The sequence below is a fragment of the Ochotona curzoniae genome, unplaced genomic scaffold, assembly GCF_017591425.1.
Source record: "Ochotona curzoniae isolate NIBS_2020 unplaced genomic scaffold, NIBS_Ocur_1.0 contig_2861, whole genome shotgun sequence".
NCBI classification, from domain to species: Eukaryota; Metazoa; Chordata; class Mammalia; order Lagomorpha; family Ochotonidae; genus Ochotona; species Ochotona curzoniae.
The window spans coordinates 3429646-3549828 of record NW_024465620.1 but is presented as its reverse complement, the minus strand read 5'-3'; the positions used below and the strand labels follow the sequence as shown (position 1 = coordinate 3549828).

The 120183-nt window shown below is 61.8% G+C and overlaps 10 protein-coding genes and 1 non-coding gene across 15 annotated transcripts; 4 read left to right on the top strand and 7 right to left on the bottom strand.

The window, feature by feature from the left end:
* Positions 1–8111: 8111 nt before the first annotated feature.
* On the top strand, positions 8112–8236 carry LOC121155190. Its single transcript, XR_005883633.1, has one exon. It is a non-coding gene; the product is annotated as a small nucleolar RNA ACA64 (small nucleolar RNA).
* A 33345-nt stretch (positions 8237–41581) lies between these two features.
* Positions 41582–56099, bottom strand: EPN1 (epsin 1). The gene is made up of 11 exons (XM_040978134.1): positions 55997–56099; positions 54183–54504; positions 48444–48693; positions 45956–46080; positions 45614–45688; positions 45266–45349; positions 44036–44324; positions 43593–43703; positions 43411–43497; positions 42287–42538; positions 41582–42201 (listed from the first exon to the last, which is right to left on the bottom strand). Exons 2-11 carry the CDS (start codon positions 54408–54410, stop codon positions 41993–41995), a joined length of 1710 nt encoding a protein of 569 aa, XP_040834068.1. The 5' UTR covers positions 54411–54504; positions 55997–56099; the 3' UTR covers positions 41582–41992.
* Positions 56100–56604: 505 nt separating this feature from the next.
* Positions 56605–69218, bottom strand: U2AF2 (U2 small nuclear RNA auxiliary factor 2). Of its 3 annotated transcripts, none has more exons than XM_040978135.1 (12): positions 68434–69218; positions 65370–65505; positions 64532–64576; positions 64218–64321; positions 63832–63983; positions 62540–62656; positions 61258–61396; positions 59322–59401; positions 59069–59191; positions 58727–58825; positions 58378–58626; positions 56605–57085 (listed from the first exon to the last, which is right to left on the bottom strand). In XM_040978135.1, exons 1-12 carry the CDS (start codon positions 68480–68482, stop codon positions 56951–56953), a joined length of 1428 nt encoding a protein of 475 aa, XP_040834069.1. In that variant the 5' UTR covers positions 68483–69218; the 3' UTR covers positions 56605–56950. The 3 variants fall into 3 exon arrangements, with proteins under 3 accessions (XP_040834069.1, XP_040834070.1, XP_040834071.1); XM_040978136.1 differs by having other exon boundaries at positions 58739–58825; positions 68434–69217; XM_040978137.1 differs by lacking the exon at positions 64532–64576 and having other exon boundaries at positions 58739–58825; positions 68434–69217.
* A 445-nt stretch (positions 69219–69663) lies between these two features.
* On the bottom strand, positions 69664–71259 carry CCDC106 (coiled-coil domain containing 106). 2 transcript variants are annotated; one of them, XM_040978368.1, is made up of 5 exons: positions 71115–71259; positions 70926–71033; positions 70645–70821; positions 70069–70269; positions 69664–69980 (listed from the first exon to the last, which is right to left on the bottom strand). In XM_040978368.1, exons 1-5 carry the CDS (start codon positions 71143–71145, stop codon positions 69664–69666), a joined length of 834 nt encoding a protein of 277 aa, XP_040834302.1. In that variant the 5' UTR covers positions 71146–71259. The 2 variants fall into 2 exon arrangements, with proteins under 2 accessions (XP_040834302.1, XP_040834303.1); XM_040978369.1 differs by lacking the exon at positions 70926–71033.
* Positions 71260–72656: 1397 nt separating this feature from the next.
* On the bottom strand, positions 72657–73402 carry ZNF581 (zinc finger protein 581). Its single transcript, XM_040978366.1, has one exon. The coding sequence runs from the start codon at positions 73374–73376 to the stop codon at positions 72897–72899; it is 480 nt and encodes a 159-aa protein (XP_040834300.1). The 5' UTR covers positions 73377–73402; the 3' UTR covers positions 72657–72896.
* Positions 73403–73793: 391 nt separating this feature from the next.
* On the bottom strand, positions 73794–74455 carry ZNF580 (zinc finger protein 580). Its single transcript, XM_040978365.1, has one exon. The coding sequence runs from the start codon at positions 74447–74449 to the stop codon at positions 73931–73933; it is 519 nt and encodes a 172-aa protein (XP_040834299.1). The 5' UTR covers positions 74450–74455; the 3' UTR covers positions 73794–73930.
* A 9184-nt stretch (positions 74456–83639) lies between these two features.
* ZNF784 (zinc finger protein 784) lies at positions 83640–85602 on the top strand. The gene is made up of 2 exons (XM_040978364.1): positions 83640–83717; positions 84393–85602. Exons 1-2 carry the CDS (start codon positions 83640–83642, stop codon positions 85179–85181), a joined length of 867 nt encoding a protein of 288 aa, XP_040834298.1. The 3' UTR covers positions 85182–85602.
* A 980-nt stretch (positions 85603–86582) lies between these two features.
* ZNF865 (zinc finger protein 865) lies at positions 86583–94282 on the bottom strand. The gene is made up of 2 exons (XM_040978131.1): positions 94229–94282; positions 86583–90138 (listed from the first exon to the last, which is right to left on the bottom strand). The coding sequence occupies exon 2, from the start codon at positions 90117–90119 to the stop codon at positions 86937–86939; it is 3183 nt and encodes a 1060-aa protein (XP_040834065.1). The 5' UTR covers positions 90120–90138; positions 94229–94282; the 3' UTR covers positions 86583–86936.
* A 779-nt stretch (positions 94283–95061) lies between these two features.
* On the bottom strand, positions 95062–97943 carry ZNF524 (zinc finger protein 524). Of its 2 annotated transcripts, none has more exons than XM_040978133.1 (2): positions 97489–97943; positions 95062–96386 (listed from the first exon to the last, which is right to left on the bottom strand). In XM_040978133.1, the coding sequence occupies exon 2, from the start codon at positions 96346–96348 to the stop codon at positions 95584–95586; it is 765 nt and encodes a 254-aa protein (XP_040834067.1). In that variant the 5' UTR covers positions 96349–96386; positions 97489–97943; the 3' UTR covers positions 95062–95583. The 2 variants fall into 2 exon arrangements, with proteins under 2 accessions (XP_040834067.1, XP_040834066.1); XM_040978132.1 differs by lacking the exon at positions 97489–97943 and adding an exon at positions 97031–97212.
* Positions 97944–99559: 1616 nt separating this feature from the next.
* On the top strand, positions 99560–103201 carry FIZ1 (FLT3 interacting zinc finger 1). Its single transcript, XM_040978247.1, has 2 exons — positions 99560–99865; positions 101311–103201. The coding sequence occupies exons 1-2, from the start codon at positions 99560–99562 to the stop codon at positions 102457–102459; spliced, it is 1455 nt and encodes a 484-aa protein (XP_040834181.1). The 3' UTR covers positions 102460–103201.
* A 5606-nt stretch (positions 103202–108807) lies between these two features.
* ZNF579 (zinc finger protein 579) lies at positions 108808–110863 on the top strand. Its single transcript, XM_040978363.1, has one exon. The coding sequence runs from the start codon at positions 108808–108810 to the stop codon at positions 110506–110508; it is 1701 nt and encodes a 566-aa protein (XP_040834297.1). The 3' UTR covers positions 110509–110863.
* The last annotated feature ends 9320 nt before the right edge of the window (positions 110864–120183 follow it).

Sequence of the window (120183 nt, the reverse complement as noted above, 5' to 3'; positions counted from 1 at the left end):
CCTGACGTTGGGCCTCCCGACACCCTGCAGAACTCCAACCAGCATGCCGTGAGACGTGGGCCTCCGAGAGCAGGCCCTGGCCTGGCTGGACCGCACGATGGAGGCCGAGAGGATCCATGACGGTGAATTACAGCCCCTCCAGAACACAGCAAAGTGGAAAGACTGGGTCACCGCCCAGCTGGCCCACAGAGACAGAACCAACGCGATGGAAGAGAGATTCTTCCGGATTCTTCCCTCAGGAGATAGACAACAGATCAAGACACAAGACGAACATATTTGCTGTCCGCACAAAACACACTTCAAGACAGATACACGCAGGCTGAGCACGAAGGGAGGGCAAAACGCTCTTCCAAGCGAATGGCAATTCAGAATGCGAAGGAGCCACAAGAGCGGGCAACGCTGGCTTCAAGACGAGCGTCAAGAGACACGGAAGGGATGACGCGTGCTTGGGAGATTGGTTGGGACGGCTAGAAGCCGAGCTCCCGATAAGGTGGTTCCTGGCTATTTCAGGCCAATGTTAATGGATCTAGCCGGAGACACAGGACAACCATTGGTGACTTCAACACCCCCACTGTCACAGGCGTCAGATCAACCAGCCACAAAGTCAAGAAATGAAGCCAACTGGCCCTGCTAACCAAAGGCATCTAACTGCTCCCTGCGGCATTCCACCACCAAGCCGTCGGGAAGGGGGAAGAAACGGAAGCGACGTGCGTTGGAAATGGGGAAGCCAAGTGACCCCAACCATACATGGTGTGATCCTACGAACAGGGGCGCCAAGAGGCTCCTGCAGAGACTGCTGCAGTGTAGCACACACAAAAATGAATCAAACAAACAAAATCGCAACAGACAGCACCATTCACTGTAGCTATAAAAATCGTCTTGGAATGAGGCTGGCGTTGTGCTGTAGTAGGCTAACCCTCCACCTGCAGTGCCAGCATCCCATGAGTGCTGGGTCACATCCCAGCTGCTCCACTTCCCATCCAGCTCCCTGTCTGTGGCCTGGGAAAGCAGCAGAGGACGGCCCAAAGCCTTCGGACCTTGTGGGAGACCCGGAACAAGCACCCAGCTTCAGATCAGCTCAGCTCCAGCCAGCCTATGTGGCCACTTGGGGAGTGAACCTGTGGATGGAAAAATATCTCCCTCCTCTGTAAATCTGCCTTTCCAATGAATATATATTTATACATATATATACATATATATATGTATATGTATATATTATATATATGTATGTATATGTATGTATATGTATGTATATGTATTATATATATATGTATATGTATATATATATGTATATGTATATATTTACAGAGATGAAATGCAGAGAACCAGCAGCGTCCTGAACACACGCTCTGGGCACCAGCCAGCAGGAATGTCCGTGAAAGGCGCCAGGTCTCATGTCACTCCAGGTGGCAGGGCCGTCACCAGCAAAGACACGGAGAAACGGGTGCCTGACACCACGGGTGGGAAGGTCAGCTAATGCAACCATGTGGATGGCTCAGGGCTCCGGAAACAGACTGACCAAATGCCCCAGGTGCCCACTCCTGGGAATGTCCCTGAGCAATGAAGCCGGCCTGTGGGAGAGCTGTCCGAACCCGCGCCGACAGCCGCTCGAGTCCCAGCAGTCACGGCATGGCATCATGACCGGCTGAAGGATAGATTACACACACACCAAGAAGTATTACACAGCCGTACAAACCATGAAATCCGCTCGTTTGCAACAAACTAATGAAACTGGACACTACTGTGCTCAGTAAGTCAGAGCCCAAAAGATAAAATTTTGTGGTAGTTAATATTACAAAAAAGTAATGAGTGAAAATGCTGATATTCATTATAGCTCACAGTGGAGCAGTGACTTTTCCTGTTACTATTCCTCATTGAATGGAGGAATTAAACTGTGGTGATAAATCTGTGTTCGTACAAAATTAAAAGGAAGAGAGATGCGAGAGTGTCCTATGTGCTTATGTAAAATACACGTATCTGTTCTAATAAACACATTGGAAAACGAACCTAAGGTGATGGAAATGTTGGCAGCGTGAGAGACGAGGCCAGAGCTGCGACAGAAAATAGTTTCAGATGTTAACACCTAAGCAGGAGACGCACGCAAGGGCACACACGTGGGAGCGGTGGTCGCCCAGGAAGCCACCTGTGCGGGCACAGGGAGGCCCTTTGCACACGGCAGGCTGCGGTGGACCGAGCACGAAGGTGGCCAGACATCACCACATGTCCAGCCCAGAGACTCCAGCAAGCATCCCACCAGAGCTGCAGAGAGAACAGAGAGGAGACCATTTCAGGGGTTCTTTCCCATCTGCTTCTCTAGGGGTCTGAGGCCTTGCCAAGCATGAGGAATAGGAGCACACAACCCAGATGGCAGCAGTGCCATGAGCTCTGCCAACCACCTTCCCCCAGGATGCCAAGACAGAGGTGCATCCCAAGAGCCCTGCACTTTTTTTTTTAAAGATTTTTATTATTTTTTTATTGGAAAGGCGGATATACAGAGAGGAGAAACAGAGAGGAAGATCTTCTGTCCTATGATTCACTCCCCTAAGGAGCCGAGCTGCACTGCAGAAAGCAGCAGGGACCCAGCCACCTGCGTCCTCCAAGGAGCCCGGCGCCAGGGGAGGTGCCGCCCACAGGGACAGCAAGCAGAAGCTGATCTCAGCACCTACCGGACCCCCAGCGCCCAAGGTTCAGCCCCAAGACGGGCATCTGAGGGTTCCACAACGAGGCAGCCTCTGACACCCCTCTCCTAACTGCTGTCCAGCTCCAGCCGTGCAAGGCCAGGGCAGGCAGTTCCCATCCCTGCCCTAACTGCTGTCCAGCTCCAGCCGTGCAAGGCCAGGGCAGGCAGTTCCCATCCCTGCCCTAACTGCTGTCCAGCTCCAGCTGTGCAAGGCCAGGGCAGGCAGTTCCCACCCCTCTCCTAACTGCTGTCCGGCTCCAGCCGTGCAAGGCCAGGGCAGGCAGTTCCCATCCCTGCCCTAACTGCTGTCCAGCTCCAGCCGTGCAAGGCCAGGGCAGGCAGTTCCCATCCCTGTCCTAACTGCTGTCCGGCTCCAGCCGTGCAAGGCCAGGGCAGGCAGTTCCCCCCCCCCCCATGTTTTGGATCTCAGAGCTCAGCTGATCACCCCAAGACCCAGCTCAGGGTCAGCGCCTGGATGAAGCCCGTGGGCCTGCTCACCATCAGGCAGCGCCTGCAATCCCATGGGGGGTGCTTTCTGTTGGTCTATGGTGGGCCTGGGGGGCACACCTGGGACATGCCAGGGCTCAGGGACCAGCCTCATTACTGTCCTCCAGCACTGGGCAGCCAGCCAGGAGCCACAGGGCTTCGCCAACAATGAGGGCCAGGGCAGCAAACAAGCCAGAGCCGATGCCGCAGCCTGCGCCCAGCTCAGCGTCCTCAGGCAGGGCCTCCGCAGCTCTGGGCCCTGCTGCTCAGTCCTGTGCACCGGTGGCCTGCTGGGGCAGCATGGGCAATGAGCCCAGTTCAGCAGGGAGCTACGGGTCCTACATCCGGGTTCCCCCAGTCTTGGGCTGCACACTCCAGACATGACCCCACTGTGTGGAATTCGCGTGGTAGGGTAAGGAGACATGTCAACCCAGGCCCAGCCAGGGGCTCCCAGGGACAGACTGCCCTGTGTTTGATGCAGTCTTCCAGTTCATTCTGAGCAACACCTCAACTGAAGATTTGGGACCAACTGGACTCCGGTGAGTGCTGCAGGACTAAATTAGTTTTAAATGATCATTATTAACAGAAGGCCTGGGGCACATACGTAGCACTGAAATAGCTTCGGTGCCCCTGGGCTCCGAGAAGGAATCGGTATCCTTCAGTGATCAGATAACATCCAACGCCAAAACACACCCAAACCTCCGGGCACAGGGCGCTACCCGGAAAGTCAAACAACACGCCAGCAATCAACTTCCTAGGAACTGACATCATTAAACGCTCAGAAGACAAGGGACGGCCTTCGCCAGAAAGTATGCTAAGTGTAAGAAACGTGCCAAGGGAGACATCGACAGACCAGAGCAAGCAAAAGAAGCAGCAGGGCTAAAAGCACACTGTCTGAAGGGCAAGAAAGTTGAGGAATGGTAAAAGTTTGGGGAGCCCAAGATGGCTGCCTGTTAGGTGTTTTCAGCAATTCCCCAGGTCCAGAGCAGACTGGCACAGCCACAGGCAGCCGCATGGTGCAGGGAATTGGGGCCACCATTTTACTGAACTGTACCGCCACCATCACTCAGTTCCAGATGACCTTGAGTTTCCAGGCACCCACCAGCTTCTCCCTCAGCCTGGAAAGCTGACTTTGGCAGAGCCACTGCAACCTGAGCGTCCGCAAGCCACCCTGCTTCCTCCTCGGTCCACGCCTACAGAGTGCACGCACGGCCGTGCAGCGCCTCTCTCCTCTGCCTCAACCAGCAGCACAGCTGGGGGCCCGGGCAGTGAGGAGGGCAAAGGCCATACCCCGGCATCCTGCGACAGGAGGAGTTTGGGAGCACTGGCCCAGAGCTGTGCTCACACACTACGTGAGCCAGTGGGGACTTGCCTTGGCTTCCAGAGGCCAACACCATAAAAAAATGCAGCCCCATCTTGGGAGTTGTGGGTGATGACCCTGCTGGACTCTGCCGACTCCTCTGGAACTTCTCAGTGCTGCTGCACTCCACCCGGGGGCTCAGGGAAGACCCCCTGCAATCCTCCTCTCTGGATTCGCAGCATCTTGAGTTCAATCTGCTTGACCCAGTGGACCAGGAGCACACAGGCCTTGCAATCAGCCCGTGGTCAGACTCACTGTGGACCAAAGACACCCAGCCTATCCTGTCATAGCCACACGTCTACGCATGCCAGCTGCAGCCCACTAGACCTTGGCATCACCTGCTGACGCACCCGACACGGATCAAGACAAGAGGCATCATTCAAGAGACTCCACTCCCAGAGCCAAAGCGACACGCCAAGCAAGGGCCTGCACCGCCACTCAGCCACGTCTGTCCCAATAAAACATGCTCAGCGCAGACAGACACACACACCCCAGACAGGCAGACTTCCACACAGGGACACGGGAGACACGAAGACGCAAGGTGACCGCACGCCCCAAGAACAAAGGAACCCTCCAGTCAGGCCCGGAACCGAAGGAAAGCTAAGAAATGAGAGAATGCAAGAGGCCGAGCATGAGGACACTGCTGGAGACGCGGAGCGTGCAGACACGCAAGGAAACCGACGAGTGTATGCACGGAGATCCTACCGAGGGAGGCTCGCGAGGCGAGGCAAGCAGAAGATTAAATCAACAAAAAATGTGTGCGTGTGTGATGGAGAGCTGGCAGAAGAACAGACCAGGTGGGAGCAAGAACTTGCACATGAGGACAAGAATTTTGAAATAACTCAGTAAGACAAAGACATACAAATAATTAAAGTCTACAAGAAATATAAGATGCCATCAAACAGCCAAATATTCGAATTGTCGGTGTTCATAAAGAATAAGAAAAAGGCATTGAGAAGTTTCTAGATAAAATAACTGTTGGAAATTCCCGGGTCTTGAAGCAGGCAGGGGTAGCTGGATAGAAGATGGAAGAATCCCAGTCAGACACAGCCGGAACAGGCCTTTTCCAGAGCACGTTGTCAAACTGTCAACCCGCATGACGAGCAGAGACCTAACGATTGTCAAAGTCCCAGGTTACGTATGAAGGAAAGCCAACCAGACTCTCAGTGGAACAGAATGGGATGGAACTGAAGAAACCACGACACCCCCAAATCTGCAAGCCGCAGACAGAAGCGGCATCCAGTCAACACAGTGCCGGGCCCTCATCCTTGTCACTGCCTGCCCTGGATGCAAGTTCGCCAGCCAAAGCACCCAGGGGGGCAGAATGGATTAAAAAACTTTAAAAACAATGTCATGTATGCAGCCTACAAAGGTACAACACCAAAACCAAAAGCAAGTAGGCAAGCTACGCAGGCAGCAGATGAAACGAATACTGAAAAACCATGAGAGGAGATAAAGACATCATAGTTTGATAAAAGGTTCAATTTAGCAGGGGGACATATGATAAATATATACGCACCCCACACAAGATCATATGTATATCTTTAGTATTAGCACCGGAGGCAGAGACGGCCCGTAATGCAATAATAGCAGACAACTACACGACACTCTCATCAAGGCCCAGAACAGAAGAATCCGTGAAGACTCGCGGGAGCTGAAACGTACTACTGAGCAGATGAACCGAACGGCCTTTCCGGCGTGCTTCACTCGGCAGCTGCAGAACGCAGACGTCGCATCAGCACGTGGACACGTCCCAGAAGACACCGCACACGGGGCCGCAGACCAGCCTCGCACGTGGACACGTCCCAGAAGACACCGCACACGGGGCCGCAGACCAGCCTCGCACGTGGACACGTCCCAGAAGACACCGCACACGGGGCCGCAGACCAGCCTCGGCACGTGGACACGTCCCAGAAGACACTGCACACGGGGCCGCAGACCAGCCTCGCAGAGTTTAAAAAACTTCGGAGTTGCCCAGCTCGCGTGTATTCATGATGCAGATTTACGGGCACCGTGAAACTTCTCACTCTATCCCCACTTCCACCCGCGTTCCCACTCTCCCTTTCTTTAATCAGAAAGATTCTTACAATGACATGCTTCCAGTTTCCTTAACCACAGGCTTAATCCTTCTTTGAAGAATTCAGCAAATAGCAAGTAGGGGAAAAAAACTTCCTCTATAGACTAAGGTTGAAAGCAAAAATCAAATCAAGATGTCCATTCCGCTCATGTAGAACTCATACTTTATTTCAGGTGCCACGTATCAGGGGAAACGTGACGTTTGTCGCTGTGGAACTGGCTTGTTTCACTAAGCAAAACCAAAGTCAGCAAACTTGAAAAGGCTGAAATCCTACCACGTAACTTCTCAGATTATAAAGGAATAAAACAAGAAATCAGAAACCAGCAGAGATCTTTCATGATCACTGGAGCCAAGGTGGGGGTCTCTCTAGACTTGTGCTGCCTGTTCCCACTGCCCCTTGCGTAGACTGAGCCAAGACCCACCCTGGCACGCACTCGCCCACAACAACAAACCACCATAAAACACTGTTGGTGGGCCAAACACGGTGGCTCAACCCGTGTAGGAGACCTCGAAGAAGCTCCTGGCTCCTGGCTCTGGATCAGCTCAGCTCCAGCTGTGGTGGCCGCTTGGGGAGTGAAGCGGCAGATGGAAGAGCCTGCCCTGCTCCCTTCTTCCCTCCTACTCACTCTCAAGTACGTGCTCTTTCTCTGTAAATCTGCCTTACAAATAAAAAATGAATCTAAAAAAAAAAAACTATCAGCTAATAAACTGGAAAACTTCAAAGCAATTAATAAATTGCTGGATTCACATAACCTACCATAATTGAATCTGGAAAATTCAGGCAGCCTACACAGACCCGTGACAAGCAGTGGGATGAGGCGGTAAGCAAAAGTCTCTCCTCAAGGCAAAGTCCGGGATCCGACTGCTTTACCACTGAAGTCTACACAGCGAAGAGGAAGTGACCGACACCCTGCAGTATTCAGGATGAGCTCTGCCCGACTCTGACTAACCATCACTTTGACTCCAAAACCAAAGATGACGCAAAAACTACGGCCCTACATCCTTAATGAAACTGATGCAAAGATTCTCAACAAAATACCAGCAGACAGAACCCCAAATCAGACACCTGGGTGTACCCCAGAAACACAATGGCTCAGGACTCACCTACCAATAAACATCACATCAGCAAAGAACCGAAACGTCTCGCTAACGCAGAGAAAGCCGTGAGCATCGGCACCGTCCCGATTAAACCCTTGCACAGCCAGGGCGCACACGGAACAGCCCTCGGCGCGATCAAGGCCGCCGTCACCCTGGCTGGAGAAAAGCTCGGAGCATTCCCCTTCAGATCCAAAACAGGACGAGGACAGCCACTTTGTCCACTCTTAGCAGAGAACAGGAAGGTTTGGCAAGAGCAAACAGGAAGGAGCTGGAAAGGAGGGAATCAAATTATCCATGTCGTATGCGGAAGAATGTAAACGCTCCACCAAAACGTGGTTACAATCAATAAACCAGCCCAGTGAGGTTGAAGGTTAGAAAATATACATTAAAAAAAAACAGTAGGTCCTGGCGCTGGATGAAAATCGCACTGGCTTTGGCCATAGCCATGGGTGAGATTCAGCGCCTAGAGCCACCAGGAGCCTCAGCTCATCTCCCACTGCCTGTGTGGAAAGGTGAGACCCAGGCCCCGACAGGCGCAAAACAGGAAACAACAAGCAGGAGCAAAAAGAAAACCAGAGTCTTCCAGCCCCCGGGACAAGTAGCGTCCCATGCCTGGATTGCACGTGGCCACAACCATGCAAGCCCAGAGCCGGTATGGGGTGGTTATTGCGCCATCTGGTGGTAGGCTCTGTCTGCTGGCCGCCCGGCCAGGAAGCTCTGGGATTTGGTTTCTGTGATTGCTGCTTAGAAAGCTCCATGATGAACCCTCAGGGCTTTGGGGATGTGAATCAACCCTAAAGATTCCCAAAGATGTAAATCTCTCCCGATGGACCTCTACCTAATATGGTCTCAATCCATGTGTTTTTAAAATTGTATAACCAAATATATTTTCAAAACCTTGTACTACTCAGAAATTGGGTGGGAGAGCAAAGAAACCTTCCATCCCCTGTGAACGTGTGAGGAAGCCGTGTAGTGTAACCTCTCAGACACGTAACAGGTAACTTGTAGACAACAGATGCAAGACAACATCAGACAACAGTAAAACTACAAAGACATACAGGGGGAATCAAGAGCGACCCTGACAACCTATTAACAGGAGGTCATGTGCACAGAGCAGTGCGGGACCACAGAGTGAAGCAGGTGGGCAGGAGGAGGCTTGTATCCCAAACCTGGAGTCTCCCGGATCCCCACCAAGGACTATCAGTACGGGCGCGAAGGACCACATCCCAACTGCCAAAGAGACCACGGGGGACTGGAATGCCTTCGGAGGCCAAGAACTCAGAGGACACCCCGCCTTTGGGCCTACCACACGGGATGGAAGAAGCTGAATCCTTCATCATAGGATCCAAGGCCATCGGAACAACAACCAGGAAACCTGAGCGGTCTTCAGAAACAGAAGAACAGTAAACTCCCTTCAGGACTAGGGAGAGGAGCTGTCTCTGGTTCTTACTTGGCTCCAACTTCGGGTCCCCACCCTCTCTGCAATGACCATGAGGGATGCTCCAGACCCCCCCCCCCAACACACACGCACACACACTCTCTCACAAATTGGAATGGATAGGCAGAGAACAACAAGGAAGGCTTGGTCAGCATGGACTCACACACACCTTACTAGGTAGGACACAGGGATTAAGTACTCCTCACCAAGGTATGGAAGATTTCTCTGCACACCCCTCCTAAAACTGTTTCGCACCTCAATTGTTGAAATGTCATTGAAACAGTCACAGGAAGTTAAGACCATGCATCCAATTTTGACAAATTGGTTGCTCAATACTTTGTCAATTTATCCCTTAACATTATATATCATTGTTGATGTTATGTTGGGGCTTTTAATTGACCGGGATTCTACTCTGTTGGCTCTGCCTTCGGACCGGGGAGGGTCTCCCCAAGAAGCCGCTGAACGTGACCGGACAACCAGATGCTGGACTCTATGCTTGGTGTATGCTTGCAATGAAGAAATCTCAACTAAACCTGAACTGTGGTTGCGTAACGGGGGGAGGAACCCACCATGGGGGGAGGGTTGGCAGAGGGGTGGGGGGAATCCCAGTGCCTATATTGAACTGTGTCACATAATACAATCAATTTTTTTTAAAGTAGGTTTTTGTATACTAATGATCACAGAAAAAAATTAAAAACACCTATTCACAATAGCCACAAAAAAAACCAGTATTTAGGGACAGTAAAGATCTCCACCATGAAAATTACTAAACACAGATGGAAGAAGTCACCAGGGACACAAAAAATGGGAAGCGATTCCTTGCCCGTGCATTGGAAAAAACCAATGGAATTAAAATGTCTATGCTATCCAACTTCAACCCAAAACACCACTGGCATTCTCTATAGAATTAGAACAGGCAGTTCCAAAAGCCGTATGGAGTCAGAGACGACCCAGAATAAACACGGCAACCCTGAACAAGAGACCACGCGGGAAGTGTCCCAACACCCAACTTCAAAGAATGGGACAAAGCCATAGCAACCAAAACCACGCGGGACCGGCAGGAAGCAGGCGGATCATCGCGACAGCCAGAGAGCCCTACATGCAGGCTCGGCCACAAGTGCTCCGACCACACAGCGCAGAACGGCTCGCCCCTCGGCAGGCGGTGCTGGCAGCACTGGTTCTGTGGAGGAGGAAGAATGGAAGCAGAGCTGCCCTCCGACCACACACCCCACATCCAGACGACAGAGAACTCCCCATTACCCACATACAAGGTCACGTGCTCACACACCAGCCGCGCCCTCGACACCCACTCCAACACGCATGAGGAGGACAAGGTACTTTTTCAACAAATCAACTCAAGATGGATCGAAGACCTAAGACCTGCTACTAGGAAGGTTCTGGAAGAAACTGTTGGGCAAACACTTTGGGGTACTGAACCAGGGGACAAATTCTTCGATAGGAACCCAAAACACAGGAACAAATGGTATCATATCAAATTCAAAAGCATTTGTACAGCAAAGGAAACTACAAATGAAGACGTGCAATAAAATGGAACTGTTTGCAAACCACCCATCTGACAAAGGATTGATATCCTAAATATATCAGAAACAAACTCGACCAAAAAGCCCTAACAAATCCAGCTGAGAAATGAACGAAGCATTTCAACAGTTCTCAGAGAAGAAATGCAAATGGCCAACAAGCGTGTGGCAATGGTCAGCAGCCCGAGGTGTGACAGAGCAGGTCTCCAGTGACCTGCCACCGTGGCTGAGCTCTCAGAATGGCCAAGCTACAGGGCACAGGGCTGGCAAATGCTGGGGAGAACGCGGGCGGGCAGCTCCCAGAGCCTATGGAAGGGCACCACACGGCAAAAATAAGAGGGAAAAGAAGCTGTAAATCGTATCAGCTCTCTTTTCTGATCACAAAGCAATAAAACAACAACAAAAAAATCAGTACCAAAACAACTCTGCAAGCACAGAAGTCACAGGCGTGAGGCAGCTGCTTCTGAGAGCCGCCGGGCCAGGGAGCAGGCAGAAAGGGAACTGAAAAAGTATTTTCTTTAAAAAATAAAAACGTCAGGCCCGGCGACGTGGTCTAGTGGCTAAAGTCCTCGCCTTACACACCCGGGATCCCATATGGGCGCCAGTTCTAATCCCGGCAGCCCTGCTTCCCATCCAGCTCCCTGCCTGTGGCCTGAGAAAGCAGTTGAGGACGGCCCAAAGCCTTGGGACCCTGCACCTGCGTGGGAGACCCGGAAGAGGTTCCTGGTTCCCGGCTTCAGATTGGCGCAGCACCGGCTGTTGCAGCTCACTTGGGGAGTGAATCATCGGACAGAAGATCTTCCTCTCTGTATATCTGACTTTGTAATAAAAAATGAATAAATCTTAAAAAATAAATAAATAAAAAATAAAAGCATCAGGAACATAACACTCCCAGACCTACAGGACGCAGTAACAGCAAAACTTGGAGGGAAGTTGGTGGAAACGCAGCCCTGCTTGCAACTCGGAGGTTACAACGCTTACTGTGCGGCACCAAAGAGCCAGAACAAGAACCAAAGCCAATTGTAGCAGAAACAACATTCAGAGCACACACGACGTGCAAGCCAAAAAAAAAAAATCATGGAAAGAAACAACTTGCTTTTTGAAGCAACAAAATTGGAAAGCCTTGGACTAGGAGGTCCGAGTCAAGGGCACAAGCAGGAGCTGTCCTGCTATGGTCCCACGTGGGACGTCTGCATCTCGCATCGGAATGCTTGCACTCCATGCTCTGCTTCCTTTTTCATTTCAAGATTTATTTATTTTTATTGCAAGTGAGATCTCCAGAGAGAAGAGAGGAAATTTTTTGTCTACTGCTTCACTCCCCAAGTGGCCACAACGGCTGGAGCTGAGCTGATCTGAAGCCAGGAGCCAGGAGCCTCTTCCGGGTCTCCCACACAGGTGCAGGGTCTCAAGGCTTTGGGCCGTCCTCGACTGCTTTCCCAGGCCACTGGCAGGGAGCTGGATGAGAAATGGAGCAGCCAGGATTAGAACCGGTGCCCATATGGGATCCCGGTGTGCGCAAGGCAAGGACTTTTAGCTGCTAGGCTACTGTACTGGGCCCGATGCTCTGCTTCTGATCACACAGCGAATGACGGCTCACATGCTTGAGCCCCTGTCATCCACGCTTCGCAGCCCTGGTCTCAGCCGGCCAGTCCCTGGCTTTGCTGCGTCCTTACGCAGCAGATGGAAGCCTGTGTGTGCATCCGTTCCTTCCTTCACTCTCCCTCTCAAAGAGCAGCTTTTAAAAACACAGATCAGATGAAACTTTTGGAGAAACGGCAGCTATCACAGAAACAAGGAATGTTCCAGAGCCAGCCGGAACAACTCCATGGCGACCAATGTGATAACCCGGGGTAAGTGGGAAACGCCGGATGAACCGGCATTGAGGAGCGCCTCAGCAGGCCAGCGACTAGAGCCACTCGGCGAGGGCAAGCGCCTCCCAGACGGAGACGCCCAGGGGACTGTCAGCCAGCGGATGCTGCTGCGACCTCATCGTGCCTGGAACGGCGAGACGGCAGCAATTCAGAACTGTTGAACTATCAACACCGCTTGAGCAGGACCCTCGGAGCGTGCCCCACATCGGGGACCTGGGGTGGGTGGGAGGCTGGGTGGGGCTTCTCCTTTTGTCTCTCCGCTGACCCCAGGTACAGGGGGAGAAAAGATATTAGTGGAAACAATGGTCTTAGCCACTTTCCTGTAGCCCTTGACCCTTTGAGCCCTAATCAACTATAAATATCATCAAAATAAACTATAAGGGGCCTGGCAGCGTGGCCTAGTGGCTATAGTCCTCACCTTGAACTCCCGGGATCCCATATGGGCACTGGTTCTAATACCAGCAGCTCCACTTCCCCTCCAGCTTCCTGCTTGTGGCCTGGGAAAGCAGTCAAGGATGGCCCAAAGCCTTGGACCCTACACCCATGCGGGAGACCCAGAAGAGGTTCCTGGTTCCCGGCTTCAGATCAGCGCAGCACCGGCCGTTGCGTTCACTTGGGGAGTGAATCATCGGACGGAAGATCTTCCTCTCTGTCTCTCCTCCTCTCTGTATATCCGACTTTGTAATAAAAATAATAAATCTTTTTAAAAATAAACTATAAAAAATAAAAATAGATTACTATTCAAAAAAAGCAAAGTGCCTCAAAGAAAAGCCCAAGACCAGATGGCTCCACTGCTCAAACTCCTCAAGCATTAAAGAATCAGCACCACGTCAAGTGCTTCGAAAAACCAAAGCGGGCATTCCCTCAGATCCAGTCTACGGGGCCGACATCACCTTGGCGTCGGAACCAATGAAACGACAAGAGCGAGCCTCGGACGCAGAAATCCTCCACCGGACACCAGGGAACGGAGTCCAGCATCACGCGGCGAGACTGTGCGCCACAGCCCAGGGGGACTGAGCTGCGGAAGCAAGGACTGCGCACGCGGCACCACCAGGAGCGCAATGCACCACATGGACCGCCAAAACGCTGCATCAACTCGGGGCGCCAGGAGCGCAATGCGCCACATGGACCACCAAAACGCTGCATCAACTCGGGTCCCCCGCACCAGGAGCGCAATGCGCCACATGGACCACCAAAACGCTGCATCAACTCGGGGCGCCAGGAGCGCAATGCACCACATGGACCACCAAAACGCTGCATCAACTCGGGGCGCCAGGAGCGCGATGCGCCACATGGACCACCAAAACGCTGCATCAACTCGGGTCCCCCGCACCAGGAGCGCAATGCGCCACATGGACCACCAAAACGCTGCATCAACTCGGGGCGCCAGGAGCGCAATGCGCCACATGGACCGCCAAAACGCTGCATCAACTCGGGGCGCCAGGAGCGCAATGCGCCACATGGACCGCCAAAACGCTGCATCAACTCGGGTCCCCCGCAGCGGCGTGGGTAAGCAAGACGCGGTGCACACACACAAGAAGAAAACCAAGTAGACGAACATGGGGGGCTGCACACGAAAGGCGCCCCAAAGGCTAAAGGCCCACTGCTGCTATGTTTATTGAAACGCAGATGCCACAGGACTGCAGGTAGGTGTTACGAACGCCTGCGACATTCCGTTAGGATTCCCGCAGTCTTCAGAGCGCGCAGGACCGTCCAGGGCTCCCAGCTGCCTCTCAGCAGCAATGCAGAGGGTCCTGGACGGGCCTGCCCACCGCGCTCACAGCCTCACCGCGCTCCCAGCCTCACCGCGCCTGCATGAGCAATGGCTTCAGCTCACCTTGTGCCTGCGAGCCACGCCCCCTCAACGGGCAGGTGCAACGCCCAGAGTTCCACAGTGGTCACATTCCCGTGGCTGTGTCCTGATCCGCTTCCCCACCAACAGCTGACACCCAGCAAAACAACAAACCTCACTTGCCGACGCAGTGCATAACTCCAGCAACAACCCAAGCGCCCACTGGCGGCAAATGGGTCGGTGAGCCACGGGAATACGGTCCCTGCCCAGCAGGAATTCAGATCCTGACACAAGCTACACGTCCCAGAGGAACTTTGAAAACGGTGCTACCTGAAGTAAGACACAAGCCTTGAACCACTCTGCTTACAAGCCACACCTGGCCAAGCCCAGGGTCGGACCGGAGACCAGCACAGCCGACAGGGCCAGCCAGGTGTCCCTGCTTAGCAGGTCGCCTTCCCATGTGGGCCGGGAACAGGTGGCGGAGGCAACACCACACAGGATAGCCTGACTTCCTGTCCACGCAGTGTGTGCTCCAAAGCAACTGACATGCTCAATTTGAGTCATGTATCTTATGCTACAAATTTGACTTTTATCAGAAAGGCAGTTAGAGAGAGAGAAGAAACAGCTCTTCTAGCCACAGGTTCACTGCCCAAGTGGCCACTATAGCCAGAGCTGAGCCAATCCAAAGCCAAGAGCCAGGAGCTTCCTCTGGGTCTCCCATGGGAGTGCAGGGGGTCCCAAGCACTTGGGCCGTCCTCCACTGCTTCCCCAGGTACATTAGCAGGGGGCTGCATGGAAAGTGGAACGGTCAGAATTCGAACCAGTGCCCGGACGGGATGCTGGTGCCACAGGTGGAGGCTTAGCTTGCTACATCATGCTGCCGGCCCCTTGCCTCAGGTGTCCTAACTTGTCTTAACATTGCTTTCTCCTTCTCCAGCTGAAACCTGTGAAGTGTTCTGTCTCCGGCAGCCATCACAATCACTGCCCACTGAGTCAGCACCCTGTCAGGCTGACGCCCCCAAGGACCCCCTACACTTCCACCCAGCGTCAGGCCTCAAGCCCCACCTCCCGCCACGTCCTGTGTGGCCACCTGTGGTCCCCGCACAGTCAGCCTCACCCCTAGACCACCCCCAGACCACCCCCACGCTTCACTCCTGCAGACTCCTTGTTGGTACAAAGCAGACGCTGCGGACGCCTGCGTGGGAAGCGGCACCAGCCAAGGCAAAGAGTATCTTAAACCCAAACAGCCTCACGCTGAGCTCGTGCGGCTTGCAAACTCGGGTCCCACCTTCCCCAAATCACAATCAGACCCCGAAGACACCACGGCAGGAAAAACCTGCCCCAGAACCTAAGGTCCTCGATTCTCTAACGAAATCCTTTAACTATCTTTTTTTGTTTCTGTAAAATATTGCAGTACATACGAGTATAGGATACGGCAGATAAAAGCACCCAGTTTCCGCCTGGCCCAGCTCCACCCGTTTGGGGAGTGAACCAGCCGATGGGAGCGCGCTCTCTCTTGCCTTTCTGGTACATAAATCTTAAAAAAAAAAAGCTTCAAGAGTTCAATGAATTCACACAGATTCGGCAATTTTTAACATTTTGGCATGTTTACATGCTATTGTGCAGTTAGGTATTCCTACCCATGCCAATTTTCCGAAAGCTGGGCGAGCCTTTTGGTATCACCGCATAACGTGGGGTTCGCGAGAGAACGGGTAACCACTCTGAGCAGGGTGTAAGAAGGACACTTACAAGGACCGTAGCAAACCCACGAAGGCCGAATTTGCCCTGCAGCCGCGACCGGCAAGGCGGAGGCCGGTGAGGGCAGCGCTGGCCGCACCGAGTCGATCCCGGGACAGGTGCTCTTCAGGTGCCCCAAACTGTCGCCACACCCCGAAGGCACAAAATGGGGAGGTTAGTGAGCAAGCTCCCTGCCCGGCCTGCAGCAGGCTGCCCGGCCGCTCTGGGCTCCTCAACTCGGCACAGCTGGGGAGACCCCAGAAAAGGCCGCGCCTGCCCTCTGATTGGCCGCAGGATCCCCGCCTCCCCATTGGCTGTCCGGAGGTGATCTGGACCTATCGGGGCCTGGGTTTTCCTCCTCAGGTGCAAGGGATCTTCCTGCAGGCATTGCTCGAATGTTCCAGACTCTGATAACGCGCCGTGCTGTGCCAGCCCGCAGGCTGCATGCAGATCTTAGGGCTCCTGTAAACGACCTTGCCCTGCTCCCAAAGGGGGCTCTGTCACACCTCTCTCCTCTCGACTGGAAGCTGCTGGGGCATCACACACTTCTCACTTGCTTTTCTCTCTTACTTGGCAACTAAAGGATTCTATTTCCAGCAACACCAAAGCAATACTCCGAGTAGCCACCTTCTCCTAAAGGAAATGGCAATGCATTAAGCTGGTAGGACAAAAAAAAATAAAAATTAAAAGTAATTACACATACTTAGTGACCGTTCGTTGTTATAATGTGTATTGGCCAAGTCACAACGTTACCCCATCCTTGACATAATCCAGAGGCCTGGGGTCTTCTGCTTGGGCATACAATGTCAACTAGCTTACTGTGGAGTACAGCCTCCCACCGCACGGTGGGGAGAGTTCTAGAAGTGAGTTCCTCCCATCTAGCTGACCTGGTACCCATTACCCGCTTCCTCTTGCAGCCGCTGACGGTCATGACCAGCTTTCACACTGATAACCACGATAACGTGGATCCGCTGCCTCTTGTGCACGAGGGGAGATGGCACTGAACACAGCAGCCTTGCTTCTCCTGGCAGCCCGTGGAAGGAGCGGCCCTGTTCTCCCTGCTTCCTAGACACTTGAGGGTCTTGGGACGGAAGACAGAGCTGACCACAGCCCGACTTCACGGGCTCTCACTTCCACTCCCCCACTGGGGACGGGGGACACGTGTGTGGGACACCAGGCAGGGCTTCGTTTGGGCCCGTGAGAGTAGCCACTGGGGACAGGGGACACGTGTGTGGGATCCCACGTGAGTGGAATCAGCGACCAGGCAGGGCTTCGTTTGGGCCCGTGAGAGTAGCTGAGACCACCTGTGTCTTCTCATTCTAGGGTTTCACTCACCTTAAAACTGCAGCGCTGCCCGGCCCATCTATTCCATCTTGATTACTGGTCCATTTACGGTTTCCGTGTCTTTCTGGCTCGGTTTGGAGGATTGTATAAATCCGCCCACTTGTGCTTCTTCCGACGTGTTTGCATGCAGCTGTGTGCAGGACTTTCTGATGTTCTTTTTATTTCCTTGCTATCCCTGGTAACAATTCCCTTTTCATCTCTGATTTTATGAATCTGGTCTTCTCCATTTCCCCTTTCTTTGGTTAGTTGGGCCAAGGGTGAATCCATTTTATTATTTTTCATAAGTAAGTTTTCATTGTATTAATATTATTTATCATGTTTTCCTTCAGTTTTAGTCCATCTCTAATTTTAGTCATTTGTCTCCACTACTAACTTGGGTTATAGATAAAAAGGCTCCCTAATACACTGTCAGTGGAAACACAGATTACCACAAAATTAAGGAAAATAGAGCGGATAAAGAAAATGGGAGAGACACACCTGTTGCACTGTTGGCCAGAACCAAGAGTGAAATCCTGACATTGGCAACAAAGTGGACGGAACTGGGGCTCACCATGTAAGTGACATCAACAAGACAGACAATGATCATGTTTTCTCATATTTACGGAGCATAAAAATTGGGTTATGGGGCCCAGCTCCACAGCTAGTAGCTAAAGTATTTGCCTTGCATATGCCATTCTGGTGCCAGTTCATATCCCGGCAGCCCCACTTCCCATCCAGCTCCCTGCCTGTAGCCTGGGAAAGCAGTCAAGGACGGCCCAAAGCCTTGGACCCTGCACTGGCGTAGGAGACCCAGAAGAAGCTCCTGGCTTCTGGCTCCTGGCTTTGGATCAGCTCAGCTCCAGCCGTTGCAGCCACTTGGGGAGTGAACCAGCAGATGGAAGATCTGTCTCTCCTTTTCTCTGATAAAAATAAATAAATCTTCTTTGAAAAGACTTTATTTATTTGCAAGGCAGATTCACAGAGGGAAGGAAGTAGAAGATTGTCCATCGACTGGTTCACAGATCAGCAAAATGAGCTGAGGTGTGTAAAGGCTGGGAGCCAACGGGAGTGCAGGCTCCAGGCTCTGGGCTGTCCTCTGCTGCTCTCCTCACACACAGGGAGCTGGATGGGAAGTACAGTAGCCAGGACTAGAATCAGCACCCATAGGGATGCCAGTGCTACTAGGCAGAAGGTTAGTCCTTTGAGACACCACACCAGCCCCCATCTTTCCAGCACAAGACGGAGAAATTAACACAGAACGGGTTGAGGTGGGAGAGGGAGCTGGACCTATGAGCAGCACAGGAACCCTTGCCCTTGTTTAACAGCTTCCTGTGGCTCCTGATCAGCCTGAGATCTGGTCCCCAATCACCACCCTGGCTCCCAGGAGGACAGGGCGCAGTGTCCTGGGCCGCCCGCCAGCCATCCAGCGAGCACCAGCTTCCCATGTTAGCACCAGTTCACATCCCTGCTGCTCCACTTCCCAGAGAGCTCTCTGCTTGTGGCCTGGGAAAGCAGTGGAGACAGAAAGCTACGGGCCCCTGCACCCATGCTGGAGACCCACAGGAGGCTCCTGGCTCCCTGCTTCAGATCAGCTCAGCTCCAGCCATTGTGGCCAGCTGGGGAGTGAACCAACAGACGGAAGATCTTTCTGCCTGCCCCTCCTTCTCTCTGTAAATCTGCTTTTCTGATAATATACAAATTTTTGGTAATATATACGCATAGCTAGGGCCAGGGTGGCCATGCATCAGGCTAACTGCGGCCTGCAATGCTGCATCCACATGGTGCACTGCTTTGCATCCCAGCGCTCAATTTGAGAAATGTGTGCTATGGTCAAACCGCTCAAGGGTGTCAAAGCTTTCTCAGCAAAATGGGCTTAACTTACCATCGCCTTTTCCCTGACCTTGAGGAGGCAGCCCTGTGGAACACGGCACTCGACACCCTTGATCAACCAGGTAGAAAAAACTTACGCAAACCTCACCTCCACCTGCCAGCCACACCGATCTCAGCCGCCTCCACGCGGTTCGTCTTCCTTCCTAAGAAGTCGCCATCTCCCGCCGTTCCTCCTCCCAGCGTCCCTGGGCCACCTGAACCGCCGGCCTCTGAGCCAAGGGCACTTGAACACCAGCTCTGTGACGCGGATCTCCCGACCGAGACCCCAGCAAGCTGCTCCGACACAGACCACGTCGACCCCGGGGCTGGAGAGCATGCTGCAATCTGCCTAGCGAGTTCCTGCTTTCAGTCCCTTGCTAGGCCCAGCTCCTCAACCCAACACAAACACGCAGAACGACGCAGCACATCTGGGGTTGGCACCTGTGCACCCTCCAGCATCCACCTGCAGCCTTGGTCCTCCGTGGGCCTGGGAGGGTGGGGACGAGAAGTCCTTACCCACCAATGATCACCTTTTTATTTTTAAGATTTATTTTTATTTGAAGGTGAAATATACAGAGAGGAGGTCAAACAGAGAGGAAGATCTTCCATCTGATGATTCACTCCCCAAGCAGCCACAGCAGCCGCAGCAGCACCAATCCAAAGCCCTTCCACTTTCAAGTGTCGGGATCCCATATGGGCTCCAGTTCATGTCCCAGCTACTCTACTTCCCATGCAGCTCCCTGCCTGTGGCCTGGGAATGCTGCAGAGGACGGCCCAAAGCCTTGGGACCCTGTACCCATGTGGAAGTCCCGGAAGAAGCTCCTTCCTGTTGCTGCTACTGCTCCTGGCTTTGGATTAGCCAGATCCAGTTACTGCGACCACTGGGGGAGTGAACCAGAGGACGGAAGAGCATTCTTTTTTTTCACATTTAAATGTTTTTATTTTGAATTTTGAATTATGTGGTACAATTTTGTACAGACTGGGATTCCCCCCCAAACTCCCACCCCGACAGATCTTCCCCATTTTACTACAGTGGTGTAGTCCTTCCTAAGGAATCATAATTCTATGAGTCTCTTATTTAAGTGTACCCCGACATTGTCGGTACAGCCAATGTCAGACAGTCCAGCATCCCATTGTCTACACACGTCCAACAGTTTCACTGGGAATCCATCTTTCGTCTGGAAGCAGGGATGCATGTTCCATTGTTCCCCCACATCTGTATATGACAGACCCCAGCAGTCCATCACTATACACTTCCATAAGTGAGAAGCCATGAAACAAGGTCAACAACTGGTGTGAGTTAGAACAGCCACAACAACAGCAACAAATTACAGCACCATGAAAAAAAACACGCCACTGAGCAACCAACACGAGTGACAAAAAGGAAGCACAGAAGTCCTTCTCTTGGGGAAAACGATGCCACTGAGTAATCCATGAGCCAGGGATGAATTTGACAAGAGAAGTTATTTGGAATAAACAAAACTGAAATGAAAAACATCAAAACACATGGGATACAGCCAAACAAACAAACAAACAGAATAGATCAGATTATTGAAGTTACGCTTTGCATGCTGGTTTCCTTACGTAATAGAGAACACATGGTATTTGATCTTTTGTGACTGACTCATTTCACTGAGCATAACTGCCTCTAGTTGTAAATAGTATAACTATTTATAAATAGTATAACTGCCTCTGGTTGTAAATAGTATAATTTCATTCTTCTTAATAGCTGCAAATATTGCACGGAGTAGATGTACCACAGTTTCTTTAACCACTCTTCCTTGGACACACATCTGGTTTGTTTCTATGTCTTTGCTATTGTAGATTGTGCTGCTGTAAATGTAGGGTTGCAGGTCCCCTTCTCACGTGCAGAGTTCACTCCTTTTGGGTATATTCCTAGGAGCGGGATGGCTGGGTCATATGCAGGTTTACTTGCAGTTCTCCAAGCACGCTCCACACTGATTTCCGGTATTTGTACTGCCTGCACTCCCAGCAGCAGTGAGGGAGGGGGCCTTTCTCCCCACAGCCACGCCAGCACGTGTCGAGTTCTGAATGTAGGCCAGCCTCACTGGAGTTAGGTGGTACCTCAACGTGGTTTTCATTTGTATCTCTGGATGGAAGATCTTTTTCTCTGTCTCTCCCTCACTCTAAGATATTCTTTTCCAAAAAAAAAAAAAAAAGACAGATTTCTAAACAAAAATAAGTGAGCCATAGACAAATGATAGATAAAACTAAGTCCGAGTGCTTGACCCCTGGAGAAAATCTTTACAAACAGCTCTGCATACGTACAAATACCTTCCCAGGGCCAGGTGGGTGAGCAAGAACAAAGCAGACAGGGGTGCCAGGCCACCAAGCTTCTGTCCCCCATCCCCAGACAAGCAGTGTGCCCCCAGGTGGGGGGAGGAGACAGTGGTGGCAGGAGCCTCGAACGCATAAACTGGAGCTGCCAAACAAAACCCAGGCCTGGCCAGAATGCCAGGGCCTCAGCGCCCAGCCCACCCAGTGCCCACTGGATCCCACAGCATCAGGATGCAAACCCAGACAGGAGCTGGTCGGCACCACTGGTTTCACACAGCAGGAAGGTGCCCAGGGTCACCAGCCAAGTCCCAGCGATGCCCCTCTGCCTGACCCACAGCAGCACTGGGTCCAGCTTGGTCCCCAGGGACCTGGGAATCCACGCTGTGCACCCAGAAAAACTCAGCTGCAGAAAGGCAAAGCCTGTGTGATCTCCCTTCCACATGGAATCAAAAAGCACTGAATTCACTCAAGTAGAGAGTTGAGTGGTGACCACGGGGGATGAGACGGGGGATATGCCGGTGAAAGCGGCCTGTCATATGACATGCTAATGATAACTCCAAATCCAGCTCCCCGTCTATGGCCTGGGAAAGCAGCAGCGAATGCCCGCGTGCTTGGGATACCGTGCTCGGGTAAAGAGACCGAGAGGAGGCTCCTGGCTTCAGATCAGCTCGGTTCTGGCCATTGTGGCCATCTGGGGCAGTGCAAGATGGAAGATCTCTGTCTCTTATCTTTCAAATAGAAATATTTCATTTTTTAAAAGAGTCATTCATTTTTATTGGAAAGGCAGATATACAGAAAGGAGGAGAGAGAGGAAGATCTTCCATCCGATGATTCACTCCCCAAGTATGCAACAGCCTGAGCTGAGCCGATCCGAAGCCAGGAGCCAGGAGCATCTTCCGGGTCTCCCATGCAGGTGCAGGGTTCCAACACTTTGGGCCGTCCTCGACTGCTTTCCCAGGCCACAGGCAGGGAGCTGGATAGGAAGTGGAGCAGCTGGGATACAAACCGGTGCCATACGGGATGTTCCAGGGCATAGAATATGAAGATTTTAGCCACTAGGCTACCACCCCAGGCCCAAGGAGTCAGAAACTTAGCCCAGGGCTCCCCACAGGCAACGGGGGCTCGGGTCTGGCCACTGTCACAGCAGTCGGGAACCGGACACTGGGATCCGAGGCCTGAACCATGTCTTGAAGCAGGTGTCACAGCCATTGGCCAAATGCATACAACCACATGTAGCTTTGTTAATCTTCAATTTCAGACTTCTGCTTCCTTTTCTTTCCTCACTGTTACAACCTGAACAAAAGTGCTGCCAGGTGTGGGAGACAGAAAGCTCCTCTCTGGGCAGGGCCCCGAGGGTCCCCTCTCACCATGAGTCCTTCGCCACCACGGGGGGCGCTGATGGACTGGAGCTGGGGGCAGTTAACCTTTCCAGCCTCAGGGAGGCCCCCGAGTTCCCCCTGAGGTCAACAATGCTGCAGGTGGCAGGACGAGGGGCCTGCAGCCTGACTAGGGGCACAGCCCTGGGCCTGGGGCCATGGGTGGGGGCTGCAGGACTGGGCCCCCCAGGGGGCAAATCCCTGCCATCCCAGGGCAAGAGAGTGGGGGCCCCACAGGAAGTGGGCCCGGGCAGTAGCTCCTGTGCCGGCTCAGCCCCGTCTCTGCCCTCGGTCTGGCCTGCTGCACCTGGCAGCGTTGCTGTGACCACCCACAGGGGAAAGGGGCATCTCATGGTGCATCCCTCCGTGCACTGGGCGGGAGGGACAGACGGCAACCCCAAACCAAACAGGCAGGAGGGTGCACAGCGGGTACGTCAGCCACAGGGAACCCAAGGGCAGAAATGCGGGGCATGGCTGCCTCTGGAACAACACAGCACGATACAGTTCCTGGAATTTAACAAATCCCAAACAACCACGCCAGACCCAGGAAAGACCAGACTCCACACGCCCCTCTGCCCACTTTAGCAACGCGTCTCCAGGCAATTACCACTGCCCTCTATGCGTTTCTTCCTTAGAAGGTGTATTTATTCTTATTGGACAGGCATATTTAGAGAGGAGACACAGAAAGATCTTCCATCCACTGGTTTACTCCACAAGTGGCCACAATGTCCAGACCTAATCTGAAGCCAGGAGCCATGAGCCTCTTCTGGGTCTCCCACACAGGTGCAGGGTCCCAAGGCTTTGGGCCGTCCTCGTCTGCTTTCCCAGGCCACAGGCAGGGAGCTGGATGGGAAGCGGGGCAGCTGAGACACAAACCAACACCTACAAACCGACACCCATTCGAGCTCCCAGAGGATGCAGGATGGAGATTTAGGCACTAAGCTATCATGCCAGACCCAAATAAATTTTTTTTAAGACAGGAAATAAAGCATAAAGACATACTAGAAAAATAGCAATAAGCGTGATTAAAACCATCAATATAATTATGATAAACACACACACACAAAATAACAGCTGAAATATACACTCAGGTTGCTTTAGCAAAATTTTACCACATGCTGTCCCAGGAGACTCCTAGGGAATACACAGGGAAACACGCAGCCTGGAATGCCAAGCCAGCTCGACAGATAAAACATCAACAGCTCACAGCGAGAACACACCGAGTCCACGGAGTCCTGCAGCACAGCTCAGCCCTGCGCGCCAGGAACCAGGAACTTCCACGCACTTTGCAGCAGCGACAGCAAACACTTACCAACACGCAGCGCCAACAACTGCAAGCCAGGGGTGCAGGTACTGAGACCCAACAAGTGAAGCTCCCAGCTGGGACTCCCACCTCCAACAGAGTCCTGGTTCAAGTCCCAGCTGCCCTTGGCTGCTGCTCCAATGCTTTCCAAATGCCCAAGGAGCAGCAGGTGAAGGCCCGTGGTTCCTGCAACACCTGCGGATCCCTGGCTGGCATTCCAGCTCCCAACTGCCCGCTTGCCTCACTCCAGCTGTGAGAGGCAGTTTAGCAAACCAGAAATGCAAGGAAACCAAGTTACTCTTGGACAACTGATGGATCAGAGAAGAAATCGCAAGGAAATTGAAGAAGTTTCTTAAAATGAATGAAAATGGAAACGCAGCCTAACAAAACAAGAGGGAGGATGGCTGCCGACGGCTACGTTGCAAAAGCAAAATTAGTCAGAACACCCAAGGCGCATGCAGGTCAGGGCAATAAAAACCAAAAAATGCAAATTTCAAATAGCTGGTGATTCTTTTGTTTTTTGATAACATGTAAGTGACATTTGGTTAAACTAAGAAAACAGAAAAGATTCACATAAAACCTCTAGAAGGAACATTCTGGACGACGTGACAGAAGCAGGGTTATTAGACACGCCATGAAGACCACACGGAAACAAGCTCCTCGACACACATACCTTAAAAAGACAGAACGCCTAACCGGGTCAATAACGAAGCGAGAGAGAAAATGAGTCGTTAAAAGAATCTCACAAAGAAAAATTAGGACCAGGTGGTTTTGCAACTCAATTCTGTCCAATATCTGAAGATAAGCTGAATAAACTGTTTTTAAAGAACAGTGGAGATGATTCCTTCAACCTCATTCCTCGACAAGATTCTCACCCGCACGTCGAGACGATCGCTCACCAGGAGCCAGTGAGGTGGGGCTCAACAGCATCAGTCAGTACACGCCCCACATCCACAGTCAAGGAGCAAAACCATAGCATCGGCACATGTGCCAAAGGCAACAGGGGAGACCGGAGCCCTTCACACTTAACAGAAGACTCTGAGCAAGGAAGGCAACTCCCAGCGCGCTGCAGGGGCGAGGCAGCCAGCAGTGAGCGGCACAGAGCGTGGGAGACCCAGAACCGGCAACAGTACCTGCATTCCACAAAGCCCTGAGCGTCCTACTTGCAGCCATGAGGCCGACGAATGGGAAAGAAGTTAAAACCGTCACTGCTAGCAGATGACACGACCACACATCCAGAAGACCCCAGAGACCCCAGGAGAAAAAATCTATTGGGATGAACACACACAGCAACACTGCGGATACAAGCCAACATGCAGCAAGATCAGTCACATCGAGAGTGAATGATCTGAAAAATCCAGAAAGCAAACCCCTTCTCCAACAGCTACATGAAAAATAATACCTGGGAATAAATCTAAAAGAAATACAACAACTCTACAATGAAAATGCCAAGTCATTGGAAAGGAATTGGAGATGATAAAAGTTAGTGCAAAGAGGCCTTCACCACATGGGTTGGAAGAACCAATTCTGTTTTTTTTTTTAAAGTATCTTACCAGCGAAGCTATTCACGGATCCCATACAGTCACACCAACATTCGAATAACATGTCTCTCAACGAGGAAAAAACTCCCGCAATTTGTATTGAATGACTAGCGTCCCAAGAAGTCAAAACAAAAACCTTGAAGACGAAATTAAAAACCGGAAGTCATTATACTATCTTTGAAACATGTTACAAAGCTGTTAATAAACAGCACATAAACAGCACGATGCTGTCGGAAAAAGCAAATCCGTGGAGCAAGGGATCACGTGGGCACCTCGAAAGTAACGCCTACCCACACCCGGGTGTTCGTGGGGTGCGAAGGACACGCGCTGGGAAAAGGGCAGCCTTTCCAATAAATGGTGCAATTTCATATCCACCAACAGAATAGTCCCAATCTCCTTCCATTTACAAACCTCAACTCAAAATAGATAATATGCTTAAACATAAGACCCAGGGGTTTGACCCAGCTAGAAAAACACATTTGAAAATATTTCAGAGCATTGGGCCAAGGAAGGATTTTTTTGGTCAGACTCCAAGCCATAAAGAAACAAGAGCAAGAAGGGATTAGGGGATGAAGTGAGCCCAAGGCACCTGCACAGAGCAGAGGAAGCGAATGAGGCACCAGCCCACGCAAGGGGAGTCGACGCCGGCCAGCTGCGAATACCATGGGAGTTGGTTTCAGACAGGGATCCATCCGCTCAACAGCAAACAAAGCACTTAAAAGGGACAGTGGCTCCAAGAACACGTGGCTCAAAGCCAAACACACGGTGACCAGGGGCAGGGTCTGCATAAATCACAATGGGGAAACAGGGATGCCAGGGGTCCTCGCTTTGCATGTACTGGGACCCCATGTGGCAGCCGGTTCGTGTCCCAGCAGCTCCATTTCCCATCCAGCTCCCTGCCTGTGGCCTGGGAAAGTCGAGGACGGCACCCAAATGGGAGACCCAGGGGAGGCCTGGCTTCGGATCAGCTCAGTTCCAGTTGTCACAGGAGTGAATCAACGGACAGAAGATCTTCCTCTCTGTCTCCTCCTCTCGGTATATCTGAATTTCCAATTTAAAAAAATTAATTAATTAAAGAAAAAGTGACACTCGGGCCAGCAGGTGGTCTAACAGATGAAGCAGCTACCTTGACACCTGCAACCCACTGCGAGCCCATCTGAGTCCCAGCTGCTCTGCCTCCAGTCCAGCTCCCAGTTGATACACCTGGAAAGCAGCACAAGGCCCAAGTGCTTGAGCCCCTGACCCATCTGGAAGGTCTTGCTCTGGCCCTTATAACCATTTGGGAAGTTAGCCAAACAGTTCTTCCCTTTCTTTGTGTAAAAATGTGAGGTGGACAGCAAAAAGAGTCAATTGCGCCCAAGTGAAAAAGATGTGATCCATTAGGGCGGGGCCGTCAGCGTGCACGTGGGGAGGGCCAGGCTCTCCCTTAAAAGCCGCTTGGAGCCCCAGTGGTGCAGGAAGGAGCTGGAGGCAGGGGCCCGGGCGGGAAGGAGGTAAGTAGCACGCGGGGGCATTTATGTTGATTTTTTTTTTTTTAAGCTGGCACTCCAGGGAGCAAGCTCCGGGAAAGCGTGGCTCCAATGGCCACGTTTGTCTGCTGAGCGAAGACCCAGCCCGGCAGACTTTACAAGAGGGCCACCCTGGTCAAGGCTGTCGTGCCGTTGGCTTGTTGCTCGTGTATCCTCGGGGCTTCCACAGAAACAGACCAAGCCTGCAGCCTCCTCCAGACCCCCCATCCCAACCCCAGAGCATCGCTGAGACACGGAGGACGAGCAGGAGTCTCTGGGTCATTTTTCGGGCAGAAGGCACCAGCATTCCACATGGGCACATGCTCGTGTCTCCAGCTCGCTGCTTGTAGCCTGGGAAAGCAGTGCAGCATGCCTCAAGTGGGAGACCTGGAAGTGCACCCACGTGGGAGACCTGGAAGAAGCTCCTGGCTCCTGGCTTTGGGTCGACTCAGCTCTGGCCACTGTGGCCATGCACAGTGACCCAGAGCATGAAGGATCTTTTCCCTCCGTCTCTCTCCTCTGGAAATCTGTCTTACCAATAAAAATAAATATTAAAAAAAAAAAAAGGTAGAGATAGACAACGACTACACAGAGGGGAAAGGAGCGAGAATCTTCCTTCTGTCTCCTGGTTCCCTTCCCAAAGAAGGACATCAAGATAGCTTCCAGCTGGGGGCACATCACATTTCATCACTAGAACCACAGCTTTAAAAAGTATCACAGATTCATGAGCTGTTATTGGTGCTTGTTTTACATAGCTTGTAATTGCACACACAGGCCTGTGTCTGCCCTGTGAGCGGGCACAGTGCTCGACCCTTCTGCTTGTCCACTAACATGCCTTTTGCCCTAGATCGCCACCATGGCTTACGAGCAATTACGAGCAATTACGAGCAGCAGGGAGCTGCCGCGTCTGTTCAAACTTGCTGCAGGACCCGGTGTACCTCAAGTGCGGCTTTGCGTGCTGCAGGCGCTGCCTGGACACCCTGAAGAGGGAGCCTGGCGGGGACGGGATCCTGTGTCCAGACTGCCCTGTGGTCACCAAGCCGGATGAGGTCCAGGTGGCTCGCAAGCTGAGAGCGCTGGTAGAAGCTTTCAAGCCGCTACAGCGCCGCCTGCAGACAGTTCTGCGAATGGACCCCAGCCTGCGGGATTTCCAAGGTAAGGATGCACCGTCTACCCACACACAGCCGGCTCCGGAAAAGCAGTTTTGCCAGTGAGACGGCCAGGGGCCCAGTCCCTGTACCGGAAGTTGTCGTGCTTCCTGGACAAGGGGCATCTCAGCTCCTGAGGCCTGGGAGGAGCCCACGGGAGGTTTAGGAAGACCCCGTCGAGGCCAATTCCCAGAGCTCGGCATGACCTGTGGGAGCCACTGGCCGCTGTGACTGCTGGTCCACGTGCAAACAGTGTCCTGGGCACACGAGGACTGCTGAAGTCAGACACGCTGACCACGGCACAGGGCTCCCATCCCTCTCCTGGGCGCTGACACTCAGGCTAGCTGGGCCCGGGATCTGCGATGTGGTTCTCCAGCCTGAACGTCCCTGAAGGCAGATTTGGGGGTTGCAGTCCTGGGGTGTTCCCGAGAATCCGGGTTTCTGACGTGAACCCCCCAGGGCTGCTGGTGATGCCGGGTAAAACGGTTTCTGAAAGTAGTCGCAGCATTTCCCTTCCCATTTTTACGCTTCAAGGCCTATCTTTACCAATCCAATACTTGGAAGCAGAGACAAGTCAAGTCCCGCCATGAATGAGAGAGAGGGTCTTGCAGCAGAGACATTCATTCTCTGGGTCCAATGTGACCAGTTAGGAGTGGGACGGAAGCCGGGTGGACTGGAGGAGACGGGAGTCCAGAAGGCACCTGCTGACCTGCTCCTTTCTTTCCACAGTGGACATGACCTTCGATGTGGACACGGCCAACAAGTACCTGTTCATTTCTGAGGACCTGAGGAGCGTGAGCTGTGTGTCTTCCCCTCAGACACGCAGGGAGTGTGCCGAGAGGTTCGACACCTTCATGTGCGTGCTGGGCTCCCCACGCTTCACCTCCGGCCGCCATTACTGGGAGGTGGACGTGGGGAGCTGCCAGGAGTGGGACGTGGGCATCTGCTTGGACTCGGTGAATCGGAAAGGGCCCGTGAGGCTGAGCTCAGAGTGCGGCTTCTGGACTGTGAGCCGGAGAGACCGTGAAGGATTCACCTCCAGCACCGAACCCCCGACCTCGCTCAACGTGCAGCCGTGCCCCCCGACCTCGCTCAACGTGCAGCCGTGCATACAGCGGGTGAGCATCTTCCTGCACATGAAAGCTGGGTGTGTCTCCTTCCGCAACACCACAGACGGAGAACACATCTTCACGTTCACCGAGCTCCCCACCCGCCGCACGCTGCGGCCCTTTTTTGCTCCTAGGAGAGCACCGGACGGCCAGCAGGGCCTCCTGAGCCTGCCTCCTGTGGCAGCTGGGGGCACTCGGCCCGCCCCAACCCCAGCCCCTCCAGCTCAGGACGAGTCAGCTTCTGTCCACAAGAGCCGCCGCACACCCCGGAAATGGAAAAAGTGAACCAGCAGACATAAGACCTGTCTCTTTCTGTAAATCTGCCTTTGTAATAAAAATAAAATTTTAAGTGCAAAAATGAACCTGTCGTCCTTGATGGGATTGTTCTCAGCCCGTGTCCGTGTTCCTGGGGAACCATGGTCTTCCTGCTTTTATTTGTGAACATTATGCTTAGTGGTGCATTCAGCCAAAACTTAGACCTGAACCGAAGCCGGGGAGAGGCTTGTGGGGTTGGGAGAGGGCAATGCGGTTACCTTCTTAGAATTGTATGAAACACACAAACTCTGCTCACGTGTTACCAAAGGAAGACAAACTGGAGCCAGCTCACGTGTCCCAACCACCCCACACTCCAACCCTCAAAACCTGCTCACCTCCTGACCCGGAACCCCGACTCTCACTGCACAAGGACACTCGCACCCCACTGCCTCCACCCCTTGCAGCCACCACTGTGCCTGCAGGACTTGTCTAGGTGACCTCCGACAGGTGCGGCCACACAGGGTTTATGTTCCGGTAATGGCTTCTTTCGGAGCCTCTTCAAGATTGAGCCCGTTCACTGCTGATGCCCAGAAACCCAAAGAACCCTACAAACTCCTGGGAACATCCAAGCTCAGCACATTGGGTAATCCAGAAGAAACACACTCCCAGACACGCGAGTGTGGACCATGAAGTCGACCAGGGACAGACCAGTGGGCAGGAGGGGGGTTGACGCAGTGACACGAGTCCCTGGGGTTTTCTTTAAGAATTTCACCATATGGCATGGTAGCCTAAGGGTTAAAGTCCTCACCTTGCAACAGTATCTAATCCCATATGGGCAACCCCACTTCCCTTGCAGTTCCCTGCTTGTGGCCAGAGAAAGCAGTCGAGAATGGCCCAAAGCCTTGGGAGACCTGAGGCTCTTGGCTCCCGGCTTCGGGTTGGCTCAGCTCCTGCCGTTGTGGCCCCTTCATGAGTTAATCAGTGGTGGAAGATCTTCCTCTCTGTATATCTGACTTTCCAATAAAAATAAACTTAAAAAAAAGGAAATAAAGAATTCTACCACGTGTGAAAGGAAAATCAAACTCCTGCCGACGGTCCTGCCATAGAGACGCTGGGAGGTCACTGTCCCCGATGGACGCACAGAGGAAGGGCCTGAGGCACACGCAAGCAAGCCGCTTCAGGCCCACGAGTGCAATGCAGGTCAAGGTTGCTGAGGGCAGCAAGATGCTGGCAGACTGGCAGAGCGGTACGGAGCCCTAGCACTCAGCCCCACGCTCACTGGCGACCAGGCCTGGAAGAGGGACTAAACAAAACGCTCAACAGTCTCGGTCCCCGCAGGCAGGATGGACTCCGCCCCAGCTCCCACCATGTACCAACTTCACCCCAGCATGCCGAAGCAGCCAGCAGGGGAAGCTCCATGACACTTGTCTGAGCCATGGATTGTTTTGGGCTTTGACTGGAATTCTTGGGTTTCCATAAAAAGGGATCATGTTGTCGCAGCAGCGCGGACAGCTGTGGGATACGACGCCGTCAGAGTGGTCAGGCACAGGAAGACAGAACCTTGCGACCTCACACTTGTCCCATTTCTAAATGTGGATCTTATAGACACGGAGGAGGGAGTGGTGGTCGTCAGGCTGGGAGGGACACGGGGACACAGGCTGAGGGAGGCCAAGCTTTCGAGGGCAGAAGTGCAAGCGATCAGGGTAAACCACAGTGATTCCGCAGCTTAGCCTCACGTTGCACTGCTGGCAGTGAACCAGCAGATGGAAGATCTCTCTCCCTTCCCCCCACCTGAAGAGACAGGCGAAGACTTTGCCAGCCGAGCCTGAAGGAGCCCTCTGGTCTCTTGTCCCGGACATTCCCGCTCACGTCCAGCGCTGCAGGAGTCAGGCCGCCAGGCTAGGCTGCCCTGAGGTCCCAGCCCCACCAAGCCCCTCGGCTACTCCTCTCCAGGCTGAGCTGGGCTCCCGCAGACCTGTACAAGGGCCCACGTGTTGCACACTGCGCAATTTTGTTTTGTATATGTGTGTGCTCACGGGGGATGGGGTGTACTCTGGTGGCCCTGGAGCTCGGTCCGGGTTTCCCGAATGGGCAGCAGGACCCGGTACCCTGGCTGCACCTCCCTGGGTGCTCGCCAGCAGGGGAACCTGGAGCAGCGTGGGACCTTTGCAGGCAATCCGACGCAGGACGCGGGCTCCACAGCGCGGTGTCTGCACGAGTCCACGGACCTGCCTGCCCCCACTTAGCTTATCCTCCGCGTCCCGGCCGGCGTGGGCGGCAGCTGCGACACAGGAGCCACACGCGTGAGGTTGCCAGCTCCGCCTGGGGTGCTCGCCCACCTGGGGCGTGTTCGTCCTGTCCGGGCGAGGCGTGGGGCCACTCTGGTAAGTGACAACCCCAGCCCCCCCCCCCCCAGCCATGGACACCGTCCTCTTCCCTTGGCAGAAAGTATCCCTGTGAGCCTCAGGCCCATCTGCCTGGGGAGCTGCCCCCAGGCCTTGAACCCCAGGTCCACAGCTGAAAGCTGTTCCCAACATGAATCCAAGAGGAGCCCGTGGGGAGCTTTAGGGACCGTCCCTCGCTAGGACACGGGAAGCTTCCACGCCCAGCATCCCATGGCAAACTGCTGGTTCCAGTCCCAGCTGCACCACTTCCTGCTAACAGCCCACCTAGGGAGGCCAGGAAAGATGGCCCAGCTCCTTAGGCCCCTGCCAGCAGGATAGGGAGGCCAGGGTTGAGTTCCTGGTCCCAGCTCAGCCTAGTCCCGCCTCGGCTGTCCTATGTTGCTCTCCCAGGCCACAGGCAGGGAGCTGGACGGGAAGGGGAGTAGGATGTGGACCGGCTTGTGCAAGGAGAGGATATAGCTACTGGACCATCACTCCTGGCCCTCAAATATTTTTTTAAAGAAGTAAAACCAGGGTGGTGGAGTCCACGCCCACAGATATCGCTAAATATATTTTTAAAAATTCAACTCAGAACATCAACATCGCTAAGACTGGAAACCCGCACCTGGGGCGCTTTTCCTGCCCCTCTGGCCTTCCCAGCCCGGTGGGCCAACGCTCAGAGCACTCGTACCTGAATCCACGTGGGCTGGGCGGGGCTCCGAGGACCACGGAGCCGTGTTTCTCACCCAGTGTGGAAGCTGTGAGCCCACGCTTGCTACTTTCAAGGCTCTTTGTCTGGAGCAATGCCAGGCCAGCTTGGCTCCAACCTCAGACCAGTCGCACACACAAGGACACCCGTGTGAAGCATCCAGCCTGCCCTCTCCCGGGCCATCGCCTCCTTCGCGGGGAGTGCAAACGGGCAGCTGGCACCCTCTGGGAGGCCTTTCTGACCAGCCGAGCTTGCCCACAGCCGAGCTCGCCCGCAGCCGAGCTTGCCCACAGCCGAGCTTGCCCACCCGCGGAGGCCTCACCCTCCGAAGCTGCAGCCACAGGTCCCTAGCCCCCGGCGCCCTCTGCCGGCCTGGGCACGCACAGTGCAGCCCTGCCCGCCGCATTAAGGTGAGTTAAGAGGAAAAGCGCGTCAGGGGAGCCATGGAGCTGCTGGCCCCCCCTCTGCACCAGCGCATGCCGGCTGGGACCACTCACTCTCCCTTAGAGGCCATGGAGCACTCCCCTCACCTCACACACAACACCCCACACCCCACATGCAGTACACCACACCACAGAGCCGCCTCATACCACGCACACCACCCACAGAGCCGCCTCATACCACGCACACCACCCACAGAGCCGCCTCATACCACGCACACCACTCACAGAGCCGCCTCATACCACGCACACCAGAGCCGCCTCATACCACGCACACCACCCACAGAGCCGCCTCATACCACGCACACCACACCACAGAGCCGCCTCATACCACGCACACCACTCACAGAGCCACCTCATACCACGCACACCACACCAGAGCCGCCTCATACCACGCACACCACAGAGCCGCCTCATACCACGCACACCACCCACAGAGCCGCCTCATACCACGCACACCACCCACAGAGCCACCTCATACCACGCACACCACCCACAGAGCCGCCTCATACCACGCACACCACCCACAGAGCCGCCTCATACCACGCACACCACCCACAGAGCCGCCTCATACCACGCACACCAAGCCACACACATGCCACACAATATACTCCATAGACCATACAACCACACACACCACACACACTCCCCCACTCCAGACACACACCTTCACACGAGGCTGCAAAGTCCTTTGCTCACAGTGGTTGTCAGTGCCAGAACCTGCGGTGTAGAGCTGAGGCACAGACGTGGGACAGGCTGCCCACTGAAGTGTGCAGGAGTGCTTCTTACACAGCGAAAGAAGGGACCGAGGGGCCAGACACGGCTACCCGATGGCAGTGTCCCGTACGGACAACCAGCTCGAGCTGCGGCACTTCCTCTCCAGCTCCCTGCTAATGTGCCTGGGAAGGCAGTGAAAGGTGGCCGCGGTGCTTGGGCCCCTGCACCCACATGGCAGACCAGATGAAGCTCCCAGCGGCCGGCTTTGGCCTGGCTCAGTGCTGGCCACTGTGGACATCTGGAGAAGCCAACCAGCAGATGAAAGATCGACTCTCATTCACTCACCCGCCAACGTGCCCCGTCGTGTAATCCTTTCAAACACAGACATACATACATCTTTCGTTTTCAAAAACCAGGTAAATACTGCTTGGAAAAATGAAAACTGACATTCATTCTGGGGCCCGCATTGCGACAACCAGTGAAGTCATCGCTTGCAATGCCAGCATCCCACGTCGGAGTGCTGGTTCCAGTCCCGGCTGCTCCACTTCCCTCCAGCTAGCTGACTGTGGCCGGGAAAGCCACAGAGGATGGCCCGGGGCCTGGGGCCATGACCAAGGAAGTAAGGCTCCTGACTGTGGCCTGGCCCAACCCTGACCCACCCTCTGCGGAGCCAAACAGTGGATAGAAGAGCTCTCCTTGTGTCTCAACCTCCGTCATTCTGCCTTCCTAAATGACCTTTTAAAACAGTTAAAATCTATTCATTCCACTAGAGATCAACATCCCGGCAGTGTCCTCAAATGTCATGTGTGAAGGTTCTGACAGGAAGAGGGTCTCCATCGGGCCATCTCCCCAACACACTAGATCACCTATGCCAAGCCCACAGGCAACCCCCTCCCAAATGGGGGAATGCTGAATCCCATTTCTTCTACAACCTGGACCCACTCTTATTCCACATATTCCTGGAAGCCTTAGAGAGAGTCACTAGGCAAGAGAATGACAGACACCCTGACGGAAAAGGAGGGTGTCAAACTGAGAAACTGTCGGGCAGTGCCACCTGCAGCAGCCACCGAGACAGAACACAGGGGGTGAATTTAAGCAAGTATTCAACAGGCCTGTACAGTAACAGGTGCTGAGCCCAGGAAGGACACTGACCAAGACACACGCAGATTACCAACTGCTACAACGTCCAAACTGGGGCTGGCGCTATGGCATGCTGGGTGAGATCACCACCTAAGCCGGCATCCTCCGTGTGCTAACACACCAGCTGCTCCACTTCCAACCCAGACCTGTGCTGATGTGCGGGGAGCAGCAGGAGACAGCCTTACACCCATATGGGAGACCTGGAGGAAGCTCCTCGCTTTGGCCTCGCTAAAGCACTGACCACGTGGCCATGCAGGGAGTGAGCCAGTGGGTGGAGTAGATTTCTGTATGTGTGCAACCATCTCTCCTCCTCTCTCTGCAACTCACATTTTTTTGTTGTTTCTATTTTTAATTTATTTTTTTAAATCATCTTACTTAGTTGATTAGGGTGCAAAGGGTCAAGGGCTACAGGAAAGTGGCTAAGACCATTGTTTCCACTAATATCTTTTCTCCCCCTGTGCCTGGGGTCAGTGGAGAGACAAAGGGAGAAGCCCCACCCAGCCTCCCACCCAGCCTCCCACCCACCCCAGGTCCCCGATGTGGGGCACGCTCCGAGGGTCCTGCTCAAGCAGTTCTGACAGTTCAACAGTTCTGAATTGCTGCCAATCTCACCATTGCAAGCACAATGAAATCTCTTCAGAATCCACTGGCTGACATAGTCTCTTCATGGTTGGGGTTCTGAGAGCAGCAGTTCAGTTGGAGGGATCTCCCAAGAAACTTCATCTGAGGTGATCCCAGACCTGATTCTTGGGTGTGCTTGCCAGTACAGGGTCTGGCACAGTCCGTCGCCCCAGTCAGCTTATGCACATGCTGGTCATTGCGATTGCTGGGCCAGTTCTGTTTCCAGCCCTGTCTTCTACTTGAACAAATGGGTGTTGTAGCCCAGCTCGATCCTACCCACTTCATACTTGGTCCTCATGCAAACCAGTGGGAACTGCAGCCTAGCTGGGGCAACTCCCCATAACCCCTACCAGGCCTGGCCCCTACCCTGGTTCCCATGCTTGCCAGTATGTACCGCAGGCTTGTTCAGTCTGTCCCACATCCCATTTAGCTCTCTTACATGTCAATGGGCATTGAAGCTTAGTTCAACCCAACCAACCTACTATCCAGTCCACACACACATGCTGGCGGGTGCCATTCTGTCCAGCCACCCCTGCCCCTGTCCTGGTTTTCATGCCCTCCAGTGGGAGTGGTACCCATGAGGGGGGTGCCCACTATCTCCCTACTAGGCCACTCCCACTCCTGGATTGTGTACTCTCCAGGTGCTTCTGGAGGTTAACTTGACAGATTCAGCCCCCAGTGCCAGCCTCTGCCAGCTGATGATGTGGTGAAGTCCAACCAACCCTCACCCACTCTAATTTTTGCTTGCACCAGTCAGAACAGTCAGCCCAACCTGGCTCTTCCCTGATCTAGCTCACATGAGGCCTACAGGTGTTATAGCCCTGCCTGGTCTGGTCTGCCCCCATCCCAACTCATGCCTTCCAGTGGGAGTGCTTGTCCAGCAGGGAGCCCACATTCCCCCTGCCGGCTTTGCCCCCTCCCTCCCTGCTTCTCACGTGTGCTGTTTGGGTGCTGCGGCCACACCTGGCACGGCTCACCTCACCTTGGCATTCCATAATGTGTACTGGTTTGTGTTGTGACCGAACCTGGCCTGATCCACACTCTATTCTGGTGCTCAGATTCACCAGCGGGTGATGTGAACTGGTTCAGCCTGGTCTGCCCCCCGACCTGTGCCAAATGTATGCTGGTGAGCGTCTTCCTCGGCCTGGTCTGGGTTGCTCCCTATTGTGGCTCTTATGCTCACCTGCAGGGACTGTCTTCCAACAGAGGAAAGCTCCTCCATCAGAATCTCTCCCTAGGCCAGATCTTGCGCGTACTGGTGGTTCCATGGGCCAGCCCTGCTTTCTGGCCTTCAATCCATTCCAGTTCTCACTGCTGGGTGTTTCACCCCAGCCAAGGCTCATCCATACCCAGACACTGCTCACACGTGGCTCAGTAGGGACAGAGACCTAGCCTAGTCCATCCTACATCTACCCAGGTTCTCCAGAGCACCAGATGGCGCTGGCGTCTAGTCCGGTTAGGTGCACCCAGCTCTAGTCCACATTTGTGCCTAGGGAGATTGCAGCCATATCCAGACCAGAACGCAGACCCCACTCTGGTCCCCGCACCCTCCTGTGGGAACCCCAACCCAGGAAGGGTGTACTCTCACAGCTCCCCAACCAGGTCTATTTCCAGCCCTAAATTACGCACATGCCAGTGGTTGCTCAGACCCAGTTGGCTTAGCCCCTCACCTGTCTCAGCCTTTGCCTTCGATGCCGTGTCATAGCATCCCTGCCTCATGCAGACCAATCGGTGTAAGAGCCTAGTTCAGCATGACCTGTGCTCCATCCTGATTTCTGTTCTTACTTGTGAATTGAGGTTTGCTTGGCCCTGCATGGTCCGCTCCCTTCCAGTTACAGCTCAGCCCACCCCACATCCTGTTTTAGGATGCACTTTCGGGTGGTGCTGCCTTGACCTGCCCAGATTGCCATTGGTTTCTTTACCCATAAGGGATGGCAGATGCCATGGTCACTCCTAGCTCAGCCCATCATCCACATCCTCCACCCCCAGCTGGTGAGCTAACATGCAGGACTTGTATTTCCACAGTTGGGCCCACACTTCCCCTACAGACTTTACCCTGGACCAAGTTATCTCGCGTGCTGGTTAGTGTCTTGACCCTGTCAAATGTGACCAGTCCACTATTCCACCACCCAGTCAAGTAATGGCACCCAGCCCTGACAGACAGGCCCCGATCCACAGCTTTGGAGTGGACTGGTGTGTGGCAGTCAGTGATGCTCTATGCTAACAGCCCAACTCAGGATTCCTAATTTAGCTGGTGAATCAGTCTGGTCCAAATAGATCTTATGGACACTCCCCTCCAAACCATCAGGTCTCAGTCCCCATGCTTGCCAGAACATTCCATGACCCTGTTACTGGGAATCACCCAGAATTCATCTCTCATTTACACTAAAGCTGACCTTATTTATGGGTGTCCCTAAGCAGCAATTTCATATCCTAAAACCCCATAGCTCGCCACTGGGCAGCCAGCAAGCACAGCCTGGCACCACTTGGTGCACTGGCCTCCCAAAACCAAGGACTCAGTCACTGCCTTTTGGCAGTCGCTTTGGCCTGAGTCCCCTGCATTGGATCCGGCCCAGCAGGGGCACCCCGCACAGCAAGCAGCTCCCAACCCCAAGGCCCGGACCACAACTCAAATTTAAATAAATCAAAAATAAATACCCAACACAGCTTACAGAATCAATCAATTCCCACCAAAGTACCAGTGACAGTCTTCCCAGAACGACCCCGGGAAAGTGGAGGGCCCTCCCAGCACCAGCACCCACCCCACAGGACAATCAGCTCGGCATTGGTCAGACACCTCCCCGAGGGGCAGACTGTGGTGCAGCATGTTAAGCCGCCTCTCAGGACACCTGAATCCCAGAACGAGACAAACACTTCAACAGTGGCACAGGTAACCCCCAAAACCAGAGAAACATGCAAACAGTTGCTGCTCAGGCCAAGCACCTGCACGGCAAGGACCCTGCAGGCCCAAGTGTCACAGGGAGGAACTGGCCACTCCCAACACAAGGCTGAGGAGGCGGACAGCCTGTTGGTGCGCCATGCACCTCCCGCAAGCATGCAAGTCTGATACACAGCACAGAGCCCACCAAACATGCAGGGCGCACACACGACCCACAGGCCCCACTGTGAGTGGGATGGCGGCTAAAGCTACCGCTGCAATGCTGACATCCCGTCGGGGTCCTGGCCTGCGTCCTGGCTGCTCCACTGCCGACAGCACCTCCTATGGAAGCACCTGAGCAGGCAGGGGAAGGCAGCTCAGGTGCACGCACCCACCCCTGCCAGCTCTGTGGGACTCTAGACTCACCCTGGCTGAGTCCTGGCTCAGACTCACCTCCTAAGGGAGGGGATTCTCTCTATGGTATGCTTTCAAATAAATAAACCTTTAAAATAAACTCAAGAAACAGTGCGGTTTATCTCCTCACAACTTAAGCACAAGAATGCACACTGGGCTAATTTTTTTGAGCACATACTTGAAAAGCAGTTAGAGGGAGACACAGAATCTTCCACTGCTGATCTGCTATCCAAACAGCTGCCAACCACAGCCAGGCACTTCACACACATCCCCCTCACTGGCACGGGAGCCCCTGCACTGGACCAAGCTTCCCATGCCCTGCCAGGTGCACCAGCAGGGCAGGGGCTGGATCAGAATCGGAGCTGCCAGGACACAGACTGGCACTCACAAGGGAGGCCAGTGCTCCAGGCAGTGGCTTAAGTCCCTCACTGTGTGTATGTTAGTTTAGATTTTGTTTAGAAGACAGAGGAAGAGATCTTTGATCTACAGCCAAGACTGGGCCAGAGTACTCGGGAGCCAGGAACTCTCACCGGGTCACCCATGGGAGTCATTCTCCACTGTTTTCCCAGGCACACAGCAGGGAGCTGGGTGCAGTGTGGCAGCTGGGTGGCAGCTTGGCCCACTGTGCCCTGGGGAACACTGCAGCCCAGCTGCCTTGGCCCCTTATTGGCTCTCTGTTTAGCAAGGGCCAGAGCAGCACACAGGTACCCGTCTTCTCCTAGGGGCACACGCACAGAGGGCTCCAAGGGCGCTGAGGGCACTGCACCCCTGACACAGCAGCCGACCGTGGTGTCCACTGGACGGGCCATTCCTGAGTGCAGAGAGCAGCTGGGCACGTCTCCCACCATTGAGATGGAGAAGCCTTGGGAAGGAGCCGCACTGCTTCACCGGGCACGAAGCACACGCCCGTCAGGACAGCCTCCCGGAGAACACCTGGGGAAGGGTTTCAGGGGAGCTGAAACCATCACTGGGGACAGGATATCCATACCCAGCAGCCTGCGGCTCTCCTAGCATGCCCTCCACCTCAGAGCTCTGCGGTGGGGGGTGGGGGGTGTGCAGGAGAGGACCCACAGCCACCCACCCATGACCCTCTCCAGCTGGACCCCAGCCGCTCACCACCTAGGGCTGAGCCAGCCCTGAACTCATCAACAACCTCAGCCTCTATCCCACCCGAGGTGACAGATCACCCCGGGTAGTCTTCGGCCAGAGCCCCCGAACCCCAGGGCCTGAGCTGGCTCCATCCTGGGACCACCCTGTCTTGCCCCTGCCATTGTCAGAACTGAGCCCTACCCCCACCACCAGGGAGAGACCATAACTATGTGAGTTCCGGAGTTCCATACCCACAGACACCTGCTCAGGGACAGGCGACCTGGGCTGAGAGGGAGGGACACAACAGCCCCGAAGCCCAGAGCCCCTCCTCCCACTCCAGCAGGCTCCACACCAGAAGCTCACAACCAAAGTTCTCGGAATCAGGCCAGAGAACAGCATGACAACCACACAGAGATGTCACAGGGACAGCCCAGGGAGCCCATGGGTGCCCAGTCCAGGGAGCCCACGGGTGCCCTGCCCAGGGAGGCCACGGGTGCTCTGACCAGGGAGGCCACGGGTGCTCTGTGCTGGGACCCAGGCACTCACACACCTCCCCCATTCAGCCAGCAGGTGGCACAGGGTGCTCCAGGGAAGCTCGGGCAGTACCAGGATGCAGGCCTAGGCCACAGCTGGGCTTTGGGGATGCCGTGTTTCCTGTTTTGACCAGGAAGGAAAGGCGAACCAGGCCTCGCAGCCTACGCCCCTCCCGAGGCAGACACTGGACTACCTGTAAGCTGTGGAGCACTCAGCCTGGCCCGACCTGCCCCAGAGTGCGTCTCTCCCTCCTCCAGCTCCAGGGGTTCCCCATAGCCCTCTCAGCACCCCTGGGCCTGCGAGGCTGGCAGGCTGCTGTGCAGGAACTCAAGCAAGTCCTCCTGTCTCAACACGGGCTCTGTACCCCGCATGGGCTCTGTACCCCACATGGGCTCCCCAGGCTGTCACACGCCATCCCTGTGTGCAGAGCTCACATCCTTGTCTCCGGTATCCAGCCGGCTTAGGCACTTCCCTCCCCACTGCACCAAGAGCCCCCCTGCACCAAGAGCCCCTCAGCGCCATCTCCCCTCCTGCACAGCCCACGTCGCCACCTGGTCACCCAGGGTGAAGATGAAGGATGACCTATCACCCCTTTTGGTACAAGGGCCACACCCACCTGCAGCTTCCTGGTCAGGGTGTCCCGACGCACAGCACAAGGCAGCTTAGTGCCAGCTCAGCCAGCAGAAGGGGCTCACACCGGCCTGGGAGTGCTGGTCGCGGGGACAGCGCTGGGGGCCTACCCCCAGAATCCCCGGCAGGCTTTGGTGACCCTCTTCTCACTGAAGCCCAGGCAGGCCTCAGGCGTGAAGGCTTCCGAGGGGGAGCCTTAGCCTACAAGCAACACCAAATCCTGGATGGGCCCTGGGGAGCCAGGCCCACGAGAATCGGCGTTTATTCCCGAAGTTGCCAAAATCATCACCAAGGATTCACCGAGGGGTGCACAGGACAGTGGGGGGCTCAAACACTGATTGGGGGGCTGGGTCCAGGAAGAAAAGGGATGGGTGGGGGACCCCAGCTGTCCTCCCCCTCTAATGCCATGGGAAAGGGGTCCTCCTCAGGCCAGCTCCCCTTTCCCGCCCCCCCATGTCCAGTTTCTCTCGGGGGAGGTGGGTTGAGGGATGTGGGAAGAGAGTGTAGTGTGAGTGGCCCCCGGAGGGGAAGGGCTCTGGGGTGGGGGTCCCCCGCTTCACATGCACTCACAACACTGATTTCCCAGGGAACAGTGACGGGGGCGTGCCAGGTCCCCCTCCTGCCCTGGCTTATAGAAGGAAGGGGTTAGTGTTGGGAGCCGGGGGACCTGGGGGCATCATGGGGGGCAGGCCGGGGCCCCCACCGAGGGGAGAGATGTAGGTGGGTGGGGCTCCAGGGACAGGGGGCACAGGGCTGAGGCGCAGCTGGTTCAGGGTGAGCGTTGCAGGGGGTGCTGGCTGGAAGGGGTTGGTGACTGAGGGACTGGTGCCTGGGGCTCCTGCAAGGAAAGAAAGGACAGCACAGCCATCAGCAGGTGCCTGGCACAGCCCGGGGCAAGAGCCAGGGCCCACAGCCGCACTCACCGCTCGGCAGGAAGGGGTTGGAGGCCTTGGTTCCTGGCGGGGCAGGGCCCGGCCGGCTCACCAGCGAGTCCAGGTCCACAAGGGCAGCGTTGGGCCCCAGGAATGACTCCGGTGTCTTCCGTGTGGGGGGCGTGGGGGTGGCTGCAGGCGGGGGACTCCCCACAGCCTCAGCCAAAGACCCCCCAACCCCACTCAAGTCGAACGCCCCAGGGCTGCGGGCGGGCACCTCTCCTGCCAACAGCTCCAGCTCCCCTGGAAGCAGCCAGCAGGAAGAGGGGCTCAGACAGGGGCCACGGCAGGGCCTCTAGCCGGGAGCAGGGGACAGGGATGGCAGGATAGGGCTCAGGGCCCTGGGGACACCCCTCAGGTGGAGCCCAGACTCCAGAGACGGCTGACTGGGGTCCCTGGCCCCCGGTGCAGCCTCCCAGCAGAGCCACAGGGACAACCCCAAGCTCCTGGCAGTGTGGGGACTCTGTGGATATCCACTGAAGACCCCCACGTGGGGACACACGCACATCACCATGAGCAGGCCTGTGGGTGCTAGGCCGCCCCCAGGGCACCCACTCTGCCAGCTCGCTGCCCAGACACAGGCCCAGCATGAGGAGCCAGCAGAGAACACCCTGCGGGCCCAGCTGAGGGGGAGGCCACTGTGGCGGCTGCAGGCTGGCACACAATCCAGTGACTGGCAGTCCTGGGCAAGCCAGCTCACATGGAAGTTCCTCTATTCCCTGCAAAGCTTTCCTCACAACACAACTGTCCTCCCCATCAGCCACCCTCAGCCAAGCCGCAGGATGCCACGCTGCAAGATGCCACGGTGGCCAGGCACTGCTGGGACTGCCCACAGCCACTCTACCTGCACGTCTGACCCAGCTCCCTGCAGCCGCACCCCTTGCAAGGCACAGCGAGGACCCCCGCCCATGGGAGAGCCAGATGTGCCCCAGGCTCCAGGTTTCAGCCTGGCCCGGCCTGGCCCAACCTTGGCACGGCAAGCACAGAGAGGTGGGCCATCTCCGTCTGCCTGCCTGACACATAAGCGGCTCTCTGTGCCCCCAAGCTGCAGAGCAGGGCAGGGCACAGGGCTCCTGGGGAACCATGAAGGGCTGCCCTAGGTAGCGGGGGCTCACCCGTGCTGCTCCCTGAGGTTGGCAGGGCAGTGCGGAGCCGGTCGAAGTCAGAGAACTCGTCGGGCTCCGTGTCGAAACCCCCAGCCACTGCGGGGAAGGGGGGCAGGACGCTCCATTCAGCAGCAGTTCCTCTCCAACCCAACCTCTACCCTGCCCCATCGGCACCCCGTGCTCCCTCGTACCTGCAGTGCCATTGGTGCTGGGCTTGGCAGGCGAACCCCCCCAAGGGTCTGAGAAGGCAGGGGCCGGTGCCCAGGGGTCTGATGCAGGGGGTCCACTCCCTGTGGCCCCACCTGGGTGATGGATGAGGAAAAGGCGGGGCTGGCAATTCCACCAGCTACTCAAACCCAACCCTTCCAAGCCCCTCCCGGTCCTCCTCCTCTGTCCCATGAGCATGGACAGCACTGAGCCCCCGAGTCCCCCAGGGAGCTCCTAAGACCACCAGCCAGGATGGGGCCCTACCCGGGCATGAAGCCCCTCCCGCACCGTATCTGAGCAGCGTTTCCCCAGGCTTCTGTCCCACAACCCTCCCCTGAGCTGTCTACAGAATCCCAGGGCCCGGGGTACACCGCACCTCCATGCAGCCCAGGGAAAGGCACACACAGGCTCCAGGACAGGAACTCACCGTCAGCACTTCCCCATGGGTCAGGCGTAGGGCCCTCTCCAGCCGCTGGTGCCGGGGTCCCTCCCCAAGGGTCAGCGGAGGGCCCTGCAGGGGCGGCAGGCCGCCAGGGGTCCCCAGCGGCCGGCGTGGGGGCAGAGCCACCCCAGGGGTCAGCAGCGGGAGGGACAGCAGGTCCCCCCCAGGGGTCCGAGGTGGGGGCGGCCGTGGGCATGGCAGCGGCCCCCCAGGGGTCAGCAGCCACTGGAGGAGCCGGGGCCGTGAAGACATCTGCGAGGTCCATGAGGGACGACTGTGGTAGGAGAGACACGTGAGTGCATAGGGGAGGAGCCAGGGGAGGGGCCAGGGGAGGGGCCAGGAGAGGAGCCAGGGGAGGGGCCAGGAGAGGGGCCAGGGGAGGGGCCAGGAGAGGAGCCAGGGGAGGGGCCAGGAGAGGGGCCAGGGGAGGGGCCAGGGGAGAGGGCCAGGGGAGGGGCCAGGAGAGGGGCCAGGGGAGAGGGCCAGGGGAGGGGCCAGGAGAGGGGCCAGGGGAGAGGGCCAGGGGAGGGGCCAGGGGAGAGGGCCAGGGGAGGGGCCAGGCACTGAGGGTCCACCAAGAACCGCTCCCCAAACAGGAACTGTGTGTCCCTCCCAGCCCTCTGACCTGCACAAGGACCCCAGGCGCCTTCTGCATCTACCGCCCCACACTGCCCTGCCAGCCCCCGGAGCCCCCACCCAGGGCACCCTGAGCCTCTCCTGATGCCCAGCCCACACCCCAGCACTGCATGGACCCCCACATATGCTCCAGCCACACACGTGGGAACTGAGTGCAGACCTGGAGAACCCTGACCCACCCCGCAGGGAAAGCGGCATTTCGATGCAGGTGTCCACCACTGCGCCAGCACTAGCCTGGGCAGGCCTTCCCCACCATGGCCACTGGCTGGCCCTGCCCTTCCAGTTGGGTACCCACCCCAGCCGGCCAGTCTCTGAGCAGCAGCGCACAGCAGTGACAGGGAAGGGAGGACGCAGGAGGAGCCACACTACGTAACGTGGAACTTGGGACTGGAGTCAAGGTTCATCCACCCCAGGGCAGGGAAGTGACAGAGCTGCCATGGGCTCTGGAGGGTGGCCACACCCACGTGGTACCAATGTCAGAGCACCACCCACCCGCACCAGGAGCCCCCTGCTGTCTGCCTGATGCCCTGGGGTGGCACCTAGTGCTGGCCATGCTGCCCTCCCCGGGCCTCCACTCACCTCCTCCTGGCCCCCCGTCTCCCGCTTGCTCTCCTCAATCGCCATCTGCAGCCTCAGGTCATCCCCGCGCCGGATGCGCTCCTCCTGTGAGGGCGCAGGCGCCACCAGCGCAGAGTCAGAGCCCGAACCTGGCCCCCATGGCAGCCCGCCCGCCCGCCCCGACAAAGGCGACCGGAACGCTGACATGGAGCTCGACAATGCATGGAATGGGGTGAGCCGTGAGGATGAGAGTGCGGGAGCCCTATGGGACATGGGCCTGGGGGGGGCCGCACTGCACCCCCACATCCTTCACACAGGGGCCGGCCGCGGGGACAGCAGGGGACAGCAGGGCAGGGAGGCTGCTCTGACCTTATCGTGCTCCTCTCGGCTCAAACTAAGGGCCAGCTGGAGCTGGACGTCGTCCTCGGGCACACAGGACGGGGGCTGGGGGAGAGAGCATGAGAGGGCGGGCAGAGTGGAGAGAGGCCGAGAGGCAACGGAGCAGGGCGGCGAGGGCCCGGGCCCTGAATGCAGCAGAGAAAAGAGCAAAGCCCTGAGCCTGGGCAGAAGGCAGGAGGCAGGCTCCCAAAGGGCAGGGGAGGCGGGCAGAGAACAGAGGCTGGCAGCTGCGGAGAGCAGGGCAGAGATGCGTAACAATGAAGACAGGATGGCTGGACAGGGGCCGCCACGCGGCGAGTGGGCAGCTCGTACCTGGTCGGCCTCCTCCTTGCTCATGGCCAGGGCCAGCTGCAGCTGCAGCTCCTCCTCCCCGCTGCTCTGGGGCCAGGCCTGCTCCGCCTCGGGCGGGGGCCCGGAGCCCACGGCGGCCGACGAGGCTGCGGACAGGAGCAGACGGCTGACGTCCTCAAACCCCTCAGCGCTCACAGCCCAGCCACCAGACAGGCCGGGCCCCCGCTGATCTGTGCGGGGGGAGTGTCCACTGGCCCCAGCTGGGGCTCACAGGACACCGGGGCTTGGCCTGGAGGTGTCGAGGCTGACCAAATACGCTTACTCCTGCAGGGACCCGTTAGGGGAAGGGAGAAGGTTCTAGCAAAAGGAGGGGAAAGGGAGGCAGGGCACAAGAACAGTCTACATCCAGGCCAGGATGCTCTGCCCCCACGGGCAGCCGCACAACCCCACCACGGCCCGCCAGTGGACCCTGCCCGCCACAGGCAAAGCGTGTCTGCTCGGGCACCTGGCTGCCCGCTCCAGGCCCGGGACTCGCACGGATGCAGAGCTGCACAGGGAAGAAAGGCAGTGGCCCCACAGGGACGTCGGTGCCTCCCCAGTCCTTGCCTGCAGGCAAACTTCTGCCAGTGAAACACTTCAGCCCCAGGCCGAGACTCCTCACGCTCCAGAGCTCACAGGCACTGAACCACCCCCAGCCCACCCCCAGCCTCAAGGATCCGGGGTGCCCATGCCTGCCCTCACCTTCCCCCACCTTCCCCCAGGTCCCTCCAAACAGTCAGCTCTAGGCCAGAACCTGGCACACTTGGGCCCATGGCTAACGCCAACCTAGTCACTAAGAAAAGCCCATTTTTCAAAAGGAAAGGACTGGCTTCAGGCTAGCTCAGCTTGGGCCCAGCACAATGGCTCATTTGGCTAATCTTCCCCTTGCAAGGGCTAGCATCCAATGTGTAGTTTCGTGTCCGTCCGGCAGCTCCACTTCCCATCCAGCTGTGGCCTGGGAAAGCAGTCGAGGACGGCCCAAAAGCCTTGGGACCCTGCACCCACGTGGGAGACCTGGAAGAGCTCCTGGCTCCTGGCTTCGGATCAGCTCAGCACTGGCCGTTGTGGCCACTTGGGGAGTGAATCAGCACATAGATCTTTCTCTGTCTTGCCTTCTCTGCCTTTTCGATAAAAATAAATCTTAAAGAAAAAAAGTCTGCGGTCTGGTGCCAAGGGGCCCCCACTCTGCCTCCCACCCACGTGCAGGTCCCCAAACCACCATCTCTAGGAGGGCTCAGTGGCAAGGCACCCGTCACAGGCTCACACGGGGTGCATCTCCCCAGCCAGAGCCTGCCCTGGGGGCCTCCAAGGATCCTACAGGATAATGCCCCCACTCCCCGACCTCAGAGAGCCTCCTGAGGCGCCCTGGCCAGCTGACCCGCCCTCCACACTGCCCACACCGCCTGCATGACCTCACACGGACCGTCAGCAACGCACTCCATTTCCTATTTATTCTTGTCCAACTCTTTAAATGTCTATTTATCTGCATCTACCTGACAGGAAGAGCAACAAAGAAGAAAAATGTTTTCCCATCTATCATTGTGCCAACAGCCAGGGCGGGATCAGCCACAGCCAGGCCCTGAGTACCAGGCAGAGTCCCAGGCAGCTGAGCCCGCTCCACACGCCCCAGGAGTTGGCAGAGCAGCCAGGATGAGACCTGCACCCAGGAGGCACGGGTGCCCTCCACCCAGGGCTTCCCAACACTGGCCAGCTCCCACCAGACAAACCCAGTGCCCAGGCGTGAGCCTGCACCTGGAGGTCCAGATTTCCTTGGCATCCCAGAGCCAGGCCACAGCTATCCAAGCTCCCTGTCTGTGTGAGCAGTGATGGCATGAGCAAACAGGTGCCTGACACAGGGACGCCTGGCCTGAGCTCCCGGCTGCAGCCCTGTGCCAGCCACGGGGGCATCGGAGAGCATACCAGCAAAACAGAACTGTTCTCACTCATTCAAATCAACTTGATAAAACAAAGCAAAACTGGAAAACAGACCTCAAGGCCAAGTGCAGACCTGCAGGCTACTACTCTGGTAGCCCCACGACCCACCCCTTCCTCCTGAGCCCACTCAGGAACCCCACAACCCACCCCTTCCTCCTGAGCCCTCCCAGGAACCCCACAACCCACACCCCCTTCCTCCTGAGCCCACCCAGGAACCCCATGACCCTCTCCCCTTCCTTCTGAGCCCACTCAGGACCCCCACAACCCACATCTCCTTCCTTCTGAGCCCACCCAGGCCCATCGGCACAAAACCACATTCCCCGTCCCCCTCAGGTGTCAGCCCGTGTCCCCCTCAGAGCAGCAGACTGCACTCCAATAAGGCTGCCCCTTGGGGCACAGATGTACCTCAACTGGTGGGTAAGGAGAAGGAACTCGCCATCACAAGGGGAAGAAAGTGAGCTCAGAGTGGGAACATGGGCCCCCGCCCAGAGGCCAGGTGGCAGGAGAGCAGGATGGCGACCCCGGGCGGGCTCACCTGTGGCAGTCTGTGCCAGCTTCTCCTTGGTCTTGAGCGCGTGGGCACGTTCCTCCCGGAGGCGGTCCTCGTCACGCAGCAATGCCACCAGCTGCTTGGCCTTCTCACGCACGTTCACGCCCTGGTCCTTGCCGTCGCGGTCCACGTACTGGAAGTCCTTGAGCGTCTGCACAGCGTACATGTTCTCCTTGCACTGCTGGGACACCCGCTCCGAGCCCGTCTTGATGAGGTACTCCATCAGCGTCATGGCCTGTGGACACCCGGGTGCACACAGGGCGTGACACAGAGCGCTCCCCACACACATACGCCACCCAACAGAAAAGGGAGCCACAGGGATCCCCAACATGGAGGAGGGCTCTCCTCAGAATGACAGAAAGACTCACAACCTATGGAGGCGTCAGCACAACACTCTGTTGCCAGGTGCGGGGACAGCCAGGCTGGGCCACAGAGCAGCACCCGCTGGCAGGTGCGGGGACAGCCAGGCTGGGCCACAGAGCAACACCCACTGGCAGGTGCAAGAGCTCTGAGGGGTGCAGACCAGACTGGGTTGGACCACAATACCCACATGAGGGCAGAACTAGTGGCAAGCCAGGCAGTCAGGCTGCAGCACCTGCTGGCAAATGCCACAGTGAGGTGGACTATGCCAGGCTGGGCACCACAAGACCTGGAGCCAGGGATAGGCAGGGCTGCCCTATTAGGCCACTGTTTGTTTCCACTGGTGAGCTCAAGAGCTAGGACTGCAAGTGCAGTGGGCTGGACAGGGCTGCGATACCCACATGTGAGCTGGATTTGGGGAAGGCTGGGTTAGGCTGGGCCACGGTACCCGCTGGCACATGCAAGAGCCAGAATAAGTGAAGGCCCACTGGGCTCTGACACAGCACTCACTGGCAGGTGCCAGAACTGGGTGCTAACCATGCCAGGCTAAACTGCAACACTCCTTGACAGGCGCAAGACTCAAGGCTGGGAGTGAGCCTGGTAACTGGGCACGCCCCTGCTGGACCACTGCTCCTCTTGACGGGCACAGACTAATGAAGGCAGCAACACACATCAGCACACATGTGGGCCAGGTCTGGGAGGCTGGGTGGGCTAAGCACAGCACCCAAGGGTGAACATGAGAGCCAAATGGAATGCGAGCCAGGCCAGTTTGGGTTACGGCACATGCCAGCATGTGCAGAAACTGAGGCTGGGGGACAGGCCTAGCGGGGCTTACTGGGGAAGGCCCCAACGAGGCTGCAGTTCCTGCTGGTGTGCCTAAGGGTTGGGATAGACTAGGCCACAGCCCCACCGGTGGTCCGACCTTAAGCAACATGTATCCCAACTGGGCCTCCACAGTTTCTGATGCCCAGACGCACACAGGGGACAGAAGAGCTGGTTCCTCTAGGCCAGGAGGGGAGGTCAGCTGCTTCGTCAGAGGATGGAAAGCACATCAGGCTGGACATTCTCCTGGCCAAGCTTTGCGGCATGTGCCGGGGTCTGTGCACGCGCCAAGGTGCACTCTGTCAACCAACAGACCTTGCAAAGATTTCTCAACCCAGGAGCAACAAACCCAGGCATTCAAGCAATGCTCCTGGAACACGCCCCTCACTGGGGTTTCTGAGACATCAAGCGACCGCCCTCATCCCCAGGTGCTAATGCAGTCCGGCAACAAGGGGCAGCCCTCTCTCCTTCCCGAGCCCAGCTGATACAGGAGAAAACGGCAACAATGGAAAATACTTCCCCCATTCCCTCCACACCTAGACTCTCCCCACCCTAGTCAGGCCCGCACGGACCTGCATCCCTCTCGGCTATGTGAACATCAACAAGAAAATATCAACAAGAAGAAAGCAAACAACAATGGCACTGGGACGGGGTGTTAAGCCCCAGTGTAAGCTGGAGGCAGGTCAGGCCGGAACCAGAGGCCACTGCCCCGGGGCCCTGAGGCTGCATCACTAGGAGTGGGCAGACGCTGGGGTGAAGAGCTGCAGGGCCAGGCGCCAGGCGCGGGCCACATCAGGATCGCAGGGTCTGACCAGGAAGGGACAGGCAGACGCTGACAACACCACCATGTTCAGGGGACCAGGAGAAGCAGAGCTGCCACTCCAGCCACCCTCTGCAGCACCCTGGGCTCCTGGCACACCCAGCGGGGTCTCCGAGGCTCCGTCTGCCTGGCCACAGAGCCCAGCAGGGACACAGTCCTGGTCTGCACAGAAACCCACTCATCCCTCTAGGGCACAAAGGGGCCAAGACAGCTGGCATGGCGGGCTTTCAACGGAAGCACCTGGGGCAGGATCAGCTAGCCGGCCCAGGGTGTTCATACAGGGGCAGAAAGGAAAGGCCACGCAGGAACTCCGAGCAGTTCTGCCCAACTCTCCCCCACACCAGCAGCCACACCTACTGAATGGGAACAGCAAACAGGACCTGCTGACCTCGCCTCGGCCCACACCAGGCCTGGGCCAAACAGGTTATCAAAACTTCATCCCCAGAGCTCGGTGGGTTTTAGAGTTGCAGGTAACAGGGCTGCATAGAGGACAGCGCCTCCTCAGCCCATGGCCAGGCAGCTACCAGGCTGTGGGCATACCACCTCAGAGCACACAGGCTCCATGCCAGCCCTGCTCCCAACCTCGGCTCCAGGCAACGCAGGCCCAAGGACCAATGCAGACCCCAGGAGTGTGACACAGACCCCAAGGGACCACCACAGACCCAAGAGAACTGCCATGGACCCTGAGGTGGATCCCAGGGGACCACCACCATGGTGATGCTGCTCCCAAGGAAGCTCTGGACAGGCTGGTGCTTGGGCCTGACCCAGGCCCGGCACTGTGGGCATCTAGGATGCGAACGTTGGGTGGAAGAGCTCTTCTCTTTCTGCCATGCAAGTAATTCAAAACAAAGAAACTAAAAAAAAGAACAGCAGGGTGTCCCGCTGGCCCAGGACCACCTCCACGCTGTCCGTGTCCAGTCCAGGCCTTCTGCCCTCTGAGCTGACCCAGACAGCGCACAGGAAGGCACCCATGCTACAATAACACTTCACTGACAAAAGCAGGCGGAGGGTGGGATTTGTCCAGGGCTGGTCTGCTGACCCTGCTGCATGTCTGTTGGAAGAGTTAGTGATCTTTCACCCCTGGCCCAGTCCCCAGCTGGCACAATGGCTGGGGCTGGGCCGCACTGAAGCCAGCAGCTTCTCCTGGGTCTCCTGCGTGAGCAGCAGGGGCCCAAGGGCTGGCCTGAGTCCTCAGCTGCTTTCCCAGGCCGTCAGCATGGAGCTGGAAGGGAAGCAGAGTGCCCATGTGGGGAGCCCTCACTGCAGGGACAGCAGCTGCACTTACTACCATCTGTTCGTTTAAACAGCAGACAGTGAAACAGAGAGAGCTCTCCTAACCTCCAATTTCCTCCTCCGGGGCACTCAGTGGCCCAAGGCCAGGAAGCCTGAGCTCCAATGCTCTCCCCTGTGCGTGGCAGGGCCAGCTCAAGCTGTCACCTGCGGCCTGCAGGGGGATGCAGACCAAAGCCGTGGCAGCCAGCACTGGAACCCTGCTACTCACAGCGGACACGGCCGCCCTGCTCTGCCCCAAGCACGGCTCCACCCACACCCATGCCCGACCCCCAGTTCGATGCACTGCCCAGAGCCTGGACGAGTATGACAGACAGGCCCTGCCACACTCCACACGGTACAGCTGCCCTGCTCTGTGCCTCCACTTCCTCAGCTGGGCAGCAGGCAAGGAAGGGCAACAGAGAGGACTCAGGGAGAGCTCAGAGCCACGCAGGCCACCCAACCTGGTGCCCCACACCAGGACCCACCGGGACCTGTCTCCAGGGCCCCAAGCCAGGAAGGGCTGAGCACAGCAGGGCATCAGGGATCCGGGCACAGGCTCAGCTCCCCTAGGCCCTGCATAAGTCATGCCCTACACTGGGCAGCGCCTTCCCCACTCAGCCCGGAGCAGACACTCCAGCCCAGCCAGCCCAACCCACCCGAGGCTGCGGTGGCCAGGGCAGAGGCCTCTCTGCTGGCTCCAGTGGGCACACAGGCTCACCCACACCTGAGGAAGGAGCTGCCAGCCCCAAGCCTGGGCACCCATCCACAGCCCCACTCTGCCTGCACCTTACTCTCCACTGCGACATCTGCTGAGCCCCAAGGGCAGCCTCAGACAAGGGGGGCTGGGCCTACACCAACGAGCACAGAGTCCCACGCGGTCCTGCACGGTCACTCCCAGCACCAGATGTTCAGCACGGGGGTGCGGCCAGGGAGGTGACAGAGAGCAGGATGGAGAGGAAGATAGGAACCCTGATTTGGTGGGCTGTGTGGATCCAAGTCCATCTCGGCTGGAAGCCTCAGGGACCAGTCTCACCCAGCCGTGAGCTTCTGGGGAGCTGGCCACGACCTGCCCACGCCAGGGCCCAGCACCCAGTGGCAGGCAGTGAGGGGCTGGATCCCAGGAAGCTGGGGGACAGGGACGTGAGGTACTGCTGCCCACCCGCCCACCGTGCAGGCTCCCACTCCCCCCCCCCAGAAGCAGCCTGGGTCCTCTCTGGCACTGGAGGTACAACCGGCTCTGGACTGGCACCTGTCAGTCTCCCCAGCCCCAAGGCGCCCACCGCCCGCTGCCACAGCAGAGAACTCAGGCCCACGAGTCAGGAGGCCCACCGAGGCCAGGGCCCCAGCACCCACCGCCCTCTGCCTCTCCCTATCCCCCCCACAAGCTCCCCAGCATCCAGGTTCCCCGCAGTTAGTGGCACAAATGCCACCAGTGCTTGCCCCTGAATGACCAAGAACTGGCGTCTGCTCAGCACGCAGCGGGAACTCACAACCACAGCAGAACACCCAGGTGGGACCAAGGGTAGGCCAGCTGGCCCCTGCCACCCCCTGCCAGCCCCTGCTGCCCCCTGCCAGCCCAGCTCCCCAGCAGAGCAGGCCTGCCGCCCCCAGCCACCCCTGCCAGCCCAGCTCCCCGGCACAGAGCAGGCCAGCCACCATGCAAGCCCAGCTCCCTGACCTCCCTGGCACAGAACAGGCCTGCCGCCCCCTGCCAGCCCAGCCTCACCAGCACAGAGCAGGCCTGCCATCCCCCATCAACCCAGCCTCCCCGGCTGAGACCCTGCAGGCAGACAGCAGGCATGGGGTCTGCCTCCCACAGTATATTTCCCACTCTAACAATGTCAGAGCCTAGCACGTAGGGACGCACACACAGAACGGCCCTCAGAGGGGAAAGCCCTAATTTCACAAGGGTAGATTTAGGGGTGCCCATTGTGGCTCTATGGGTTATACCACTACTCGGGATGCCCACAGTCCATATGACAGTGCCCACGTGAGACCTGGCTACTTGGCTTCCGATCCAGCTTCCTGCACATGCACCTGGGCAGGCATCAGATGACAGCACAGGGGCCCGGGCCCTGCCACCCAGTAGGACAGCCAGATGACAGCACAGGGGCTCGGGCCCTGCCACCCAGTAGGACAGCCAGATGACAGCACAGGGGCTCGGGCCCTGCCACCCAGGGGGACAGCCAGATGGAGTTTGGTGCTCCCGGTTCAGCCTGGCTGTTATAGCAAGGAGAGAAGCAGTGGATGGAAGAACCCGCCCTTTGGCCCCTCATCTATCTGCCTTCCAGAATACAAACACTTCCAAGTATAATCACAAAGCTCAAAACTGCACGAAACGCTGTCTGTCGCATGGAGTCCAGGAAGTTAAGTTTCACCCAGGGGGTGGAGCTCTAACTGAAACAGCGCGCGGCCCGGCGTGGCACGCAGCAGCCCGGCATCGCACCGACCTTGTACACGTGCCGCCAGTTCTTGCCGTGGTCGTTGAGCCGCTTCCAGATCATACTCATGATCTCAGAGAAGGCCACCACGTTGTAGGTAAGGTCGGCGATCTCGGACATGAGCGAGCTGGACGGGCCCCAGGGGTCGTTGCTCGTGGCCTCGCGCACCTTGATCTCCGCCTCCGAGTAGTTGTGCACGATGTTCTTCATCTGGCGCCGCAGCGACGAGGTCGACATGGTGGCCGCGGCGAGGGGCACCCGCCCCGGGCTGCCGAGACACCGAGCGGCTGCCGGGAGCTGGTGGCTCACCACATCTGAAGGATAAGGGCCTCTGGAAACAGACAGACAGCGGTGCCTAGGACCGGAGCTCCCAACAGAGGGGCACACACCTGGGCAGGACGGGGGGCTCTGCGCTCAGCAGCCCCACCAGCTCCAGCCCGGCCCCCAGCTCTGCGGGCCCAGCCACACCCAGTTCCCCAACTTCCCAACCCCGTAGCCCGGTTTTCTCCAGCCTGGGGCTCCAGGCGCAGCCCTGGGAGCCGAGACTCTCTGTCCCACCCTTGCTTCACTCCTCCTCTTCCTCCCTCCGGCTACCCCAGGGGCTCCAGCCCCACCCTGGACTGCACAAAGGCCACCAGGGCCACAGCCTGAGCTGACCAGGCAAGCTGGCGTGTCTCGTGCTGATCACCGGATCCCACAGCCTGCAGGCAGTGACCACGTGTGGCTGCCGGCCAGAAAACCCACGCCACACACAACGTGGAAACAAAGTGGGAAGAGGCAGGGAGAACGGACACCTCCCCAGCAAGGGTTTAAGGGAACTGCAGCGACAGAGCAGGCCAAGGAGAGAAGCAAGGCTGAGCCAAGGGCTGAGATAAGCACGCAGCGGGGGTGGGTGCCGGGGCGGAGGCGTCCCCAGGGTCGGAGGTGGGGCAGATAACAGCACCACTATCTCAGCCAACACTGTGCATGGGGGCCGGGACGCCCAGATACCGCTGCCAAGGTCAAGGCAGCTGAGACCGGGCCACCTCACACAGCTCCAGCTAACCTGCACGCTCACAGCCAGGGAAGACAAGGCCGGGAGGACAGCCCCAGTCCGCGCCCGGTCCAGCCCGGGCACCTCACGGCTCACCAGCGTGGTCCCCCAGCTCCCGGGTGGATCCACGCCCGCCCGGGGGGCTCCCACACCTCATCTCTCAGTGACAACCCCATGGAAACACACCCGAGGAGGAACGCAGACTGACCAAGCAACCGAGGGACAGACAGCGGAGGACACCGGCCAGGGACGTGGGGGTGGGGAGATGGACACGGCGGTGCCAGGGAGCAAAGTCGGTGGCCTTGAACCAGGAAGACAGAAGTAAGATGCTAACAGGGACGACAGGAGGTCTGCGGCCCTGGCATGGCCACTCGGCAGCCTGCCCCGAGTCCGCTTGCCGCCTGGCCAGCCTGTTGACTCAGCCGGGAGGGGACCGCCCCGGTGTCGGCTCCTATCACCACCACGGCCCGGGGCACCCGGTCACTGAGTCAGTAAGAGAGGGAGAGCCTGCGGGGGACGGAGGACACCGATGACCGGGGTCGCTCCCGCACCCGTGCGCTGCCCGGAGCTCGCAGCACGCACACCCACCCCGAACGGACCCCGAGCCGCCGCCTCACGCACCCGGCGGGCCGTGCGGCACGACGCGCACGCGGACCAGCCAGCCCCGGGGACCCGACACCGGCCCGGGCCGCCCCTTCCGCGTCGCCAACGCCGACACCGGCCGCGACGCCCCCGGGCGCGAGCGGACCCGGCACCGCCAGACGCCGACGAGCCGCGGCCCGGCGCTCACCTCGGCCTCCTCACGCCGGGCTCGGCAGGGTCATGGCGGGTCGCGGGGCCGCGGGCGCGCGCCGATGCACGGAGGAGGCCCGCCGGCAGACGGCCCCGCCGCCCCGGCGCCCGGAGCGGCGAGCAGAGCCGGGCGGGGGAGGGCGACGGCCCCGAGGACGGGAAGCGACCAGAGGCCAGGGGCCGGAAGCGGAAGTGGCCCCGCGCCGCACCCGGCGCCTCGGCCAAGCCCTCCTGAAGGCATCATTTCCGGCGCGCGGCCCCAGGAACCGGCGTCCTGACGCCACTTCCGCCCGCTGCCAGGCAGCCGTCTGAAGCCACTGAGGTCCAATCCCAGCCGCCCGCCAGCCCCGCCGCCCGCCCCGTCCACCCGCCAGCCCCGCCGCCCGCCCCGTCCACCCGCCAGCCCCGCCGCCCGCCCCGTCCACCCGCCAGCCCCGCTGCCCGCGCCGTCCACCCGCCAGCCCCGCTGCCCGCGCCGTCCACCCGCCCGCCCCGCTGCCCGTGCGCTCTGCCCACCGGCCGCCCATGCTCTGCCCTGCCACCTCGCCCTCCGAGACACCCGCAACCCCGGGAACCGTGGACACTGGACACAGCAGCTCCGTCAAGTAAAATACAACAAAATGTTTAATGAGCAAATTCGTCTTAGCAAATATGAAACTGCCACAGAGGAGGGACGGGCCACGGGGCCAAGGGCGGGAGACTAGAGGTCGGTCAACTACGTAAGAAACTGGGGCGCGTGGGGGGAGCGGGCTGGGAGGGCCGGACAACGAAATTCCAAAGAGTTTGGCCGTAAAATATAAACAGGCTGTGTTCCTACTGGGGATGGGGCTGCGCCCCGCCCCGCCGTTCCAGTTGCTGCCGGCTGTCCCGGCGGTCACTCCGCTGCCCAGTCTTCGCAGGGAAGGGGTGGGGGGCGCCCAGCCAGCCCGGCCTCGCTCCTCCCGGGCCGCCTCTACCAGAAGTCCCGGCGGTGGTACGAGTCAGGGTCGCAGTACTTGGTGACCACCACTCTGTTGGCGAACTTGCGGCCAGTCAGCCCCTGCATGGCCTTCTGGCAGTCAAATACCGAGGTGAACTCCACGAAGATCTGGGGGGACAGGAGGCAGGGCTGTGACCAGGGAGGGGCAGGACGACTGGACGCAGCGACGCAGCGAGGACCCCCAAGCCCAGCAAGCACGGGGCAGCAGGGCAAGATCAGGACCCTTCAGAAACGGCTCCTAACCCGCTAGGCAATCTGGGGACACGCAGTTAGGGGGGTATCAATTCAGGCTTTGTAGTAATGGCTGGGGGACACAGGGCCTGACCCACAGTGTGGTCTGTGCTCCAGGACACTGACTGTGACCAGGGAGTGTGGAGCAGGGCCCAGGCAGGTACAGCCCTGCTGCACAGGGGACAAACGAGCGACAAGTCAGGATGGCGGAAGCCAGGTGCATCCATGCCCCAGACCAGCCGGCTCAGCTAAATGCTCCCTGCACATTCACTGTGTCAGCCCGCACAGACCCTAGCATCCCTGATGCCCTCCCGACCCTCCAGGCTCCCCATCCTGTGGCTGCTCATGAGCGACTGGAGCCGTGCAGCCTGGTGCACACCGGCCTGGCCCCTGCAGCCTCCTGCCCCTCTCCGCAGCCACACAGCCGGGCGCCCACGACAAGGAGGGCCAGCTGCAGCTGCCAGGCCCCTCAGCCTGCCACCTCCCCACACAGACACCCACCACGCCATGGGCCACAGCCCCTGCCACCCCCTAGGACACTGCCTGCCTGCAGACCAACCCCAACGCAGCTCCCGCGTCCTCAGCTGCAGGCCACCGTGTGCAGGCCCCAGAAGCTGGGCGAGCACGGTGCCTAGAGGGCCTCCCCTAAGGGCTCAGAGACCCACTCACAGGGACCTGTGGCGCCTCCCTTTCCCTGTGTGCAGGCGCCGGCCCAGACTGCCTGGACACGGACACGTGGTACAGCCCGCAGCTGGCAGGCACACTGCCTGCCCAGGCCCACCAGGGTGCCGGCTGTCCCCTCTTCTATTCTGTTTCTAAGATAGAAGGGGTTGGAGTGGCTGCAGTGCCACTGCAAGTCAGGGAGGCACACCTTGCCAGGGGCTGGGAGACTGGGCACAGGTCGACTGGGGACCATGAGGGCTTCCTTGAATCCACTAACACGTGTCCCTCCCCCAATCGGGGACTGTCAGGGGACGTCTCTGTCCCCTGCGCTGCTGGTCAGCCAGCAAGGAGGGGAGGGACACCTCCCTCCCGCCCCCACCGCGCTCACAGGAGGGAGGGCGGGTCTTTCCCTCACCCACCCAGAGACCCGCCTGGGCCTGCCATCCCCCCACCATGCTCACTGCCACCGGGCGCCCAGCCTGCAGGCCGAGGCAGGGCAAGCTCACCTTCCCGCAGCCGGGCACCTCGACGCCGTCCACAGGCCGAGGGATCTCGATGGACTTGACCAGCCCGTACTTGCTGCACTCGTCCCGCACGTCCTCCACGATCTCCTCGTACTCCTCGTCGTCCAGCAGCTCCTCGGGCAGCACCATGTTCATGAGGCACAGCACCTCGGTCGGGTGGCCGCCCATCTGCACCTGGGAGCTCATGAGGCCCGGCACTTGCAGGGTCACCGGCGTCTGGTTGATGGTGCTCTGTGGACAGAGGGCCCGGGTCAAGGGGCGCAGGCCCCCCCAGCTGGGCAGAGCTCAGGAAAACCTCCCCCGGGGCCTCTAGCCAACAGAAGTGACGTGCCAGGGGGCTCACCAGCGTGGCGTTCTTAGCTCCCACACTCGCCCTCTGCACCAGCAGCTTCTTATCCCCGAGCTGCATGCCGTTCAGCCCAGCGATGGCCTGTGGGGGTGGGAGGGACCAGGGAAGAAGGGGTGCAGGTCAGAGGCCAGCCACCTGACACCTCCCCCCCAGCCAGGCGCTGGTGGGGGATGAGGCCAAGGCAAGGGCTCAAGAGTCTAGAATAAGCCAAGACGGAGGGAAGGGGCGAGCCGCCTCCCGCCCAGCCCAAGGAGACCTCGGCGTGGAAATAGCGCAGGGAGGGCAAGGGCAGACGCAGCAAGTGGCCGGGGCCCTGGGGCTCACCTGGTCCGTGACGTTGATGTCCACGTACTCACAGAAGGCGTAGCCCTTGGAGAGCCCCGTGGCACTGTCCTTGACCAGGTTGAAAGCCTTCAGAGGCCCGAAGGAGGTGAGCAGCTCTTTAACCTACAGCACACAGAGGCCATGAGGGCCCAAGCGGAGGATGCAGCGGGAACAGGGCAGGGCAGCGGCGGCACAGCAGGAGGCTGGAGAGGGAGCAGGGGAGGGGAGGGCCAGGCAGGAGGCCGGGGCTCACCTGGTCGTCGTTCAGGTAGTTGGGCAAGCCCCCAATGAACAGCTTGTGGGCAGAGTCAGGGACCACTGTGGATACAACTCCTAAGGGGAGAGGAAAGGACTCAAGGCCGCGCCAGCTCACACCCCCACAGCCCCAACCCCCAACAGGTCGACGGCCCCTCCTGCTCCCAGTCCAACCTGACAGACACACCAACAGTTGGGACCAGGCAGGCTGTGCTTCTGCGTGGGGCAGGGCCCGCCCCAGCATCCCTGACCTGGGTGCACACCCTAGCAAGCCACCTGCAGCCATGGGACCCCGCAGACATGCCGGCCCAGGACGCACTGCTGAGACCCACAGAACCCCTGTCCAGCCCTGAGACCTCGCCTAGTGTCCCCATTAACTTCCCCCTTCCCGGTCCCAAGGGACTAGGAGCCCAACCAGAGGCAGCAGCAGGAGCCAGGAAGGCTGTGTGTCACAGCACCCCAAGCCTGCCCTTGGCCTCACCAAGCTACCAACTGCCACGTTGGAAAACCGGGGGGTTCGGGGTTCGGGCCTGGACCCCTGAAGCAGTGAACCAGGGAAGGCAAGATCTCCCTCCCTCCTTCACACCCCTACTCCATTCTCCTCTTCAAATAAATAAACTTTTTGGAGGAAAAAAGGACCCACACATCTCTCCCCCCTTTGCCACACATCTCTCACTCCATCCTCATCCCAGGAGGAGCAGGTGCAGGGCAAGGAATCACACACTAGGGGAAGTAAGCCAGGGCATGGAGGAGGGGAAGAAAAACCCAGTTATCTCCCTGGCACCACCAGACGCCTGGGGGAAGCAAGAGCAGCCATGCCAGGAACGGGTCCAGCAATGCTCCCTGCAGCCTGGGCACGCACCACAGGCCATCACCACAAAAGGAGGAAACTGAGGCACAGGGGCCCAAGTCTTGACTCAAACACATCTCCCCAAACAGCACCACAGGCTAAGGGGCTCCCCAGACCCCAGGACACCCAGCAGCACAGTTCACACAAAACACACGTCTCCCTGTGACCCCACACCAGGGAGCAGGCACCCCACTGTTCCAAACGAGATCTGTGGGCCGCAGGCCAACACCTGCCTCCTACTAGGGAAGACACTGCCTGCAGGCCCGCTCTGCTCTGCAGTGTCTCCGTGGAGACACTGGTGGCCTGCTTTGCTCCACTCAGAGGGCCAGCTGCGGACCACCACAGTGGTAAGGAGCGTCCTGCAGCAGCCCCCTACTCCCAGTCCCACCCCAGGACAGGAGCTACCCCCCTCTCAGAGGTGCCCTGTCCTCAGCAAACTTGGTCCCCACCACGGCCACAGCGACAGCAGCCGGGTCCCAGGCAGCCAGCTGCCTCAGTGGCAGCAGGCCCTGGGGTCAGCCACCACGCAGGTCAGAGGCGGCCGGCCAGACGCGTGCATCGCCTCCTGTGCAGCTCTCAAGGTGGCACTCCCTCAGTGAACAGCCCGCCCTGGCTCACACAGGGCAGCCCTGACCACACCCAGGGAGGAACTGGCTGCGTACCAAGCAGCCTTTGCTCACTTGCGCATGCAGGGTGCCTGGACTCCCCAGGGGCCTGTGGGCGGCTGCACAAATCTAGACTCTTTGGGGCCTCCGGCAGCCCCCACTCCCTCAAGTGCCCAGGCACTCCTAAAGGCCCAGTCCTCAAATCCTCACGTCCCCAGGACAAGAAACGCATGTCAGAAGTGTCACAAGGCCCGCACGCATCAGCTGTTAGGTGGGACACGGGTGGTGGCTTCAACTCCCAGGGCAGCTCCACAGGCAGAGCGCACGCTGCAGGGTGCAGCCTGAGGGCCCCGAGGCCCAGACAGGCCTCTCACCTGCCCCAGCAAGCTGGAGCAGCTTGGCAGCTTCCAGCAAGAGCGTGCCCATGGCCCCGCTGCAGGCGCCACCTGTGCCACAGAGCACAGGCACCCCCCGCTCACCAGGCACGTAGACAGAGGGGTTCTCCGACATGCCGGGCAGCGGCTGGTAGTCATGAGGCCTGCGGATCTTCAGTGACTGTCCCTGGAAGATGATGCCGTCGAAGGCCATGGCCTGGGTGGTCTCGTCCACTGAGCGGAACTAAAGGACAGAGAAGTGGGCGGTGGGGGTGGGTCAGGGAAGCCCAGCTCTGGGGCTGGCCTCCAGCGGCCCATGTCCCCACAAGAGCAGACACCAGCATGCACCAAACCACAGGCTGGGGCGGCTCGCAAGAGGGGCCAAATGCAGCCCTCACAGTGACCCAGCCCCACTTCCTAGCCTGCGGGGCTCCAGGGCCAGCCTCTCCCTGCAAGGCCAGCACCCCACTTGGGCACCAATTTGAGACCTAGACACTGCACTTCCCACCCAGCTCCCTGCTCGCGGGCCTGGAAAGGCCGTGGGAGATGATCCAAGTGCTTGGGTCACGGGAGGACCCGGAAGCAGCTCTGGGCCCCAGGTTCCACCTCATGCAGCCATGACCACAGAGCCACCTGGGCAGTGAACCAGCAAACGAAGATCTCCCTTGTTCCTGTAACCCTGCCTTTCACATAAAAATTAGTGAATCTTAGGGGGAAAAAATTCCCCAGGGCCAGACCCAAGGCCTGGTTAAAGCCTCCACCTGGAATCCCTTGTAGGCACTGGTCCGAGTCCTGCTGGTGCACTTCCCATCCAGCTCTCTCCTAAATAAGATTCCGGAAGCCGAGAGAGCTGTCCGATCACCCCGGGGCCATGAGTAGTGCCATGGGTAACACCACGAAGCCTCATGAGCACAAGTCCAGTCCCGGCAGCTCCACTTCCCACCAGCTCCCTGCCTGTGGCCTGGGAAAGCAGCAGAGGACGGCCCCAGGCCTTGGGACCCTGCACCCACATGGCAGAGCTGGCAGAAGCTCCCGGCTCCTGGCTTTGGGTCGGCCCAGCTCTGGCCACAGCGGCCACTTGGGGAGTGAGCCAGCAGATGATAAACACGTCTTCCCTTCTCTGTCTCTCAAGCTAAACTTAGGAAACAGAAACTTTCAAGTAAAAAGGAGAGACTGCGGCTTCAAGCCCACCATGAGCTGCAGAGCAAGGCCAAGGTGCCGTCCCAGACGGGACAGGGAGGCCGAGGGAGGTGGGCACACATCCAGCAAGGCACAGCTGGCCTAGGGGCCAGAGTGGAGGGTGAGGCCCCAACCCAAAGAGCCCACAGGACAACTAAGGGACAGCTGTGGCCCGAGGGTGGCAGTCCCCAGCGCAGCCCCAGCTCACCTCCAGAAAAGCAAAGTTCTTGTCCTGGTTAATCTGCACAGCCAACACCGGGTTCCCAGGTGCCTGTGTCAGCCCGCCGAGGCGCATCTGGGCGTTGAAGAAGTCCATCATGGCCTCCTGCAGAGGGGAAAGGAGACAGGGGGGGCGGGGAGGGGTGGAGAGAGGAGGGGAAGGGTGAGAGAGGGAGACACAGAGGGGTTTGGGGGCAAGGGGAGAGGGATGAGGGAGGGGGCAGGGGAGGGGACAGTGAAGTGTGGGTGGGGGAAGAGATGCAAAGGGGCAGGAAGGAGGTGAGCACAGGGGAGGGGCGGGGCGAGAGACAGCGAGGGACAGCGAGGGACAGCGAGGGACAGCGAGGCAGCAGAGGAGCCGGTGGGACCACGGCGGGGGAGCCACAAGGCAGCCGTTCCAGAACACAGGGAGAGACGGACAGTACGGAGAAGGTGGCCAGGAGACAAGAGGCAGTGGGACAACGCAGACAGGAAGCAGGGACCGTGGGAGAACAGGAAGGGCGACCAGGACAGAGCAGAGCAAGGAGACGGGGTGGGGGAGCAGGGGAGGAGAGGGGCGGGAGGGGAGGAGAAAAGAGTGATGTGGAGGGACCTGGCCCTGGGGTCCTGGGGCTGGTTTATCAAATGTAGCAAAGTGCAGGTTGAGAAGTCAGAATGGACCTTACTTGCCTTCAACGATGGTAGCAAACTTTGTTGCTACGAGGGATCTCAGCCCCACAATATTTCACTTTAAAGAGAAATGGAAACAGCTCTTTGATCTGGGGGTTCTCAGGGGGTGCCCCGGGAAGGGGTGGGGGAGAGGGGTGGGCAAGGTGGGGGAGGAGGTAGGGCAATCAAAACAAGATCAGCGACCATGGGAGGGATGTGGGAGGATGGGACAGCCGGCACAGAAGGAGAGGGTGTCAGAAGCACCAGGGCGCGTCGTCGTGTGTGTGTATGTGTGTGTGTGTGTGTGTGTGTGTGTGTGTGTGTGTGTGTGTGTGTGTGTGTGTGTGTCCGCGTCTCCCTCTCTGTCTCTCTCCGACACGTAGGTGTGACATGTTGGTACATTAGTGCTGGAGCCCTGGGGCGCTGCAGGAGGGTGTGGAAGGGACAGGGGAGGGGGAAGAGGAGGGAGGGAGGGGCCACCCCCAGCCCGGCCCCTGGCTGGCTCAACTCCATCCGTCCGTCTGGGAGGGGGCCGGGGGGTCTTGCAGGAACAGAGTCTGACCCGTGCAGGTTCGGGGGAGGGAGTGGGAGGGATTGGGAGAGGGGAGAGGGCAGGGCAGAGGGGGGCAGTACCTCAGTGATGCCAAAGGGAATATTGCCCACGTAGAGACGCCGGGCCTGTCTCGTCATCTGGCTCCCAACCACGGGCACAGGCGTCGGTGTCACGGCCAGGCCGTCCGGGGTCATGGTGGGAAGGAGGGCGGTGGCTGGGATCTGGCCCGCAGCTTTCAGAAGGCAGAGGACAATGACACATCAGGACAAGCCTGGCACTGGCCCAGGGCCCACTCCCCACATTCTGCAGACTCAGCCCCGGCGGGAGGCCCCCAGGAACAACTCTAGGCAGCCACCTCCTGCCCACAGGTTGATGGGGCCTTGTGGGCACCTCCTTCAGCGGGCCTGAGACTAACAAGGCTCTCCCCCACCCGTGCATCCTGCACGCACCCCCGAGCCAGGCCCACCTTGCATGGCCTTGTACTGCATGGGGGTGATGTGTTCGAAGCCAGGGGGGGGCACATCCCAGTATTTGCGAGCCTTCTTCTTCTTCTCACGGCGGGGGGAGCGGCTGGGGGGAGAGCGGGGGGTGCACCTCGGTCTGACCACAGTGGGCCTGGGGATCCCACCCAGGAGCCCCTCCCAGGCTCGCCTAGGCCGCCCCCCAGAACCTGCACTCCCCCCCAGGCCTAGGAAGGGCTGCAGGGCCAGGGCCGGGTGCGGGCAGGGCAGGGCACACAGGGCGGGCACCGGGACAGAAGGGGCAGGAAGAGACGCTCACATCAATCCACCGTGCTCCTCTTTAGCGCCTCTGGTCAAAGGTTTGCTGGGGGTGGGAGGGAAAGGTATGGGGAGGGGTGACTGGGGACCCTCGACTTCCCCACATGCCACACCCCCCCAGGTCACTGAGCCCCAAGACTGGGGAGGGCCGAGCAGCACACGCTGCAAGCAGGGCCCCCAGCCCTGCCACTTCCCTCCCAAAGGCTCCCAGCCCTGGAAGGGGGAAGAGAAGAGGAACAGGGCGGGCAGGGCGTCTCGGGAGACACCGGGGCGTGGGGGCAGGAAGGCATCTCCCACCCAGCCCCTGGGGCGGTGGGGGCGGGAGCAGAGGAGGGAAGGGCAGATGGGCCTGCGCCGCGAAGCCTGGCTGCAGACAGCCCCATCCCCACGGCCCCTGGCCCTAGAGGCAGAGCTAAGCCCCGTGCTTTGCTGGGCCGGCTGCCACGGCGACACAGCACAGTCCCTAGCCGTGGGTCCACTCAGTGCTGGCAGCTCCACCTCCCCCCCAGGCCCTGCCAGGCCCTGCCAGGCCCTGCCAGGCCCCGCCGACGCAGCAGGAAGACAGCAAAAAACGGCCCACTCAAATATTCGGGCCCCTGAACGCACAAGGGAGGGTTCAAGCTAGAGTTCCAGCCTCCGAGCTCAGCCCAACTGCCCAGCCTGCTGAGTGACCCGGACAGACACACCCTCGCCCACCGCCTGCTGTCAAGAACACGCCTTCTGAAAAACGACCAATCCCCCAAGAGCCCTCAGAGTCAGGGCCAAGGGCACACAGGCCTCAGGCTGTAAGTCTGCCGCGGCCAGCAGCCCCAGCACGCAGCGTCCCCAGGCCCTGGTACCTTCGCCGCCGCCTGTCCCGGGAGGCGCTCCGCTGGTCTCGGTTACGGCGGTCCCGGCTTCGGCTCCGCCGCTTGCGATCCCGGCTGCGAGAGCGGCTGTGGCTGCGCTTCCGGTGCCGGTTCTCCTTGTCCCTCTCTGGGCAAGCGGACAGGAGGGGACGGGATGAGCGGAGGAAAGGGTGCAGCCCAGCCCACCCTGCACGCTGGTGGCTACGCCCCAAGACCCGGGGAGGCCACCCCCAAGGGAAGGGACTCCGAGGAGGAGGGGTGAGCACAGGCCTCCTGGGTCCCCTGGGCCGGGGGGACAGGGCCTGCAGTGCCCCCGGCGGGGGAGATACCTGAGGACGCTCAGGAGGAGCGGAGGAGCCAGAGAAGACAGAGGAGCTGGCTCCCGGTCCCCTCGAGGGCTGAGGGGCCTGACCCAGGGTCGTCCCTGAGAGGGGCAGGGCTAGAGGCTGGGGAATCAAGAGACCCAATGACGCTTTCCTGAAAGGACCCAAGAACCCCTCAGGAAAGAGCTGTGCGGCCAGCTGGCACCCACAGGCCCCCAGTCGGCCGGGGTCAGGTGCCACGCGCGACTGGATAGCCCCAGGCCGCAGGACACTCAACGCTGTCCCTTCCTGCAAGGCGAGTCACGCGGGCACGCGGGCCGGAGAGGGGCCTCCACGAGCCCCCGCCCTCACCAGCCCCAGGACCCCTGCAAGAGCAGGGCAGGAACAGCCTCCAACCTGCCCCAGCCCCTCACGTCAGCCCTCACCGCCGCTGCCCGGTACACGTGGCCCTCGGCCCAGCCCGCTGTGCCCCCGCGCAGGGGCAGTGCTCCCGCACGCCTCGGCCCCTCCCCGCGGACCATGAGAAAAACTTCTCATCGCACTGATTCCGCAGCCCGAACGCTCCCGACAACCAGGCAGAGACCCAGCCTGCCGCGGGGAGCAGCCTCCAGCTCCGGAGAAACAGCGCCCGGCGTGCCTAGGTGCTGAGGCAGCACGGGCGGGCAGGCCGGGGGACCCTGCCATGGGGAACCCTACCACCAGCCACACGCCGGGGTCTGCCCACAGACCGCAGCACTGTCTCCTTGGGCACCGAAGCGCCAAGATCACAGACCCCGCGGGACAAGGCAGCAGCCGGAGCAGCCGAGCCCAGGACACGGGAAGTTAGGGACGGGGCGCGCCACACCACGCGGGCAGAGCGTCTGCCCTCCCCGCCCGGGGCCGCCAGCGCCCAGCCGCCCGCACCGGCCACCGCCATGGCCCACGGCAGCTCCCCCGGCCAGTGCAGGCCGACTCCTTCCAGGTCCAGCCCGGCACGGCGCCCGCCCCGGGCAGCTCCCGGCAGCACCAGCACAGCCCACCCGGCCCCAGCGCGGGGAGCCCACCACGTCAGCATCGCCCAGAGTAGCTCCATGCCCACAGACGGCCCCGCTCCTCCCCAGAAAGCCTGTCTACAACACGGCGACGTGAGACTAGAACCGCGAGTGGAAAAAGGACCGCACAAGGCCGCTGCCTGCACTCCAGGAACACCCCGACTAGGGCCCCCCAGGCCGGTGTGACACTGCCACGGGCGCACCTGCTGCCCATCCCAAGGCCCCGGCCGCCCAGCCCGCCTCGCCCCTCGCTCCCACAACGGGGACCGGCATCGCCCCTGCCCGCCCTCAGTGGGCACCCCGGGCCTCGACCCCTGCTCCCCTCGTCCTCGACCCCTGCTCCCCGACCCTCGACTCCTGCTCCCCCGACGGTCGACTCCTGCTCCCCCGACCCTCGACTCCTGCTCCCCGGCCCTCAACTCCTGCTCCCCTCGTCCTCGACCCCTGCTCCCCCGACCCTCGACTCCTGCTCCCCGACCCTCAACTCCTGCTCCCCGACCCTCGACTCCTGCTCCCCCGACCCTCGACTCCTGCTCCCCCGACCCTCGACCCCTGCTCCCCCGGTCGACTCCTGCTCCCCGGCCCTCAACTCCTGCTCCCCTCGTCCTCGACCCCTGCTCCCCGACCCTCGACTCCTGCTCCCCTCATCCTCGACTCCTGCTCCCCCGACCCTCGACTCCTGCTCCCCCGACCCTCGACCCCTGCTCCCCCGGTCGACTCCTGCTCCCCGGCCCTCGACTCCTGCTCCCCGACCCTCAACTCCTGCTCCCCGACCCTCGACTCCTGCTCCCCGACCCTCAACTCCTGCTCCCCTCGTCCTCGACTCCTGCTCCCCCGACCCTCGACTCCTGCTCCCCGACCCTCGACTCCTGCTCCCCGACCCTCGACTCCTGCTCCCCGACCCTCGACTCCTGCTCCCCGACCCTCGACTCGTGCTCCCCGACCCTCGACTCCTGCTCCCCCGACCCTCGACTCCTGCTCCCCTCGTCCCTCGACTCCTGCTCCCCGACCCTCGACTCCTGCACCCCCCCGTCCTCGACTTCTGCTCCCCGACCCTCGACTCCTGCACCCCCGACCCTCGACTCCTGCACCCCCCCGTCCTCGACTTCTGCTCCCCGACCCTCGACTCCTGCACCCCCGGTCCTCGACTCCTGCTCCCCCGGTCCTCTGGCCCTTGCTCCTCTGGCCCTGACTCCTGCTCCCCCGAGCCCTCGCTCCCCAGGCCCCTCAGCCCTCACTCCCCCGGCCCTTTCTGCCCTCGCTCCCCCGACCCTGGACTCCTGCTCCCCCAGACCCCTCGCTCCCCGGTCCCCGACCCTCGCACGCGGGGAAAGGGTCCACCCACGCCGTCGCCGCCATTTTGAAACAAAAGAGGCGTGGGGACGGCGGCCGGGGCACAGCCGGAAGCGGAAACACCGCCGCGGCCAGAGAAGCAGGGACTAACAGGACGGAACGCACTAATCTCCGCACGGGGCCAGAGTGCCGGCGGGGCGCGAGCGCGCGTGCGCCCCGCCCACGTGGGCGCGCAGAGCCGCGCGCATGCGCCCCGCCCGGCCGTCGGCGCGGCGGGCGGTCACGTGGGCGGGCCGTGGGGGAGGGGCGGCGCGCGCGGCGGACCGGGACCCGAGGAGGCGGCGGGACCCGGGTAAGCGGGGCGAGCAGCCGGTCCCGCCCCCGCCCCCGACGCCCCGCGGCCCTCACCTTGTTTGTTCTCGTTGAGCTGCCGCTCGAACTCGTCGAAGTCCGACATGCTGAGGCGGCCGCGTCGGGCCCTGTGCAGCGCTCGCTTCGCCTCGCCGCCCGCCCGCTCCGGCTGCTTCGGCTACTTCCGCCGCTAGCTTCGGCTACTTCCGGCCGCCGCGACGCCTCCCCGCTCCTGCCTAAGCTAGCCGCGGCGGCCCGGCCCCGCCCAGTCTCCGCCCCCTCTGCCGGCCGGCCCCGCCCACCCGAGGCGCTTCGGCAAAGTCCGGACGGGTCGGCCGAAGGGCGGGCTGAGCCGGCTTCGCGAGTTTCCGCCGCCGTTCGGGCGTCTCCGTAGGCCCGACGAGTTCGGCTCTTTCCGACAATCCAAACCGTCCCCGCGTAAACTGCTCCGCTGGGCCCTCTCTCCCGGCAATCCTAACCGTCCCGGAGCGCCGGCCTTCTCTCTCCAAGGGTTCGGTGCTCACTCGATAAACGCGATCACAAGCTTCGGCTCTTTCCGGAGGTTCCACTCGGCCCCTTCGACTCCTTCCGCCCCTGCCTCGGAAGACCTGGCTCCCGCAGGCCGCTTCGGCTTTGTCCGCCTGCGCTTCGGCTCCTTCCGGCTTCGGGAGCCGAGAAGGGAAGGAGGGAGGGCGGAAACGAGCGGGCTGGGAAGCTGATCCGGGAGAGGGGGCGGGTCCGGGTGCTCGGCAGCGGGCTCTGCCGACGGGAGAGGAGAAGGAAGCGGGGCCGAGCCTCCCGAGGGCCTGAACGCTGCGCGGGGCCCAGGCGGCCGGCGGGCGGAAGGCTGCGCGCGGCCGCTGCGGAGGTTGCCAGCGCGCTCGGTGCGCCTGCGCAGCGTGGGGGCCCGGGCGCCGAGGCGGCCTTCTGCGCCTGCGCGGAGGCCGGACGGGGGCGCGGCCCCTCCCAGCCGGCTCTGGGAGCGGGTGGGGGAGTCAGGTTTCAGAGAGCCCACGGCGCGTGCGCGGGATCTGGCTGGCCTCTAACGAGAAGCCGGGAACTCGGGACCGTTAAGCGCGAACGCCCCCCCGGTTGTCTTGGCAACGGGTTGGGGGAAGCTCGGCTTCCGGGCCCCGGCTGACGTCACGCCGCCGCTCGGCGCGCCCCCCGCCCGGAGGCCCCGACGCCGTCTCCATGGCGACAGCGGCTCCCTCCCGCGAGGCGGCCCCAGTGCAAGCAGCGGTCAGCTCTGTTGGGCGTTTTTAATGTGAACGCTCGGACTGGGCGCTAGCGCTTGAAGCGGTAGGTGATGGGCAGCAACAGCTTGCTCTTCTTGAGCGCCTGCACCTTCTGCAGCGTCTCGTCGTCCAGCGCCAGGAAGCAGCGGCGCGAGTACTCGAGCAGGCGCTCCTTGGACGGGTCGAACTCGCCCACCTCGGCCAGCTTCTCCGGGGCCACGAGCAGCAGCTCGGCGATCGGCGTGGTCAGCGCCACCGTGTTGCGGTCCACGCGGTGGTGCTCGAAGGCCCGCGACATGCTCTTGAGCTTCTGGAACGTGCCCAGGATCTTCTTGTAGCGGCACAGCACCCCGTCGGCGTCCTTGACTGCGGGCGGGAGGGACAGGGCAGCGGTCAGGCACGCCGGGGCGGCCCAGCGCCCGAGGCCGGCCCCCGGCGCCCACAGGGAGCTCACCCCGCTGCCGCTCGCGCGCCCTGGGCTTCCCGAGGCGCCCCCGGCCAGCGCCCGCCTTGTGCCGCGGCCGCCGCCTCTCGCCCGCGCCGCCCTCCTCGGACGAGGCCGCCGACTCCGGGTCCGAGGAGGCCTCGCCGCCGGCCGCTGCCCGGCCGTCCCCCTCCAGCCGCCGGGGCCCCGGCTTGGCGCGCCCGTGGTCCTCTGGCGAGAGAGAGGACGCGCGTCAGCGGAGGGGCAGCCCGACCAGGGGGCGGACGGGGCCCTGGGAGCGCACGGGCAGGCGGGGATCCTGGGGGAGAGAGGACACGAGCCAGACCCGGGGTCCTGGGGGCGACGGGCAGGCGGGGATCCTGGGGGAGAGAGGACACGGGTGGGCCAGACCCGGGGTCCTGGGGGTGGACGGGGCTTTGGGGATGGATGGGGTCCTGGGGGTGGATGGGGCCCTGGGGGCGGACGGGGTCCTGGGAGCGGATGGGGTCCTGGGGATGGACGAGGTCCTGGGGGCTGACGGGTCCTGGGGATGGATGGGGTCCTGGGAGCGGCCGGGCCCTGGAAGTGACCGCCCCCTGCCAGCACCTGCGTCCACGCGCGCGGATGAGATGAACTTGTCCAGCTGACAGCGCAGGAAGTCCCGCTCCTCCTCCAGGTCCTCGATGCGCTTCTGCAGCCACGAGTTGCGCTCCAGGGCCAAGTGCAGCTGCGCCTTGATGCCGTTCATCAGGGCGAGGGTGGGCGACGCCGCCTCGGGAGGCTCTGCGAGGGACGGTGAGGGAGGCGGTCACCTCGCGGGCTGCGGGCGGCCGTCACCCCGGCCAGCCCCGGCCAGCCCCGGCCAGCCCCGGCCAGCCCCGGCTCACCCTCCGAGGGGCCCCGCGAGGGGCTCAGGCCGTAGAAGAGCTGCGAGTCTAGAGGGGGTGCCTCCTCGAAGGGGACGGAGATGTCAAAGGCCACCTCGTCCTTCTTGACTGGCGAGCGAGGAGAGGCCCGGGTCACCCGGGGCGCCCCGCCGTCCCCCAGCCCCCGGGCGGAGGTCCGCGCGCCCTCACTTGTGCGCCTCCGGCTGTGGCGGTCACTCATGGCTCGGCCTCCCGCGGGCCCGGGCAGCGGGGCGAGCGCTCAGGGCACCGGACGCGGACAGCGGCCAGAGGCGCAGGGGCATGGACACGGGCGGAGGGTCGGCCTGGAAGAGGAGGGCTGGGGTCTGCAGGAGGAGGGGGCCCCCACCTCCGAGGCCCGAGCAGGAGGAGGGGGCGCCATGCCAAGGGACCAAGGTTGAGAAACCCCCACTCTCACAGACCCGGACAGGAGCAGAGAGACCCCCCACTCTCCCCCAGGCCCGGGCAGGAGGAGGGGGCGCCATGCCAAGGGACCAAGGTTGAGAAACCCCCACTCTCACAGACCCGGACAGGAGCAGAGAGACCCCCCACTCTCCTCCAGGCCCGGGCAGGAGCAGAGAGACCCCCACTCTCACAGACCCGGACAGGAGCAGAGACCCCCACTCTCCCCCAGGCCCGGGCAGGAGCAGAGACCCCCACTCTCCCCCAGTCCCGGGCAGGAGGAGGGGGCGCCATGCCAAGGGACCGAGGCCGAGAGACCCCCACTCTCCCCCAGATCCGGACAAGAGCAGAGAGACCCCCACGCTCCCCCAGGCCCGGGCAGGAGGAGGGGGCGCCATGCCCCCATCTCCCCCGCACCGGCTGGGGGTCGGCCCACGCCCCTCCCCCACGGCGCGTGCGCGGTGCGGGGACGGTCACGCGTGGGAGCGCGCCCCCGCCCTTTGTCCCCGCACCGGGCCGGGGGCGCGGACGCGACCCGCCGTCCCCGCCGCGCCCCCCGCCCCGCGCCCGGTCCGAGGGGCCGCAGCGCCCGCGCTCACCCACCCGCGCGCGGAATCCGGGCCGGGGAGCTGCGACGCGGGGAGCGTCTGCAAAGTGTCGCGGAGGAGAGCGGAGGGAGGCGCCCGCCCAGCGGCGGGCGGGCGGGCGGGGCTCGGAGACCGGGCGGCGGGGCGGGCCTGGGTCCGGGCGGCGGGGCTCGGAGACCCGGGCCCGGCGCGCGTCCTCCCGGATCCCGGCGCCCGGGCGAGGGCCGGCCGTCTGCGGCACGGGCTGGGGGCCGCACTTGCGCGATGGCCCCTTGCAGCAGCACTCCCCCGCCCGCCCGTGGCTCAGGCAGGGAGCGTCACGAAATTCCCATCCCGGAGCGCTGGCGCGGCTGCGGGGCGTGCGGGGGTGGCCGCGACCCCGGGACCCGGCAGCCAGGACGAGTTCTACCAGCGGGGAACAAAAAACCGCTATCCCCGCAGAGGGACGGGCCGGCGCAGCCCCAGCCCCGGTCCCATCCTGGGGAGCGGGTCGCGCACCCCACTTTCCTGGCGGGTGGCACCCCGATTTGCCCTCGCCGCGCCCACCGCACTCACCTGTGGACGGGGGCTGGTCCTCGGCTCAGCAGCCCGGGGGGTCTGCGCCGGCCAGGACTGAGCGCCCCCCGGAACAGGGTGGCTACTGTTGGGGGGTCAGCGGGGGGCGCTGGGGGGGGGGCACCGGCAAGCACAAACAGGCCAGGCGAGCGAGGGCTGCAATGCAGGCGTTTATTACAACGGCGCTGCGCCCGCCCAGGCGCCAGGAGTGGAGGGCGGGGACCCCGGAGCCAGGCGCGGAGGGCAGCGGGGGTCCCGTGGGCAGCGGAGGGCAGCGGGGGTCCCGTGGGCAGCGCCCGGCGCGGAGGGCAGCGGGGGTCCGGGCCCGTGGGCAGCGGAGGGCAGCGGGGGTCCCGTGGGCAGCGCCCGGCGCGGTGGGCAGCGGGGGTCAGCGCCCCGTGCGCCGCCCTCACGGGTGCTTCCAGCGCGTGTGCTTCTGCAGCGTGTCCTGCTCCAGGAAGCGGCGCGGGCAGTGCGGGCACTGGAACGGGCGCTCCCCCGAGTGCGCGCGGCGGTGCCGGGCCAGCTCGCCCGCGTCCCGGAAGCGGCGTGGACACAGCGGGCAGCCGTGGGGCCGGCCGCCGCCGGCGCGGTGCGTGGCCCGGTGGCGCGCCAGGTGGCTGGCCCGCTTGAAGGCCTTGCCGCACGAGTCGCAGGCGAACGGCTTGGCCTCCGAGTGCGTGACGCTGTGGCGCCGCAGGTACGACACGTACTCGAACACGCGGGCGCACACCGGGCAGCGGTAGCCCTTGGTGCGCGCGGCGGCGGCGGGCGCCCGCGGCGGCTCCTCGTCCACCAGCACCGTGTAGGGCACGCCCTGCGTGTCGATGAGCAGGTAGCGGTGCGGGCGCGGCCCGGGCGCCGCGGGGTCCGGCTCGGGGGCCGCCATGGCCTGGGGGAGAGGGGCACGGGCTCAGAGCGCGGCGTGCGGCTCCCGGGGCCCCGCCGCCCCGAGCCCCGAGCCCCCCGTACCCGCTGCTGCAGCCTCCGGGCGCCGGCCGCTCGGGGACCCCCACCCCGCCCCGCCGAGGGGGCGCGCGGAGCCGGGCGGAAGCAGGGTCCGCGGGAGGAACGGCGGGGCGGGGCGCCTGGGCCGCCGGGAAGCGGCTCCGGCCGGAAACGGGCGCCGCCAGGAAGGTTCCCGGGGGCAGCCGGCCGCGGCGCGCGCCCAGGTTCCCCCCCGGCACACGCGCGCGCACGCGGACGCGCAAGCAGGAGCCCGAGCACGGAGGGCGGATTGTTTATTGAGCAAAGAGGGCGGGTGGTCTGGGGGCGGGGAGGGGAGGGAGCCGCCCGAGCCCCTGCCCTTCCGCCGGCGTCCCCCACGCGCGGACACGCGGGGCCCCGGGAGGCCTCTCGACGCGCGCGCGCGGCGCCCGGGCCCGGGGAGGGCGACGGCTTTGGTCTACATCGCGCGCGGGGCGGACGGGGCGCGGGGGGCGCTCAGTGCAGCCGCACGTGCTGCGCCAGCTCGGCCGCGTCCTGGAAGCGGCGCGGGCACAGCGGGCAGGTGTGCGGCGGCCCCGCGCGCGCGCGGTGCGTGGCGCGGTGGCGGGACAGGTGGCTGGAGCGCTTGAAGGCCTTGCCGCAGGCGCCGCACGTGAAGGGCTTGAGGTCCGAGTGCGACACGCGGTGGCTCTGCAGCCGCAGCGGGCTGGCGAACACGCGCGCGCACTCGGGGCACGGGTAGCCCTTGCGGGGCGCGGGCTCTCCCGGGGGCGCCTCGCGCGGGGCCGGCCCGCGGGGCTCCTCCTCCAGCGGCGCCGTGTACGTGTAGGGGACCCCGTTGGCGTCGATGAGCAGGTGGCGGCCCAGCCGCGGGGGCCGCGGGCCGGACGCCGAGGACGGGGCGGACGCGGGACCCTCGGCCTGGGGGAACGGGGGCGCCTTGGGCGGCGGCGGCTCCACGGCCTCCGGGGAGGCGGCGCGCGGGGGCGGCGGCCGCGGCGGCAGCAGCAGCATCTGGGGGCGCGGGCTGCGGGGGAACAGGGCTCAGCCTCGCCGCCCGCGCCCGGCGCGCCCCACTAACCCAGTTCCCCACTTGGCTGTCACCCCTTGTCCTGGGGCCGCCAGGGCACCGGGGAGACCCCCTGCTCCTCACTGCCCGGACCACCCTCGACTCCCCGGTCGTCCGGAGCGCCCCCCAGTCCTTGGGACCCCCGGATCGCCCCCTGCTCCCCACTGCCCGGACCACCAGGGACCCCCGATCGGCCCCTGTTCACCACTCGCCAGTCCCCCGGATAGCCCCCCACTGCCCGGGACCCCCGATCGCCCCCGCCCCCCAACCCTGGGACCCCCGGATCGCCCCCTGCTCCCCACTTCCCGGGACCCCCAGATCGCCCCCTGCTCCCCACTCTCCGGTCCCTGGGTAGCCCCCTACTGCCCAGAACCCCCGAATCGCCCCCCGCCCCCCAGTCCATGGGACCCCCGGATCGCCCCCCGCCCCCAGTCCATAGGTCGCCCCCGGTCCCCCGGATCGCCCCCTGCTCCCCACTGCCCGGACCACCCGGGACCCCCGGACGGCCCCCGCTCTCCAGCCGCGGCTCTGCTCCCCACGCCCTCCGGCCCTGCCCCGGCTCCTCCCTCCACGCCGGCCCCCCGTACCCGGTGCAGCGGCCTCTCGGTCCCGAGGAGGAGGAGGAGCGAAGCCGCGTTCCCCGGGGCGGCGCCGGCAGCGAAACCGGGACGCGGGGGACTCGGGGGGACCGGGGGCGGTGGGCGCGGGGGCGCGAGGGGCGGCGGCGTCCCTGGGAAAAGGCGCCGGCCGGAAGCGCGCGTGGCCGGTGCGAAGGTTCCGCTGACTCCGAGCCGGCCCCTCCCACGGCCCCGCCTCGACCGAGCCCACCCCAGGGGGCTGCGGGGAGAGACACCCGAGGGTCGTCCGCAGCGCGAGGCCAGGGGCTCGGACAGGGATGACCCCAATGGCCACCTGCCCCGCTGGACCACACCAGCTGCACAGCAGAGGCCGCACGAGGGCGAGGCAGCCCGCCCAGTAAGGACCTGGACCTCACACTTTAATCCAACTCCCAGCAACCCTTGGCAGGGAGGGGAAAGATCCAGAGGTGGCCACGCTGCCCTCCTGGGGGCCTCCCAAGAGAGGTGGCATATGCAATACTGCGGGGCTGAACTCCGCTCCTGCAAAGCTGTGCCCTCTCGCAACAGGTCCCCCAAATTGACTACTGAGAATGGTGGACAACGTAACCCACCTCCGGAACTTTCTTTCATTCTTTAATGGTTTGTATCTGGCAGGTGAGATGTCGGAGACCAAGGGAGAACTCGCACGCGCTGGCTCAGTCCTTAAACACCTGCGCAGAGCCAGGGTGGGGCCGGAGCTGCCCCAGGTCTCCAGCAGGTCCTGGGGGCCCGGGCACAGCGCCTGGGAACTGGAGGGAGGCAGAGGCCGATGTGGTGGCAGGGTCCCGAGGTTGTCCCTGACCAGGACCGACTTTGTCCCATGGGAGCTGGCAGAGGGCACTCTGCCTGCGTTCCCAGGAGGGCTCCCACAGGCCTCATGGGGCGATCAAGACACCCCTGGCAGCTCTGCCCAGGAGCAGCTGGGGGGGACACCAGGTCTCCCTAGCTTGCCTGGCCAAGCTGGGCTGGGGGAGAAGCCAGGAGCCGGGGTAGGGATGCTGCTTGCTGTACCTTGACAACGTCCTTAGGGTCCCCACCTGGGTGTGGGTGCTGGTGGCCGAGGGCAGGAGGTGGGGTCTGGGCCCCCACTTTCCGGCCAGAGGATGTGTGTTCTCACAGGGGGGCAGTCTGGAACGATGGGCCACCCTATCAGGACCCCCCAGCCTCAAAAACTACAACATAAAATAATCAGATTCCAGTGAGGCCTCTAACACATGACACGTCTCATCTCAGAACAGACCTCAGGGTCCGCGCGCTGGTGCAGTGGGTTAAACATTACACACTGGAGTACAGGCTCCAGTCCTGACAGCCCCGCTTCCCATCCAGCTCCCTGCTTGTGGCCTGGGAAAGCAGTGGAGGACGGCCCAAAGCCTTGGGACCCTGCACCCGCGTGGGAGACCTGGAAGAGGCTCCTGGCTTCCGATCGGCTCAGCTCAGGCCATCATGACAACTCGAGGAGTAAACCAGTGGATGGAAGATCTTTATCTCTGTGTCTCCTCTCTGTAAATCTGCCTTTCAAATTAAAATAAGTGGATCATCTAAAATAAATAAAACCTCCTAGATGGCTGAGCAGCGCCCACTCACCTCCTTAGCTTCGTCGTCCTGGCCTCACTTCCCACTGCCGAGGGGGAAGGGACCATCAACCTGATCACAGCTGCAAGGGCTGGTGTGGCCTGTGCCCCTGTCCCCAGCACCCAGGGGGAATTCCTCCCCTACCCTGAGGGTCACTAACCCTCGCCAGGGACATCTCACACAGTATCTGCCTCCACAGGGCACTAAAGCTGTTTTTTAAAATGTTTTAAAATTGGACCCAACATGGTAGCCTAGTGGCTAACCCCTAGCCTTGCATGTACCAAGATCCCATATGGGCACTGACTTGGATCCCAGCTGCTCCCTGCCTGTGGCCTGGGAAAACAGCTGAGGACGGCCCAAAGCCTTGGGACCCTGCACCCGTGTGGGAGACTTAGAAGAAGCTCCTGGCTTCCGGTCAGCTCTGCCTCAGCCATTGCAGCCGCTGGGGAGTGAACCAGTGAATGGAGGATCATTATCCCTTCTTTCTGTAGATCTGCCTTTCCAATTAAAACAAATCTTGTTTTGAAAAGTTTTAATATTATTTATTCATTTGAAGTGGAGATAGACGGAGACAGATCTTCCACCCCCTGGTTAATTCACTAAATGACTGCAACAACTAAGGCTAGGCTTGTCTGAGCCAGGAGCCTCTTCCGGGTCTCCCACGTGGGTGCAGAGTCCCAAGGCTTTGGGCTGTCCTCTGCTGCTTTCCCAGGCCACAGGCAGGGGGCTGGATGGGAAGTGGAGCAGCTGGGACACGAACCGGCACCCATATGGGATGCTAGAACTGCAAGCAGAGGGTTGCCTTGCTATGCCACTGTGCCTGCCCCATATTCTTTTCAAGCTATTTGAGGAATCAGGTAACTTAGAAAAAACAATAAAATTGAAACATGAGCTTAATTCACCCAACCTGAGAGTTTGTCATTTCTCAATGATGCGCAAACATCACACAGTCACAGCAGGATCTTTTCATCAAGGCAGAAAGCAAGTTGGGACAGGCCAGCTTGTTAAGACACCATGAGAGCCCCTACACACACACACACACACACACACACACACACACACACACACACACCAGCAACTGAGGGCGGCCTCCACTCCCCAGCTGCCTAAGGACCACCCCCAGCGCGTGACAGCCAGAACAGGCGGAAGGGCTGCAGGTGCTGCCCTCGCCCACAGGCTTGCCCCACGCGGGTCTGAGCCCTGAGTCCCGACCAAGTCCCGCAGAGGCCAGAGACAGGAGCTTGCCATTCTGCAGGTTCTTGGACAAATCTCACAGTAGATCTCACAGCGGACTCAGTGAGGGATTTTCATATTTCAAATTGTTTTATATAAAGTCAATGAACTTCACAATACAGACTTGAAGTGGGATTTGATAATACAGGACAGGACCCTGCTGGCCAGGCCTGCACCTACAGGTTGCCAGAGCAGCTAGGGTGCCCTCACACAGGCCACCAGCACACTGCACCCGCACTCGCCAAGCTCTGACACCAAGAGCTAGTAACCGCTGGGGTCCATTCCGCAGCCCCACGCGAGTTCATGCCATCCAGTCACACAAGGAATCCCAGACCAGGGAGGGCCACAATACATGAACCTCAGACTCGCTGTCCTGAGAGAAGCTGGCAGCCAGTCCTGAAGCAACGGCGGTGGCCACGCCATGGACAGGTCAGGGCAGCAGCGAGCTGCTGTGGGCAGTGGAGTGTCCTGGGGTCAGCATGGAGGGTCTACACACACACACACACACACACACAGAACTACACAACTGCCCGCTCCCAAGTCTGGGTGTCACGTTTGGTTGTTGTGGCCCAGCAAAAGGATGACCACCACCTATGAGCAAGTGTGTGACCACTCGGCGTGAAAGTAACTGGCAAGGGTGGGAGGAGGGGTATGGTGGCCTGGGCACAGTCCAGAGGGCCAGATCTGTGTGTCCCCAGGGCTGGGCCAGCAGGCTGTGGCTTTTAGTCAAACACAATTCAGGATCTTTCTGGAACAAGAAGGGTAAGGTAGCCTGGGGGGTGGGGGTGGTGCCATGGCTCAATATGCTAATTATCCACCCTATGGCGCCAGAGGCCCATGTGGGCACCAGTTTGTGTCCCAACTGCTCCACTTCCCATCCAGCTCCCTGCCTGTGGCCTGGGAAAGCAGTCGAGGACGGTCCAAAACCTTGGGACCTTGCACCTGCGTGGGAGACCCAAAAGAGGCTCTAGGCTCCTGGCTTCGGATTGGCGCTGCTCCGGCTGTTGTGGTCATTGGGGAATGAACCATCGAGCAGAAGATCTTCCTCTCTGTCTCTCCTCCTCTCTGTATGTCTGCCTTTCCAATAAAAATAAATAAATATTTTTTAAGTAATAATAAATTAAAAGGCAGGCTGCCCCTCACAAGGCCAGTGGACCCTGTCCCATGCAGACTGATCAAAAGGAATCCCCAGTGTCAAGAAAGGACCAGCCCTGGGCCCTCCCTGGGTCCCCTCAACCAGCACACCCTGCCGAACCCGGACCTTCTGCACACGCTGCTGTTCCTGCCCGTTCCTGGACACAAACCCGCCTGACTCTGTCCCTGCACTGCTCATCAGGGCGTGCCATTGCTGGGCTCTGCCAATCATGCCTAGTGTGTCCAGGACCACGGACAGCTCCCTGCTGCCACTGCTGCTCCAGGGCCCAGCCAGCACCCAGGATCATGGCCCAGGCTGCTCCCTGCTGGCCGCTGCTGCTCCAGGACCCAGCCAGCACCCAGGATCATGGTCCAGGCTGCTCCCTGCTGGCCGCTGCTGCTCCAGGACCCAGCCAGCACCCAGGATCACGGCCCAGGCTGCTCCCTGCTGGCCGCTGCTGCTCCAGGACCCAGCCAGCACCCAGGATCATGGTCCAGGCTGTTCCAAGCAGCAGAGTAGTGTGGAGGATGCCCCAGGAACCAGCCTGGTACCTGAAGCACAACGGTCCTTATCCTGGCTGCACCACTCCTACCCGGCTCCCCTCTGGTGCCGCTGGGAGAACAGGGGAGAAGACGGCCCAGGTGCTGGGGTCGTACCAGCCCTCAACAGCAACAAGGAGCTCTGGCTTCCAGCTGGCACTGCCACAGGGAAGAGATCTCCATCTCAAACTCTTTTGAGGTTACATTTTTTAAATTTTAGTCATTTTTACTGGAAAAGTCAGACATACAGAGAGGAGAGACAGACATACCCTCCACCCACCAATTCACTCCCCAAGTAGCCGCAACGACCAGAGCTGAGCCGATCAGAAGCCAGGAACCAGGAGCCTCTCCCAGGTCTCCCATGTGGGTGCAGGGTCCCCAGGCTTTGGGCCGTCCTCTGCTGCTTTCCCAGGCCACAGGCAGGGAGCTGGATGGGAAGCGGGGCTGCCGGGATTAGAACCAGAGCCCAGATGGGATCCCGGCGTGTGCAAGGATTATATGGGAATAAGAAATAGAAAATTTGGAAACAATAATCACTCCCACTTTCCCCTAGCTCTTGTACCTTCACACCCTCATCATGTATGCAAACATCATCAAAAATAAAAAATTCTAATACAAAAGGGGGCCCAGAACAGTAGCCTGGCAGCTAGAGTGCTCACCTTGAACGTGCCAGGATCCCATGTTGGTGCCGGTTCTAATCTCGGCTGCTCCACTTCCCATCCAGCTCCCTGCTTGTGGCCTGGGAAAGCAGCAGAGGACGGCCCAAAGCCCTGGGTCCCTGCACCCACGTGGGAGACCCGGAGGAAGCTCCAGGCTCCTGGCTTCGGATTGACTCACCTTCAGGCATTGTGACCGCTTGGGGAGTGAATCAGCACACAGAGGATCTTAGACACGCTGCGTGGCTGGGCAGACGGACACCCTTGGCACACCCCGGTTTCTCTGGACACAATCACCCAGGAGGGGAGCCTGCCGTGACCCTGGCCCTCGGCTGGTAAGGGGCAGCCACGCAGCAGGCCAGCGTCAGGGATGGTCCACCCGTGAAGGTAGGGCAGGCAGCTGAGGGACTGCACAGGCAGGAGGGGCTGCTGGACAGCACACACACACGCACACACACACACACACACACACACACAGGCACACGCACACACACGCACACACAGGCACACACACATACACACACACGCAGCTGCAGTTCTGTGGCAAGAAGGTTCCAGAGACTCACAGTGAAGACCTCTACATTGTAACATGCGGCAATGGATCCAGGTGAACCACACTCTTCAAACAACAGGGGCCAGAGCTGCGAGGAGTGCTGGAGTCCCACTTGGGCGCCAGCCTAATCCCAGTGGCCCCGCTTCCCATCCAGCTCCCTGCCTGTGGCCTGGGAAAGCAGTCCAGGACAGCCCAAGGCCTTGGGACCCTGCACCCATGTGGGAGACCGGGAAGAGGCTCCAGGCTCCTGGCTTCAGATCGGCTCAGCTCCGGCTGTTGCGTCCATTTGGGGAGCAAATCAGTGGACGGAAGATCTTCCTCTCTGTCTCTCCTCCTCTGTATATCTGACTTTGCAGTAAAGATGAATAGATCTTAAAAAAAAAAACAAAAACAATGCCCGAGGCCCCAGGCCAGCGGTGCAGCTGGCACCGGCTGAGGGCCAGTGGGGTCCCTGTACCAACAGCCTTCATGTGCAGGAACTGCCTGCTCACCCACCAAGCGGCTCAACCCCTTCCCACATCAATCCAGTCCACACCTCTGCTCCTTTCCACCTGCACGGGCTGGGACTGGCACCTATCTTTGATTCTTTTAAAAAGATTTACTTAGTTATTTGAAAAGCAGAGAGAGAGAGGAAATCTTCCTCCCGCTGGTTCCCGACTCCTCAAACAGCCGGAGCTGAGCTGATCCAAAGCGGGATGAGAAGTGGAGCAGGCGGGACACGAACCGGCGTGCATAGGAGAAGCACAGCCGCCCACTGCCTGTTGGCCAGCCAGGCCAGGCACCGGGAGCCCACGCCGATCTCGCACGTGGGTGGCAGGGACCCACCCGCGGCTCCTCGGCCGGTGACAGCACCGGCCCCTGAGGAACAACAGCCGGCCCGGGAGTCCCAGGACCCTCCCCCTCCGCGCAGAGCCCCTCTACCCCGCGTCTCCGCCCACTGCCTTCCTCTCTATGCTCTTTTCCTGCCCCTCTAACCCGACCCTTCCGCTCTCTTTCCTCCTCCCTGTGCCCCTCCACCCACACGCTTCCGCTCTTTTTCCTATTCTTATTGGTCCTCCCGTGCTTCTCTACCCCACGCCTCCCCCTTGTTTTCCGCCTCTCTGTGGTCTTTCCCGGCCCCTCTACCCAGGGGCTTCCGCTCGTCTTCCTCCTCTCTATGTTCCTTCCGTGCCCCTCTGCCCCGCGCCTCCTCTCGTTGGGCGCAGTCTGGCGGCCTCCTGCCGCCCTCCCCGACCTTGGTGTCTGTTCCCCTAAAAGTTTTGCATAGTCCATGGTCACGGCATGCCGGAGGAGCTCCCTGCTCACTACAGAAAATGGCGTCAGCTGTTAAACAGACTTTCCTTGGCACGAGATCCCACCGTCCAGGGAGCAGTTAGCGTGCGTTAAGTGCTGGCTTTTGCTCAGGAGAGCCAGCTCCTGCAGGAGCGTAGGGCGCGGGCCAAGGGTTAGCCTGCGACCACTGGTTAGTGCTAATGGCGTTGGAAAGGAAGGACGGAGAGAGAATATCTTCCGGCTACTGATTCACTTCCCCACAATGGCCACAGCAGTCATTGGCCAGAATTGAGAGCCAGGAACTCCACTGCTGCTTCTCACGGGCCCACGTGCGTGGCCATCTGCCACTGCCTGGGCTCACGAGGAGGAAGATGGAGCAGAAGCCAGCTCGGGATGCCAGTGTGACAGGCTGCGGCTTAGCATGCTGTGCCACAGCACCAGCCCCTTATATTTTTCTTAAAAGAAATTGTTGAAAGACAAAGGGCTCCCAGCTGGCTCACGCCCGTGATTACAATGACCATGTCATGACTTCTTAGCAACCTTGGGGGGCAGCCACGTTTGTGTCCTTTGCTTAGCCAACTGGGAAACTGGCAGCGAGAGCACCTTGACCCGCCCGCGGGTCATCAGCAGGTGCACGCGGTGCTGGGCACAGAAAGCTCTCAGGGTCTCAGGAACATCTCTCCAGCTCTGAATCCAACAGGCGCATGAACACGCGTGAGGCAGCAGGGCCACCAGGACCGCGTCACGGACCGGTGACGCAAGGATGCCGTCACCAGACGTGCCGGCATGACATCACAAGATTGCAGCACCCTGAGGCTTGCAGATGTCTGCAAACACAAAACCCCGGTGCGAGGCAGGAGGTCAGGACACATGGCACCCTGGACATTTCCTCTCTTGAAGGGTTCATTTATTGACTTCAAAGGCATGCTTGACATTGGAAGAGCCGAAAAGAGATGTATCCGCTGGCTGACTTCCCAAGTGGCTGGGCCAGACCCAACCCAGCAGCACCTCCCGGGTCTCCCACGCGGGATGCGGCGTCCCTGCTACTGCCTGGCCTGCCCACGCCTGCTCGCACACGCACAGCAACGTGCGAGCCACGCACGTGAATGACCTGGGGCTTGGCAGGGATGGCAGCATGCAGGGCACGGGGTTGAGTCTGCAAGCTGTGGTTTAGGGATTCAGGAGTGAATCCAGGAGTTACCGTGTGCGTCTGCCTGCTCTGCAGCTTCCTGACGCTAGCCTGGGAGACTCAGGTGGAAAATAAAGAAAAACCGTCCGTGCTCCGTGTGGGGGCTCAGTCGGAGCAGGCCCCGCCCCCGCCCCGCCCCGTTGCTGTCCAGCCCCGCCCCTCAGAGGGGCGCCTGCGCGGTGCCACCCACGCCAGCCCGGGCCCGCCCCCACTGCGAACACCCCGCCCATCCGCTGTTGTGCGGCCCCGCCCCCTCAGCGCCCCGCCCCGCCTCCCGCAGGGCGCCTGCGCCGTGCTTCCCACGCCCGCCCGGTTCCCGCCCCCGCCCGCCGCGATCCCGGGCCCTCGGGGGCGGGGCTCGGGCACAAGATGGCCGCGGCGCGCCCGGAGCCCCCGCGTCCCGGCTCCCAAACCCCGGGGTCGCGCTCGCCGGAGCCGCCGGACGTGGTGCGGGTGAAACGGGGCCTGGGGGAGGGGCTGCGGCCAGGGGCGGGGCCTGTGACGGCCGGGCGGGGGCGGGGCCAGCGCGATGGGCGGGGCCTTGACGGGCGGGGCCCTTGCAATATGCATAATTCGGGGCGGGCCCTCCGCGTGGGCGGGGCTTGGGCGTCCTAGGGCGAGGTTGGGGAAGGTGACCCTGAGTTCGAGGCCGGGCCCGGATCACGCCGCCGGGAACCTGGCGCCCCCCTGCTGCCTCCCTGGACCCTTGGGGCCAAGGACACCCGTTGTTCACGGCACAGACACTGCAGTCCCGGACTGCTGGACTCTGCGGGACGCGCTGGACCCCGTTGTCCGGGCAGTGGGTGTCCTGGGTGCGGGAGGGCAGGAAAACCGTTAGCGACATCCCTGTTCGCTTGGTCCTGGAAGGGAGAGAAGTGAGCACTAACCGGGTGGGGATGGGGAACGCTAAATTTAGACGGGAGCCAGCCTGGGTCAGCCGAGGTCAGTGCGGCGCCAGACGCGAGCCGGTTCGGGGGTCAGTGCAGCGGGACCCCGGGCTGAGCTGTGCGCTGCCGAGGCCAGAAGCGGCGGGCTGGACACCCCGCTTTCTGCTGGGCAGCACAGGGAGGGGGCGGCAGGTGGCTCCCCGATGAGAGGTGCCGGCCCCCGGTGTCGCCCCAGGTCCTGCTGCCCGAGCCCGGCCGCCCCGCCACGCCGCCGAGCGACTTCGTCGAGATCCAGGTGGTGAAGGTGACCGACAGCAGCCTGGGCCCCGCGCCCCCCGCGCCCCCCGCGCCCGGCTCGCTCCGCTGCGCCCTGTGCCCCGCCGCCTTCCGCCTGGTCTCCGAGCTCCTGTTCCACGAGCACGGCCACGTGGCGGGGCCCGCGGGCGGCGAGCCGGGTCGCTGCCACGTGTGCGGCCACCGCTGCCCGGGCCCGGCCAGCCTGCGAGCCCACTACAGCCTGCACACCGGCGAGCGGCCGTACCGCTGCGCCCGCTGCCCGCGGGCCTTCCGGGCGCTGGCGCCGCTGCTGCGCCACGAGCGCCGGCACGGTGCGGGGGCGCGCGGGGAGGCGGGCGCGCAGGGGCCCGGGCTGCCCGAGGTGCTGGCCGCAGCGGCGGCCGGCGCGGCCGTGGGCAAGCCCTTCGCCTGCCGCTTCTGCGCCAAGCCGTTCCGCCGCTCGTCCGACATGCGGGACCACGAGCGCGTGCACACCGGCGAGCGGCCCTATCACTGCGGCGTGTGCGGGAAGGGCTTCACGCAGTCCTCGGTGCTGAGCGGCCACGCGCGCATCCACACGGGCGAGCGCCCCTTCCGCTGCGGCCTGTGCGACCGCACCTTCAACAACTCCTCCAACTTCCGCAAGCACCAGCGCACGCACCTCCACGGGCCTGGCCCAGGCTTCGGAGACCCTTTAAAGGGGCGCGGGGAGATGCCAGCCCCGGTGAAAACGGAGGCCGACCCCTAGAGGCGGGGGCAGTGCCGCAGGGCTCCGGGCTCTGGACCCCCACCACCCTCTGCCAGACTCTGAAAGGGGCAGGTGCAGCCCCTCACTCCCATCATGCCTCTGTCCCAGGTCTGCAGCACCCGGGCTGTCTTGGGGGCTCCCTGGGGGTGACCAGGGTAGAATCTTGGCCTATCTCACTGGACTGCACTGCACCTCAGAGATTAGCACCCCTTTCTCACAGCCGTGGGTCCCCAAGTCACCGCCTGAAGGATGGTGCCAGCCCCAGAAAGCCTATCCACCACCTCCCGACGCAGCCAAGGGAACTGACCCCCCCAAAGGCAGGGCTCACAGCCGCCGCTGGGGGCGAGTCATGGAGTGAGGGGTCGCTGGTGGGTGAGCGGCACTTGGGGCTGGGGTTCCTATTAAAGGACTTGTTGAAGGCGCACTTGGTCTCACACTGTCTTGTGTTCAGGCTGCCTGCTTTGGGGATGCAGTGAGGCCCGCCCCCGACACTCTGCTTCCCAGTCCCTAGGATGGGGGACCAGGGAGAAGCGGAGGGTGGGGTGGGCTCCTGCCCCAGGAGACGATGCACAGACGGCCCAGTGCCTGGAACTCTGCCTCCCTCATACAAGCCCCGGCGTTTCCTGTTCCACTGCTGAGACAGAACAATGGCTGCACTGCAGACTGTAATCTGGCCACGCGGCTCCCATAGGGCTGAGTGGCCGTGGGAGGAAGCGAGGCAGGCGGGCAGCGCTCAGAAGAGCTGCTGCCTCCAACCCTGCAGGAGTGCCCCGCTGGCCTGTGGTCTGCCGGCTAGGCTAGGCATGTCGATCGGCGCATCCCCTGAGGCTGAGCCCTCCACTCTCTTGCACACTTCTGTCCAATTTGGCCTTTGCCCCCGCTAGGGGAGCCCAGTCTTGCCAACGGAAAGGGCTGGCGGGCATCTCTGCACCCCGCAGCCCTCACAATGCCGCTGTTTGCCTGACCACCAGCAGCTCTCAGGGGCTGCGCTGGCTCGCTGCTGCTCTGGCATCTCCACTCACCCGGCCTCGTCTCCCAGGTCCAGTGACCAGGCACCCTTGGGCACCTTCTGCACCTCAGGTTCCCCTTCTGGGAAAAGTGAACCATCTGGGGAACTTTGAGAGGCTGGCAGGAGGTCCTGGAGTGGGGGGGAACAGGTGGCAAGAACAAGCCACACAGCAAACGGGAGGGGTTCCAGCCAGGGTCCCCTCCGTGGTACGGGGGGCAGCCCTGGTGCTGGAGCTGTTCCTGCAAGCACTTTCCTGCCCCCCACCTCCACCTGCACCTCCGAAACACACACTGACCCCTTCCCAGCAGACACGGAGCAGCAAACAGCGAGCCCTCAGACTCGAGGCCCGGGCCTCAGCCTGCCCACCCTTGCCACGCAGACACACTCAGGCACCCGGGCACAAGATTTATTGTTCTCCACGCTGTACAAGTCACCCCGCCCACCCCCCCCCCCCAACCCGAAGGAGCACCCAACTCCCCGTGCAATCCCACCTCTGCTCATATCCCACCGTCCAGCCAGAGGCCACAGGCCGGGGGGACAGGACACTGAGGGAAGGCCACGGGACGGGGGCGGACAGAGGAGCCAGTCGCAGTGTGTGCTGGGGCTAAGGGGAGGCCGCGACGGGGAGGATTCAGTCCGGTGTCCGCAGTGCCCAAGCTCTGAGGGGCAGGGGGCAGTCCGAGGGGCAGCCCGCTGGCCTGCAGCCTGCTGAGGGTCATCGGCCAGGAGGGCCGGGAAAGCCGCAGTCAGGCATCCTTCCCGGGCACGGTGCCCGTCCCCGTCCCAGGTGCGCCCAGGCCCTCGGCCTTGTGCACCAGGCGGTGCTTCTTGAGACCGTAAGTGTTGGCGAAGCCCTCGCCACAGGAGGAGCAGCGGAAGGGCCGCCCGCCCTGGTGGGCCGCCAGGTGCTTCCGGAAGTAGCCGGGGTCCTTGAAGGCCTTGAGGCAGGCGGGGCAGCGCAGCTCGGGCCGCGGCGGCTCGTGGGCGCGCTGGTGGCGCAGCACGGAGCTCAGGTAGAAGAAGCCCTTACCGCAGTGCTCGCAGCGGTAGGCGCGCTCGCCCAGGTGCAGCCGCTGGTGCTCCAGCAGGTTGGAGCGGTAGCGGAAGGTCTTGCCGCAGGCGCCGCAGCGCTGGGGCCGGGCCACGGCGTGCAGCCGCCGGTGCTCCGCCAGACTGGACGACTGCGCGAAGCGCTTGGCGCACACGCCGCACTTGAAGGCCCGCTCGCCGGTGTGCACCACGCGGTGCTGCCGCAGGTACCAGGAGCGCAGGAAGCCGCGCCCGCACACGCCGCACCGGTACGGCCGCTGCTCCGTGTGGCAGCGCTGGTGGCGCATCAGCAGCGCCGCCTCCCAGAAGCGCTTCCCGCACACCGGGCAGCGGAAGCCGCGCTTCTGCCGGTGGCTGCGGCGGTGCAGGAGCAGGTCGTAGGCGCCCGCGAAGCTCTGGCCGCACAGGCCGCAGCCCAAGGTCCTCCGCACCAGGTGCACGTACTTGTGGGTCACCAGGCCCAGGAAGTGCTTGAAGCTCTGGCCGCAGGTGGCGCAGCTGAAGCGCTCCGGGCCCGAGCCGCTGCCCCCTCCGCCCCCAGCCCCGGCCGTCCCGCCCGAGTCCTCGCCTCCAGACACGCCGGCCAGCGCCGCCACGGCCGCCCCCACCTCCCCCGCCAGTCCGTTGTCCAGCACGCTGGCTGCGTCGGGGCCGCCCGCGCCGTCGGAGGGCTGCGAGCCGCTGGGCGTGGGCGGCAGCAGGCGCTCGGGCGCGGCCTGGTGCACCAGCTTGTGCCACATGAGATTCTCGATGAAGCCAAACGTCTTCCCGCAGGCGTCGCAGCCGTACGGCTTCTCCGACATGTGGGCCTCCTTGTGGCTCATGACGTGGAAGAGATCGGGAAAGTGCTCGCCGCAGTCCGAGCAGGCGTAGCTCAGCCCCTCGGCGGGCGCGGCCGAGGCCCCGGCAGGCCCGCAGGCGCCCGCTGCGCCCTGGCCCGCGGGGAGCCCCGCAGCCCCGGCCAGGGCGCAGGGCAACTGCAGCCGGTGCACCTGGCGGTGGCGCGTGAGGCTCTGCGGGTAGCCGAAGACCTTGCCGCACAGCTCGCACTTGTAGGGCCGCTCGCGCGTGTGCACCACGTGGTGCTTGCTCAGGTGGAAGGACTCGCGGAAGCGCTTCCCGCACACCGGGCACTGGTGCGGCTTCTCGCCGGTGTGGATGCGCTCGTGGCGCTTCAGCGTCTCCCTGCGCCCGAAGCCGCGCCCGCAGATGCCGCAGCAGAACGTCTTCCCGGGCACGCCGGCGCCCGCGCCCCCCGACGCCGCGGCACTGGTGCCCGCCCCTCCGAGCAGCAGCGGGTGCGCGCCCAGGAGCGGGACCGGCACGGCGCCGTAGACCACGGCCGCCGCGGCCGCCGCCGCCTTCTCGCTGTCCGTGGCAGGGGGCTCGGAGGGCAGCAGGTACGGCCCCGGCGGGAAGGCGGGAGGCGCGGGGGCCGCCCCGTCCTTGGGCGCCTCGGCCGCGGCGGGCGGCGGCGCGTGCGCGGCCTTGTGGCGCAGCAGGCTCTGCGGCGCCGAGTAGGACTTGCCGCACAGGTCACAGGGGTAGACGGGCCGCGGCGCCCCGGCCCCCGCGTGCGCGGCCTGGTGCTTGAGCAGGTAGGCGGCGTCGCGGAAGGCCTTGCCGCAGATGCCGCAGGGCAGGCGCAGCAGGTCGGCCGAGTGCGTCTTCACGTGCCGCTTGAGGCTCTCGCGCCGGTTGAAGCTTTTGCTGCACACGGAGCAGGAGAAGGGCTTCTCGCCCGTGTGGATGATCTGGTGCTGGTGCAGGTGGCTGGGCTTCTTGAAGACCTTCCAGCACAGCGGGCAGGCGAACGGGCCCTCGCCGCCCCCGGGCGTGGCGGGGGTCGCGGCTGGGGGCACCCCGACCCCCGCCGGGGCCACGGGCCCCGCACCGCCATCGGTGGAGACGGTGGGCGCTGCGGGCGTGGCCGGGGGGCCGGAGGAGCCTGGGGTCGGGGCGGCCGCGGTGCCGGCGGCGGGGGGCGCGGCGGGCAGGCCCAGCGGGGGCGCGGGCAGCGGCAGGCCGGGCTGCGGCGGGGCCCCGGCGGCGGGGGGCGCGTCCTTGTGGCAGCGGCGGTGGCGGATGAGGCTGGACACGTGGTTGTAGGTGCGGCCGCAGACGCCGCACTCGTACGGCCGCTCGCCCGAGTGCACCAGCATGTGCTGCACCAGGTGCGACGACTGCTTGAAGGACTTCTGGCACACGCCGCACGGGAAGCGCCGCTCCATCAGGTACTTGAGCCTCCGGAAGTAGCCCTTGTCGTCCTTGGAGGGATCGCAGGCCGCCCCTGCAGCCGCGGGGCCCTGCGGCGTCTGCGTCGGGGCAGGCAGGGGTCCTGGGACCCCCGTGGGTGCGCCCAGCCCCGGAGTCACCCCTGGCCCCGCCGTCGGACCGCCACGCTTCAGGTTCCCAAACAGGTGCTGGTGCCCCGACAGGTCCACGATGCCCCACTGCGGGGCAGGGAAGGCCGCGTCGAAGAGCGGGGGAGGGGGCGCCCCGAAGGCGGGCGGCAGCGGAGGGTCGGGCTTCTTGGCTTGGGAAGAGGAGGACGAGGAGGACGAGGACGAGGAAGAGGAGGAGGAAGAGGAAGAGGATGAAGATGAGGACGGCGCCTCCGCCTTGGGCTTGAAGGTGGCCTGCGGCGGGTAGTCATACTGCGGCGGCGGCTGCGGCGGCGGCTGCGGCGGGGGTCCGGGGGTACAGGGCAGGGCCGCCACCGCCTTGGCGTGCTCCCCATACAGTTCCATGGGCTCGAAACGCTGGTGGTTGAGGAATTCCAGGAAGTCGAAGGGGTAGCTCTGGAAGTGGACCCCGTCCTCGCCCCCCAGGCCGCTGCTCCCGCCCCCGGCGCCGCCCCCCGCCGGGTTTGCCTCCATCTCCAGCGGTGAGGAGACCCTGCGAGGGAACGAGAGGGGGGCTGAGCACGCGCGCAGCGGGGGGCTTCCTCCGGCCTCCCACCCCCAGCGCCCCTCTCCTGGGGCCCGCTGCACCGCTCTCCAAGCACCCCAGGTCCCCACTGGCTCTCCTCAGAGCTGTGCTAGCCCAGCCGTGTGCCTGTCCGTCCCTGGAAGCCCCAGAACCAGTTCCAATCCAGGCTGTCAGGAACAGGCCCGGCTCCCCGGTGGTGTTACCAACTCACACTACAGCAAGCCCAGCCCTGCCCCAAAGGCACCATGGTGGCAGGCCCCCAAGCCCAGGCCCTTCCCCCCAGCACCTCACAAGGTGGGAGTCCCCCACTGCCCAGCAGCAGGGCGGGGTGGGGCACCTGGGACCCACACCCGCTCCAAGTCTGGGGGGGGGCAGCGGGACGAGGACCCCAGGGGCCTGACGTCAGGGGCATCTAAGAGGCCCATGCCACCCCCTCCCCCCGGCTGCCAGGCTCTGGCACTGTCCATCCACCCGCAGCTGCCCCTAGGTAGGACCTTGCTCCTGCAGTCCTCTTCCCAGCCATCTCGCCGCGGGGGCTCAGGACAACCCTGCCTTCTGCTCACACCCCTCCCCCAGCCCACAGGTGCAGAAAGAATGCGTCCCACTCCGCCCCCACCCAGGAGCTGGGTATTTCTAGTCTCCAGCCCTGGCTATATTCCTCCCATGGCCTCCACATCCCCACGTTAAACATGATCCCCAGGAGGAGAGAGCACCCTGAGGTGGGGGCTACAGCCAGGGAAGCCCACCCTGTAAGGAGACAGGGAGCAGAGGCGACCCAGGTGCCACCAGGCCCAGCCCGCCGCAGCCCTGCACTCGGAGTCCACACGCCACAGGACACACAAGGGGACTGAGGCTGAGAGGCCGGTGACTCGCACGGAGCCCAGACTCCACTCTCCCCCTGCCCGAGGCCTGGGGTTGCCCCTCAGAGTGGGCAGGGGCAGGGACGCCAGGTGGCGGGAACCGTGTTTGGGGAGTGAAGGGTGTTCCCACGGGCGAGGCCCAGGGTCTTCCAAAGGCGTGCCTACCACATGGTGAGACGTTTGTCCCGCTGCCCGCCCCAGGCACTCTCTGGCCCTTTACTCAGCTGCATGTTCTTGTCCTGGTTATGGCCACCAGCTTGGCACAGATGCCAAGGATGCAAGGACTCAGCTGTGTGGGCATCAAGCCACACCTTCCTAACTCAGCAGGGGCCCGAGGAGACAGCAGCAGTGAGGAGTGGTCACAAGCCCCGGGCCGGGGAGGCGGGAGATGAGCTAAAGCTTCACTCGGAGGGGAACGGAAGCCACAGGTGCTGTGTTGGTATCAGCGGAACAAGACTAGAGTGACCAGAATTCCCAGGGGAAGTGGACACTGGGCAGACCAGGAGCTGACACGGGGGACCTTGGTGTCCAGGGAAGAGAGCCTGGCAGGTGCCATGGGGTGCATGGGCCTGTGGGAAACAGGAGCCGTTTCCTCTTTTGGGGAGCCTTCCTGGGAGGGAGACAAGACACAGGAGGGTGTCATGTGCAAAGAGGCCTCACTGCATGAGTGGCCTCACAACGGGGACAGGTGACCCACAGCCACCATGGAGTGCCAGTGCCACAGCGGGCAGCGCCCCAGGAGCCCTCAGTCCGTACATGCAGCAGCTCTGATGCCCTCAGCCCGTGCCATGCATGCAGCGGCCCCAGTGCCCACAGCCCATGAGCAGCTCTGGTGCCCACAGTCCGTGGTGTGCATTTGCCCCGGTGCCCTCAGCCCGTGCCATGCGTACGTACAGCAGCCCCGATGCCCTCAGCCCGTGCCATGCATACAGCAGCCCTGGTGCCCTCAGCCTGGCCATGCGTACGTACAGCAGCCCTGATGCCCTCAGCCCATGCCGTGCGAACAGCAGCCCTGGTGCCCTCAGCCCGTGCCATGCGTACAGCAGCCCTGGTGCCCTCAGCCCGTGCCATGCGTACGTACAGCAGCCCTGATGCCCTCAGCCCATGCCGTGCGAACAGCAGCCCCGGTGCCCTGAGCCCGTGCCATGCGTACAGCAGCCCTGGTGCCCTCAGCCCGTGCCATGCATACAGCAGCCCCAGTGCCTTGAGCCTGTGCCATGCATATAGCAGCCCCGGTACCTTGAGCCCGTGCCGTGCGTACAGCAGCCCCGGTGCCCTCAGCCTGTGCGTACAGCAGCCCCGGTGCCCTGAGACCGTACCGTGCGTATAGCAGCCACAGTGCCCACTCAGTCCAGGGCTGCTCCTGAGTCCACTCTCCATGTCTGCAGGGGTGAGGGCACCTGTGCCCATCCTGCCATGCATCCCTGCACACCTGCCCTCAGTGCCGCCACCACGAGGGACCCACAGTCACACCCAAGGAGCTGATACACACCATGGGGCTCCAACGTCCAAGGCCACAGCCCTCCATGGTCAATTCCAGTGCTGAGTCCAGCCTCCCTCTCCCGTGGCTTACCCAACAACCACATCAAAACCCTTGTGAGCACGGCTGGCTTCCCCCAGCTTCACAACAACCCTACAAACATGACTGTTCTCCCATTTCCCAGATGGCAGAGACAAGGCCCAAACTGTGACCGCCCATCTCACTCAAGAACAGAACCCTTACGATGATGGGCAGGGCTCCTGTCTCCGATGCCGATGCCCGCGGGTTCCCGGCTCACAGCCTCAGCCACCTTCCCAGGCCCACAGAGACCCGTCCACCGCTCTCACTGCACAGGCCCACACCCGGGCCTCGCATGGCCTTCGCATCCTGCGGACCCCATGACCATTGGACACACCTGTACTCCACCTCCTGGCCTTAAGGCCCACCTTGCTGTCCCCACCTGCCCCCCAAGCAGGCCAAAGATTTTTAGATTCTGATCGCTACTCTGGTTCAAGAATCTGCAGCAGTGCCTGCCTTGGCCAACATTTGCCAAAAAAAGAAAATAATAAAAAAAAGACTGTACCCAGGAGTCCAGGACAGGCAGTCCCCGTTCATCACTTCACTGTTGGGTCCCCTCCGGGCAGGGAATTCAATACCCACACACGTGCCAGGGCAGCGAGGGGGACAGGACTCTCCTGAGAGGCCCTCACAGCGCCCGGCTCCTGCCCACCCCATCCACATGTCACGCGAGAATCCTCCTGCGGACACGCTCCAGCAGAGCCAGCTGTCCACTGCCCCATGCGCTGCCAACTACCGAAGGAAGAGCACTGCATCGCTCTCATCTCCCAGGCCTGGGGGTCCCTCTGCACCCCACACCCTTAATCCTGCTGTGCCAGCTCCTCCCGTGGCCAGGTCGCAACCCTCTCCCACCCTGGTCACTGGCTCATCTCTTACTGGACCTGCACAACAACTCCAGGCAACGAGCGACCACAGGCCTCCTGCCCCTCGCCACCAGGAAACACGCCTGGGGCAAACGGCGCACACCCTCGGCGGCCGGGGGTCCAGGACCACGGAGGGAAAGGGGCGAGAAGGCAGGGGCCAGCAGGGAGAGGTAGACACCGGGGGCGAGGCTGAGCAGGGCAGGCGCAGAGGGCTGGGGGGCTGGGGGTGGGAGCCCGCAGCCAGGCACGCGGGTCCTTCCTTCCTCGAGGGGTAGGACAAGTGGGGGTGCAGACACCGCCCTAGACAGAGTGGGTGGCAAGTATGTTCTTCAAGTTCGAAAGGTTGTGTCTGTGTGTGGGGAAGCAGTGACCAGCATGCAGAGTATTATCACACCAGCAAAAATGGGAGGCCAGGAGCTTTAGTGGGGGGCTGTTGCGCGTGCACAGAAATACCGGGGGCCGAGGGGGCCATTCCGTGGCAAAGCACTATTGCAATGCCACCTGGCCCCGTGCTCCGGGGAGAACCCCGGGGGTTCAGGAGCGGCGGAGGGGGGCGGAGCTGCAGGCGGCAGCGATGGGGGAGGGGAGGCGGAGCTGTGCGACCCCCGGCATTACGGGGGACCCCCAGCGGGAGGTCCCCTCCCGGGGGGCGTTCACGGGCGGACAGCTGGCGTGGCCCGCCCCGGCCAGGCCCCGGCGGGGAGCAGCACCGAGGATGGCGCGAGCGACCCCCCGCCCTCGTCGCGCCCGGGCCCCCAGCCCCGTGGCTCACTCACCGGCGCCGGGGGTCTCCGCCGGGAGGAGGCCGAGGAGGCAGAGGAGGCGCCCGCCGCTCCGGGGAGACCCGAGGGCCCGGCCGGAAGCGCCGCCCCCTGCACCCCCCGCCGCCCCGGGCCGCCCGCCCGGAAGCGGAAGTCGCGCCCGTTCTCCAGGCGCCGGCGTGGAGAATCGGAAAGAGGCGGCGGCGGCGGCGGCCACTGCGACTGCGCACTGAGTCGCGGCTGCGGGCAGGGAGCGCCGGAGCCGCTTCCGCCGGGCGAGCCGAGCTCGCCGGGCTTGCGCTCTACGCGTCGCTCAAGGCCCCGCCCACACGCCCGCGGAGGGTCGCAGAAACCACGCCCTTGGCTCGGCTCTCACACCTGAGCCCCGCCCATCCGACCGAAGCCCCGCCCCGACCACGCCCTCGCCGGCTCGGGCAGCCGAAGCCCAGCTCCCTCCTCGGGTCCCTCGCCCCGCCCCGCAGCCCCGCCCCCAGCCGAAGCCCCGCCCCCGTGAGTCAGGTGGCCGCCCCGGCCTCCTGCAGGCCGCCCCTCTCAGGTTACCCGGTGCACGGCGGCTGTCCCCACCCCAGCGTCGACTCTTCTGTCAGTCATTCCGAGGAATCCTGGGGGGCAAGGGGCTGCATTCTCAGTCCTTCTGAGGTGGTCGCTCTGCGGCCCCTCAGGAGGGCAGTTGCGTCCTCCACTCAGCACCTTCTCCTGGGGTATCCCGCCCCTGCTAACCTGCTCAGTCTCTAACTCCAAGACCTCCTCAAGGTTTTGAAGCCCCCCCCGCGCAGGTCAGCCGGCTTTAGTTCCCCCCGCGCAGGTCAGCCGGCTTTAGTCCCCCCGCGCAGGTCAGCCGGCTTTAGTCCCCCCGCGCCCGTGCTTCTGGGAGTGTGGACGGCGTAGGGAATGGGCTTGCTATACGTTTGCATGGAAGGGTCTCCAAGGTTTGACTTCGATTGCATATTTATTTGGGGGGTACCCTAGGGACTCCCGGGAACGGCGGCGGACGAGTGAAGGCCTCGTCGGCGCTACTTCTTTGGTGATTGGCACCTAACGGCGCGCGTGATGCGCGTGGGTGGGGGTCCTCTCCCACCCCAGGCACTCCGGCAGGGCAGTGTCGCCACGGAACCCACGTGCGCGCGCGAGTGCGCAGCACAGGAAGCCTGGAGGCAGGGTGTCTCCATCCTGGCCTCTGAGCGCCTCCTAGTCCTGGGGACCGCGGCAGACGGCAGCAGGATCCAGAAGCTTCGGTGTCCACCCTCCGCGCCCTCCCGGAAGGGTGCCCGGCCTCCTTGCCCAGGCCCAGCACCTGCTGCAGAGCCAGCTCTAAGTCTGGCCTGGGGCGCGGGGGCCGGGGATGTGGGTCAGGCCGGCTCCTGCCCTCCCGCCTCCTCCTCCTCCCCCTGCTCTTCGGCCCCCGCGGTGGCCGGGATGCCCTCGTCGTCCCACGGCGGCTCGGACCCTGGGTCCGGGGGCCCGAGGGGCGCGCCCAGGCCCTCGGGGTGCTTGCGTTTGGCATGGCGCCTCAGCGTGTTGGCCTCGGTGAAGCGCAGTCGGCAGACGGGGCACTGGTAGGGGCGCTCCCCGGAGTGCACGCGGTGGTGGTGCGCCAGCTCGCCCGCCTCGCGGAAGCGACGCGGGCAGAGCGGGCAGCGGAAGGGCCGCAGGCCGGCGTGGATGTTGCAGTGGCGCCGCAGGTGGCTGGAGCGCTTGAAGGTCTTGCCGCAGGCCTTGCACTCGTGCGGCTTCAGCTCCGAGTGCGAAATGCTGTGACGCTCCAGGTCGGAGAGGTAGGGGAAGGCGCGCAGGCACACGACGCACAGGTGCGGCGCCTTCTTGGGGCCTGAGCCCTCGGGCCCGCCCGACGCCGACCCTTCGGAGACCGTGTAGGGCACGCCCTGATCATCGATCAGCAGCAGGTCCCCTGCTGTGGCCCCCGGCCCCGCCGGCTCCGGCCCTGCCTTGCAGCGGCGACCCCGCCTGCGTGGACCAGAGGCCTTGAGCGCCCGGCGGGAGGAGGTGCCCCCCGCGGGAGCTGGGCCTCCGGGAGCTGCAGGCGGCAAGGCCAGAGCTCGCTCTTCCTCTCCAAGCAAAGGCGAAGGCAACGGGTCTGGGCTGGGGGTGTCCATGGAGCAGTGGGGGGCTTGGGTCTACACACTGGAGCTGGCTATGGAGAGAGAGGGGCAGTGTCAGGGCTGGGACGGTGTCCCCCAACTGCCCCCAAGTCCGAGTGGGCCGACCCAGCACCCACTGAGGCACCTCCAGGTCACGCTGTTCCGGACAGAACAAGAGGGTTTCCTAATCTGCCGCCCCTGTGCCCCCCTGTGCCCCCACGCCTCCCTAACCTTGCTCTAGACGGTCAAGGTCAACATGAGCTAGAAAGGAAAGCCTTCCAGGAAGGGAGGGTGCAGGCCAAGCCAAGAACCCCCAAAACCCCAACAAACCCCAAGTGGCTCCAGTGGGGACGGGGCTATGGACCAAGTGTGACCTGCCTTTTGCTTGGGGGCAGAGAGAGGGACAGGACTCTGTTCTACCAAATCGCCAGGACAGTGATGCGGCCACTGCACCTCAGATGCACCCGGGGGAGCCGGGGCAGTGGGCAGCTGTGCGGAATAGCAGACTCAAGCCGGGTCGGCAGCACCAGGCCCCGGACCCCATTGGGACCCCACTGGTCACCGGCACTGGGGACTGAGCAGTTTTCCTTCTCTGCGGAATAGGTACGCCCCTGGCTTTTTCTTGTGCGGGGGGCGGGGGGAGAATGGCAGTGGACATCAGCTGAGGCGGCAGCTTTTAAACACCCCAGCACGTCACCTGGTGCGCAGTGCGCGTTTCATGGCCACCACCCCAGGTTCCAGCGTCCACTGGGGTCCCGGGAGCGCGAGGCGCCGGCGGAAGCCGGGTTGGGCAGAGCGCACGTGCCGCGCGGAGCAGGTGCTGCCGGTGACCCCGCACCCCTCTGCAGGAAGCTTGGCCCACCGCTCCATCAGGAGGGGACAGCTGGACCCCTCTGCCCGCCACCCTCGTGCACGCGGAGAGCTCGTCGCGGCCCCGGGAGGCGCGGGGCGGGCCCTGCGGGGGCGACGGCCAATGAGCGGCGCCGCGACCGCCGGGGGGCTGCGGGCAAGGGGGTCCGCGCGCCCGTGCGCGTGTGCGCGCGCGCCCCGGGCCGGCTCCGCGGCGCGCGCGCACGGGGAACAGGTGCAGGGGGGAGGGGGCGCGCGCCCGCGGCCTGGCCCCCTCCCCCGCCGGGCCCCCCGCCTCCCGGGTACCTCATTTGCATGTCGCCTGGCTCGCCCGTGAACGCGCGGGGGGCCACGGGCCGGCGCGTGGGCAGGGGCGGGCACGCGGGGCCTCCGCTCCCCCCACGCGGGTCGCGCGCCTGCGGGGAACAAAGGGGCCTCGCTGGGTCCTAAGGACCGGCAGGGCCGCGCGCGGAGCGAGCCTGTGCACCTGCTGCCCCGGACGCCCCCGCCGGGGAACGGCCCCCCACCACATCGCCGAGCACGTACACATGTTTTTATTATTTTTCTTTTTTTTTTTCCTCACAAAGCACCCAGCCGGGTGACCCGAGCATCGGCACCAGGAGGAGGAGAGGCGAGAAAATGGCAGCGCGCTGCCCGTAACGAACATGGCGCCCGGCCGGCTTCTCGGTCTCCTGAAGGGCTGAGTGTTAAGATGGTGCCTGGTCTTATCTCAGTCCCGCTCGACGCTTTTCGAATCCTCCTTTCTCCCGATGCCTTAGGGATGACAGCGCGGCTGCGGACGGGGACTCGCCCCTTCCCCGGACTAAGCCAGCTCCCCCTGGCGCCGCCCTGCACGGGCCGACGCCGCGCGCTGACCTCGCTGCCCTCAGTCTGCATGGCGCCGCGCGCGCCCTGAGCCCCGCCCTGCTCCCTGCCCTCACCCAAGATGGCAGCCGCCCGGCTTCCCTAAGCTCCAGGGCTGGGCGAGGGAAGGGACGCGGGCGAAGGGGCGGGGGTGGGCAGGGGGAGCCAAGAGGGCGGGAAACGGGGGGAGCCGAGGCGGAAGTCGAGGGGCCCCCCGGGTGGAAGTGACGCTGCCCCCGCTGCCCAAAATGTCGGCGCCCAGAGGGAGGTGTAAGTAATTAAAGAGGAAAGCCGACCGCCTCCTCCGGCCTCCCGGGGCCGCGCAGGGGCTCCAGGACCGGCGCTCCGCCCGAGCGAGGTGGACTCTGGCAGCCGGGCCGGCCCGGGGCCCGCGGGGGCGGCACCCCCAGGCACAGGGGAGGGGCACAAAGGCCGGCTCCCGAGGCCTGGTCCCGACTGCGGTGGGGGGGCTCGGGCGCCTCGGCCGGGGCGGGGCCTAGAGGGGAGGGGCGGGGCTTGACGCAGAAGTGCTGTGGTGCTGGTGGGTGGGACTTGGGCCAGGTGGGTGGGGCTTAGTTAGGAGGGGCGGGCTTGATGCAGAGAGTGCTGGCGCGGGTAGGCGGGGCTTGGGCCGGGTGGGTGGGGCTAGCGAGGAGGGGGAGGTGCTATAGTGCGGATGGGTGGGGCTAGCCAGGGGCGGGACTTGGGCCAGGTGGGTGGGGCTTGAAGGAGAGGAGCTGTGGTGTGGGTGGGCGGGGCTAGCGAGGGGTGTGGCTTAGCGTGGAGAGGGCGGGGCTTGGGCCGGGAGGGGCTAGTGAGGGGCGGGACTTTGAGCGAAAGGCGCTATGGCACGGGCGGGGCTTAGCAGGGAGAGGGCGGCGCTTGATGGAGCGATGCTCTGGTGCGGGTGGGCGGGGCTTGGGCTAGGTGGGTGGGGCTACTCGAGGGGCGGGGCCTGGGCTTAGGGGTGGAAGGGACCTCCCTGAGGCTGTGATGGGTGACAGGGCTGAGGGAGGACAGAGGAAGAGTCGGGCAGGTGGGGAAGAGAGGCGCTTATGGATGCCGGGCGGCACTGGGAGGGTGCGCTGGGCAGCTGCTGGCCATGCGCTGGCCCCAGGAGGCATCACCCCCTGCCACCGTTTACCACAAAATGTCCCTGGGTGATGGCCGCAGGGTTGCTGGGTCCGAAGCCCTGTCCCTCCAAGTGCTGAGCTGGGTCTGGGACGTGGACGGGGCTCAGCCAGGATGGACCCTAAATGTCATTCCCCGGGCTGTCAGCGTCCACAAGTGACCCCACGTCCCTGTCCTGTTTGCTACGCCACTGGTATCAAGAGTCGACGGGACGTGAGCGGGGCTCAGCCAGGAATTGAGGATTTAGGAAATAGTGGAAGGGGCTTTTGCAAGTAGTGGCGGAGTCGTTGGGCCAGTGGGATGGCTGCACAGGGCTGAGCCCCTCAGCCTCTCCTGTTCTCCTTCTCGCAGAGTCCCCACGTGCCACTGCACGCCCAGCACCATGGGTGACGCCCCGCTGCCAGCGCCCCCAGTCCCCGGCCCGGCCTCCACCCCGGCCCCCGCCGCCCCCCGGGTCCCGTTCCACTGCAGTGAATGCGGCAAGAGCTTCCGCTACCGCTCCGACCTGCGGCGCCACTTCGCTCGGCACACGGCGCTCAAGCCCCACGCGTGTCCCCGCTGCGGCAAGGGCTTCAAGCACAGCTTCAACCTGGCCAACCACCTGCGCTCCCACACCGGGGAGCGGCCCTACCGCTGCTCCGCCTGCCCCAAGGGCTTCCGCGACTCCACGGGCCTGCTGCACCACCAGGTGAGTGCCTCCCCGGGGCACGCCCAGCGCCCACTGCCCAGCGCCCAGCGCCCACTGCCCAGCGCCCACCGCCCAGCGACCACTGCCCAGCGCCCACCTCCCAATGCCCAGCGCCCACTGCCCAGTGCCCAGCACCCACTGCCCAGCCCTGACCGCCCAGCGCCCACTGCCCAGCGCCCTCTGCCCAGCGCCCAGCGCCCACTGCCCACCGCCCACCGCCTAGTGCCCAGCGCCCACCGCCCAGTGCCCAGCGCCCACTGCCCAGCCCCGACCGCCCAGCGCCCACCGCCCAGTGCCCAGCGCCCACCGCCCAGCGCCCAGTGCTGCCCCTCCCGCACTCCAGGCACAGCCTCTGCCATCCCTGTCTCAGCCCGGGACTTAGACCTCTCCCTCCCGCCCTGCCCCTTCCCTCGGGTTTGCCATCCCCTCCCTCATCATTTGAAGAATGGCTCTCCACAAACACACTGCGTTCTTTGGTTCAGCAGTTCCCAACTGAAGTCTGCCCTGGGCTGCCGGGGCGAATCCGTCAATAAACTCTGGGTCTCATGAACACGTAGATTCCTTGGGTGGTGGCCAGCAGCCCAGTGGCTGACCTGGGAGACAGCAGATACAAGGCCGGGGTGTTTAGGAAAGAGAAAAGAGTCGCACAGGAAATCCTCCTGTGATTATTGGCGGGACGTGGGCGAGCCAGACAGAAGCAGAGCGCTTCACGCCCCAAATGCCCAGGGCTTCGCCTGGCTCACACACTTGGCGTTAAGTGCAGCGGCCAGGGCTCTAACTGGGCTTCCGGATGGGGTGCCCGCATCGCAGGCGGCAGCTTAACCTACCACACCACAATGCCAGCCGCCCCAGCAGTGTCACCTTCTGTGTCAGACGCCTACTCCAGTGGGAGGGAAGAAATTAAGATGTGAGAATGGGAGCGAGGTGGGCAGCCATTCAGGGAAAGATTTCCAAAGACGTTTCTGGGCAGGCAGGGGCCTTTGGTCGCCAAGAACATCTCGGGCAGTGTGGCCAGCAGGTGCCAGGCCCCAGGCAGTCCAGCCCTGTGTCAGCGGAGAGGATAAAGGCAGGGACAGAAGGGACAGTCCCCAAGCCCAGGCGCAAGCCACTGCAGCGGGTCCCCGTGATGCGAGGCGGCCGCACCTCCGCGCGATGGGGACTGGCCAACCTTCCCGTTACTCCCGCCCTGCAAGCACTCTGCTGTTCCGGGCCGTTTGAATCAGCAGTGTTCAGGTGCAGGTTCCTGCTGCACCCGCGGGCCTGGCCCGGGCTCCGTCCCCGGCACTGAGAGTGACCCCAGGACCCGAGCAACCCAGCAGAGTTGAGCTCCGGAAGAACGCCCGCAGGCCCGCAGCGGATAGGAGCAGGGCCGCCTGGGCAGAGCTGGGGTCTCACACTTGCTCCTCCTCCCTGCCCCCTTTCTCCTCCGCCTCCTCCCGCCCCAGGTCGTCCACACCGGCGAGAAGCCCTACTGCTGCCTGGTCTGCGAGCTCCGCTTTTCCTCGCGCTCCAGCCTGGGTCGCCACCTCAAGCGCCAGCACCGCGGGGTGCTCCCGTCCCCGCTGCAGCCCGGCGCGGGCCTGCCTGCTCTGAGCGCGCCTTGCTCGGTCTGCTGCAACGTGGGACCCTGCTCCGTGTGCGGGGGCGCGGCGGCCGGCGGTGCGGAGGGCCTGGAAGGGGCGGGAGCGGCCGGCTGGGGGCTGGCGGAGGCGGCTGCTGCGGCCGCCGCCTCCTTGCCGCCCTTTGCTTGCGGGGCGTGCGCGCGGCGCTTCGACCAGGGCCGGGAGCTGGCGGCCCACTGGGCCGCGCACACCGACGTGAAGCCCTTCAAGTGTCCGCGCTGCGAGCGCGACTTCAACGCGCCCGCGCTGCTGGAGCGGCACAAGCTGACGCACGACCTGCAGGGGCCCGGCGCGCCCTCGGTGCAGGCCTGGGCCTCGGGCGCCGGCGAGGGGGCCGCGGCCGGGGACGCACCGCCGCCACCGGCCAGGGACGGCGGGCTGCCCCTGGGCCCCCAGCGGGGCGGCGTGCCCGAGCTCGGGGGGCTCCCGGAGGCGGCGGCCGAGCCGTCCGAAGACACCCTGTACCAGTGCGAGTGCGGCACCTTCTTCGCGTCGGCCGCGGCCCTGGCCGGGCACCTGGAGGCGCACTCGGGCCCGGCCACTTACGGCTGCGGCCACTGCGGGGCGCTCTACGCGGCGCTGGCCGCCCTCGAGGAGCACCGGCGGGCCAGCCACGGCCAGGGCGACGGCGCCGGGGCGGAGGCGGCCCCGGAGGGCGAGCCCGCGGCGCCCGGGGAGCCCGCCTCGGGCTCGGGCCGCGGCGGGGGCAGCAAGCGGATCTTTGGGTGCTCCGAGTGCGAGAAGCTGTTCCGCTCGCCGCGCGACCTGGAGCGGCACGTGCTGGTGCACACGGGCGAGAAGCCCTTCCCGTGCCTCGAGTGCGGAAAGTTCTTCCGCCACGAGTGCTACCTCAAGCGCCACCGGCTGCTGCACGGCAGCGAGCGCCCCTTCCCCTGCCACATCTGTGGGAAGGGCTTCATCACGCTCAGCAACCTCTCCCGGCACCTCAAACTGCACCGCGGCATGGACTGACGGGCCGGCCCCGAGAGGGGCTTCGGCACCCCCACCCCGAGCCGGGGAGGCTGAGGACGAACACCCCTTGGCTGGGGTCCAAGGACACGCCGGGTGGGCGCGCCCGAGTCTGCAGAGACCTCACATGCTGGACCTGGGTGGGAGCCAGGCGCCCCGCGACAGCGCCCTCCCACACACTACGACCAAGGGCCGACATTCAACAGCCGTGCCCCGGATCCCACTCCCGGGAGCTTCCACGGACCGAGCTGAGCTGCCCCCGCACCCCAGAAGATGGGTACAGCCCAAATCTGCCTTTCCCCCTCTCCGTTTCCTGAGCCCAGAGGACCAGGGTAGACGCCCCCGCCCCTAGTTCCCCCACCCCCGTGCGGAGCGCACGGCACGGCCGTCTCCTTCACCCGACACTAGACTAGACTGGGATAGGCTGGGCCGACCCTGCCCTGTAGACGCACTGACCCAGACACACACACACCTGCCCCCAGTGTGGGAAGGCAGACACCCCTTTTCCGTAGTGGGTAGTGGGTGGGCCTTGTTCCCCGGCCTCCCGCAGTGAGTCGAGGGGAGCTGGCGGCCCTGCCCTCCTCATGGCAATGCCAGTCCTTCTCTCCCTTTCTGTTGGTTTGTCCGTCTCCGTGTCCCTCCCCACCCAAGGAGAAGGGGGTGCTGCCCTACCTGCCCCCTCACGGACCTCCACCTTGCCCCCGTGTTCCCAGGACCCCAATAAACCTTGTCCTGTCGGTCACTGCACTGCCTGCTCGGTTTCTGACCCTCCAGCTTCCAGACATCTAAGTGTGGAAGGAGCCCCTCTCTGGGCGGGCCACTGGGTAGCCCACCCAAGTGGAGTGCTGGCCCTTGTGGGCGAGGTCCATCACCCACAGGTGGCCCAAGTCGGGCCCACAGGACACACTCCGAGAGCCGCTTGCCTGCTGGATGGGGCCTCCCCTGCCAGATTGATCTCCGCTGAGGGCTTCCCCAGGGCCAAGCTCCGATGCCCTGCCCAGGGTGGGAGCCGGATCCGCCCTGCAGGAAGCAGAGAGGCCGGGCCCTGTGCGGCAGGCCTCTACTCGGGGTGTGAGCCTGCCCCTGGGGGGGAGATGGCTACAAGAAATGAAAAGGGCTGTTCCAGCAAGCTGGTGGCCTTCAGCAGGTGTGCTGAGAAAGCCAGGGTAGAGGCATTTTAGTTGAATGGCAGAGTTGTGTGTGGGGTGGGGGAAGGGTAGGGGAGGTCAGGAGAGGCCTTCGATTTGCTGGTTCGAGGCTAAGGCTGGGTCAAACTAGAGCCAGGAGCAAGGTGCTTCTTCAGGGTCTTCCTTCTAAGTAGCAGGGGCCCAAGCACTTGGGCCGTGCTCTGCTGCTTTCCCAGAGGCAGCAGCAGGGAGCTGGGTGGGAAGTGGAGCAGCCAGGACGTGAATCTGACCATGGGGGATGCTGGCACCGTGGGCAGAGGCTGTGCCCACAGCACGGGCCTGGGAGGCAGCTGGGTTTTAAGCAGGTTTAATGCATGTGTGACGACACACTTGCAGTTTACCAGGGTCGTTTCCGTGGCTGCGTGGAGAGGGACCTGGGGGCTGCAGCATGGGTGCCTGCTGGGAAGGGGGTGTGGAGTCCCCGGTCAGACATGGCTAAGAGAAGCAGGTGTGCAGGAAAGAGAGCAGGAAGGAGCTGGAGGTGGCTCTCGCAGCTGGGAGAGCAGGTATCGGGAAGGGCTGGGGGCCCTCGGCCTCGCGGGAGACTCGCCGTTGTCCGCGTTGCAGCATGGCGTTCACCATGGCGACACTCACACCCCTAGTTCAGTGCCACTGCAATGTCTATGAGATACAAGGGGCAGGGGTGGGCGCACTGGGGCTCTGTGGGTTACACTGCCTGCAGCCCCAGCACCCCATCTGGGCACCGGTTTCTGTTGGACGTGCTCATGTCCGGTTTGGGAGTGACTGAGGTGCCTTCTGGGTGCTGCGAGGTAGGGAGGCTGCACTGGGAGCAGGAGAGCCCATGAGGATGCAGTTGCCATGGGAACGGCATCCAGGAGTGTGTCCCTGAGCCAATCTCTGTGTTGGGCACCCACCCCATCCCCCTGCCTGGGGATCCCTCTGAGCCCACACCCGTCCTTCACTGGGGTCTCTGTGGTCCCCAACCGCTGTCAGCATCGGCTGCAGGCTACAGGAGCATGGCCTCGATGGTGGAGGGCCTCCACAGCTGGGGCCTCCATGACTGGGGCCTCCACGCAGCAGCCTACGGGAGCAAAGCCTCCTCAGCTGGGGCCTCTGTGACTGGGGCCTCCACGCTGCAGCCTACAGGAGTACCAGGCAAGCACTCCTGGCTCATGTGAGTCCCTGCCTAGAACCTGTCCGTTGGTGTCCAATGTCAGGCTGGCCCGGTGGCCTCCGACACACCCCATCTGAGACCCTGAGCCCTACTCTGCCCTTTCACACACCGTCTTCTCTTCCCCCTCATGTACCATGAGCCTGGAAAACAGCTGTGCAAACACACAGCTGCACAGGAGTGCCCATCACAGCTGGGAGAAGGGAACTGTCCAAACATTCACCAGTAAAACATGGTCTGCGCCCGGCGCGATGGCGCAGTGGTTAAGGTCCTCGCCTTGCACGCCCGGGATCCCATGTGGGAGCTGGTTCTATCCCGGCAGCCCCTGCTTCCCTTCCAGCTCCCTGCCTGTGGCCCGGGAAAGCAGTCGAGGACGGCCCAAGGCTTTGGGACCCTGCACCCGCGTGGAAGACCCGGAAGAGGCTCCTGGCTTCGGATCGGCATAGCATCGGCCGTTGCGCTCACTTGGGGAGTGAATCATCGGACGGAAGATCTTCCTCTCTGTCTATCCACCTTTCCAATAAAATAATAATAATAATAATAATAATAATAATAATAATAATAATAAATCTTTAAAAAAAAAAAACATGGTCTCCTCACAGCGCGGGCATGGCTTGCTGGCATGTGTGACAACCCAGTGACCCTAAAAGCCTAGTGAGTTGGGGCTGGTGTCATATTACAGTAATCTATGATGCCAGCAACCTGTACAGGTGGTAGTTTGTGTCCGCCTGCTCCTCTTCCCACCCAGCTCCCTGCCTGTCACCTGGGAAAGCAGCAGAGGATGGTCCAAGTGCTTGGGACTCTGCATCCATCTGGAAGCGCCAGAAGAAGCTCCTGCCTCCAGGCCAGCCAGCTCTGCCGCTATCTGGGGACTGGACCAGCAGCCGGAGGACCCTTCCTGCCCCCCCTTTCAAAGAAAAAATAAATCTTTTTTTTTTAATAAAAATTAAAAGGTGTAATATAAGTTGCCTCCGTCATAACGGATAATTTCTATTTTTTTAAAGATTTACTTGTTTTTATTGCAAAGTCAGATATACAGAGGAGGAGAGACAGACAGGAAGATCTTCCATCTGTTGATTCAGTCCCCAAGTGGCCGCAATGGCAGGAGCTGAACCAATCTGAAGCCAGGAGCCCAGAACCTCTTCCGGGTCTCCCAGGCGGGTGCAGGTCCCAAGGCTTTGGGCCGTCCTCTGACTGCTTTCCCAGGCCACAGGCAGGGAGCTGGAAGGGAAGTGGAGCAGCCAGGACACGAACCAGTGCCCATGTGGTAAGCCAACATTATTGGTGGAGGATCAACTTGCCATGTCACCATGCCAGTTCCCTCTCTCTTTTTAGCACATAGTACATTCGCATGATTTTATGTTGGAAACACACAGGACTGTGATAAAAATAGTTTAAAAGACGGCGTAGATACTGTCTGCAAGAGGTGACTGTCATACATACAAGGTGATGTCAAGCCATGTGTCTCTTCACTTCGCCGTCGCCGCCTCTCGTCTGGAACAGAAAGAACCAGACTTGAGTGTTTGGGAGATCCTGGCCAAACCTGCGTCTCTCCCACCTAGGACACGCAAACAGATGCTGTTTTCAGCTTGAGACAGGTATGGAAGGAGTCAGCAATAAACCAGAGATGGCTCTCACCTCCCAGGGAGAGGGCTGCAGCCATTGGTGTCCCAGTGCAGCCACTGGCGTCCCAGCACTGACCGTGGCTCCTGGGTCGCCTTGGCTGACGGGGTCATTATGTCCCCTCTCTTGCTTGAACAAACTCCATGTGGTGTGGACGCCTTCCGTCCCCACGAATTGAGCCGCTTTAGGAGTGTGCACAGCCTAATGACCCGCAGGGGCAGCCGCTCGGCCGTCGCAGTGGCCTGCGTTGCCACGGCCTCCTCTCCCAGCTGCCCCCACACAGGGCCAACTGCAGCAGGTTCTCCAACTGCCCCCCCCCCGCTGTTGAGTGCGTGCCCACCTCCTGACCAGGTGGTTGGAGTGGGGTGCCCAAGGTCAGCCTGGCCCTGACGCCTCCCACGTCTCTGAAGGATACATTCCTCCACTGGCTACCTCTCAAGGCTGCTCCAGCTTCTGTTTGTGCCAAACACGTACAGAAGGACCTGTTTGCCTGTGCGCTTGCCAACAATGCCTGACACGACTCTGACCTTGGGCAAACAGCGTCGGCCGCACACACCCCTGCTCATTTGGGCAAAGAGACAGCCCTGTTGGCTTCACCTGGTGGCTCGCAGCCTCCAGGAAGACCTCAGGGATTGGCCCATTCCCAGGGAGAGAGCTTAGCCGCTGCCACCGCTGTCAGCTGCATTCCTTCAACACCGGAGCCGCACACAGCTAGCGCTGTGGGTACGGGGTACACTGCAGCCTGCGGTGCTGGCATCCTGTCTGTGTGCCAGTTGGATTCCCGGCTGCTCCACTAGCGACCCAGCTCCCTGTTGAAGCAACAAAAGAGACTCCAACTCTTTGGGGGAGATGTGGAATTAGCTTGCAGCTCCTGGTTTGGTGCAGCTGGTCTTGGGGGCCATTTGGGGAGTGAAGCTTGGATGCCAGCTCTCTGTCTCACTCTGCCTTTCCAAATAAAAATAAATTTAAAAGATCGGAGCAGCAGCCTCCAGCCCCAGGGCGTGTGTGTGTGTGTGTGTGTGTGTGTGTGTGTGTGTGTGTGTCTCGCCACCAGACCCGCAGGGGCCTTCCTGTCCACCTAGGCTGTTCCAGCACCAAGGACAGGGCCAGCCCATAGTAGGTGCTTAGCAAGCATAGGTCGCCGAGGCTGCGGGGCCCGGTGCACACAGAGGGTAAACTGAGGCCCAGAGGAGGCCGGGAGGCAGTCGAGGATGGGCTGGGGCCGAGTTCTCATCCAGGAGCCCGCGCCCGCCGCCCTCGCGCCTGGCACAGCGCGTGGCGCACGCGGGACCGAAAGGCGCGCGGGTGAGTGCGCATCGGACCCTGACAGCCCCGGCGCTCCTCGCTCCGCCAGCCCGGAGGCACCGCACGACCCCTGCCCCGCACACCCCAGCGCCCCTGCTCCTGGGCCCCCCGCTTCCGGCCTTCCTGCCGGTGTCTCCGCTTGCAGGCCCCGACACGAGCCGGGTTTCCGGGAGGGAAGGCTTAGGCGGGGACACCGAGCCAGCCTCCTCCTCCTCCTCCTCCTCCTCCTCCAGCCCCTCCACGCTCAGGCCCCCTCCCTCCCCGCCACCACCGTCCGCCCTCGGCCGGCCGCGGGGAAGGAAGAAAGGAGCCAGGAGGCCGAGGTAAGCCCGGGGCGCCCGGCGCACGAGCCAGGCCGCCTCCGAGCCGCCGCCGGCCCGAGCTGGCCGCACGGGAGCTGCGGATCGCGCCCGGGGGCTGGGGGCCGGGCCCAGCCCGTGCGCGCCCTGGGGGACCCCGCGCAGCCGCCTCCCCACCCCACACACCCCGCCCCGGCCGCCCCAGCCCCCGGCCGCCCCCAGCCCCGGCCCCTCCGCCCCTTGTCTTGGCAGCCCCGCCCCTCCCCCAGGCCCTGCCGGCTGCAGGAGCAGGGCTGGTGGGGAGGCTGCAAGCCAGGGACCCCAGCCGACAGGGTCGCGGGTCGCAGGCCCTGCCCGTTCCCCGGCTTGGGGCAGGCACACTTCATTTCCGGGACCTCCGCCCGGCCCCTCCCCAGTGTGCAGTCAGGGTGGGGGTCTCCGAGCAAGAGCTGCCGGGCTGACTGTGTGTGCCTCTGCAGCCGCCCTGTGTCGCCTCCTCTCTGTCTGCCCACCTCCACTCTCCCCGGACCCTCGGGGGTTCTGCCTTTGCCTTCTCGGCTTCGTCTCTTTGTGCCCCCTCCCCAATTGCTGTATCTCTGTCCCTTTCTCTGTCTCCTTTGCTCTGTCTCTCCCTATCTCTCCATCATTTGTGTGCCTCTGGCGCTCGCTCTCGCTCTCTCTCTCTCTCTCTCTCTCTCTCTCTCTCCCACTGTCTCCCCACCCCCGTCTGTCCCACCCCCTGCCCCGCCCCACACACCTGTCTTCCCTCGGCCCTACCCCCGTGTCTCCTCCTCTTCCCACAGGCATGGATCCGCAGCCCCCTCCACCTGCCCAGGGCAGCCCGCCTCCGCGGGGCAGAGGCCGGGGCCGAGGCCGTGGTCGAGGCCGGGGTCGGGGCCGTGGCCGGGGAGGCGCAGGAACCCCGCGTGCACCCTTGCCCTGTCCCACCTGTGGCCGCCTCTTCCGCTTCCCCTACTACCTCTCCCGGCACCGGCTGAGCCACTCGGGCCTGCGCCCACATGCATGCCCCCTGTGCCCCAAGGCCTTCCGCCGGCCTGCGCACCTCTCCCGCCACCTGCGCGGCCACGGGCCACAGCCCCCGCTGCGCTGTGCCGCCTGCCCCCGCACCTTCCCGGAGCCCGCGCAGCTGCGGCGCCACCTGGCCCAGGAGCACGCGGGCGGCGAGGTGGAGCTGGCCATCGACCGGGCAGCCAAGGAGGCGGCCGAGCCCAGCTGGGGCCCGCAGGACCAGGGAGCAGAGCAGCCCACCATGGCGGCCGCGGGCACCACGGAGGAGGAGGAGGAGGTGGCGGCGGCTGCGTGGCCTGAGACGTGGTCTGCTGGGGACCCGGCCCCGCAGGCCGCCCCCTCGGGCCCCGAGCCCCGGCAGTCGGAATCGGAGGAGGCTGAGGCCGGGGCAGCGGAGTTGAGCGCAGAGTTGAGCGCAGAGCTGGCGCTGGCTGCCGGACGGCAAGAGGAGAAGCAGGTGCTGCTCCAGGCCGACTGGACGCTGCTGTGCCTCCGCTGCCGCGAAGCCTTCGCCACCAAGGGCGAGCTCAAGGCGCACCCGTGCCTGCGCCCGGAGGGCGAACAGGAAGGCGAGGGGGGCCCCCCACCACGCCCAAAACGACACCAGTGCTCCATCTGCCTCAAGGCCTTTGCCAGGCCCTGGTCCTTGTCGCGCCACCGGCTGGTCCACTCCACTGACCGCCCTTTCGTGTGCCCGGACTGCGGCCTGGCCTTCCGCCTCGCCTCCTACCTCCGCCAGCACCGCCGCGTCCACGGTGCGCTCAGCCTCCTGGCTCCGCTGCCCGGGGCAGCCAAGAAGGACGAGAAGGCCTCTGCAGGACGGAACTCAGGGAAGGGGCCCGAGGGGAGTGAAGGGGCCGAGTGCGGGGGCGCCTCGGGAGAGGGAGAAGGTGGGCAGAATGGAGGGGACGCGGCGCCGACCCGGCCTCCTGCAGGGGAGCCGCGCTTCTGGTGCCCGGAGTGTGGCAAGGGCTTCCGGCGCCGGGCGCACCTGCGGCAGCATGGCGTGACCCACTCCGGGGCGCGCCCGTTCCAGTGTGTGCGCTGTCAGCGCGAGTTCAAGCGCCTGGCGGACTTGGCCCGTCACGCGCAGGTGCACGCGGGCGGCCCAGCGCCACACCCGTGCCCACGCTGCCCACGGCGCTTCTCGCGGGCCTACAGCCTCCTGCGCCACCAGCGGTGCCACCGTGCGGAGCTGGAGAGGGCCGCTGCACTGCAGGCACTTCAGGCCCAGGCCCCTCAGCCCCCAGCGGCCCCGCAGGCCGAGCAGGAGGAGGGAGAAGGGCTCCCCTTGCCCGTCACACACATCAAGGAGGAGCCGCCCTCCCCGGGGACCCCACCCCGGTCCCCACCGACCCACCCTGTGTTTCTCAGCGCCTCCTGCTTCGACAGCCAGGACCACTCGGCCTTCGAGATGGAGGAGGAAGAGGTGGACAGCAAAGCCCACCTGCGCGGGTTGGGAGGCCTGGCCTCCTGACCCTTGCCTCGGGTCCTCTGCCCTCCCTAGGAGCGCCCCCTGTTTGAGAATGGAGGAGGGAAGTTGAAGGAGAGGCCCCCTCCTCTGTGTACCCACCCCGCCCCTCCTGCCCCCTCCGTGGAATCCCTCACCCCAACGTGTGTCTGAAGGCAGGCGACCCAGAAGGAGGCGGAGGGCAGCTGGCCCAAGGGGAGAAGCCTGGTGGGGAGACCCCACCTGCTTGTCTTCCCCCATTAGACACACCGGACACCGTCACCTCTTTGAAGTTGCCAGATCCTGGGGGGTCCCCAGTGAACTAAGGACTGTCCTGTGCCTCTGTCTGTCGGTGAATAAATGTGTATTTCTGGAACCCAGGACCGTGAGGAAGCATCTTTTTGGGGGTGCTGAGGGGCTCCTGGAAGGCTGGGGAGCCCTTTGGGGACATGAAGGAGAGGCCCCCTCCTCTGGGAGCCCACCGCCGACTGACAGCTGTTCTGTGGAATCTGCTCCCATTCCTGCAGCAAAGGCCATGCCCTCGTGGGCTGCCAGGAGGACAGCCTCTTCCCCCTCAACAGCCGAAATTCTAGAGCTTTCAGTGGCAGTGGAATGTTCTAGGTTTTCCATGTTCACTACATGTCCACCACCAGCCACATGAACACACCTTTCAGTGAATTCATAGAATGAGAACTGGCCGCAGGTGTGAGAGCCCAAGCTATGTCCCGCCCCTGTGGGAGGTGGCGGCCGAGCAGGACGGCAGACTGCAAGGGCCTCTGTGTCCAGCCAGGGCACCCTGACCAGACTGAACTGGGCAGAAACGGCAGGCGGAGGGAACGCCTGGGGGGGATGAGGCGGAGGCAAGGTCACCGGCACAAGTGGGGGCGGGGGCCTAGGAACTGCGCGATCCACAGAGGCCTGAGCGGCTGCCTTTCCACGCGGGTCTGCAGGGCAGCTGCAGCATCTGCATCCCCCTGTGAGAGAAGATGCCAACGGGGACCACTGGCCAGTCTTCCTCAGGCACCCCTGTGTGTGCCTGCCCTCCCCAGCAGGCATGGCGTTCCCCCTGGCCCCTCTCCCACTGACCGCACCTCAAGCGGGACAGACTGAGGCTCTGAGAAATAAACGACTGCTGGTTTACTCCTCAAGTGCCTTCCACGGCCAGGCTGTGCCAGGCTGAACCCAGGAGCCTGCAACTCATCCTGGGTGGCCGCTGACTAGCACGCTGCTTCCCAAGAAGATCTGAGTCTCAAATCAGGAACTCGGTGCGGGATCCGGGCCCCCAGGGGGTGTCCAGTCAGCGTGCCAAATGCCTACGCTCGTGTGTCCTTAATGAATCTGCCCATCTATCCCTCATCCATCCATCCGTCCTCATTCATTGTCTAAGCACCATTACCTGTCCATCACCCATCTGTCCATCCCCTCCTTTATTATCTAACAATCATCCTTTTGGCTTAATAAACTATGTTTAGAGCAAGCTCAGGCTCATAATAAAATTGAACGGAAGGCCCAGTGCTGTGGCAGGGTTGTTAAGCCCCACCTGCAGCTCAGGCACCCCGTAGGGGTGACCGAACAGCTCTGCTTCCCACCTGGCTCCTTGCTAATGTCCTGGGAAAGCAGCAGCAGATGGTCCGAGTACCTGGGCCCCAGACACCCACATGGGAGACCCAGAAGAAGCTCCTGGCTCCTGGCTTCAGCCTGGCCCAGCATGGGGTCGTAGCCACCATCTAGGGATTGAACATCAAGATGGAAGACCTCTCTTTCTTTCTGTATGACTCTGCCTCTCAAATAAATAAATACATTTCTAAAAAATGAGCAGAAAGTAATGATATCTCACATACTCATTTTTAAAAACATAAATTCAAAGAAATTCAAAAATACCAGTTAAGCCCTAAACATACATCTATAGTGTAACAAGATATGAAAAAGCTGCCTTGCTTTTTGCATGGCTTTTGAGAGTTTTTTAAGATTTTAGAAGTTTTTAAAAACTAATTTATTTGAAAGTTAGAGAGGGAAAATGAGAGAGATCTTGCAACTGTTGGTTCACTCCCCAAGTGACCTGTCTCCTGCCGCCTTCCCGGGGGCATCAGCAGGGAGCTGGCCTGGAAGTGGAGCAGCAGGTCTTGAACCAGGGGACACCGTGTCGTAGACGGCTGCTTAACCTAATGTGCCACAACACCAACCCCACGGCGTGAGTGACATACGGTGAATACGCGTGGTTTCCTCAGCACCATTTGGTGACTGTTGGGACCCACACACAGCTGGGTACCCCTAGCCCCTCCTGTTACCTCAAACCCTCCCAAGAGGGGAGGGGAGGATGGGGGTGGAGTCCAGCCTGGCAGGAGCAGACCCCAGGCATCGCACTGGCTCTCCTGCTCAGTGGTTAAATCCTCGCCTTCACATCCCGCTCACTAAATCCTCACTTCCCATCCAGCTCCCTGCCTGTGGCCTGGGAAAGCAGTCAAGGACGGCCCAAAGCCTTGGGGTCCTGCACCCACCTGGGAGACCCAGATGAGGCTCCTGGCTTTGGGTCAGCTCAACTTTAGCCATTGCAGTCACTTAGGAAGTGGATCAGTGAAAGAAAGATCTTTCTTTATCTCCTTCTTTGTGTATATCTGCCTTCCCAATTTATAAATAAACATTAAATTATGAATTATTTATTTATAAATAAATAAATCTTTAAAAAATGTATTTATTGGAAAGGCAGATATACAGAGAGTGGAGACAGAGAGGAAGATCTTCCATCTGATGATTCACTCCCAAAGTGAGCGCAACGGCCGATGCTATGCCGATCCAAAGCCAGGAGCCAGGAGCTACTTCCGGGTATCCCACACGGGTGCAGGGTCCCAAGGCTTTGGGCCGTCCTCGACTGCTTTCCCAGGCCACAAGCAGGGAGCTGGACGGGAAGAGGAGCTGCCGGGATTAGAACTGGCACCCAAATGGGATCCCGGTGCATTCAAGGCGAGGACTTTAGCAGCTAGGCCACTCCACCGGGCCCTAAATAAATAAATCTTTAGAAAAAAAAAAATTGTTTTCTTTAAAGGCAGAGTGACAAGAGAGATGGGGAGAGATCTTCCAGTCCCTGATCTGCTGTAATAGCTGGGATCCCGGAATTCCATCCTGGTGCCCCAGGTGGAGAGCACGCCCCTGGAGGACTTGAGTCATCACCCACCTGCCCAGGCGCATGAGCAGGGAGCTGGACTACAAGTGGAGCACTCCACATGGGATGCCTGGGGGATCGCTTGGCCAGCCTGTACATCTGCCAAATCCAGACACGTTCGCCTGCAGGGTCCCTGGTGAACCCTTCTTGCCCCAGGACTTCGCCAGGTGCCTCCTGGCACCTGCAATGGCCCAGAGTCCTCAGATCGGCATCGCGGCGGATGAACTCAGGGTCTTGGGGAAGAAGACCCCAGGCCAGGAGCCGCCTCCTTTGCCTGTAGGACCTGCTCGTTCGTTCCCTTCTCTCCGTTTCCAGACCCAAGGAGGAGAGCTCCTGGGAGAGAGGGGATGAGAGTGAGAGCCGGGCCAAGCTGCGCCTCAGGAGGGCGGGTTCTGCAGACTGGAGCCCACCCGTGCTCCATCCAAAGCGGGGTCCGAGGAGAGGGCAGCAGAGTGGCTGCCCAGAGGGCTGGATCATGCGCCCTCCGCCCACCCGCCACCCCACCCTACCCCCGATGCGGGGCAGGCCCTAGGGGCTTTTAAGCGCAGCGCCCCGGGTTTCTCTGGCTCCTAGGGGCTGCCAGCCACCTGCTGCAGCCGCCGCGGCTCTCCACGTGCACCCCGCCGCGCCCGCGCCTGTCCCTGCCCGGCCTCCCCGCTGCGCGCCGTGTGGAATCCGGCCTGGGCGGCCAGGGCCCGGCGCCTCTGCGGCCCCTTATCTCGCCTCGCCCGCCCTGTGCCTGGCACCGACCCGTGCGCTCCATAAATATTTGCCCGCTCCTCCCAGCCTGCTCCCAGCCGTGCCATCCCCTGGGGGATCGCCGCTCCCGCACTAGCTCGCTCTACTGGGAGCGAGAAGAGCTCTTAGGAAGGGCAGAGAGAAGGGACCCAAGTTCCTGGGAGAGGTGGGGCTGCTGCGAGGGAGAAAGAGAGGCTGCAGGAGCCCCCCAACTTCTAACAACAGCCAAGAATTGCAGCTGCCAGCTGAGTCTGCAGCCGGGGGTGGGGGCGCCTCATCTGTTTTGAGCTCTTCTCATCTCCCTCCTGCTTAGCTTTCCACCGCGCTGGGAAGGAGCCCCTTCCTTCCTAGACATCCTGTGAAGGCTGCCCCCATCCCTACTTCTCTGTCCACCCGGCCTCCTGGGACCAGCCACCTTGAGAGTGGCACTAGGGCCTGCCTGGTGGGGCCCTGATGGAGTGAGGTGGGAGAGTTGACACAGGCACAATGCCAATGCCACATGGTTAGCTGGCTGGATTTGAGGTGGAGGGGGTTGCATGGCATGGGATGCAGGCAGGTTCAGTCTGAAAATAGTGAACCCCTAGCTGGGGGTTGGGGGAAGGAATGGACTCAGGCCCCAAGAGAGAGAACCCAGGCCGGCCCACTGGGTCTCCAAGGCAGCCCTAGCCTCTGGACCCACAGAAGGCTGGTTACAAAGTATAGGAAAAGAACTCTGGCAGAGTATCAGCAGAGTAACTTGGTGCCTTTGCATTGGCTGAAATTGTTGCAACTATTCGGAGCAGATCTGCCAAGCTCCCGCTATCGCTGTCCTTCCTGCCCGATGTGGGAGCACCTTCCCCCATCACTGGTGTCTGGCTGTGTGCTTGCAGGACCCTGTCCCCCAGGCTCTGGGTCCGGGCCTGCCCCACTCCCAACCCCCATCTGCAATGACTTGTCTTGGGCAGAACAGAACTTAAAGTTTATTGTGTAAAAAGGGGGTGATTTGAAACCCACACTTTCTTCTTTTTCCTAACTTGCATCTTCCATGAGTTTTGGGGGAAAAGCATGAGCTTCAAGCGCTTCTGTGCCCCAAATACACCAAACCTCTCGGTCCTGCTCCCCGAAGCCCCCCGTGCAGGCAGCCGCCTGCGTGCCCTGGTGGCTTAGGTGGTGCCAGGCAGCTTCTGGCACGTCCCCACCGCGCCTCGCGGCATTCACACCCTTCAGCTATCCTCTGGAGAGCACAGGTGACAGTGAGTCAGTCCCGTGACCAGCTGGCTGCCGTCTGGCTGGCCGTGACATGGCCTGACCCTGTGGGGGAAGCCTCTGTGGCCAGACCCTCCGGCCCCACAGCCCCGGTCAGGCAAGGATCAACTGTTCTGCTGCTGCTCTACAGTTGGGGAAACTGAGGCACAGGGCTCTGGGGTTGCCACCCAAGGCTAGCAGATGGCCAGGGTAGGGATGTGAGATGCAGCCTGTCCCCAGAGCCCACAGTCTCAGGGAGACAGAGTCCAGCAACCCCTCTGCATGGACACCGGGTGCGTCGTCACCCCGGCTCCTTGCAGCCCGTCTTAGCCAAGCTTACTTAGAACGACCCAGATGTCTGTCTACTGACTGACTCCTTAGATGGGTACCGGGGAGATGGGCAGCGCTCCCAACACCTGCCGGTCCACCTCCCCACAGCCCAGGCTGACTGAAGACCCAGACCGCCATCCGGATCTCTGATAGAGGCACCATTGCTGCCCCCGGCGTCTAGCTGGGCAGTCCAGAGCTGAGCAGGGCTCGAACCAGGTGCTCACGTGGGATGTGGGCATTCAAACCTGTACCCAAGCCTCCCGGGGTACACAGTAGCCAGACCCCTGACTGCGCCACAGGGAGGCCCATCAGGGACAGCTGAGCCTGGTCGCCTGTGCTATTCCCTCTCCCGTGGCCACCGTATGCTGGAGCCTGCCATCAGCCGTACACCTTCCAGCGGGCAGAGAGGCGGCCAGCACGTCCACGTCCCTCCCAGCCTCATGCCGTGCACAGGCTGTGTGTGGTGGGGGAGTGGTCTGCTGGGTGGTCCTCCCTGCCCCCTCTTGCAGCTGGCACTCAGGCCAGTGGCACCCGGGTGCCTGGCCCCTCACACCTCAGCCCTTTCCCAGTTCCACCCTTCCAGCACAATCTCGCCCCAGGGCTACCACTTGGGGTGGGGGCTGTCCCAGATCTGGTGATGGGGGTACTCTGTGGGCTGCTGAGGAAAGGGAAGCTGTTAAAACTGGGGGAACTTGGGTGTGCTTGTCAGTTTCACACAGTGAAGGCAGGTATAGCCTGGTGGTAAAAGACACCTCTGGTTGGTCTGAGTATCCACTGCCACTGTCACCCTTGAGGTCTAACGTATGTGTCTGCGTCAACATGTCCATCTCTGTCACATGTGTGCGTGTCCGCATCCAGGAGTGACGCCCCCCAGCCCCAGCCTGTCCCTAAGGAAGCTGACCACCCCACACAGGACCAGCTCCTTCAGAGCACTCCCAGCCCCAGGCTTGCTCTTGGGGTGTGTTGGCAGAGCTGGGCTCAGTCCGAGCTCGCAATAGTCGGTGTGCGCCTCTGACACCCCTGGCGCTGCGTGTCCCTGCTTTGTTTAGCGGACGGTCACCAAAATAAACGGCGATAACGCAGGCACTCCGAGAGGAGGAGGTGGCTCGGGTGGCTTCAACTCCGGCCCCTGCGTGGCTGCTGGGATTTAGATCTGTGCCCAGAGATTGCAGTGTCAAAACACAGTGCTGGCTGCACGCTGGGATTATTTGTGAATCGGTAAGGGCGCATTTTCTCTTGTCCCTGCCTGAGCTGTTTGCTGGGTTTGAATTCTAACACTGAAGCATACTTCTCACCACACCCTGGAATTTCTGATTCCAAATAAAAGCCAAATTGGAACAAGTATGACGGGCTGGCGCCGTGCCACAGCATGCTAATCCTCTACCTGCAGCACTGACACCCCACACGGGCGCTGGTTCATGTCCCAGCGGCTCCACTTCCCATCCGGCTCCCTGCTTGTGGCCTGGGAAAGCAGCCAGGTCCCCTGCAGCCAAGCGGGGGACCCGGAAGAAGCTTCAGGCTCCTGGCTCCAGACGGACCCAGCTCCATTGAGGCGCTGTGCGGAGTGAACCCGATGATGGGAGATCTATGTCCCCCTCTCTGTAACTCTGCCTTTCAAACAAATATATCTTTAATAAAATAAATCTCCTTTTATTAAAGGAAACATTTCGTTGAGATTTAATGCATACTGCACACAAACCACCTGCTCACTGCTTTGCATATAGAACAGTGTGCTGCTTTGTGGGGTCATGGGACCCCCTAAGTCCCCTTGGGTCTGAGTCATCCCCCACCCAGGTTCTGCTCTGACAGCGCTGCCCCTACCTTCCCATACACACAGGCTTTGCCTTGAGGAGCCCCTCTGTCCCCCGCCCCCCACGTGTTACGTGAGGTACCTTGGGAGCCAATTCCTGGCTCCCCCTTAGGTTTCCCTGTTCTCGGCAGCGCGCAGGCGCCTCGGCCTCTGCAGAGCCCCAAGGAGGGCGCCTTTCCAGTCAGATAGGACGCCGCCCGACGCTCCTGGCTCACAGACAGCAGAGGCCACGAGGTGGGAAACGCCACAGCGGGGTGCAGGCTGAAGGAGGCTTAAATCCCACTCCGAACCCGAACCTGGAGCTAATAATAGGCTCCGCCTCGCCCGCTGCGTCGGCTGCCGCCAGGATTAGCGCGGGGGGCTGCTGTGGCTCCGAGGTCAGAGAACCCGGGTGGTAATGATGGTTAATCGCACGGGATTTACGCACCGGCGGCCCAAGCTCGAGCTGCCCTGTGATCCTCCTTCCGCCCCCGGGGTGAGGCCAGGCAAGACCGGGAGAGGCCAGCGCGCTGCCCGGCCCCTCCGCCCGCACGCGGCTGGCTGGGAAGGTGCAGACCCTGGAGGAGCTCAGGCCCTTGGCTGGGGTGCTCCGGGGGACTCCAGGGAGCTCACGGCGGGCTGCGGCACCTCTGGAGACATCCTGGGTGACCTGATTCGCTTATTTGAAAGCATCCGGAGGGAGACACAGAGCTCTTGCTTCCACTGGTTCACTCCTGGGCAGGGCCAAGGCGAAGCCAGGTGACAGAGACCCAAGCTTCCTTCCAGGTGTACCAGCAGGGAGCTGGGGGGAAAGTGGAGCAGCCTGGACGCCAACTCAGGCTCCAGGGGATGCTGGCACAGCTGGCAGCTCTGCCACTGGCTCTGTGCATCACTTCCTGTTAGGTTCTGCAGAGCTGCCGGGAACACGGGCTTGGCTGGCACTGAGGCCAGCCAAGGAGCAGGGCCGTACAAGACCTTGTCCCAATACGTCCATCCAGCATTGTGGCACCTGAACCTCATGTTTGTGTCCCCCATCCCTCAAGGCCACCGCCCCAGGAGCTGACCGGGACAGCCTGAGCTCTGCCCCCCATACCCTCAAGGCCACCGCCCCAGCCTGAGCTCTGCCCCCCACGCCCTCAAGGCCACCGCCCCAGCCTGAGCTCTGCCCCCCACGCCCTCAAGGCCACCGCCCCAGGCGCTGACCAGGACAGCCTGAGCTCTGCCTGGACAAGTGGCTGCAGGGCCTTGGGGTGACACCCACAGGCCGTAGCTCTTGCTCCCCTCCCCTTCCCGTTACTGTGACTTACAGGGAGCCGTGTGTACTGACACTGCAGGACACGAGGCTTTGGGCACCCTGAGCAGTGGTTGCTGGAGGGTCACAAAAACACCAACTGCTTCGTTTTGTGTTTAATGGTGAGAACACTTTTTAAAAAACTACCCTCTTGGGGGCTGGCATTACAGTGCAGCAGGATAGGCCTGTAGCTGTAGCGCGTCCTGGCTGCCCTGTCTCCCACCAGCTCCCTGCTGATCCACCTGGGGAGGCAGCAGGAGGTGCTTGGGCTCCTGCCTGCCTGGGAGACTAAAATGAAGCTCCTGGCTTAGACCTGGCTGGCTTTTTCATTTGAGGTAAAGCAGCATGTGGAAGGCTTCTCTGACCCTCCATAACGCTTTCAAATAATTTGATCTCTGGAAAGGAAAGAAATGTGCTGATATTTCTTCCAAATAAATCTTTTTTTAAAAAATCTAGTCTTAGCTGTTCAGCATGGCTGTGACTGCTGATTTGGGGCGGCAGGCATATGGGGAATCCGTGAATACCAGGGTTGACTGGTTCTTTCCTGTACCTCTGGGCACCTCAGTTTGGGGCATGCACGGGCCCCCCGCTCTGCAACACACAGCGCTCCAGCTGTCTGCAGATCCTCACGGGGGCTGTGACCTCCAACAGAGAAAGCCACAAAGCCGGGCAGATGGCAACCCTGGCAAGCCCTCACCAAGAGACAGCACACTCTTTCCTACGGTCCCAGCCAGGCGTTCCGCTCAGGGCCAACACCTGGGGGAGGGGCCGGGGCAGCATGCGCGGGCACCCCAGCCTGTGAGAAGCCCACGGCCACCACTGGCAGCAGGATGGGGTTGAGCAGAGCAGGCACCAAGCTTCGGATCAGGTAGCATCGTGGGGAACCTCAGGGGACAGAGCTGGCCACACAAGGTCATGGACAGGAAACTATTTATAAGACACTTGAGCAGCGTGCAAGGCGATACTGCGCAGCAGTTGATGGATCTGATCTGCCGGCCAAGGAGGCCGCCAGCACCCCGGGCCGAGGCCGCCCACCCCGCGGGCCTCCCCTTGGGTAACCAGGACCTTAGCTTCTCGGGTTTTAACCGCTTAGGAGGAAAACGGGTCATTGGTCTCTGGAGTAACAACCTCTCTTTTTCTTTCTCTTTTTCCAACCTGAGTTGTGGTGGC

Bases quoted from the DNA above. Each gene is read 5' to 3' on its own strand.
- EPN1 (XM_040978134.1), bottom strand. From the start codon at position 54,410: ATGTCGACCTCGTCGCTGCGGCGCCAGATGAAGAACATCGTGCACAAC. The intron at 45,689-45,955 runs GTACGAGCTGCC...TCTCTCCCCCAG, and splicing joins GCAAGGAGGAGGCCGACCAG to CCCCCGTCCTGTGTGCCCGA. The intron at 42,202-42,286 runs GTGAGTGCGGCT...CTTTCCTTGCAG, and splicing joins CAACCCCTTCCTGCCGAGCG to GAGCCCCAGGCACCAGTCCC.
- U2AF2 (XM_040978135.1), bottom strand. From the start codon at position 68,482: ATGTCGGACTTCGACGAGTTCGAGCGGCAGCTCAACGAGAACAAACAA. The intron at 61,397-62,539 runs GTGAGCTGGGGC...TCTGTCCTTTAG, and splicing joins AGAACTTTGCTTTTCTGGAG to TTCCGCTCAGTGGACGAGAC. The intron at 58,826-59,068 runs GTGAGCCCCAGG...CCACCCCCACAG, and splicing joins ACATCAACGTCACGGACCAG to GCCATCGCTGGGCTGAACGG.
- CCDC106 (XM_040978368.1), bottom strand. From the start codon at position 71,145: ATGAGTGACCGCCACAGCCGGAGGCGCACAA. The intron at 70,270-70,644 runs GTGCTGGCAGGG...CTCTCTCGCCAG, and splicing joins ATCCGCGCGCGTGGACGCAG to AGGACCACGGGCGCGCCAAG. The intron at 69,981-70,068 runs GTGAGCTCCCTG...TCCCGCCCGCAG, and splicing joins GGCGCGCGAGCGGCAGCGGG to TCAAGGACGCCGACGGGGTG.
- ZNF581 (XM_040978366.1), bottom strand. From the start codon at position 73,376: ATGGCGGCCCCCGAGCCGGACCCCGCGGCGCCCGGGCCGCGCCCGCAC.
- ZNF580 (XM_040978365.1), bottom strand. From the start codon at position 74,449: ATGCTGCTGCTGCCGCCGCGGCCGCCGCCCCCGCGCGCCGCCTCCCCG.
- ZNF784 (XM_040978364.1), top strand. From the start codon at position 83,640: ATGGCCGCGGCGCGCCCGGAGCCCCCGCGTCCCGGCTCCCAAACCCCG. The intron at 83,718-84,392 runs GTGCGGGTGAAA...GTGTCGCCCCAG, and splicing joins CGCCGGAGCCGCCGGACGTG to GTCCTGCTGCCCGAGCCCGG.
- ZNF865 (XM_040978131.1), bottom strand. From the start codon at position 90,119: ATGGAGGCAAACCCGGCGGGGGGCGGCGCCGGGGGCGGGAGCAGCGGC.
- ZNF524 (XM_040978133.1), bottom strand. From the start codon at position 96,348: ATGGACACCCCCAGCCCAGACCCGTTGCCTTCGCCTTTGCTTGGAGAG.
- FIZ1 (XM_040978247.1), top strand. From the start codon at position 99,560: ATGGGTGACGCCCCGCTGCCAGCGCCCCCAGTCCCCGGCCCGGCCTCC. The intron at 99,866-101,310 runs GTGAGTGCCTCC...CTCCCGCCCCAG, and splicing joins CGGGCCTGCTGCACCACCAG to GTCGTCCACACCGGCGAGAA.
- ZNF579 (XM_040978363.1), top strand. From the start codon at position 108,808: ATGGATCCGCAGCCCCCTCCACCTGCCCAGGGCAGCCCGCCTCCGCGG.